Consider the following 144,179-nt stretch of genomic DNA (forward strand, 5'->3'; position numbering starts at 1 on the left):
TGGTACTGTTTGATATGTTAGCGCCGTGTACGTGAGGTGACGAGTACGTACACGAGCTATTTGTTGTAAAACTCCATTTTTCACTAAGTCATAACTTGTTTTCTCCTTATTTGAAACACACTAGCATATGTAACTATCCTGTTTAGACTAGAATAGCATGCCTACTTGTTTAACTGCCTATTTGAACTCTGTGCAGCATGTTTAGTGAAATTACTTGCTTTCCTTGACTTGAACTTAGTCTAAACTTTAGGATTTCTTGTTGTAATTGTTATTTCTGTTGGTTGCGCTGCATATTTACTTTGGGACTACGGAACGGTATTTCGGGAGATCCCCATGTACTGCATATTTACTTTGGGACTACGGAACGGTATTCCGGGAGATCCCCCTATTTTGCATATTTATTTTGGGACTACAGAGCGGTATTCCGGGAGATCCCCCTGCACATTTACGTTTGGGACTACGAGACGGTATCTCGGGAGATCCCTTATTGTTATCACTGTGTTCTGAGTTGTTGTCTTTCATCGATTCTATTACTGTTAGATTTCCATTTTTATTTTACTGCGATTTCATTCTGTCTTATTTCATTATATTTATACATGTAGGGCCCTGACCTGATCTCGTCACTACTCGACCGAGGTTAGGCTTAGCACTTACTAGATACCGTTGTGGTGTACTCACGTCCTTTCCTGCACATGTTTTTCGTTTGCAGATCCAGGTTTATCTTACCAGTCTCATCACTAGTTGCAGTCGTTGCTGCTTATTGGAGACTTCAAGGTACATCTTCTCGCGCCCGCAGATCCTCGGAGTCCCCCTCTATCCCCCTATGTTCATTTTTCCTGCTTTCTGTAGAAATGATGTATAGAACGGTTAAGACTTCTTAGTAGCCTATGACTTACGGTATTCCAGGTTTTAGGAAATTATTTTGTACATTTTCAGAGGTGATAATTGTATATGCCTAGTGGCATTCAATTGCTTATTAGATATTTGTTACTGTTAGTAGTTAATGTTCATGCTTTAGTTTCACTTCCGCAAAAGTGTTAGGCTTACCTAGTCGTAAAGACTAGGTGCCGTCACGACGGTTCACGGAGGGAGAAATTGGGTCGTGAAAAGTTGGTATCAGAGCTCTAGGTTCATAGGAGCCGTGAGTCATAAGCCGATTTATTAGAGTCTCGCGGATCGGTACGGAGACGTCTATACTTATCTTCGGAAGGCTATGTAACTGTTAGGAACACACATACTTCTTTGATTTCCTTGTCGTGCGAGTTATTGGTATCAAATTCTAAAAATTCTCTATTCTATTCTTTCTCTCAAATGGTGAGGACCCGTATCGGAGGATCTGACAACCAGGCACCCACGCCCCTGCTAGAGCTGCCAGAGGCCGGGGCCGGGGCCGAGGTAGAGTACGGCCACGCGGTGCAGCCAGAGCACTCGCGCGAGCTGCGACAGAGGAGCCCCCAGCAGTTCCAGCTGGAGGGCAAGTACCAAAGGTTCCTATTTATGCACCAGCCCTCCAGGAGACTCTAGCCCAGTTCATGAGCATGTTCAGCACCTTAACTCAGGCTGGATTGATTCCGTTAGCTCCCGTCACATCTCAGGCAGGGAGAGGGGCACAGACTCCCATAGCCCATACTCCTGAGTAGAGGGTCCAGGTTGATCAGGCCCCAGAGTTCCTTCTTATGCCGCCGATAGCCCCGGTTCAGCATGAGACTAGGACAACCGCTTCTGAGGCGGAGCAACTCAAACTTGAGAGGTACCAGAAGTACCACCCATCTACCTTCAGCAGATTGGCTACGGATGATGCTCAGGGTTTGCTGGAGGAGTGTCATCGTATTCTCCGTACTATGGGCATAGCGGAGACGAGTGTGGTTTCTTTTACCACTTTCCAGCTTAGAGGAACAGCCTATCAGTGGTGGCATACTTATGAGTTGAGTAGTCCGGATGAGGAAGCTTTACTTACATAGACTCAGTTCTCAAACATGTTTTTGAGAGAGTATGTCCCTCAAAGCCTCAGGGACTCATGGCGCGCGGAGTTTGAGCAGTTGCGCTAGGGTGCTATGACTGTGTTAGAGTATGCAGTTCGCTTCAGTGATTTGGCCCGACATGCACCGGCCTTGGTTGCCACAGTTCGAGAGAGGGTTAGACGATTTATTGAGGGACTCCACCCCAGTATCAGGATTAGTATGGTCAGGGAGCTGGAGATAGATATTCCTTACCAGTAGGTTGTGAGTATATCTAGGAGATTGGAGGGCATGCTTGCCCGGGACCGAGAGGAGAGAGAGGCCAAGAGGTCTCGAGAGACTGGTTCTTGTTCTGGAGCTCATGCCCTAGTAGCCCGCCATGGTAAGGGTTATGTGGGTCGCCCCATTCATTCAGCTCTTCCAGTTGCCAGTGGTATTCCAGCCCCTTCTAGGCCCCGGGAGCCTTATTATGCACCGCCAGTATCTAGTGTACCTCCTGCTCGGGGTACTTTTAGCGGCCAGTCCAGCAGACCTAGCCCGAGTCAGTCACAGCAGCCACACCCTTCGAGGGGTTGTTTTGAGTGTGGAGACACCCGCCATATGGTGAGGGATTGCCCCAAACTTAGGAGGGTTGCACCTCTATAGACTTCTCAGCCACCACATGCTCCACCGGGTGCTCAGGCCATGATTCTAGCACCAGCTACCGCCCCATCTGCTCAGCCAGCTCGAGGTGGAGGTCGGGGAGGTCGAGGTCTCTCTAGAGGGAGAGGCCAAGCCAGGTATTATGCTCTTCCAGCTCATACAGAGGCAGTTGCTTCCGACTCTGTCATTACAGGTATTGTTCCATTCTGTCATAGAGATGCGTCGGTATTATTTGACCCAGGATCTACGTATTCATATGTGTCCTCTTATTTTACCCCATATTTGGGCATATCTCGGGATTCTTTGAGTTTCCCTATTTATGTGTCTACTCATGTGGGAGATTCTCTTGTTGTGGACCGCGTGTATTGGTCGTGTTTGACCGCTCTTAGTAGTTTTGAGACCAGAGCCGACTTATTATTACTCAGCATGGTAGATTTTGATGTTATCTTGGGCATGGACTGGTTGTCGCCCCATTATGCTATTCTTGATTGTCACGCTAAGGCCGTGATGCTGGCTATGCTAGGCTTACCGCGATTAAAGTGGAGAGGTACCTTAGAGTATTCTCCCAGCCGAGTTATTTCATTTCTTAAAGCTCAATGAATGGTTGAGAAGGGGTGTGACGCGTATCTAGCTTATGTGAGAGATGTCAGTATTGATACCCCTACAGTTGAGTCAGTTCCAGTAGTGAGAGACTATCTAGATATGTTTCCAGCTGATCTTCCGGGCATGCCGCCCGACAGAGATATTGATTTCGATATAGATTTGTTGTCGGGCACTCAGCCCATCTCTATTCCTCTATACTGTATGGATCCTCCTGAGTTGAAGGAGTTGAGGCGCAGTTGTAGGAATTGCTTGATAAGGGCTTTATTCGGCCCAGTGTGTCACCTTGGGGTGCTCCTGTCTTGTTTGTGAAGAAAAAGGATGATTCTATGCGTATGTGTATTGATTATCGCCAGTTGAATAAAGTCACAGTGAAGAACAGGTATACTTTGCCTCATATTGATGACCTATTTGATCAGCTACAGGGTGCCAAAGTATTTTCCAAGTTTGACTTGCGTTCAGGTTATCATCAGTTGAAGATTTGGGAGCCAGATATCCTGATGACTGCTTTCAGGACTCGGTATGGCCATTACGAGTTCCTTGTGATGTCCTTTGGGCTGACCAATACCCCATCAGCCTTTATGCACTTGATGCACAGTGTGTTCCTGCCCTATATTGATTCTTTCATCATCGTATTCATCGATGATATTCTAGTGTATTCCCGGACTCGGGAGGATCATGAGCAGCACCCGAGGACAGTGCTTCAGACTTTGAGAGAAAAAAAGTTGTATGCAAAGTTCTCAAAATGTAAGTTCTGGTTAGATTCTGTGGCATTCTTGGGTCATATTATGTCGAGTGAGGGGATCTAGGTGGATCCGAACAAGGTGGAAGCAGTGTAGAGTTGGCCCAGACTGTCCTCAGATATAGAGATTCGGAGTTTTCTTGGGTTGGCAGGGCATTACCGTCGGTTTATTGAGGGATTTTCTTCTATTGCAGCACTTATGACCAGGCTGACCCAGAAGGGTGCTCCGTTCAGGTGGACAGAGGAGTGTTAGGAGAGCTTTCAGAAGCTCAAGACAACTTTGACTACAACCCCAATATTGGTATTGCCTTCAGGTTCGGGGTCTTATACAGTTTATTGTGATGCGTCGCGAGTTGGCCTCGGCGCGATGTTGATGCAGGACCGTAGGGTGATTGCCTACGCGTCCAGACAGCTGAAGGTGCATGAAAAGAACTATCCTGTCTACGACCTTGAGCTAGCAGCTATTGTTCATGCCTTGAAGATTTGGAGGCATTATTTGTACGGTGTTCCTTGTGAGATTTACACCGATCATCGGAGTCTGCAACATCTATTCAAGCAGAAGGATCTTAATTTGCGTCAGAGGAGGTGGTTAGAGCTGCTTAAGGATTATGACATTGCCATTTTGTACCATCCCGGGAAGGCCAATGTGGTGGCTGATGCTTTGAGTCGTCGGGCAGAGAGTTTGGGGAGTTTAGCATATCTACCAGCAGCAGAGAGGCCTATGGCATTGGATGTTCAGGCCTTAGCCAGCCAGTTTGTGAGATTGGATATTTCTGAGCCGAGTCGAGTATTGGCTTGTATGGTCTCTCGGTCTTCTCTTTATGATTGTATCAGGGAGCGTCAGTATGATGACCCCCATCTGCTTGTCCTTAAGGACACGGTCCAGCACGGTGATGCTAAGGAGGTCACTATTGGGGAGGATGGTGCATTGAGGATGCAAGACAGGTTATGTGTGCCCAATGTGGACGGGTTGCATGAGTTGATTCTCCAGGAGGCTCACAGCTCGCGGTACTCCATTCATCCGGGTGCCGCAAAGATGTATCAGGACCTGAGGCAGCATTATTGGTGGAGAAGGATAAAAAAGGACATAGTAGAGTATATGTCTAGATGTCTAAATTGCCAGCAGGTGAAGTATGAGCATCAGCGACCTGGTGGGTTGCTTCAGAAGATAGAGATTCCGGAGTGGAAATGGGAGCAGATCACTCCCATAGACTCAGCAAAAGTTTGATGCAGTTTGGGTGATTGTGGACAGGCTGCCAAGTCAGCTCATTTCGTTCCTGTGATGACTACCTATTCTTCCGAGCAGCTGGCTCGAATTTACATTCGTGAGATTGTCATACTTCATGGCGTACCGGTATCTATCATCTCTAACCGGGGCACACATTTTACATCGTGGTTCTGGAGAGCCGTACAGCAGGAGTTGGATACTCGGGTGGAGTTGAGCACATCTTTTCACCCTCAGACAGACGGGCAGTCCATGCATACTATTCAGATTCTTGAGGATATGCTCCGTGCGTGTGTGATGGAGTTTGGAGGTTCTTGGGATCAGTTCTTGCCACTTGCGGAGTTTGCCTACAATAACAATTATCAGTCGCTATTCAGATGGCACCGTATGAGGCTCTGTATGGTAGGCGGTGTCGGTTCCTAATGGGTTGGTTCGAGCCGGGCGAGGCCAGATTATTGGGTACGGACTTGGTTCAGGATGCCTTGGAGAAGGTGAAGGTGATTCAGGACAGACTTCACACAACCTAGTCCACACAGAAGTGCTATGCGGACCGGAGGGTTCGCGATGTTGCATTCATGGTTGGAGAGCGGGTCCTACTTCGAGTTTCACTATGAAGGGCGTTATGAGGTTCGGAAAGAGGGGCAAGCTGAGCCCAAGGTTTATTGGCCCATTTGAGGTGTTGCGGCGAGTTGGAGGGGGGTTGCTTATGAGCTTGCCTTACCTCCCAGCCTAGCAGGAGTTATTCTTGTTGTAATTGTTATTTCTGTTGGTTGCGCTGCATATTTACTTTGGGACTACGGAACGGTATTTCGGGAGATCCCCCTGTACTGCATATTTACTTTAGGACTATGGAACGGTATTCCGGGAGATCCCCCTATTTTGCATATTTATTTTGGGACTACAGAATGGTATTCCGGGAGATCCCCCTGCACATTTACTTTTGGGACTACGAGAAGGTATCTCGGGAGATCCCCTATTGTTATCACCGTGTTCTGAGCTGTTGTCTTTCATTGATTCTATTCCTGTTAGATTTTCGTATTTATTTTACTGTGATATTTCATTCTGTCTTATTTCATTATATTTATACATGTAGGGCCCTGACATGATCTCGTCACTACTCGACCAAGGTTAGGCTTGGCACTTACTGGGTACCGTTGTGGAGTACTCACGCTCTTTCCTGCACATGTTTTTCGTGTGCATCATCTTACCAGCCTCATCACTAGTTGCAGTTGCTGCTACTTATTGGAGACTTCAAGGTACATCTGCTCGCGCCCGCAGATCCTCGAAGTCCCTCTCTATCCCCCTATGTTCATTTTGCCTTCTTTCTGTAGAAATGATAGATAGAACAGTTAAGACTTCTTAGTAGCTTGTGATTTACGATATTCCGGATTTTGAGAAATTGTTTTGTACATTTTCAGAGGTGATAATTGTATATGTCGAGTGGCATTTAGTTGCTTATTATATATTTGTTACTGTTAGTAGTTAATATTCATGCTTTAGTTTCACTTCCGCAAAAGTATTAGGCTTACTTAGTCGTAGAGACTAGGTGCCACCCGACGGTTCACGGAGGGAGAAATTGGGTCGTGACAATACATTTAAGCCCTTCTTCATTAAGCACATCAACATACAAATATTTACTAAACCAGACAAAGATATGAGAGGTGTTATTCATATTTTTTCAGTTATTCATTTTTTTCATACTCTCCTTAATTTGGTATTTCTGGCTAGTACTTTTTTTTACACAAGTGCACCTTGTCGACCTTTCTATGGTTCCACTAAAAAGCTACCCAATCTTTTTCTTTACTCTTCTAGTTACTTAAGTGATTTCAGAGGTAAAGGTTCAACTAGATTTGATTAAGAACAAAGATGATTCGGCTTGTAATATGGTCGCTAAAGGAAAGGGCTATAGGCTCAAAAGGGTTGACTACGGATAATATTAGTACTGGTAGGCAAATAGGCTAAATGGTCAATCAAAGAAAGCCTATATCACTTCCCAAACTTGCAAGACTTAATCATTTCGCTTTGACTCACATACGGGGTAAGTTTTGGACTGGCAAGGATGGTCGAGAGTACACTAAAATCTCACCTTTCACAATGCACATGACTCACTTAGGACGGTTCGGACCCGACTCTCAAGTTAAAGCAACTAGCGCAGTCATCATAAAATTGAAGCACACAGGAATTAATCACAAGAGTCGAAAGATGAGCCTCGGTGTCAAAATAAAGTCACATATGTTTTCAAGGCATATAATTACAAAGATCATAAAGGAAGTACTTAGTGCAAATGCTCCACCTCTAAGCCCCGATATAAAACATGTCAAAATACATAGATATTCAAGTTCTCCCCACTCCATTATCAGTTCAAAAGAAAAAAAGATTTTTTTTTTGTATTTTTCTTTGAACTTTAAACCGTCAAAAAACTGTCTAGGAAGTCCATTGTCGGGAAAAGTCCAAACTTTTTAAAAATTCTCTCTACAAGAAAAACATTACTACCCGGTTCAAAGAGTCATCCCTTGGAAAAGAACCGTGGCCATAAGAAAAATCAAGAGGGATTATTTCTACCTAATTATTTTTTTTATTTTTTTTATTATTTTCAACACACATAAAATAACACAACTAAAATAGCATAAAAAATCATCCAAACAGTATCTTCACTAAATATAAGAGGGTAAAAGAATCTCCCTGGTAGGCCAAAGCCCGAAATATTAGCAGCTCATAGGATACTCAGACTTCTTTGAGACTTGATTCTTTGTGTGGGCACGCCACACTTAGTTCTAATCGTCTCACTTATTTTTTCTTTCTTCCAATAGCCTTTCTTTCCATGCTCCTAGAGAAATAAAAAATAACACTACAAATTAATACAATAAAAAAAAATCAGTAAAGCTGGGTTGCCTCCCAACAAGTGCTTGATTTAACGCCGCGGCACGACGCGAATCACTTTTGGCCTCCACCTCAAGCTTATGAATTGAACCCCAACTTTTGCTTCAAGTTTATGATTATGCTCCTGGGGTGGTGGAACGAATCTAACTAGCCCAAGGAAACAATATAGTATTCTGCACTTCTTGGCCTTTAGTTGAGGTGTGTAATCCTGACTTTCTGGCAAGAAGAATTCTAGAATGTAGGCACATTGTTCCTCATTCCTTGACTCCTCAATTGGCTCGGATGACTCTATTTTCATATCACCATCCAAACACAATGTGGAAAAATATTTGGAGTGTGGACCAATGCGCTCAACTACATGAAAATTGGAATTGTCAAGATCCTCAACACCAATGACACTAGAGTCAACTAAATATGTATCCTCAATGTCCTTCGCGGACTCTAGTACCACTTCTACAACATCGGCATCCTCAAATTCTAGTTGGATAGATTGTTGGTGTTCTACTCTAACCTCCTCCATTTGCACCTCAATTTCAACATCTAATTCACGCTCTTTTTGGCCACTATCCATAATATTAGCTTGTTGAGCATTAAATGCTTCAACTAGTTGACTCACTTGAGCCTCCAAGTTGTGAATAATAGCCTCTTGACTTTGTATGTGCTGTTGTTTCACATTATTTTGTTCCACAAGGCACCTTAGCATATCCTTGATCTCTTTCAGGTCATCATCCCTGGGTTCTTTATTTCTATTAACTTCACAAGAAAAAGTAGAACCGTCATAGTAAGGGGTTGGGGGAGGATAAGAAATATAAGCACAACCATGAAAGTGACCATCTTGACCACTACACACATTACACAGATTCCACAAATAAGATTGAGTTGGTGTACATAACTCGCTCTCGAAAATATTTTGATAATTTTGCCATGGGTGGTTTCCTCTACAATATGCATAAGGAGGATCAAAAATAGAATTACCAAAATCAAAACTCTCATAATTCCAAGATGCCATGTCTCACAAATTAAAAATAAAAACAAAAAACAAAATAAAAATAAAACAAAATAAAAGTTCAAACTTGACACCAAGCAATATGTACAGCTACAACTGCACCGCTAGTTCCCCGGCAACGTCGCCAAAATTTGAGTACGCCCAACTATGCCTTATAAAAAGGACTAAGCGGTCGCTGCAAATATAATCCGGTCTAAGATTCCGGAGTCGAATCCCACAGAGAACTAAGGTTTAGCTACAACTATTTACTATCACCAAGAATACATGCTAGAATAATTCCTAAGTTATAAATATAAAGATTCTTATATCTAATTAACTAACAAATTAAAGTAATAGATAAACAACTAAAGAAATTAAGGGTTGGAGACAAGATTAAGGAGGTATATAGTTATGATTTTCCCAATTGTCGGAATTCTTCCCGTCACGTCTCCTATAAATTCACCTAAGTATTCTCTACCGATCGCGAGTACTTTGGGTATCGTAATTCTCTCTCGAGCAACTACCACAATTTACTAGATGTATTCTCTTGAACTACACTAGCTGGCACTAATTCACTGCTCACTACGATCACACCAAGGTTTTTTTATCTCTAATCTTGCTTTTAAACCCTCCGTATTGATCTCTCACATACGTTAGGAGTGATGTTATTCAACAACTACCTAAATGCGTACCCTCTCTCAAGCAATACACACTAAATAGGCATAGTCAATTAATGGCCATTCAATCAACAACAATAAGCACATAGTTGAACAAGTAGAGAAATTCAACGGCTCAATTATATAAAAACATAACAAGAAGTTATCCTACAAAAGGTTCCATCAAAACCCTAGATAAAAAATTAGCTATTCATAATAGTATGCAAAACTATACTACTAGAATTCATAACCAATAATGGAAATAGAGGAAGAAAGAGGGAAAAACGACAAGTTGAGTCCTTCTTCTTCTTGGTCCTAGCGTGTTCTTGACTTCCCAAAGTCTTCTCTGCTTCCAAAGTAGTGTCTCTCTCCTAAAAGCACATTTTAGGATGTATTTATAGTGACTATATTTTAAATGGGGCGAATTTTCCTTCTTCTATTTCGGATTGGAGAAGCTGGTTTCTTCTGCTCTGGTCCCGGTCTGGCGAAGTGAACCTCTTCGCTGTCCGGGACTTTTCTCTTCAGCTCTTTTTTTACCAATTTTTCTCCTATTTGATCCTTTTTCGCTTAAGTTTGTTCCTACACATAAGAAACATGTAATGAGCATATTTTCACTTCAAAAGCGGTGTGAACTCCTGCAACTCACATAAGAAATAACACACAAACACACTCAAAACATGCACTTTTCATCCTTTATCATTGAGCCTCATATATCTGCAATTTTTGAGCTAGTTCCATTAGCCAAGCTTAGCTCAAAATCTCCTCTTATTCAAAATTTTGCTCTTGCTGGAACTCGCTCTCTTCAGCAAATTCTGCCTGATTGGCCTTCATTATCGTGATTGTTGCACTTCTTTTCATAGCTTCTTTGAGTTCGTCATGTTTCTCTGCTAATTGCTTCAATATGTCTCTAATATATGCATCACGTTCCATATCTTGCACTTCATTACTCCTATCAAATTCACAAACACTGTTAGAAAGATCATAATAAGGGCTCAGAGAAGGATAAAAAGAATTAGGAAAACCACCCCAATAGCCATCTTGACCACCACACATATTATAAATATTCCACTTAAAGGATTGAAATTATGCGCACAACTCGCTCCCGGGAATATTCTGATAATTTTTCCACCAGTGGGGTCCTCCACAATATGGACAAGGATCATCAAAATAAGAATAGCCGTCATTCGACCAGTTTTCATTCCAACATGTCGTGTTAATATAAGTAACAAAATACTACAATAAACAAAAAATAAAAATAAATAACTTGAATAGATAAAAAGTAAAAATCTAATCTAGAAAAATAGCTAATTCTAAGTCCCCGGCAACGGCGCCAAAACCTTGTTGCGGCCAAATGCACACGCAAGTATACGCGATCGTCAAGTAATAAAGTGATAAGATAGAGTGTCGAACCCATGAGGACTTGCTATCAACTATTAACTAGATCAGACTATCCTAATTATTTGAATAAATATTAAATCCAAAAGTAGTGATGCTAAAATAATTAAATTAAAAAGAAAATAAATAATGAACTCTCAACAAAGAAGCAACAGATTTTTATGTTATCAATGTAATGAAAACGATCTAGGGTTATGGGTTATCTAACATTCCTATTGTATTCTTCAATTGAATTAACTAACTAATTTTTCTAGTTTATTGGTTGACAAGATTAATATTGCTCATAGGAATCTGTCGAGTTCTTAATCGCCTATTCAAGCTAATCTAATGCCTATATGTCTATAAAATTCGAACTAACAAGAACATATTTATAATTCCTGTACATCAACCAAGAAAGGCAATTAGGTATATGTCTATCCTAACCGTGAATCCGTTCCTCGATACCCAGGTTCAAGAACTTGCTCTACTTAACCCTATGTGCGATAAAGAATTCCCACTTTCGAGTTCAATTCTAGATTCGTAGATAGTATTCAATTGGTGATCACACAATCAAATAATTAAACGCATAATTGAGTAAATAAACCAATACAATAAAACAACAAATCAAAATCAATATCCGAATAGCAATAGTCATGAAAGAATCACAACCCTATGACGTGAAGTTTAGCTCCACATAGACCTGGTAGCCAAACAACAAATCACATAAATTGCTAATGTCACGACCTAATTTTCCCTCCGTTAGGTATCATGATGGCACCTAGTCTTAGGGACTAGGTAAGCCTAACATTTATTAAATAACAACAATAATTAAATAACATCTAACAATCTTTGAAATGGAAACCTCCAAAATAAAATTACAATTCCCCAAAACCGGAAGTACAAGTCATAAGCTCTACAGAGTGTTTGCTAAAAAACTTCTAAATACAATTGTCCAGAAATAAGAATAAACAGTGCAAAATAAAAACTTGAAGGTGACTCCGAAACCTGCGAACGCAGCAGCAGGTTTACCTTGAGTCTCCACAGTAACGACCCGCACAACTACTATCGAACAAATACCTGGATCTGCACAAAAATGTGCAGAAGTGTAGAATGAGCACACCACAGCGGTGCCCAGTAAGTATCAAGACTAACCTCGGTGGAGTAGTGACGAGGAACAGTCAAGACACCCACTGGTCTAATAAACTGAACAAGTATAAGTATATGAACATCAGAAATATGATATCTACATAAAGATTATGTAATATGGCTCACAATACAGTAATGACAATAAAAAAGTAAAAAGCAGGTATCAACGGAATGCCATAAAAATGACACAAAAAAGTGAATCGAACACAACCTAAATCCGGAATCACAAATACAGCAAGGACAAGTAATAACTCAGCAACTATAACCACTTTTACATCAGGTTTTAGTCATCAAGCTCCACGAGGTACCTAACCTCGGACAAATCACAACTCACGGGTCTTAATTCCTGAACCATAACACTTGGCATCATGTGCCCTCATTACATTTCATAACCGCACTGACAACTCACATGACAATAGAGCCATTCACACATAGAAGGCAAGTAAACAAGGGTGAACATCTATGCTCAACAATATCAAGAACCCCTCTTATCCGATAAGAGTGCTTAATTACGTGTATGCTTGTGCAAGTGTACTACCATAGTCCATATCAGCAAATAAGCATACGGAAAAAGAATGGACAGTACGTATGATATTTTCTCACAGCTTTCACATGATAAAGCTCACACATGTACGTATACCACTTCATAAATATAAACAACAAGAATGCCCCCAGGCCACAAATCATCACAAATCAATCCCTGACACGGCCCACCTTGTCTCGCCACATGTGCAGTAATAAAGTAAGTACCTGCCTTGCCTCGCCACACGTGCATAATAATATTCCCACCTTGTCTCGCCACATGCGCAACCCACACACACACATATATATATCTCGCTTTATCATGCCGCATGTGCAAATATCAATTGTAATAATAGCATGGCAGAAATCTCGTGCAACCCCATAATAACAACCGCACGGTAGAAACCTCGTGCATCACAATAATAACAACCGCACGGCAGAAATCTCGTGCATCACTACAACAAGTACAACAATAACAATGGTATAATACAAAGTACGACAAGTAAATCAACTTAAGAACTTTTAAATCACAAGAAATTGTAGAACCAATTCACAAGGAATAACCACAGTAAAGAATGCTAGGCGTAAAGAGAACAACTCAACAAGGGAAAACTAATGTGTAGCAACGATCCCATAATATACACTTCAACAACAGGGAAGCTAACACAAGTCAAATAATTCCAAATAAAACAAGTCGGCTAAGATATAGGATATCTAAACTTCCTTTAAGGTTAAGGAAATTACGAAGGATATTCAACAATTCAATTAAGGATAAGCCGCAAAAAAATAATCATAACCTCAATTAAGACTGAACAATTATAGGATAAAATAATAATAATTCCAAATAAAGATAAGCAGTTATGAAAAGATAGCATGGCAATAGAGGAGGTAAAATCTTCAGTTAAGTCAAATAAGAGTCAAATAGGCAATAAGAGTGAATCCTGAAGCAATTAATTCGAATTAAAGCATGTAGAGGTGAAACTAGTAAATAGGAACTTAATTATATAAAGAACAACTTCATACTCAGTAAATATAAGGACCTAAGAATCTTTAAAAGGCCAACTTTTCACAAATAAGTCCGAGCACGCACTCGTCACCTCGCGTACATGGACTACAATCAACATAGAAGACTCAAATCCTAAGGGGAAAATCCCCCACACAAGGTTAGGCAAGATACTTACCTCAAAGTAGACAGACCGATACTCAAAAATGAACTTCTCGGGCGAAATGACCTCCGGACGGCTCAAATCTAACCAAAATAACTTCAAAACACAAATAAAACTCATAAGGAAATATTGCGGACCATAAAGCCTCAATCTTTATCAAAATCTAAAAATCGGCCCAAAAGTCGACCCCCGGGCCCGCACCTCGGAACCCGAAATTTTTTGCAAAACCCGAACACTCATTCCGATACGAGTTCAACCATACAGAAACTATCAAATTCCGATACCAATTCATCCCTCAAAACATGATTTTTCATTTTGGAATTTTTCTTCAAAAAACCTCCATTTTTCTCAACTCAAAACACAAATTAAATGATAAAAATAAAGATAAAATAATGGAATATATTAAATTCTAGGTGAAGAACACTTACCCAATCGATTTGCTTGAAAAATTCACAAAGAATCACTCAAAACCGAGCTCTAGAACTCCAAAAATGGTGAAAATGGCAAACCCTCGGAATAGAGGAGTTTATATTCTGCCCAGGTGTTTGTGCTTCGTGAACGTGTGAAGTAGTACGCGAACGCAAAGAAGAAAAATGGAAGCTGTCCAGTTGTACTTCGCAAACGCGACAACACATTCGCGAACGCGGAGAGGAAAAATCTGATGGCCCAAAGACTGCTCTTCACGAACGCGTGAAGTAGTACGCGAACGCGAACGCGAACGCGAACGCGAACGCGAAGAGTGAAATGGCATAGCTACACGAACACGTAAGAGACACGCGAAAGCGAAGAGGAAAATGATCACAAGCTCCCAGCTCCTAGTTTCTACTACGCGAATGCGAAAATGGAGCTGCGAATGCGAAGAAGAGAAGGGTAGACTTACGCAATCGCAGATAGAAGCTCGCGAACACAAAGAAGAAATATTCCCTCCTCATAAATTACTCTACGCGAACACGAATGAAGGGACGCGAACGCGATTAAAGAAACCAGAGGACAGAAAACAGTAGTTCAAAAATAGAAGAAAATGGACCGCAGCCCATCTGAAACACACCCGAGGCCCTCGGGACCCCGTCCAAATATACTAACAAGTTCCTTAACCTAATACGGACTCGCTCGAGGTCTCAAATCACATCAAACAATGCCGAAAATAAAAATCACATCACGAATCAAACTTATGAACTTCCAAAACTTCCAACTTCTCAAACTTGTGCCGAAACCTATCAAACCAACCAGGAATGACGTCAAATTTTGCAGACAAGTCCCAAATAACATAACGGAACTATTCCAACTCTCGGAATCACATTCCGACCCCGATATCAAAAAGTCAACTTCTGGTCAAAATCTCTAAAAATTTTACTTTCGCCATTTCAAGCCTAAATTGGCTACAGACCTCAGATTCGCAGTTTGGACATGCTCCTAAGCCCAAAATCACCCAACGGAGCTAACGGAACCAACATAACTCCATTCCGAAGTCATCTTCACACAGTTCCGACTACGGTCAAAATCCTAAGACTTAAGCTTCTGTTTTAGGGACTAAGTGTCCCAAATCACTCTGAATCCTCCGGTAACTGAAATTCAACCGCGCACGCAAGTCAATACATATAATATGAAACTGCTCAGGGCCTTATACCGCCGAACGGGACTTAAATTCTCAAAATGACCGACCGAGTCGTTACATCCTTCCCCTCTTAAACAAACGTTCGTCCTCGAACGTGCTAAGAATCGCCTCGAAGTACTCAAATCACTAGAAGCACATATCCAACATACACCCGCGGGTGACCCCACGTCACCCCAATCCACATAAGCCTGACGTCACCATCCCAACTGTAATTTATCCTTCCTATCCACACCGATAAGCCTTAGAGTCAAAATTCTCACCTTCTATTTATTTGAAAAGAGCCGATTCTACATCCATAACCGGTATCAGTCTTAGCCAGTTGTAACAACTCATGCCTACACCCACAAGGTACGACCACACAATTTGACACACCACACATAGGCCTATAATAACAATTCTGATCATAATAGCTGCCCGAAATCAAAACCAACGCCAACAATTAGCCTCATATCGATTAAAACCCTGTTCAAACCTCCACAACACTGACAACGATGCAAGAAACATGAAGACCTCTTAACTATACACCCGAATCAACAAGTCATAACTAACACCACCGGGCACACACCCCGTAAGCTAAAACTCGAGAAGCACATAATGAAAATGACTGATTATGTAAAGAGAAACATATAAGGGAAATATCAAAAAAGCCCGACAGGTACAACTCTCTAACAGTATCATACTACGAATCAATTTAAAAAGGAAAAATCAAAGTACATGAACAAATCATAAGGATCTCATCCTAGTATAACCTTCCACCGCGGCACGCAGCCCGGCGCAAATATATCAAATCACATGGAATCGCGAGGGTCTCACTCTCAACTCTGAATCACAAGCCGAATACACATCATACCAATTGAAATCTTCCACTAACTCAGTTCTGCCAATAAAATCATAACACTTACTGAACTCTCACCCTGGTAGAGTATCAAATCACAAATCTTAACCAATTACTCAGGAATCACATCAAATCTACAATAATGGACAACATGAATTCACTTCTAGTCTCGTAACTTTCAAAAATGAATTTAAAATAACAATAGACACGACTATCAATCATAGAATCTCCCAACAGGGGCAAACACATATATAGAATACTAAGTCATGAACTCACCCATAAGTGGAGCAACAAATAGGGGACTCAACCCGATAAGCAGAACTGAAACAAAATACGAATGGTTCCCTTCTGTAACAAATCATCTGGAGCAGTGGCCTCAAGCCTGCTATATGAAACACATCAACGGGCCCGGGTCTTCCCCTCTTGGGCGCCCTCTACTCGCCCGAATACTCTGTTGTGACACACCTGTCCAGAGTCTAGGACAATCTCTCACCCTGTGGCTGGTATCTCCACACTCGAAGCAACCTCTCTGCCGACGTGGCTGTGGGAACTGTGCGATACGGGTACTCTATTACCCATGAGCACCTGAAATACTGTGCGAAGCCTGAAGTGCAAACTGAACTGGCTGACCCACAAAACCTCTACCATGTTGTACCCTGCCTCCAAAATAAGAACCAGTAGATCTCTCCGGTCTATGAGGCCTCCTCACCTCCCTGTCCTCTCTATCCTGATCTCGCATGTCATTACACCCTATATTTTCGTACGTGAAAGTACGCCATAAATAAATTGATGAAATGTCGGAAATGAGATGTTACATCCCGCATTTTTGTACGTTAAAGTTTCGTCGTAAGTTAATCGACGTAAGCTCGGGAATGAGATTATTTTGGAATTATAAGTATTATGCTATTTCAACCAAGTGATAAGTAAATTCGTGAAGGTGAGAGGGTAAGTAAATCGAAGAAAATGAGTCTTCGTCGAAGTTTGTCATTTTGAGAAAAAAAATACGGTCCGGGCTATAATACCCGGTATTTATGGACTAGTACCATACAAGGTACCACATGGCCATAATAGTAAGGTGTACAAAGTGTGTTAAAAGTGAGTAGTATTTTAAGTAATTTGAGATACTTTCTAATTATGTGGATAATCGGGTAATTAATAAATTTTAGTGGGAGATTAATTAAAAATTTATGGATAAAAAAATTAAGTGTGAATTTTGGATAATTACTAAGGGACAAACATCCACGTGTGAGTGTGGAAATTTGGCAGCAAATTTCCATCTCTTCATGACCTTAAGAAGGTGGTGGCATCATTTAAAGAGATGTGTAACTTTATCTCATTTTGGTGGAAAGATGCTATTAAGCCTTATGGCTACAAAATGAAAAGGGCTTCAGCAAATTGAATTGCTCTCTAAATTCACAAAATGAAATTGAGTCTTATGACTACATGTTACTACGGATGGAATTCAAGACTTCATAATGAATCATTTACAAAGGCTCATGGCAATGCAATTCACTTCAAGAAAAGTCGTGAAAGATTTTGATCAAATTCATTTAAGAAAAATGTCATACGGATTTGCTTTGGCAAAGTGAATTGCTTCAACAAAATTCAGGCAAAGATTTCTCAGCATCTTAGCAATGTGGGATTTTGTAATTTTAAGGAAGTACGGTGTAATCTTTCTCAAAAATATCAAACGGATTTTTTTCTACTTCGATCCGCCGTTACGTGTTGTTGCAATTGATATATGTTAGAAGGATTGTTAAGAAAATCGGCTCAGATATGTTAAGGCTATCCCTTCTTTCCTTTTGGCATGATCCATACGACATAAAAGAAACGAGCAAATGCACAACTCTCATAAATAACTCTATTCATAGAAATACTAGAGATGTCTATATTCTTGATTCCCCATGTGAATTATTATTATATCTTCTGTTCATGGGTCTCAGAAAAATACGTATTTGATAAAGTTTACCCAAAAGGCATATTGATTTTATGACATTCCGAGAAATCTTATTAACGTATTTCTTATGCATTTCATGCATTTATACATGTACATTGACCAATGACTAGATGGCATTATATACGCGTATATTATATGTATATATGGGATATGGAAAAAGGTTACGGCGTTATATACGCACCACCACCTGATCAGCTGGTATACGTTGATGATTTGCCCACAGTGGCCGAGATGATATGATGGGATGCCCTCAGAGGCTTGATGATGTTATGAATGCATATACCTAAGCATGGTATGACATTATACGCCTATTCATGACATTGTAAATATTAATATTTCACCAAGCTATTCAGACTTACATGTCGAGTCTTTTACTCTATGTTTCTCTCATGTCTATTATTTACTAATTTTTATTCCTTACATACTCGGTACATTATTTGTACTGACGTCCCTTTTGCCTGGGGACGCTATGTTTCATACCCGCAGGTCCTGATAGACAGGTTGAGAGTCCTCCAAGTAGGCTATCAGCTCCGCAAAAGGTGTTGGTGTGCTCCATTTGCTCTGGAGTTTCTTATGTGGTCAGTATGATTAGGACATGTACTGATTAGTATGAAGGGGCTCTATCCCGACCTTTATGACAATTATGTACTCTTAGAGGCTTATGGTCATATGTCGTGTACGTAAAAGATTGTACGGCCTATGTTTTGAGTTTATATATGATCATGTTGGCCTATTAGGCCCGTATGTCACGTGTATATGATGATATAATAAGAAAGATACGTTACGTTGGTACTCGATTGAGTAAGGTACCGGGTGACCGTCGCGGCCCATCGGTTTGGGTCGTGACACATGTACTCTCTCTCATGGCCTCGCCTGTCTTCTCTCTTCTGGTCCCACATGCCCTCTACTCAGTGAGCGATCCCTACCACCTGCTGAAACGAAACATCTGACTCTAACTCCCGAGCCATGCTGAACCGAATATCATGCCTGAGTCCTTCAATGAATCTACGGACACATTTTCTAACTGTGGCGACCAAAGTAGGTGCATGCCTGGCCAAATCACTGAATCTCATGGCATACTCTGACACTGAGGCAGTACCCTGGCGCAGCTGCTCAAGCTCTGCGCGCCATGCATCTCGAAGTGACTGAGGTACAAACTCTCTCAGGAACATATCTAAAAACTGAACCCATGTAAGTAAAGCTAACTCGGTTGGGCTGCCCAACTCATATGCCCGCCACCACTGATAAGCCGCTCCCCTGAGCTGGAATGTAGTAAAAGCAACCCCGCTCGTCTCCACAATACCTATAGTACAGAGAATGCAGTGATACTCCTCCAGAAAACATTGTGCACTCTCTGAAGCCAAACTATTGAATGTAGGAGGGTCATATTTCTTGAACCTTGCAAGTCTAAGCTGCTCTTCTTCAGATGCTACTGCCCTGACCACGGGCTGAACTAAAACCACATGCTGTGTCGCCATGACACCTAGAACCTGACCAACATGAACTCGCTGCTCTGGGGTGTGGGTGACGGGAGTCTGAGTTCCTCCCCCGGTCTGTGAAATAGCTGGTGCAACCGGAATCAACCCCGCCTGAGCCAATGTACCAAACATGCTCAGGAACTGTGCTAAGGTCTCCTGAAGTCCGAGGGTAATAGCAGGCGCCTCCGGTATCTGCTCCCAAACTAGAACTACTGGCGGCTCCTCAACTATTGCTCTGGTAGGTGCTTTGGCTGCGGCACTTACTCGTCGTCGGCCTCTGCCTCTGCCTCTAGCGATACTTGCTCCGGGAGCAGCATCCCCGATAACTGCAGCTCGTGTCCTCACCAACTATGAGAGAATAGAATGATAAAAGTTCAAACTTTGAGATCAATAAGCTCGCACGATAGGAATGAAAGAAGTGAGATTGTCCTAATAGTTCTGTAGCCTCTCGAAGATAAGTACAGACGTCTCCGTACCGATCCGCAAGACTCTACTAAACTCGTTTATGACTCATAGCACCTATGAATCTAGAGCTCTGATACCAACTTGTCACGACCCAATTTTCCCTCCGTTGGGTATCGTGATGGCACCCAGTCTTAGGGACTAGGTAAGCCTAACATTTATTAAATAACAACAACAATTAAATAACCTGTAACAATCTTTGAAATGGAAAACTCCAAAATAAAATTACAATTCCCCAAAACCGGTAGTACAAGTCATAAGCTCTACAGAGTGTTTGTTAGAAAACTTCTAAATACAGTTGTCCAGAAATAAGAATAAACAGTGCAAAATGAAAACTTGAAGGTGACTCCGAAGCCTGCGAACGCAGCAGCAGGTTTACCTTGACTCTCCACAGCAACGACCCGCACAGCTACTATCGAACAAATACATGGATCTGCACAAAAATATGCAGAAGTGTAGAATGAGCACACCACAGCGGTGCCCAGTAAGTATCAAGACTAACCTCGGTGGAGTAGTGACGAGGAACAGTCAAGACACTCACTGGTCTAATAAACCGAACAAGTATAAGTATATGAACAGCAGAAATATAATATCTACATAAAGACTATGTAATATGGCTCACAATACAGTAATGGCAATAAGAAAGGAAACAGCAAGTGTCAGCGGAATACCATAAAAATGACACAGAAAAATGAATGGAACACAACCGAAATCCGGAATCACAAATACAGCAAGGACAAGTAATAACTCAGCAACTACAACCGCTTTTACATCAGGTTTTAGTCATCAAACTCCACGAGGTACCGAACCTCGGACAAATCACAACTCACGGGTCTCAATACCTGAACCCTAACACTTGGCATCCTGTGCCCTCATTACATTTCATAACTGCACTGACGACTCACGTGCCAATAGAGCCATTCACACATAGAAGGCAAGTAAACAAGGGTGAACATCTATGCTCAACAATATCAAGAACACCTCTTATCTGATAAGAGTGCTTAACTACATGTATGCTTGTGCAAGTGTACTACCATAGTCCATATCAGCAAATAAACATAAGGAAAAAGAACGGACAACACGTAGGATATTTTCTCATAGCTTTCATAAGATAAAGCTCACACAGGTACGTATACCACTTCACAAATATCAACAACAAGAATGCCCCCAGGCCACAAATCATCACAAATCAATCCCTGACACGGCCCACCTTGTCTCACCACGTGTGCAGTAATAAAGTAAGTGCCCGCCTTGTCTCGCCACATGCGCAACCCACACACATACACATATATATATAGCTCGCTTTATCATGCCGCATGTGCAAATATCAATTGTAATAATAGCATGGCAAAAATCTCGTGCAACCCCATAACAACAACCGCACGGTAGAAACCTCGTGCATCACAATAATAACAACCGCACGGTAGAAATCTCGTGCATCACCACAACAAGTACACCAACAACAATGGTATTAATACAAAGTACGACAAGTAAATCAACTTAAGAACTTTTAAATCACAAGAAATTATAGAACCAATTCACAAGGAATAACCACAGTAAAGAATGCTAGGCGTAAAGAGAACAACTCAACAAGGGAAAACTAATGTGTAGCAACGATCCCATAATATACACTTCAACAACAGGGAAGCTAACACAAGTCAAATAATTCCAAATAAAACAAGTCGACTAAGATATAGGATATCTAAACTTCCTTTAAGGTTAAGGAAATTACGAAGGATATTCAACAATTCAATTAAGGATAAGCCGCGAAAAAATAATCATAACCTCAATTAAGACTGAACAATTATAGGATAAAATAATAATAATTCCAAATAAAGATAAGCAGTTATGAAAAGATAGCATGGCAATAGAGGAGGTAAAATCTTCAGTTAAGTCAAATAAGAGTCAAATAGGCAATAAGAGTGAATCCTAAAGCAATTAATTCGAATTAAAGCATGTAGAGGTGAAACTAGTAAATAGGAACTTAATCATATAAAGAACAACTTCATACTCAGTGAATATAAGGACCTAAGAATCCTTAAAAGGCCAACTTTTCACAAATAAGTCCGAGCATGCACTCGTCATCTCGCGTACATGGACTACAATCAACATAGAAGACTCAAATCCTAAGGGAAAAATCTCCCACACAAGGTTAGGCAAGATACTTACCTCAAAGTAGACAGACCGATACTCAAAAATGAACTTCTCGAGCGAAATGACCTCCGGACGGCTCAAATCTAACCAAAATAACTTCAAAACACAAATAAAACTCATAAGGAAATATTGCGGACCATAAAGCCTCAATCTTTATCAAAATCTAAAAATCGGCCCAAAAGTCGGCCCTAGGGCCCGCACCTCGGAACCCGAAACTTTTTACAAAACCCGAACACCCATTCCGATACGAGTTCAATCATACTGAAATTATCAAATTCCGATACCAATTCGTCCCTCAAAACATGATTTTTCATTTTGAAATTTTTCTTCAAAAACCTCCATTTTCCTCAACTCAAAACACAAATTAAATGATAAAAATAAAGATAAAATAATGGAATATATTAAATTCTAGGTGCAGAACACTTACCCAATTGATTTGCTTGAAAACCCCACAAAGAATCGCTCAAAATTGAGCTTTAGAACTTCAAAATAGTGAAAATGGCAAACCCTTGAATAGTAGACTATATATTCTGCCTAGGTATTTGTGCATCGCGAACGCAGAGAAAGGAACGCGTTCGCGAAGAAGAAAAATGGAAGCTGTCCAGTTGTACTTCGCGAATGCGACAACACGTTCGTGAACACGGAGAGGAAAAATCTGATGGCCCAATGACTGCTCTTCACGAATTCGTGAAGTAGTACGCGAACGCGAAGAGTGAAATGGCACAGCTACACGAACGCATAAGAGACACACGAAAGCGAAGAGGAAAATGATCACCAACTCCCAGCTCCTAGTTTCTATTACGCGAACGCGAAGAACAGAAGGGCAGACTTACGTGATCACGGATAGAAGCTCGCAAACGCGAAGAAGAAATATTCCCTCCTCCAAAATTACTCTACACAAACGCGAAGGAAGGGACGCGAACGCGATTAAGGAAACCAGATCACAGAAAACAGCAGTTCAAAAATAGAAGGATGTGGCCCATAGCCCATCCGAAACACACCCGAGGCCCTCGGGACCCCTTCCAATCATACTAACAAGTTCCATAACCTAACACGGACTCGCTCGAGATCTCAAATCACATCAAACAATGCCGAAAATACAAATCACACCACGAATCAAACTTATAAACTTCCAAAACTTCCAACTTCTAAAACTCATGCCGAAACCTATCAAACCAACCCTGAATGACGTCAAATTTTGCAGGCAAGTCCCAAATAACATAACAAAACTGTTCCAACTCTGGGAATTGCATTCCGACACAGATACCAAAATGTCCACTTTCGGTCAAAATCTCCAAAAATTTGACTTTCGCCATTTCAAGCCTAAATCGGCTACAGACCTCAAATTCGCAGTCCGGACATGCTCCTAAGCCCAAAATCACCCAACGGAGCTAACAGAACCGAGGAACTTCATTCCAGAGTCGTCTTCACACAGTTTCGACTACGGTCAAAATCCTAAGAATTAAGCTTCTGTTTTAGGGACTAAGTATCCCAAATCACTCTGAATCCTCCGGTAACTAAAATTCAACCACGCATGCAAGTCAATACACATAATACGAAGCTTCTCAGGACCTTATGCCACCGAATGGGACTTAAATTCTCAAACGACCGGCCGGGTCGTTATAGCTAAGTTTGGTGGAAGAAAAGAAGAAACCCGGCCTCCACGATGGCTCTGTGCTCTTCCTTGGTCAAAAGTTCCTCTCAAAAACATCCAACCCCCTTCTTATACATATTTAGGGAGTTTTTATAGGCTAGGGTCGAAATCTGCAAGTCCAAAACTGATTAGAAAATAATTTATTTGCGGACCAGGCCTTAAGCTAGGCGAGGCCTGGTCTGTAGCCAGGTGGACCAGACTTTAGACCAAGCGAGACCTGGTCTGGGGCGAGGTACCCTTGCGTTGCTCCAATTTTCTCCTTTTCGTGCTCTTTTCTTGTGTCTTCAACATCTTTGTGCAACTTTGAATCCTTTCTGTATTCCAATTATCCTATACATAAAAATAACTCAATTAAGCTCAAGCATCGCATAATTAATCATTAAAACACACAAATGTAAGTTAAGCAATACACTAAAAATATACATTTATAGCCAAACATAAAAAATAATCAAATTCGATTCAAGAACACTTACCCCAATCCAAGTGGTGAAAATCGCCTAAAATATTACCCCAATCCGAGCTCCTAATCTCAAAATTTGGTAAAATGAGTTCCAAGTCCGAAAATAGAAATTTATACCACTTCTCCAGGTAAACCCTTCACGATCGGGGGACCTGCTTCGCGATCACGAAGCTCTAAATGAAAACTGCCAGAAAATACACTATGCGTTCGCGTCACTAGCCTCGCGAACGTGGTGAACACAAATACCAAACCATCGCGAATGCATCCAGCACCATACGAACACGAAGACAAACCACCAGCTCCTACTCTAAGCAGCGATCGTGACCACCCTCTGCAAACGCGATGGGTCAGGCCACTCAACCTCCACGAACGTGACCCTCCAGCCGCCAAATGCAAAGAGGAAAAACCACTTAGCTCCAACATACACATCGCGATCTCTGCTATACTTTCACGATAACGAAGAACACCTGAGACATTAGAAACCAGCAACTCCAAACATCACAAAAATGGTTTGGAACCACCCCGAACCACACTGAGGCCTCCGTGACCCCTCCGAACATACCAACAAGTCCTAAAACATAACATGAACCTACTCGAGACCTCAAATCTCACAAAATAACATCAAAACCACGAATTACACCTCAATACAAACTTAATGAACTATTTCAAAATTTTAAATTCCAAACTTACGTCAAACCCGTCTAAACAACTCAGAATGACCCCAAATTTTGCACAAGTCATAAATTACCATACGAACCTATTCCAAGGCTCGACATCCCAAACGAATATCAATAACCACAAATTCAACTATGGGTCAAACCTATCAACTCTCCAACCTTCTAACTTCTAACTTTCGATAATTAGTCTCAAAATTATCTTAGAACACCGAAACTCAAATCGGGCATACGCCTAAGTCCAAAATCACCATCTGGAACTAAAGGAACCATCAAAACTCTGATACGAGGTCAAATACATAAAATTCAAACTTGGTTAACTCTTCCAACTTAAAGCTTCTAAATTGAGAATCATTCTTCCAAATCAATCGCGAACTACTCGAAAATCAAAATCGATCATACACACAAGTCATAATACATCATAAGAAGCTACTCAAGACCTCAAACCACCGAACGGAATGCAAATGCTCAAAATGACCTGTCGGGTCGTTACACACATAGGGCCGGTGACGTGGTAGATCTCAATGATCAGGATTTGATTTTTTTTTCCATTTTTAGGGTTTCCTCTATTTTTCTATTTATCTGCTATTTTAAAAGATTCAACAGTTACTTCTTTAGAAATCAAAAGTCACGTCCTTTCCTTTTCTTTCTCATTAAGAAAATAGTAATAGTATCACTTGAATTCCATCTTTATTATCTAACTTATATCTTATGTTCTTGAATTCACTATCTTTAATATATATCCTTTGTTAACCAAAAACCAAAAACCTATGAGGTTATGAAATATGACAGTAATTTGCATAAGGTTTCTTTCGATATAGCAAACAAGACTTGGGTTATGGGCGGAGTAAAGGATCCAGTATCAAGACGTCGAAACTAGGAGAAAGATAACATAATGATCTAATTCGATGTCTTTCCTCTTTTTTATTCTTTTGCCATTTTTTTGTTTACCCGAAAAATAAATAGAGTTGAATTTATACGTAGTTCTACGGGTATGTGGTATAACTTGACACAAATCGCAAGAGTAAATAGAAATATCAAGTGTTCACTGTAGAGAATGAAAGATAAGAAAAGTTGAAAAGAGGATGATTTATGGATTAAGCAAGATAAATCAATCTATGAAGTTAAAAAAGGATAACTCTTCAATATAGGTGTGTATGATATCTCAGTTACAATGTATCCCCAAAAAACTTCCTCTTTTACAGAAATATAGCCATCCCTTTTATAGTGGGGGGATCCTACTTTGGATATAATTAAAAATACATAGTGGGGAACCCATGATAAATCAACTTTTCCCTAATTCCTGCCGATATTCTCTCCCTTAGTGCGGTTGCAACGACTCTTGTCTATTAGCTCGATCTTGATCGGACTCAGTATTGGTCGGTTTCCAATTTTAGAGCTCGATGCGGGTTTGAGCTTGATGCCGTCTCGAGGTTCGGTAATGACTTGGGCTCGGTATTGGTTGGCCTCTGGCCCTTAAGCTTGATTCCATCATATCTCATTATAGTTCGATTCGGACCCGAGCTCGATAATGACTTCGAGCACGGTATTTGACCTGCCCCTGAAACTTGAAGCTCGTTTGTGCCTTCTTTGGATCCCATCTCGATATCATGAAGACTTTCTTCGGTCTATTATGTTCCCATCTCGATCAGACGTACGAAGGTCAAAATCAGTATCGACCGTATACAGATAGTCCCCTCGTTTCTCGGAAAGGATGTGGCAAGAAATGATATGATTTCCCAACGGCTCAATCATATATAAGCTGACGTTTACATCGGGCTCGATCATGACGCATGTGGTAGCTGTCCCATCGGTTTAGTTTTCCAAGGCATTTAATGCGTGTCAGACGATGGTCGGCCACTGTTGATACTGAACCGACGTTGCTTAATCTATAAATAGCCCCTTTCTTTACCATTTACCACTTTTGCATCTCCAATCTTCAAATTTTATAAAGTTTTTTCTTGCATCTTCTGAGTTTATCTGTAAATCTGTGTTTTTTCACTGCAAAATCTCTCTTCAAAAACACCAAATCTTTGTTACCTCCTTCTATTTTCGATCTTTAAATCCAAAAATGGCAAAACATCAAAAACCATTCCTTAGAAAGAAAAAGCTTCTTCTTCACAACCTGCCGCCGATAAAACACCGATGGAGCCACGGCCTGAGGAGTGCGTTCCTGGGGCGTGTGTTCTTACCTCTGATTTTAAGGTCGATAAAGGCTCATCAATTCCCGGCTGATGTGAGCCAGTATCGAGGTATATGTGTTCGATAATCGAGGGGCACCTCGAACAAGTAAAGAAAGATTGCAATTGGGAGAATAAAGAAATAGTAATCCCGTCTTCTGAAGAAGATATCACCACTTACGTGAAAGGGTTTTTAAGTGTGTATACTTACCCTTTCACGTTAGGTCCCCTCGACCCTGTTATTATTGATTTCTGTCGTCAATATCAAATAACCCTAGGCCAGATCCATTCTTCTTCTTAGCGGATCATTATTTTGATCCGTTACTTCGTGAACAAAATCAAGGGGATGCCTTTCACCCACGACCATCTCATTCGATTGTACTGCCCTCGCCTCTTTTGAGGCGGGTTAATAAAACTTCAGCACCGGGCTACCAAGGTTCTGTTCTCGAGCATAGACGAGGACATGGATCGAGGCTGGATGGGCAGGTTCGTTCGAGTGAAGACTTTGGACCTGATTCCGACTGAAAAAATGCCATTTCCCGAGGAGTGGAACATTAAGCGTAAGTGTAATTCTATTGTTATCTCCTACTATTTTTCCCCTTCATTTAGTTTCTCACCGATATCCCCTTTTTTGTGATGCAGTGGTTCCTTGGATGCCCGGTGCAGTTCTCGACCTCAAGAACTGGGTACGGGATCTAGCTTCGACCTCCACATATGCCGAGTGCTCATGGCGTGATTTGTCAAAGGGCCGATGGGAGGCCAAAAATCATGGTAAGACTCTCTCTCGTATCTTTGGTAATTCGAACGAAATGCTCTCCATATACTTAAATCAATTTTCTTGTATGTAGTCCTGGGCAAAGATACGGTTTTGAGGCCCCCGTCCTTCGAGGAAGAGGCTTCGACCTCTGTTCCAAAACCGGTGACGGATAATAAGAGAAAAAGGGCCTCCGCTTTTGAAGATCCAAAATCGAAGACAAGGATGGCTCATAAGACGAGGAAGAATACCATCACTTTGACCATGGAATCAGTTCTGCTTCTAAGAGATGAAGACGAAGAAGAAGAAGAAAACGACGGGTCCGTGTTAGTGGCCGGAGTGAAGAAAACCATCGGTGCCCCAAAGGCAACTGAATCGATGGTGATTTATAAAGCTTCGCCTCAGACTGAGGAGATATCGGAGGAAGGTTCGGGTAGAGTCCCCGAATCTTTAGAGATCGAGGATGCTTCCCACCGAAGTCAACAAACGGTGGGTATATTAGAAGGGGCCGATCCTGAAACTCTCCGAACTGAGGAGAACGCCCCAAGTGAGTCGCTTGGGGCAATAGTAATCGGAGACTCGCCCACACTCCCTGACTTTTTCGAAGGGGCGATTTGGGAAGCCCAAGCTTTGGGGGCCCTCAAGGTAAACCAGTCTCATGAAGGGGAGGACCCCTTCTGTGATTTGTTTACTGGAGTCGAGGATGTTTCTGGCCCTAATGATGTGTCGGGCCTTTTCTGTGAAGTGCAGCAAGCTCTGAATTGGGTAAGTTTTAACTCCCTTCGTTGATATTACTTTTATGTTTCCTATTCTTCTCTAACTTTTTTTCTTCTTCCTTATGTAGGCTGCAGCGGTTCATCGAGAAACATGTTCTCGGTCTCGAGCTGAGCTCCGTCGGTACGAGGCCGACCTCCGACGGGTCACGGAAGAGAGAAACTCCCTTAGGCTCCTCTTTGGGAAAAGGGAAGAAGAAATCAAAGACCTCCGAGCTGAGTTGGCCAAGGCTCATCAAGACCAGACCGACCTAACCGAGCAGGTAATAATAATCTTAAAAACCCACGGGCTCGATCCTGGAACGGTGGCTAATATTTTGATCTCACAGCTGCAGTAGAAGCTTGAGGTGATTGGGAAGCTTCGTGAGGAGGTCGATATGATAAGGGCGGAGACCATGGAATGGAAAGATGGCATGGACCGTCTTGCCGTAGAAAAAGAAACTGCTCGAGCCCTATTATCATCTGCCGAAAACCAACTTCAAAGCATGAAGGAGAAGAGCTCGATTCAAGCAAGTAAAATAGAGGATCTCGAGGCTCGGTTGGCCTCCAAACTTGCCAATGCCAAATCTGACGCCTAAAAAGCAAAGGCCAATGCGGATGCATTAGTGCCCGTCTATCGGGCGTATGCTGAAGCTGCTCAGGTACAAGCAAGAAAGGTGGCTGAGACCGCTACGAGTCGAGCACATTGGGTTGCAAAACTTGCTAAATGCCGATCTCGGAGGGAGACCATCGAGGAGATCCATGCCCGAGGTTTCGATTTCGCTGAAGAAATAAAAAGGGCTAAAGAGCTCGAAGCCAATGCTGAAGCCTTGGCTTCTAATGATGATGATGGGATTAAGAGTGGGTCCGAGAGGGGGGAGGAGCCTGATGGAGAAGAGACCGCCCCCAGAGATAACCAAGAAACTTAGCCCTTAGTTTCCATTTTGGTTTTTTATGTAGAGTCCTATTCGGACATTGTAAACATTCTTGTATATACATAAAGATCTTTTCTTTTCCCGACTTGCCTCTGTTTTATTCTCTTCCTTGTGAAGATTTTGTTTCATTCATGCCTTATGAAGGTTTTCATAAGGCTTTAGGCAATTTGATCAAATTTGGACCTTGTAGCCTTTATAACCGAGTGAGTGCTTGCTCAAACTCGAAATAAGGTAGCCCATAGGCTTAATAGTCGAGTGAGTAATGATTGCTTGAACTTGATGTAATATAGCCAGTGGGCTTAGAGGTCGAGTGAGTGATTTGAACTTGAAGTAACGTAGCTCGTTGACTTAATGGTCGAGTGAGTGATTGCTCAAATTCGAAATAAGGTAGCCCGTAGGCTTAATAGTTGAATGAGTAATTCGAACTCGATGTAAGGTAACCCGTAGGCTTAATGGTCGATGAGTGTTTGCTCGAACTCAAAATAAGAGTAGCCCGTAGGCTTAGTAGTTGAGTGAGTCCTTGCTCGAACTCGAAGTGATGTAGCCCATATGCTTATTAGTCGAGTGAGTGATTTGAACTCGAGGTAATGTAGCCCGTAAGCTTAATGGTCGAGTGAGTGTTTGCTCGAACTCGAAATAAGAGTAGCCCGTAGGCTTAGTAGTTGAGTGAGTGATTCAAACTCGAAGTAATGTAGCATGTAGGCTTAATGGTCGAGTGAGTGTTTGCTCGAACTCGAAATAAGAGTAGCCCGTAGGCTTAGTAGTCGAGTGAGTGCTTGCTCAAACTCGAAGTGATGTAGCCCGTAGGCTTATTAGTCGAGTGAGTGATTCAAACTCGAAGTAATGTAGCCCATAGGCTTAATGGTCGAGTGAGTGTTTGATCAAACTCAAAATAAGAGTAGCCCATAGGCTTAGTGGTCGAGTGAGTGTTTGCTCAACTTTTAATAAGAGTAGCCCATAGGCTTAGAAGTCAAGTGAGTTCTTGCTCGAACTCGAAGTGATGTAGCCCGTAGGCTTATTAGTCGAGTGAGTGATTCGAACTCAAAGTAATGTAGCCCGTAGGCTTAATGGTTGAGTGAGTGATTGCTCGAACTCAAAATAAGAGTAGCCCGTAGGCTTAGTAGTCGAGTGAGTGTTTGCTCGAACTCGAAGTGATGTAGCTCGTAGGCTTATTAGTCGAGTGATTTCTCGAACTCGAAATAAGAGTAGCCCATAGGCTTAGTAGTCGAGTGAGTGTTTGCTCGAACTCGAAGTGATGTAGCTCGTAGGCTTATTAGTCGAGTGAGTGATTCGAACTCGAAGTAATGTAACCCGTAGGCATAATGATCGAGTGAGTGCTTGCTCGAACTCGAAATAATAGTAGCCCGTAGGCTTAGTAGTCGAGTGAGTGATTTGAACTCGAAGTAAGGTAGCCCGTAGGCTTAATGGTCGAGTGAGTGATTGCTTGAACTCGAAATAAGAGTAGCCCGTAGGCTTAGTAGTCGAGTGAGTGATTCGAACTCGAAGTAATGTAGCCCATAGGCTTAATGGTCGAGTGAGTGTTTGCTCGAACTCGAAATAAGAGTAGCCCGTAGGCTTAGTAGTCGAGTGAGTGATTCGAACTCGAAGTAATGTAGCCCATAGGCTTAATAGTCGAGTGAGTATTTGCTCGAACTCAAAGTGACGTAGCCCGTAGGCTTTTTAGTCGAGTGAGTGATTCGAACTCGAAGTAATGTAGCATGTAGGCTTAATGGTCGAGTGAGTACTTGCTCGAACTCGAAATAGGGTAGCCCTTGGGCTTCGTAGATAGTCCCCGAGTGAGAATGGTTGCTTGAACATAAGTCGGTGTAGCCCTTGGGTTTTATAGTTGAGTGAGTGTTGCTCGAACTCGTTGATTTTTCGGTTGGCAGTCCCTGATTTATGGGGTAATGGTTGGCCCTTAAGCTTGTTTGCATAATAGATCTCGAAATAGAGGAATTTTTCTTGGATATAAGATATCAGTAAAGAAGAAATATTTCTTTGTAAGTCATTATACATGTGTTCATGTTTTGTGTCATGGCTCGGGCCAACTACATAGGTATGGCTCGTTTGACCATTTGGCCCTTACAATTTTTTCTGTCGAGGCCCTGTTGCCATGAATTAACGAAGTAACTTCCTTTGCAATCATCGTTGATATGTTCAATGACAATGGTATGCCCCCAATTATTCGAGGTTGATTGTAAGGAGGCCTCGGATACTGTTGAATTGTTTCAAGTTAGCACGATCAATGGTTGCCTCATTAAAAAACCTTGCCGAAAAACCTATTTGGGACAAAACCGGTCTAAGGGAAAAAGAGTGCAATGCGTACTTTCAGACCTAAGGCTTCGTGTTGAATAATCCATCTTTGTTCCTGATCGAATTCATTAATCCTCGTCTTTGGTCGAACACCTGCAAGGGTTAGTTTCGAAATATAATTGACCGGGGGGGGGGGGGGGGGGGGGTCGTACCTTAGCAGTAGTATCGTTTTAGCCGTTTATCACACCGAGCTTGTAGGATTTCCATTATACGGCCGGTATCGGTCTTTGATTGACCTCTGTTCTCAGTTGGCAGCCCTTTTAATAACGGACCTAGAACCCAACTGGTCGTCTTCGACTCTTATTTTGGATTAATATCGATTATGCACATCAGCCCAAGTAATAGCTGGGTACTCGATCAGGTTATGCTTCAGCCACCGTGAAGCCATCGAGCTTTGTTTGTTTAGACCTTGAGTGAAAGCTTGAACAACCCAATCATCTGTGACTGGTGGTAGATCCATTTGTTCTATTTGGAAACGAGATACGACTTCCTGGTTTCGACCTTTATGGCCCCAGTATGTGCTTTTACGAAAGAATCTGCAAGCAAAGCAAAAGAATCGATAGAGTTAGACGGTAAATTATGATACCATATCATTGCTCCCTTTGTCAGGGTTTCACCGAATTTTTTCAATAATACAGATTCGATCTCATCGTCCTCTAGATCGATCCCTTTGATGGCACATGTGTAAGAGGTGATATGCTCGTTGGGATCGGTCGTTCCATTATATTTAGGAATTTCGGACATGCGAAACTTCTTTGGGATCGGTTTAGGAGCCGCGCTTGGGGGGAAAGGCTTTTGTGTAAATTTTTTGGAATCTAAGCCCTTCAATATCGGTGGTGCCCCCGGGATCTGATCAACCCTGGAGTTATATGTTTCCATATTTTTGTCGTTTGCCTCGATCCTCCTTTCTCTTGATTCTATTCGTTTGGTCAGTTCTTCGAACATCTTAGCAATTTCGAGATTACTCCCCGACTCTTGCTCATTTGACCTTACTATAGCTGGTTCCGTTTTGTGGGTAACTTTTCGGGGTGGACTGGGCTCCGGCCTGCTCGGTACTTGGATTTGACTCTGCAACTGAGCTATCACTACCTGTTGAGCTTGCAACATTTCGAAAATCATACGCAAGCTGATTCCGTTTGACTCAACATTATGGGTTTCTCGAGCTGCAGATCGAGTAATACCATGAAAGCTATTTTCAGGTTCAGAATGCTAGTTTGTCTCAATGGCCATATGCAAATTAACGTCTAATGGTACTTCGACTCGAGCTCCAACGGCATCGATAAGTGGCCCTTCGGCCCTGGGTGTCAAGTTGTTGTTCTCACCTTGAAGGCCAACTTCGTTGTCGATAGGTAAGGCCATTTAATTGAGAACTCGTCGTTGCTAATCCGAAATTAAAGATATTTCCGAAAATGAGCATAAAATGGCGTGTTTTTGCAGATTAGTATCAAATAACCACTATTATCCTTAGCCCCACGGTGGGTGCCAAACTGTTTACCCGAAAAACGGATAGAGTTGAATTTATACGTAATTCTAAGGGTATGTGGTATAACTTGACACAAATCGTAAGAGTAAATAGAAATATCGAGTGTTGACTGTAGAGAATGAAAGATAAGCAAAGTTGAAAAGAGGATAATTTATGGATTAAGCAAGATGAATAGCTAAAAAGGGATAACTCTTCAATATAGGAGTGTATGATATCTTAGTTACAATGTATCCCCCCAAAACTTCCTCTTTTACAGAAATATAGCCATCCCTTTTATAGTGAGAGAATCCTACTTTAGATATAATTAAAAATACATAGTGGAGAACCCATGATAAATCAGTTTTTTCCTAATTTCTGTCGAGATTCTTTCCCTTAGTGCGGCTGCAACGGCTCATATCTATGAACTCGATTTTGATCGGACTCAGTATTGGTCGGTTTTCAGTTTTAGAGCTCGATCCGGGTTTGAGCTTGATGCCGACTCGGAGTTCGGTAATGACTTGGGCTCGGTATTGGTTGGCCTCTGGGCCTTAAGCTCGATTCCATCATATCTCATCATAGTTCGATTCGAACTCGAGCTCGATAATAACTTCGAGCTCGGTATTTGACCTGTCCCTGAAACTTGAAGCTAGTTTATACCTTCTTCGGATCCCATTTCGATATCATGAAGACTTTCTTCGGTCCATTATATTCTCATCTCGATCAGACGTACAAGGGCCGAAATCAGTTTCGACCGTATACGTTTTTCTTTTGTGATCTTTTCACTATATTAAATTCCTTTTATGCAGTATTTCAGTTCCAAGTCTCAATTTTTTAGATCCATGTCAACGCTCTGATGTTTTGTCTTTTCGTATGTTAACTCTATAGTTGACAATGCGCTATGTTTATAGTAATTATGTTATTCCTAATTTGGTTGTTCAGGTATTGCTTTGTTATTCCTAATTTGGTTGTTCAGGTAGCGATCCTTAATAAATTATTGTGCTAATCCAACAGAATGTGTTATATTGGTATCTCTGTTTGGTTCATTTGAGCATATGTCTATAACTAATTAGTTTCACGTGACAGATCATCCAACACAATTTGATATCATATAATGATTTTCGTATAGTTTCTTAACTGTTTGTAATTAGCAACATTTGTTGTGTCCACGGTTTGTCATGACTCCGTGTATAGAGTTTTTTCTTCCATTGATTCATTGTTCCACATTTCTTAATATCATTGCCATTCTCTGTTGGGTAGATACTTACCCGGGTGTTTACACTTACTAATTAAGTAACCTTAAGAATCAACATATTCAAGTAAAAATACATATCACTTAACTATTGTTAATTGTTAAAAAATATATATGCAAGATATATGTCTGACATTCATTGGCTTGGTATGAATACTCGGTACAGATAAGTTTTTAGTTTTACAAATATTATGCTTTTGCTGATCTTTGTTTTTAATTCAGGGAGAAAGGGAGCAATTCTTTAGTGAGGATTTTATATAAAAAAATGAGAATTTGTAATTGATATGGATATTAAATTTTATGAGTATGATGCCATGATGGGGGTAATTTTAGGATGTTTAGAGTGATTTTTGGACTAAAATAAATTTTGACTGGAGTGATTTTGGATTTTGTTGGAGAAGTGGCATGTAAGGAGGAAAAAGCAAAAAAGGGATAAAGAAAAAATGGTTGGAAGAAAAAGGAAAGAAAAAAAAGAGCAAAACATGAAAGAAATAAAAAAATTGAAGAACCGAAGATAATAGAGGGCCTCCCTCATGCTGATGTATGTTAATTAGCATTTATCTTCTTGAGAGTTTTGCCGGCTAAGGGGTCTCACTAAGTGGTGATTCAGCAAAGTCTTAGAATTGACTATGTTTTACTACATGCCGGATATTATTTTAGCCTTTGTATCAATATTTCGTTGTGGATAATGTAATCCAACTTGTATACGGTCAAAGTCGGACTCGCTTCTTGCGTGACTGATCGGGACTGAAATGTAGTAGATTAAGGTTCGACCTTGAATCATATCGAACCAAGGTGCGAGGTTATATCATCAAAGCTCGAAATCCCGGGACCGAATAAAATCGAGATCAGGCGAGATCAAGGGAAATTTGCTAAGCCGAATAACAGAAGAACGAAATATCCGCGATCGGGCGTAGGTCACTGCGAAAATCTCGGCACGCATCAAGGATAGGCCGATTAATTAGCCAATCATGAGATTTCTTACTTCATTTAGAACTATATCAAGAGTAGAATTTTCCTACTATATAAAGGGAGTCTGATCATTTATAAAACACATCATATTTACGTGACATAAAGCAATATACTATTATTTCTAGCTTTCATTACCTTGTTACTCTGTTCATATATCAGCTTAAACATGTCTTGGTCCAAGGGCGATCGAACTCGAGGGCCAAGACTATTTAATTCGTGTGGTTTGTATTTATTTCTTTTATCGTCAATTTCAATATTAATATATTCTCTAAATTTGTGCCAACTTATATCACGTATCTTTAAAACCGCGTATAAATTCAATTGTTATCCGTTTTTAGGGTAAACATAACTATTTATAGTTGTTTTGCTTGAATGAAGGATTTTTCATCAAACAAGTATATTTTAATTTCACTTTGGAGAAGTCGCATTCGTGGAGAGGGAGAATCTGAGACATCGTGTTCGCGTGAGAGTGACCTGTTCGCATTGGTGTAGCGTCTGGCAGTGGTATTGCCTTCGCGTTTGGGAAGCGCGGTTCGCGTTCGTGGTTGGGGTCCCGCGAGCGCAAAGGATGGCAGCAGCTGGGGAAGAATTTGGCCTTTGTGATCACAAAGTGAGTCCTGCGATCGCAAAGTGTATAACTGGGCAATGCACTTAAAGATATAATTTCAGGATTTTGCCCGTTCACTCAAATTTTGAACTCTGGACTTCGAGAAGTGGTGATTTTGGAGAGCAAGTTCACTACTATGTTGGAGGTAAGCATTTTCACTTGAATTTGACTTTGTATTATGATTTCTCGTGGATTTCTACAACCAAAATCTTGGATATTAAAGTGAAATTTGGGGACTTTTGGAAAGAGAATAATTGAGTTTGAACCCCGATTTGGATTCGGTTTTTGATAAAACTTGTATATTTGGACTCGTATTGGAATATGTGTTCGGGATTTATGAGTTTTGCCGGGTTCTAGGGTGCGACCTGGGTTTTATTTTTTGGTTTACTTTGTTTATTTTTATAAAGAGCGAAACTTTATTGTTTGAAGTTGTTTCCTATGGCTTTATTTAATATTGTTGAGTGGTTTTTGACTAGATTTGAGTCATTTGGAGTTGAATTTGGACAATTAGGCAATTTTTGCTTGATTTGAGGTTGTTAAGTGGAGGTAAGCCTCTTGTCTATCCTTGTAAGAGGGAATTTTCTCCATAGGTGACTTGATTTCTATTTGATTTATAATTTAGGAGCCGCGTATATGCGAGGTGACAGACGTATATGCATAGCTAGGTTTTTGGACCATATCCGGTATTTGTTGACTTGAATTATGCTTTATTTAAATATGTAAAGTTGCTACCCATGTTCAAATTTATTCTATAACTACGTGATAATATTTATTCATGAATTAGGAGCATGCCTAGGGTTATGACTTGTCAAAATGACATGAGAGTTATATTGCCATGTCGGACTTTATTGCAATTTTACAGTCATGTACTTGCTTTATTTGCTCCATAATTTTTATGATTTTTATGGCCTAATTAACTCATCATAATAATATGATTAAGATAGAAACATGCTAAATAACTTATTGAGCCACTGTGATAAAATGAGTTATATGATTTTCTATAGCTATCACTTAGCCATTTGAGCTTTTTATCCATATATTTATTATTATCATGTCTTGTGCCCCTTTATTATATCGCTTCTTACACATGCATAAGTGAAAAGTGGTTATTGAGAAAAGCCGAGGATTTTGGTACTACGGGCACTTGACCGAATATTGATACTGACTATTGGATCGATGATTTATGATTTGGATTGGGTTGCGCGCCGCAATAATTAGTTAATGATCATTTTTTATAAAATGATCGACGGTTGGATTATTGATATGTCCCTCCGGAGTCAGGGGATTACCCATATTACCTTAGGCCCTGTGAGCGTAGGCACCCGTGATTCTTTTGGTGCTTGTTGACATGTGGCCTGTGTCAAGCACATGGATTGTGTTGTGAGTTGTTGAGAAAAGGATTACGAGCATGTGTATTTATATTTGTTTAGACTCATACTATGAATTGAAGTAAGTATTGTTGATTGGTATTAGTTTTACTCGAGATTTGAGATAACTGTTATTTTATTTAATTCCGATTATTTGAAAAGCATGCCTAAGTTCCATATGAGTTGTATTTTGTGCTTTTATACTTGTTGGGGATATCACATCTAGCTTTCTATTGGATTATTTTTCTCACCTACTTATTTGACTGCTAGTGAGTGTCAGAGTTTACCCATTGCTACTATTTCTTCGAGTCTAGACTTGATACTTATTGGTTACCGTTGTTTGTACTCATACTACGCTTCTGTATATTTTGCAGGTTCTGAGGCTGGTATGAGTGATATTAATTCGGGATAGTAGGTGGATCCGTGGAGACTTCGTGGTGAATATGTATATTTGGTCGATTCGCAGTACCTAGAGTCCCCCTCCTTACTTCTCTCTTATGTCTATCTACTTTATTCAGACAGACAATGTGTTCAGATGTTTCTTATACTCTCATTAGATGCTTGTGATAATTGTGACATCCGATTTTGGGAGATTGTAACGACCCGACCGGTCATTTTGAGAATTAAAGCTTCGTGCGACGGCATAAGGTCTTGAACAGCTTTATATTATGTGTATTGACTTGCGTACGTGGTTAAATTCAGTTATCGGATGATCCGGAGTGATTTGGGATACTTAGTCCCTAAAACGGAAGTTTAAGTCTTAGGATTTTGACCGTAGTCGAAACTGTGTGAAGACGACTCCGGAATAGAGTTCCGTCGATTCCGTTAGCTCCGTTGGGTGATTTTGGACTTAGGAGCATGTCCGGACCGTGAATTTGAGGTTTGTAGCTGATTTAGGCTTGAAATGGCAAAAGTTAAATTTTTGAAGATTTTGACCGGAAGTGGTCTTTTTGATATCGGGGTCGGAATGTGATTCCGAGAATTGAAACAGCTCCGTTATGTTATTTGGGACTTGCCTGCAAAATTTGACGTCATTCTGGGTTAGTTAGATTGGTTTCGACACGAGTTTTCAAAGTTAAAAGTTTTGGAAGTTCATAAGTTCGATTTGTGGTGCGATTTGTATTTTTGGCATTGTCTGATGTGATTTAAGACCTTGAGCGAGTCCGTGTTAGGTTATGGGACTTGTTGGTATATTTAGACGGGGTCCCGGGGGCCTCGGATGAGTTTCGGATGGGCTACGGGTCATTTCCCCCTATTTTGAACTGCTGTTATCTGTCATCTGGTTTCCTTCATCGCGTTCGTGTCCTTGCCTTCGCGTTCGCGTAGTGTTATTTTGGAGGGTGAAATATTTCTTCTTCGCGTTCTCAGTCACCCTCTCGCGTTCGCGAAGTTCTGCCACCCCCTTCTTCGCATTCGCATTCCCTATCTCGCGTTCGCGAAGTGCAAAACAAGCCCTAGGCACTGGTGATCATTTTCCTCTTCGCGTTCGCGTGTCGCTTAGGCGTTCGGGTAGCTATTCCATTACACTATCCGCGTTCGCGTACTACTTTACGCGTTCGCGAAGAGCAGTCGTTGGGCCATTATATTTTTCCTCTCCGTGTTCGCGAACGTGTTGTCGCGTTCGTGAAGAACAACTGGGCAGCTTTTATTTTTCTTCTTCGCGAATGTGTCCCTTTCTCTGCGTTCGCGCTGCACAAAACACCTGGGAAGAATATAAAGTCCTCTATTCCGAGGGTTTGCCATTTTCACCATTTTTGGAGTTCTAGAGCTCGGTTTTGAGCGATTCTTTGTAGGTTTTTCAAGCAAATCGATTGGGTAAGTATTCTTCACCTAGAATTTATTATATTCCGTGATTTTATCTTTGTTTTTATCATTTAATTTGTGTTTTGAGTTGAGAAAAATGCTGGTTTTTGAAGAAAATTTCCAAAATGAAAAATCATGATTTGAGGGACGAAATGGTATCGGAATTTGATAATTTTTGTATGATTGGACTCATATCGGAATGAGTGTTCGGGTTTTGTAAAATTTGTCCAGTTCCGAGGTGCGGGCCTGGGGGTCAACTTTTGGACCGATTTTTAGATTTTGATAAAGATTGAGACTTTATAATCCGGAATAGTCTCTTATGAGTTTTATTTGTGCTTTGAAATTATTTTGATTAGATTTGAGCCGCCCAAAGGTCATTTCACCCGAGAAGTTCATTTTTGAGTATCGGTCTGTCTTATTTCAGGTAAGTATCTTGCCTAACCTTGTGTGGGGGATTTTTCCTTAAGATTTGAGTCTTCTATGTTGATTGTAGTCCATGTACGTGAGGTGACGAGTACGTGCTCAGACTTATTTGTGGAAAGTTGGCCTTTTAGGATTCTTAGGTCCTTACATTCACCGAGTATGAAGTTGTTCTTGATGCGATTAAGTCCCTATTTACTAGTTTCACCTCTACATGCTTTAATTAGAATTAATTGCTTCAGGATACACTCTTATGGCCTATTTGACTCTTATTTGACTTCACTGAAGATTTTACCTCCTCTGTTGTCATGCTATCTTTTCATAACTGCTTATCTTTATTTAGAATTAATATTATTTCATCCTATAATTGTTCAGTCTTAATTGAGGTTATAATTATTTTTCCTCTGTTTATCCTTAATTGAATTGTTGAATATCCTTCGTAATTTCCTCAACCTTAAAAGAAGTTTAGATATCCTATATCTCAGTCGACTTATTTTATTTGGAATTATTTGACTCGTGTTAGCTTCCCTGTTATTGAGGTGTATATTGTGTGATCGTTGCTACACATTAGTTTTCCCTTGTTGATTTGTTCTCTTTACACCTAGCATTTCAGACTTTGGTTATTCCTTGTGAATTGGTTCCACATTTTCTTGTGATTTAAAAGTTCTTGAGTTGATTGACTTGTCGTACTTTGTATTATTGCCATTGTTGTTGTTGTATTTGTTGTGGTGTTGCATGAGGTTTCTGCCGTGCGGTTGTTATTATTGTGATGCACGAGGTTTTTGCCGTGCGGTTGTTGTTATGGGGTGGCACGAGGTTTCTGTCGTGCTATTATTACTATTGATATTTGCACATGTGGCGTGACAAGGTGGGATATATATATGTGTGGGTATATATATATATATGTATATATATTTATGGGTTGCGCATGTGGCGAGACAAGGTGGGAACATTATTATGCACGTGTGGAGAGACAAGGCGGGCATTTATGTTACTATTGCACATGTGGCGAGACAAGGTGGGTTGTGTCAGGGATTGATTTGTGATGATTTGTGGCCTGGGGGCATTCTTGTTGTTCATATTTGTGAAGTGGTATATATACCTGTGTGAGCTTTATCTTGTGAAAGTTGTGAGAAAATATTCTACGTGTTGTCCGTTCTTTTTCCTTATGCTTATTTGCTGATATGGACTATGGTAGGACACTTGCACAAGCATACACGTAGTTAAGCACTCTTATAGGATAAGAGGTGTTCTTGATATTGTTGAGCATAAATGCTCACCCTTGTTTACTTGCCTTCTATGTGAGAATGGCTCTATTGGCACGTGAGTCGTCAGTGCAGTTATGAGGTGTTATGAGGGCACAAGATGCCAAATGTTAGGGTATAGGTATTGAGACCCGTGAGTTGTGAATTGTCCAAGGTTCGGTACCTCATGACGTTGTTGGCTAAAACCTGATGTAAAAGCAGTTGTTGTTGCTGCGTTATTACTTGTCCTTGATGTATTTTTGATTCCAGATTTAGGTTGGGTTCTATTCATTTTTCTATGTCATTTTCATGATATTTCGCTGACACTGGTTGTTTCCTTCCTTATTGCCATTACTGTACTGTGAGCCATATTGCATAGTCTTTATGTAGACATCATACTTCTGCTTCTCATATACTTGTACCTGTGTAGTTTATTAGACCAGTGAGTGTCTTGACTGTTCGTCGTCACTACCCCACCGAGGTTAGTCTTGATACTTACTGGGCACCGCTGTGGTGTGCTCATGCTACTCTTCTGCACAATTTTTTTGTGCGAATCCAGTTAATTGTGCGTAGATGCGGAGACTTAAGGTAAACCTGCCGCTGCGTTCGCAGGCTTCGGAGTCACCTTCAACTTTTCATTTTGCACTGTTTATTCTTATTTCTGGATAGTTGTATTTAGAAGTTTTCTAGCTAACACTCTATAGAGCTTATGACTTGTACTACTACTTTTGGGAATTGTAAGAGATTCTATTTAAATAATGTTGTTGTTTTAAATTATTATTAGGCTTACCTAGTCCTTAAGACTAGGTGCCATCACGATACCCAAACGGAGGGGAAATTGGGTCGTGACAAGTTGGTATCAGAGCGCTAGGTTCATAGGTGCTACGAATCATAAGCAAGTTTAGTAGAGTCTTGCGGATCGGTACGGAGATGTCTGTACTTATCTTCGAGAGGCTACAGAACTATTAGGACAATCTTACTTCTTTCATTCATATCGTGCGAGCTTATTGATCTCGGAGTTTGAACTTTTATCATTCCATTCTCTCACAGATGGTGAGGACACTAGCTACAGTTATAGACGACGCTGCTCCTGGTGCAAGTATCGCTAGAGGCAGAGGCAGAGGCTGACGAGGAGTAAGTGTCGTAGCCAGAGCACCTACCAAAGCATCAGTTGAGGAGCCGCCAGTAGTTCCAGTTAGGGAGCAGGTACCGGAGGCGCCTGTTATTACCCTCGGACTTCAGGAGACCTTAGCACAGTTCTTGAGCATTTTTGGTACATTAGCTCAGGCGGGGTTGATTCCGGTTGCACCAGTTACTTCACAGACCAGGGTAGGAACCCAGACTCCCGCCGCCCACACCCCAGAGCAGCGAGTTCATGTTGGTCAGGTTCCAGGTGTCATGGCGACACAGCCTGTGGTTCCAGTTCAGCTCGTGGTCATGGCAGCAGCATCTGAGGAAGAGCAGCTTAGACTTGCAAGGTTCAAGTGGTTTGGCTTCAGAGAGTGCACAGGGTTTTCTGGAAGAGTGTCACCGCATTCTCCGTACTATGGGTATTGTGGAGATGAGCGGGGTTGCTTTTACTATGTTCCAGCTCAGGGGAGCGGCTTACCAGTGGTGGCGGGCATATGAGTTGGGTAGCCCAGCCGAGTTAGCTTCACTTACATGGGTTCAGTTTTCAGAGATGTTCCTAAGAGAGTTTGTACCTAGTCCCTTCGAGATGCATGGTGCGCGGAGTTTGAGCAGCTGCGCCAGGGCACTATGTCAGTGTCAGAGTATGCCGTGAGATTCAGTGATTTGGCCAGGCATGCACCTGCTTTGGTCGCCACAGTTAGAGAGTGTGTCCATAGATTCATTGAGGGACTCAGGCATGATATTCGGTTCAGCATGGCTCGGGAGTTAGAGTCAGATATTTTGTTTCAACAGGTGGTAGGGATCGTTCGCCGTGTAGAGGGCATATGGGATCAGGAGAGAGAAGACAGGCGAGGCCATAAGAGAGAGTACAAGCGAGATCAAGAGAGAGAGGACAGGGAGGTGAGGAGGCCTCATAGACCGGAGAGATCTACTGGTCCTTATTTTGGAGGCAGGGTACGACATGGTAGAGGTTTTGTGGGTCAGCCAGTTCAGTTTACACTTCAGGCTTTGCATAGTTTTTCAGGTGCTCATGGGTCTCAGAGTACCCGTACCGCATAGTTCTCCCAACCACGTCAGCAGAGAAGTTGCTTCGAGTGTGGAGATACCAGCCACAGGGTGAGAGATTATCCTAGACTCCGGGCAGGTGTATCACAGCGGAGCATGCAGGCGAGTAGAGGGCGCCCAAGAGGGGAAGGACCGACCCGTTGATGTGTTTCATATAGTAGGCTTGTGGCCACTGCAGCAGATGATGTCATGCAGGTATGCTTTTGATTTGTTACAGAGGGGCACCATTCGTATTTTGATTCGGTTCTGCTTATCGGGGCGGGTTCCCCTATTTGTTGTCCCACCTATGGGTGAGTTTATGACTTAGTATTATGTTTAGGTGTTTACCCCTGTTGGGAGACTCTATGAGTGGTAGCCCGTGTCTATCTTTTGTTTCTATTCATTTTTGAAAGTTACGAGACTAGAAGTGAATTCATGTTGTCCATTATGGCAGGTTTGATGTGATTCATGAGTAAATTGGTTACGATTTGTAATTTGATACTCTACCGGGGGGTGAGGGTTTAGTAAGTGTTGTGATTTTATTGGCAGAATTGAATTAGTGGAAGATTTCAATTGGTATGATGTGTATTCGACTTGTGATTCAGAGTTGAGGGTGAGACCCTCGCGATTCCATGTAATTTGATATGTTTGAGCCGGGCTGCGTGCCGCGGTGGAAGGTTATATCAGGATGAGATCCTTATGATTTGTTCATGTACTTTGATTTTTCCTTTTGAATTGATTCGTAGTATGATACTGTTAGAGAGTTGTGTCTATCGGGCTTGTTTGATATTTCCCTTATGTGTTTCTCTTTACATATTCAGTCATTTTCATTCTGTGGTTCTCAAGTTTTAGCTTGCGGGCTGTGTGCCCGGTGGTGTTAGTTGTGACTTGTTGATTCGGGTGTATAATTAAGAGGTCTTCGTGTTTCTTGAATCATTGTCAGTGTTGTGGAGGTTTGAACAGGGTTCTAACGGATATGAGGCTAATTGCCGGTGATGGTTTTGATTACGGGCAACTATTATGATCAGAAATGTTATTATGGGCCTATGTGTGGTGTGACTTGTTGTGTGGTCATACCTTGTGGGTATAGGCATGAGTTGTTATAGCTGGTTGAGACTGATACCAGTTATGGATTTAGAATCGGGTCTTTTGAAGATAAATGAAAGGTGAGAATTTTGACTCTAAGGCTTATCGGTGTTGGCAGAAAGGATGAATTACAGTTGGGATGGTGTCGTCAAGCTTATGTGGATTGGGGTGACGTGGAGTCGCCCGCGGGTGTGTGTGGATATGTACTTTCAGTGATTTGAAGACTTTGAGGCGATTCTTAGCACGTTCGAGGACGAACACTTGTTTAAGAGGGGAAGGATGTAACGACCCGGCCGGTCATTTTGAGATTTTAAGCTCCGTTCGGCGGCATAAGGTCTTGAACAGCTTTATATTATGTGTATTGACTTGCGTACGTGGTTGAATTAAGTTATTGGATGATCCGGAGTGATTTGGGATACTTAGTCCCTAAAACGAAAGTTTAAGTCTTAGGATTTTGACCGTAGTCAGAATTGTGTGAAGATGACTCCGGAATGGAGTTCCGTCGGTTCTGTTACCTCTGTTGGGTGATTTTGGACTTAGGAGCGTGTCCGGACCGTGAATTTGAGGTCTGTAGCTGATTTAGGCTCTAAATGGCAAAAGTTAAATTTTTGGAGATTTTGACCGGAAGTGGACTTTTTGATATCGGGGTCGGAATGCGATTCCAAGAGTTGGAACAGCCCTGTTATGTTATTTGGGACTTGCCTGCAAAATTTGACGTCATTCCGGGTTGGTTAGATTGGTTTCGGCACGAGTTTTCAAAGTTTGAAGTTTTGGAAGTTCATAAGTTTGATTCGTGGTGCGATTTGTATTTTCGGCGTTGTCTGATGTGATTTGAGACCTCGAGCGAGTCCGTGTTAGGTTATGGGACTTGTTGGTATGTTTAGACGGGGTCCCGGGGGCCTCGGGTGAGTTTCGGATGGGCTACGGGTCATTTCCCCCTATTTTGAACTGCTGTTATCTATCATCTAGTTTCCTTCATCGCATTCGCATCCTTGCCTTCGCATGCGCATAGTGTTATTTTGGAGGCTGAAATATTTCCTCTTCGTGTTCGCAGTCACCCTCTCGCGTTCGCGAAGTTCTACCACCCCCTTCTTCGCGTTCGCATTCCCTATCTCGGTTTCGCGAAGTGCAAACCAGGCCCTGGGCACTGGTGATTATTTTACTCTTCGCGTTCGCGTGTCGCTTACGTGTTCGCGTAGCTATTCCATTACAATATCCGCGTTCGCGTACTACTTCATGCATTCGCGAAGAGCAGACGTTCGGTCATCATATGTTTCCTCTCCGCATTCGCGAACGTGTTGTCGCATTCGCGAAGAACAACTGGGCAGCTTTTGTTTTTCTTCTTCGCGAACGCGTCCCTTTCTCCTCGTTCGCAATGCACAAAACACTTGGGCAGAATATAAAGTCCTCTATTCCGAGGGTTTGCCATTTTCACCATTTTTGGAGTTCTAGAGCTCGGTTTTGAGCGATTCTTTGTGGGTTTTTCAAGCAAATCGATTGGGTAAGTGTTCTTCACCTAGAATTTATTATATTCCGTGATTTTATCTTTGTTTTTATCATTTAATTTGTGTTTTGAGTTGAGGAAAATGTTGGTTTATGAAGAAAATTTCCAAAATGAAAAATCATGATTTGAGGGACGAAATGGTATCGGAATTTGATAATTTTTGTATGATTGAACTCATATCGGAATGAGTGTTCGGGTTTTATAAAATTTGTTGGATTCCGAGGTGCGGGCCTGGGGGTTGACTTTTGGACCGATTTTTAGATTTTGATAAAGATTGAGACTTTATAATCCGGAATAGTCTCTTATGAGTTTTATTTGTGCTTTGAAGTTATTTTGATTAGATTTGAGCCGCCCGGAGGTCATTTCACCCGAGAAGTTCATTTTTGAGTATCGGTCTGTCTTCTTTGAGGTAAGTATCTTGCCTAACCTTGTGTGGGGGATTTCCCCTTAGGATTTGAGTCTTCTATGTTGATTGAAGTCCATGTACGCGAGGTGACGAGTACGTGCTCGGACTTATTCGTAGAAAGTTGGCCTTTTAGGATTCTTAGGTCCTTACATTCACCGAGTATGAAGTTGTTCTTGATGTGATTAAGTCCCTATTTACTAGTTTCAGCTCTACATGCTTTAATTAGAATTAATTGTTTCAAGATTCACTCTTATTGCATATTTGACTCTTTTTTGACTTAACTGAAGATTTTACCTCCTTTGTTGTCATGCTATCTTTTCATAACTGCTTATCTTTATTTGGAATTAATATTATTTCATCCTATAATTTTTCAGTCTTAATTGAGGTTATGATTATTTTTCCGCTGCTTATCCTTAATTGAATTGTTGAATATCCTTCATAATTTCCTCAACCTTAAAAGAAGTTTAGATATCCTATATCTCAGTTGACTTATTTTATTTGGAATTATTTGACTCGTGTTAGCTTCCCTGTTGTTGAGGTGTATATTGTGGGATCGTTGCTACACATTAGTTTTCCCTTGTTGAGCTGTTTTCTTTACGCCTAGAATTTCATACTGTGGTTATTCCTTGTGAATTGGTTCCATATTTTCTTGTGATTTAAAAGTTCTTGAGTTGATTTACTTGTCGTACTTTGTATTATTGCCATTGTTGTTGTTGTATTTGTTGTGGTAATGCACGAGGTTTCTGCCGTGCGGTTGTTATTCTTGTGATGCACGAGGTTTCTGCCGTGCGATTGTTGTTATGGGGTTGCACGAAGTTTCTGCCATGCTATTGTTACTATTGATATTTGCACATGCGGCGTGACAAGGTGGGATATATATATGTGTGTTGCGCATGTGGCGAGACAAGGCGGGAACATTATTATGCACGTGTGGCGAGACAAGGCGGGCGTTTATGTTACTATTGCACACGTGGCGAGACAAGGTGGGCTGTGTCAGAGATTGATTTGTGGCCTGGGGGAATTCTTGTTGTTGATATTTGTGAAGTGATATACATACCTGTGTGAGCTTTATCTTGTGAAAGCTGTGAAAAAATATTCTACGTGCTGTCCATTCTTTTTCCTTATGCTTATTTGCTGATATGGACTATGGTAGGACACTTGCACAAGCATACACGTAGTTAAGCACTCTTATCGGATAAGAGGTGTTATTGATATTGTTGAGCATAGATGCTCACCCTTGTTTACTTGCCTTCAATGTCAGAATGGCTCTATTGGCACGTGAGTCGTTAGTGCGATTATGAGGTATTATGAGGGCACAGGATGCCAAGTGTTAGGGTTCAGGTATTGAGACTCGTGAGTTATGAATTGTCCGAGATTCGGTACCTCGTGAAGTTGTTGGCTAAAACATAATGTAAAGCGGTTGTAGTTGCTGCGTTATTACTTATCCTTGCTGTATTTGTGATTCCGGATTTAGGTTGGGTTCCATTCATTTTTCTGTGTCATTGTCATGATATTTCGCTGACACTGGTTGTTTCCTTCCTTATTGCCATTACTGTACTGTGAGCCATATTGCATAGTCTTTATGTAGATATCATACTTCTGTTGCTCATATACTTGTATCTGTTTAGTTTATTAGACCAGTGAGTGTCTTGACTGTTCCTCGTCACTACCCCACTGAGGTTAGTCTTGATACTTACTGGGCACCACTGTGGTGTGCTCATGCTACAATTCTGCACATTTTTTTGTGCAGATCCAGGTAATTGTTCGTTAGCTAGCTGTGTGGACTGTTGCTGCGGACACTGAAGGTAAACCTGCCGCTGCGTTCGCAGGCTTCGGAGTCACCTTCAACTTTTCATTTTGCATTGTTTATTCTTATTTTTGGACAATTATATTTAGAAGTTTTCTAGCAAACACTCTGTAGAGATTATGACTTGTACTACCGATTTTGGGAATTGTAAGAGATTCTATTTAAATAATGTTGTTTTTTAAAATTATTATTAGGCTTACCTAGTCCTTAAGACTAGGTGCCATCACGATACCCAAACGGAGGGGAAATTGGGTTGTGACAGAGATGTTGGTGGTTGTGGACGTGTTTAGACCCTGCCTTGGATATTCTACGTATGATAAATAGACTTGAGATTATTTTGTTTCTTACCTTATTGAGCATTTTGTTAAAAGTTGATTAAGCTGCTTTAGATTTATGATTGTTATTATGTTGGCTTGCCTAGCGAGCGAGTTAGGCGCCATCTTAACCTTTGGTGTAATTTCGAGCCGTGACAAGTTTGTATTAAAGCACTTGGTTCTAGGTGTCTTACAGAATCACAAGCAGGTCTAGTAGAGTCTTGCGGATCGATATAGAGATGTCTGTACTTATCCGTGAGGCTATAAGGCTTTAGGAAACTTCCTTTTCTTGATTCCTTATCGCGCTTTGATTATTGACTAGAATCTAAATCATTCTATTCTTATCTCTCACAGATGGTGAGGACTCGCATGTCTGGAGCAGTAGAGGATGCAGGAGCAGTACCACCGGTTGTGACCAGGAGAGGCACGTGCTGGGGTAGGGCCAAGACCCATGCTAGAGGCCGTACTACTACAACTAGGAATGGGGTATCCATCGGGGCCCGTGGCCAGGCCAGTGCAGTTGTAGCAGACCCACCTGTGGAACAGGTGGAGGAGCAGATCATAGACGAGCATATTGAGGCTCCAGTGCACCCTTATTAGCCTGAAGGTTTCATTGTTGTACCCGTGTTTTAGGAGGCTATGTCCAAGATGGTTAGTTTTATAGATGCTTTGACCCAGGCTAGAGTGGTTCCAGTGGCTCTAGCCATATCTCAGGTAGGAGAGGAGCTTAGACCCCTGTGGCTCGTACTCCAGAGCAGCTTATTGTAGCAGCTAGATCTGAGACCGTACCTGTCATGTCTGTTGATGAGTAAAAGAGGTTAGATATGTTCCAAAGATTGTTTCCTCCACACTTTGAGGGTAGTTCTTCAGAGGATGACCAGGACTTTCTAGACACGTGCCATCAAATGTTACGCAATTTAGGCTTGGTAGATTCCAACGAAGTGGACTTCACTACTTTCTAACTTAGGGGAGTGGCTATGAGATGGTGGCAGACATATGAGCTGGGTAGGTCAGGTGGTTCATCTTCTCTTACATGGGCTCAGTTTACATATCTATTCTTTGAGAGGTATAGTCCACTCACTATGAGGGGTACCTTCAGTAGGGTCGTATGTCAGTGACCGAGTATGAGGCGAGATTCACTGAGTTGTCTCATCATGTAACTTTCCTAATCCCCACCGAGGCAGAGAAGGTAAGGAGGTTTATGGAGGGTCTGAATTATGGCATCAGGGTTACTATGGCTTGCGAATCAGAGATGGGACTGCTTTCAGTAGGAAGTAGAGATAGCTCGGAGGATCGAGTGTGTTTGCAACTAGGGTAGAGAGGTCATGATGAGGGACAAGAGGCCTCGTTGTTCTGGTAGTTTTAGTGGTACCTCATCTGGGGGGTAGAGGGTAGATCAATATGGGTCCTCCTAATAGGTCTGTTCAGTATGTTCAGCACGGGGCTCGCAGTGCGGTGTCTCAATCATCTTTTAGTTCTCCAGTTCCGTCATCCTTCAGTGCTCATACTGTGCTCCATAGATACATGGTTCCTCTAGTGGGTATTCAGGTCCTCAGGGGTAGTATCAGTCTCAGCAGCCTTATTCATCTTAAGGTTTCTATAAGTGTAGAGAGCTTGGGCATGTGAGGAAGTATTGCCCAGACTTATCAAAGGCGCGGCTAATTAGGGTTCTCAATCCGTAGTTCTGGTGCCAATTACATCACCCCTTTCTCAGACAGTTAGAGGGGGAGGTCACGTAGTGAGAGGATGCCCTAGAGGGGGAGTTCAGGTTGGTGCTAGTCAGGCCAGTGGTGGTTAGCCCCGTTGCTATGCTTTTCCAGGGAGACCCGAGGTGATGGCCTCCGATGTTGTGATCGCAGGTATGGTTTCGGTCTGTCATAGAGATGCTTCTGTGTTGTTTGATGCAGGATCTACTTATTCTTATCTGCCATCATACTTTGCTCCTTATTTGTGTCATGCCCCGACATCGAGGAGCGCGACCGGCGCTCAGCCGGTATAACTCGACCAAGCAAGCCTGTACAATGCCTTCTACCCAAGCTCACCCATGAATAAAGAGAAGATACATTTCATTAGTTACATCATTTTTAAGTCTCAAAATACAAACACTTTCATGGTTTGAAGTGGAACATGTGGTACAAATACAATATTACTAGTTTGACCTTCCTATCACCAACATACTACCCAAACCATGTCTACGAAGCCTCTAATATATACAAAGGAGTACAATGATAGTTCCGGCAATAAGGCCCCGGCTATACCTCAAAACTAAATGCATAAGGAGCAAAATATATACGACCCGGAAATGAAGTGGGGCTCACCAAGTCAGCTGGGAAGAGGATGCACCGCTATCACTGATCAAAGCCGCCTGCTGTGGAACCACCTGCATCCATTAAAGATGCAACGCCCCTGGCAAAAAGGGGCGTTAGTACATGTCGAATAGTACTAGTATGAATACCAAAGACCCCCTTCAAGGATTAGAAGTGCAACATGAATGTGGCGAATCATGGAAGCAATAAAAAAGCTTAAATAGCCATTAAAAACCATAGCAAATTAATCTAAAGCTTTCAATAACATTTATAAATTTCATGTTGGGAATCCTCTATATGACCTCTGTCACGCCCCAAAACCGAGGAGCACAACCGGCGCTCAACCGAGTGAACCCGACCAAGCAAGCCTGTTAGATTTTATTCTACCCAAACTCATCCATGAATAGAGAAAATACATATTATCGTTAATTAGACGAAAATGTGTTCATGTCTACAATACCAATTCATTTCCAATAGTTTCATTATTTTTAAGGTCTCAAATGGACAAGTAATACATCCACAACATAACATAGTTTGTCTTTCCCCAGCACCAATACATAACCCACACTATGTCTACGGAGCCTCTATAGATAAAGAAGAGTGCAATGATAATGACAGTAACAAGGCCCCAGCTATACCTCAAACAGAATACACAAAGTACAAAAGATTTATGACCCCGGAATGAAGTGGGGCTCACCAAGTCAGTTGGGAAGAAGGTGCACTGCTATCAATGATCAATATCTCCTGCTGTGGAACCACCTGCATCCATTGAAAGATGCAACGCCCCCGGCAAAAGGGACGTTAGTACCGTTGAATAGCACTAGTATGTATAATTAAACACCCTCTCAATAGAATAACAAATAATACAAATAATATTATCATAATATCAATGAAAGACTTAATCAATATCAAACCTCAATTTAGGATCGAAACAATGTTCAAATAAATTTCCACATCTCACACTGGGAGATATTTATTATCGATATACCATTGTCCACAATACCATTATTCACAATACCATTATTCACAAAACCAGTACCACCGTACTCTCAGCACGGGGTCCGATCACGACCCGATCGGCTAGGCCATCTCAATAGAGGCATCAATCACAATTTTTCTTAATATCAATACCACCGGCTTTAACACGGAGTCCGATCAAGACCCGATCGGCTAAGCTATCCATTAGGGTCATCAACCACAATTACCATTTCAATTACAATGTTCAGCACAATCACCACCATGTGTGCGACATGGTGTCCGATCATGACCCGATCGGCTAGGCTGTCTTATTTTTGACATCAATCTTTTTATATCAATCATCGCATTTCATAATACTTTCACATCTTTTCATTTCATTGGCACTAGTGGCCATAATTATAAGATCATTCTTGGTACATTGGCCATATTCAGTATTTCATGCTCACATTATCAATTTCAAATATCATCCTCATCATCAACAACAAACACAATTCAAATCAAAGTGTGTAGTACACATGTGAGCAATTTAGAGTCTAATGCACATAGAGATATTTCATAAATTTTGGCATAATAGCCTTCATTTGAACTTGACTTAAGGTCGAAACATTATTAATGCACAGCTCATATTTTAACACATCCTCAGTTGGTAGCATAACATGAATAGAGCATTTTGTAATGCTTGTTGAACATATATCGTTCAACCCAATCTTACTCGGAATAGCCAAAGAAGAGTTTAGCCAACATACCTCACTTGAGCTTCCTTACACTCTAAAACGTTCCGAAATTCTTAGCAACTTCAATGTATTTTAGAAATATAAAAAAATTGAATCAAAATTAGGAAGATGATCATGGTTCTAGCTCACTTGAGAATTTTATCAAACACTAGGTGTGCATAAGGTTTCAATGTCCTTTTTATGAAGGACTTCATCATCCCACAACCCAATCTTTATCATTTTTAGCTCAACAATCTTCCTACACCCTTTGATAACACATGCATGTAAAATAAACAACTCTCATGCCCAGAAATTTATCTTGCTAGTTACCAATTTTCAGAAAATTTCGAAATTAGGGTTTAGGGTGTAGAATTTTACCTCTAGGATGAAGGCCTAGTAAGCTTCCCTTCTTAATCTTCCAAAACTTGAGCAAGAATTGAAGAAAAATTATGGAAGAACACTTTCTCACTCTAGGGCACTCTCTCTCACTCTAAAATATCAGATTATGACTAAAAATGGCCCAAAGAGTGTATTTAATGAAATAGGGTTGGGTTTTAAAAACCCAAAAAATGGAGCTCTGGAACAAGATATGCGATCACATAACCGATATGGGGACCGCATATCGGTTGCATATTTGGTTATAAAATAGCCAAAAGAACTGCCTATGTATGCGGTCACTATGCGGTCCGCATAATTGTTATGCAGTCGCATAATGCACCGCATAACAGTTGTGCGGTCGCATAGTCGATCGCATAGTTGCTTCCAACTGACCCAATCAACTGCCTCACTCTGCGGCCATTATGCGGTCCGCAGAGTTGTTCTGCGGTCGCATAATGGACCGCAGAAATGCACTTTTCCGCAAACATTTTTCTTTACTTTCCGGTGCATTGTTCAACCCAAAAAGTTCGAGCCGCGACGAGCTTGCGAGCTTATTTCCTTTGCAAACTTTACCGGGCTTTACACTTAAGTACTTCAAAATTTTTCGGGGTGTTACAACCTCAATCACAATACCACAATCTCTACACAAAGTGGCCTTGCCGCCTCACCCTAATGTGTGCGGGTGGAGGTGTATTCGCAATCACAATCTCTACACAAAGCGGCCCCGCCGCCTCACCCCAATTGATAGCATCCTAGGAAGTTCAACTCTATTCAAGGACAAGGATGAAGCTTTGGAATCTCAAAGATGGCTTTTAACAATATGTCAAGCTAAAGAGTTGCAAAATTAGGCCATTAGACTGTCTTATCTTTGAAATCTGGGATCCCCTCTTCTCGTTTCCTTTGATAGTTTTTGGAAACAAATTAGATACAAAAGAAAGTTCCTGGAGAGCAAGCAATTCTTTTTTAAAAAAAATTGATTTTTTTTTTTAACTTGTTTTTTTTTTGCTCTTAGTATTCAAGAAATCCCCAGAATTATCAAGAACGAAACCTTGATAGAACCATTCTGATACCACTTGATAACGACAAGGTCGGGAATCCAAACTAGAGTAAGAATTTGAAAAGTAAATGCGGAAGCAATAACAATAAGGAATTGAACAACTAGCACTTAAGGGCAGAAAATAAAGGATATGGGAAAATTCAAGGAAAGAATTCCAAGAACTTCCAAGAACGCAAGTTCTATAGCCTTGACAAGATCAAAGCAACAACGTCTTGATTTATTGAAGAAATCAAACGCCTTTACTTAAACGCAAATCAAAATAATAGATTCGGATCTTGACCGCTTTACGAGTAACTTGAGACAACAATTAATAACTAGTATTAATCGCCTTCTAAGAATACCACAAAGAAATCAAAGATATCACAATAGAGAAGTAATCTTTACCTTGAACTATGAACTAGTAAAGGTTGAAAGATAAATCTCAAAGCACAAGTAACAAAGGTTCAAAAGAACTCTCAAAGTATGATATACTTAATCAATAATGAAGTGTCTCAATGAATGAGAAGAACTCCTTATTTATAGGAGTACTAAGGCATAAAAAGTCATTACAATTAGGTAGGGGGCTGCTAAGGGGTAACAAAGTCATCAAAATTAGGTAGGGTGGTTGCTAAGAAATAAGAAAAGTCACAAAATTAGGTAGGGGGCGGCCAAATCCCTTTGGGGCAGATTTGGGCCTTAAAACTACTAGTTTGGATCATTGGTTTGGACTCCCCATATCCTTTAGTTTCTTCCCTTTAGTTCTAGTTGTTCAATTCCTTATTGTTATTGCTTCCGCATTTACTTTTCAAATTCTTACTCTAGTTTGGATTCCCAACCTAGTCGTTATCAAGTGGTATCAGAGCGGTTCTATCAAGATTTCATTCTTGATAATTCTTGGGATTTCTTGAATACTAAGAGAGTGGGTGGAGGTGTATTCACAATCACAATCTTTACTTTCCGGTAAAAAGTCCGGGTCGCGGCGAGCTTGCGAGCTTATTTCCTTTGCCAACTTTACCGGACTTTACCCTTAAGTACTTCGAAATTTTCCGGGGTGTTACATTCTCCCCTTCTTAGGATCATTCGCCCTCGAATGAGGGTAAAAATCCGTCATTAGCATCTTATGCAACTCAGTTTGTTTCATACCACATTCGAGCAGCCCCAAATTTGACTAACTCCCAAAATCTCCAAAATTTTCGCCAGAGTTTCCCTTGTAACTAGGCCTATCCACCTGTCAGAGAGCCCCAGAAACATATCCTAACAACATATACATAATCCAACAACGTAACATAATGCAAACAACACCAACTGTGGCCTCACAAGCAATTATATTACTAGAACGGAACACCCTTAACACCAAATGTACAAGTCATACATATTTCATAGGAATATCACTTAACATTTTCATAAGGCACAACTCATAATTACATGGTTATTCAAATAAATAAGGATACTTTTTCTTCATTTCTTCTTCGGCCTCCCAAGTAGCCTCTTCAATCTGTTGGTTTCGCCATAGCACTTTCACGGATGCAATTTCTTTGTTTCTCAACTTTCGGACTTGCCGATCAATAATAGAAACTGGAATCTCTTCATAAGTCAATTCTTCATTTACCTCAATAGACTCAACCAGAACAATGAGTGTCGGATCTCTAACTACTTTCTTCAACATAGACACATGAAACACCGGGTGTACTAATGACATCTCAGGTGGTAGCTCAACCTTGTACGCCACCTCACCGATCCTCTGAATGATTTTGTACTGTCCGACATACCTCGGACTCAATTTCCCTTTCTTACCAAATCGCATTACCCCTTTCATGGGGGAAACTTTCAAGATTACCCAATCGTCTTCTTTGAACTCCAAATCCCTACGACGAACATCCGAATAGGATTTCTGATGACTCTGAGCAATCTTCAACCGCTCCTTAATGATTTTAACTTTTTCCATGGCCTGATGCACGAGGTCCAGCCCTATCAACTCTGCTTCCCCAATTTCGAACCACCCAATGGGAGATCTACATCTTCTACCATATAAAGCCTCGAACGGTGCCATTTGAATGCTAGCATGATAGCTATTGTTGTAGGCAAATTCTATGAGTGGTAAATGATCATCCCAACTACCTTTGAAGTTTAGAACGCAAGCACGCAATATATCCTCAAGCGTCTGAATAGTCCGCTCTGCCTGCCCGTCAGTCTGCGGGTGAAAGGCTATACTAAGATTCACTTGAGTACCCAAACCTTGCTGAAATTTCTTCCAAAAATTAGCAGTGAATTGTGCCCCCCGATCAGAAATGATGGAAACTGGGGTGCCATGCAACCTGACTATTTCTTTGATATACAGCTGAGCATACTGCTTCGCTGTGTCGGTAGACTTAACCGGCAAAAAGTGTGATGACTTCGTGAGCCGATCCACAATTACCCAAATTGAGTCAAACTTGTGCGAAGTGCGCGGTAATCCTACCACAAAGTCCATATTAATCATTTCCCATTTCCACATTGGAATTTCTATGTTTTGTGCCAACCCACCAGGCCTTTGGTGTTTGGCCTTCACTTGCTGACAATTCGGACATCTTGCCATAAAATCCGCCACATTCCTCTTTATATCATTCCATCAATAGACTTCCTTAAGATCATGATACATTTTCGTAGAACCTGGGTGCACGGAATACCTAGAAGTGTGAGCTTCAGTCATAATTCTTTCCCGGAGACCATCCACATTTGGAACACAGAGTCGCCCTTGGTACCTTAGTGTACCATCATCCATGCCAAGAGAAAAGGCCATGGTCTTATGTTTATGAATCCCCTCTTTCAACTGCACCAACAATGGATCATTGTATTGCTTCTCTTTGACTTCCACTACAAGCGATGATTCAGCCCTATTTTGTATAATTACCCCTCCTTCACTAGAGTCCGCAAGACGAACTCCCAAACTAGCCAATCAGTGAACTTCCTTGGCTAATGGCCTCTGATACGCCTCCAAGTGAGCCAAACTACCCATAGATTTCCGGCTAAGAGCATCCGCCACAACATTAGCCTTCCCCGGATGGTATAAAATATCAATGTCATAATCCTTGAGTAATTCAAGCCATCTTCTCTGCCTCAGATTCAATTCCTTCTGCTTGAAAATATATTGAAGGCTCTTATGGTCCGTGAATATATCCACATGTGTTGGACAGTTCTTTTCATGATTCTTTAGTTGCCTAGAAGCATAAGCTATCACCTTCCCATGTTGCATTAATACACATCCAAGCCCGATTCTTGAAGCATCACAATATACCACAAATCCATGTATACCCTCTGGAAGAGTCAACGCTGGTGCCGTAGTCAATCTTGCTTTCAATTCCTGGAAACTCTTTTTACAAGCATTTGTCCATTGAAACTTAATTGCTTTCTGCGTGAATTTAGTCAATGGAGAGGCAAGAGTAGAAAACCCCTCCACAAACTTTCTGTAATATCCAGCTAAGCCAAAGAAACTGCGAATCTCTGTTGGAGTTATAGGCCTCGGCCAATTCTTCACAGCTGAAATTTTCTGAGGATCAACCTTAATTCCCTCACTAGAAACTACGTGACCCAAGAATATGATTGATTTAAGCCAACATTCACACTTTGAAAACTTTGCACATAACCGGTGCTGATGTAGAGTTTGCAGAACTAACCTGAGATGGTTAGCATGGTCCTCCTGACTTCGTGAATATACAAGAATATCATCAACGAACACTATCACAAAGGAGTCGAGGAATGGCTTAAAAACTCAATACATAAGATCCATGAAGGCTGTTGGGGCATTTGTTAGCACAAACGACATCACCAGAAATTCAAAATGCCCATCCTGGGTCCTAAAAGCTATTTTCGGAATATCCCGCTCCCTGATCTTCAATTGGTGATATCCGGATCGTAAATCAATTTTGGAGAAGTACCTAGCACCTTGCAATTGGTCAAACAAGTCATCTATCCTTGGCAGTGGGTACTTATTTTTGATTGTTACCTTATTAAGATGCCGATAGTCAATACACATACGTAGTGACCCATCTTTCTTTCTTACAAAGAGAATAGGTGCACCCCAAGGCGACACACTAGGTCGAATGAAACCCTTTTCTAACAAATCTTTCAATTGTTCCTTTAGCTCCTTCAATTCTGCCGGTGCCATTATGTAGGGTGGAATAGATATAAGATGTGTGTCTGGCATTACATCAATTCCAAAATCAATCTCCCTGTCTAGTGGGATCCCAGGGAGTTCATCCGGAAAGACTCCTGAAAATTCATTCACAACAGGCACAGACTCAAGTGTAGGTGCCTCAGCATCGGTGTTCGTAACTCGGACCAAATGGTAAATACATCCCTTGTTGATCATCTTTGTGGCCTTAAGGTAAGAAATAAACCTACCCTTCAGCACTACATCATCACCCTTCCACTCAATAACTGGCTCATTTGGAAATTCGAACCTAACAGTTCTGGTTCGGCAATCAAGCTTGGCAAAACAAGAATAAAGCCAATCCATCCCCATTATCACATCAAAATCGACCATTCTCAATTCAATAAGATCGGAAATGGTGTCTCGACCATGCAATGTGACAACACAATCCCTATAAACCCGCACGACCAAAATAGACTCACCAACCGGAGTAGATATAGAGAACGGCTCATAAAGCTGTTCTGGTTCTATCCCAAATTCCATAGCAACATAAGGTGTGACATATGACAAAGTGGAACCGGGATCAATAAGAGCATATACATCATGAGATTGGACGGTTAATATACCTGTGACAACATCTGGAGAAGCCTCTGAATTCTGGCGACCCTAATAGCATAGAAACGGCCAGATCCTCCCGAACTCTGTGCTCCACCCTTAGCTACACCACGCCCTGCGGGTGTTGGAGTGCTTCGAGCTGGAGGAGGTGCTGCGGATGTAGTAGCTGCAAAATTGGCTGGCTGTGCCATGCCCCTGCCCGTACCTTGGTGGGAGAACGACAATCCCTCTGAATGTGACCCCTCAATCCGCATCCGTAGCATATGGTTAAGTCCATTTAGCATATTCCTAAGTGCATCTTTCCACACCTAGGGCTTGGGGCTTCCTCTGCTGCTGGAATCTACCACCATGATGACCCTGCTGATTGGATCCCCTGTTGCCCTGACTGGGCCTGAAACGGCTCCACTGCTGCTGCTGACTAGGCCCTGATGGCAGTGCACTAGCCGAAGACTGAGCAAAGGACTGTGATGGCCCTGACGACCCTCCTCTAAATGTTGACTTGCCACCACTTGAAGAACCACCAAAGTTGCCCGTAGACCGGGACTTATTACCCTCTCGCTCCATTCTGTTCCTTAATTTGCGAGTCTCCATGGCTTGAGTGAATGCCACCAACTTTCCATAGTTCATATCAGAATTCAAGGCAGTTGTAGCAGCCTCATTAATTACCAATGGACTAAGGCCCTGCACAAAGCGGCGAAATCTAGCCTCCATAGTGGGCAGCATTTAAATAGCATATTTAGACAGGTACGCGAATCTCATATGGTAATCCCACACACTCAGGCTACCTTGCCTCAGGTTCTCAAACTCAGCAGCACGGGCTGCCTTAGTCTCGGCAGGCAAGAAATGATCAATAAATGCATTGGCAAACTCACTCCACCTCGCCGGAGAGCTCCCTTCTTCACGGGAATCCTCCCATAGTTCAAACTAAGAATATGCCACCTCTTTCAGGCAGTAGGAGGCCAATTCCACTGCCTCTGTTTCAGTATCACGCATAACTCTAAGAGTCTTGTGCATCTCATCAATGAAATCCTGGGGATCTTCCTCTGGGTTAGTACCCGTGAACACTGGAGGATCCAACTGGAGAAACTTGTGCACCCTGGAACCAGTAGAATCCCCTGGCTGACTGGAAGAAGTGGGTGCACCATTTGACCTCTGGGTCTGGGAAGCCACTATTTGAGCCAACATCTGTATGGCTCCCCTAAGATCAATATCAAAAACACCAGAATCGGAAGCTGGAACTGGAGATGGAACTGGTATATCAGTTGGAGTGACTGTTGCACCTTCAGTAGGTGTAGGGACATGTGCGGTCTGATCAGTTGTAGTAGAGTCAGGCAGTGTAGTAACTGGAGGAATATTCTCACTCCTCGGGTTCTCACCCGCATCATCAATTATATGATAAATTGTCACTCCTGGGGTGACATTGGCTCTTTGGCCAGTTCTTGCCTTCTTCTTAGGTGTCATGTACTTAAAATTAGAGCAACTCAGGAGTTAAAGGAGGAACAATCTTACAACAAGCTTTATCGCACGATCAAGAACATGAAAGAAGGGTATTATTCCTAAATTCCCATGTAGCATCCTAATTATAGATGTGGTCGACAACACACCGATAATAAGGACTCTACTAGACACGACTCCGAGACATCCTAGGACACTTTAAAACCTTAGGCTCTGATACCAAGTTTGTCATGCCCCAAAATCGAGGAGCGCGACCGGCGCTCAACCGAGTGAACCTGACCGAGCAAGCCTGTTAGATTTCATTCTACCCAAACTCATCCATGAATAGAGAAAATACATATTATCATTAATTAGACGAAAATGTGTTCATGTCTACAATACCAATTCATTTCCAATAGTTTCATCATTTTTAAAGTCTCAAATGGACAAGTAATACATCCACAACATAACATAGTTTGTCTTTCCCCAGCACCAATACATAACCCACACTATGTCTACGGAGCCTCTATAGATAAAGAAGAGTGCAATGATAATGCCGGCAACAAGGCCCCGGCTATACCTCAAACAGAACACACAAAGTACAAAAGATTTATGACCCCAGAATGAAGTGGGTCTCACGAAGTTAGCTGGGAAGAAGGTGCAAATCAATGATCAATATCTCCTACTGTGGAACCACCTGCATCCATTTAAAGATGCAGCGCCCCCGGCAAAATGTACATTAGTACCGTCGAATAGCACTAGTATGTATAATTAAACACCCTCTCCATAGAATGACAAATAATACAAATAACATTATCATAATATCAATGAAAGACTTAATCAACATCAAACCTCAATTTAGGATTGAAACAATGTTCAAATAAATTTCCACATCTCACATTGGCAGATTTTTAGTATCGATATACCATTGTCCACAATACAATTATTCACAATACCATTATTCACAAAACCAATACCATACTCTCAGCACGGAGTCCAATCATGACCCGATCGGCTAGGCCATCTCATTAGAGGCATCAACCATAATTTTTCTCAATATCAAAACCACCGTCTTTAACACGGAGTCCGATCACGACCCGATCGGCTAGGCTATCCATTAGGGACATCAACCACAATTACCATTTCAATTACAATTTTCAGCACAATTACCACCATGTATGCGGTATGGTTTCCGATCACGACCCGATCGGCTAGGCCGTCTTATTTGTGACATCAACCTTTTTATATCAATCATCGCATTTCATAATACTTTCACATCTTTTCATTTCATTGGCACTAGTGGCCATAATTATAAGATCATTCTTGGCACGTTGGCCATATTCAGTATTTCATGCTCACATTATCAATTTCAAATATCATCCTCATCATCAACAACAAACACAATTCAAATCAAAGTGTGTAGTACACATGTGAGCAATTTAGAGTCTAATGCACATAGAGATATTTCACAAATTTTGGCATAATAGCCTTCATTGGAACTTGACTTAAGGTCGAAACATTATTAATGCACAGCCCATATTTTAACACATCCTCAATTGTTAGCATAACATGAATAGAGCATTTGTAATGCTTGTTGAACATATATTGTTCAACCCAATCTTACTCGGAATAGCCAATTTCATAATGAATCACTCGGGACTTACATAATTTATATGAATATCGTGGGATTCAATTCTAAGAGAAGAGTTTAGCCAACATACCTCACTTGAGCTTTCTTATACTCTAAAATGTTCCGGAATTCTTAGCAACTTCAATCTATTTTAGAAATATAAAAAAATTGAATCAAAATTAGGAAGATGATCATGGTTCTAGCTCACTTGAGCATTTTATCAAACACTAGGTGTGCATAAGGTTTAAATGTCCCTTTTATGAAGGACTTCAGCATCCCACAACCCAATATTTAACATTTTTAGCTCAACAATCTTCCTACACCCTTTGATAACATAAAATAAACAACTCTCATGCCTAGAAATTCATCTTGCTAGTTACCAATTTTCAGAAAATTTCGAAATTAGGATTTAGGGTGTAGAATCTTACCTCTAGGATGAAGACCTAGTAAGCTTCCCTTCTTAATCTTCCAAAACTTGAGCAAGAATTGAAGAAAATTATGGAAGAACACTTTCTCACTCTAGGGCACTCTCTCTCTCTCACTCTAATATATCAGATTATGACTCAAAAATGGCCCAAAGAGTGTATTTAACGAAATAGGGTCGGGTTTTAAAAATCCAAAAATGGAGCTCCGGAACAAGGTATGCGATCGCATAACCGATATGGGGACCGCATATCGGTCGCATATTTAGTTACAAAATAGCCAAAAGAACTGCATGTGTATGCGGTCACTATGCGGTCGCATAGTCGACTGCATAGTTGCTTCCGACTGACCCAATCAACTGCCTCACTCTGCGGCCATTATGCGGTCCGCAGAGTAGTTCTGCGATCGCATAATAGACCGCAGAAATGTACTTTTCCACCAAATATTTTTCTTTACTTTCCGGTGCATTGTTTAACCTAAAAAGTCCGAGCCGCGGCGAGCTTGCGAGCTTATTTCCTTTGAAAACTTTACCGGGCTTTATACTTAAGTACTTTGAAATTTTCCGGGGTGTTACAATCTCAATCACAATACCACAATCTTTACACAAAGCAGCCCTGCCACCTCACCCTAATGTGTGTGGGTGGAGGTGTATTCGCAATCACAATCTCTACACAAAGCGGCCCCGTCGCCTCACCCCAATGTGTGCGGTTGGAGGTGTATTCACAATCACAATCTCTACATAAAGCGGCCCTGCTGCCTCACCCCAATGTGTGTGGGTGGAGGTGTATTCACAATCACAATCTCTACACAAAGCGGCCCTGCCGCCTCACCCCAATTTGTGTGGGTGGAGGTGTATTCACAATTAAATCTCTACACAAAGCGGCCCTGCCGCCTCACCTCAATGTGTGCGGGTGGAGGTGTATTCACAAGTATAAGTTCATAAGATTTCATCATATGAGAAATAAGAATTTGATTACATTGATTTCGTACAAAATTTTCTTCCCATAAGGGGTATGACATAATTAAGTCAAAATAGAAAATCATTAACACATGAGGGTTTGGACATATTATGCAATTTGAGAATCAATTTACTAGCTTGAATATCCCACCTCAATAGTGTTTCAAGTTCGAACTACACACGATGGAGTCTTGTAAGAATACGGGAATTCCGATACTAGAAGAAGAGTTTAGCCTTCATACCTCGAAGGAGCCTTCCGTGGTGTAACAACAACGTCCCGACACTCCTAACGATGCCAATCTATAGAAGAGGAGAGAATTACAAGCACGATTAGAGGAATTCGTATGGCAAGAGCTGCTACAATGACAACCCAACCTTTCCTCAACCAATTCAATAACAAAAACACCCAAGGTTGTCCAACAACTTCCCCACAATCCCTATTAGCTCATGCATGTGATATGTCTACTCTCATTACCCATAATCAACCTAGAATTCGAAATTGGAGAATTGGGTGTAGAAATTCTTACCTTTTAGAAACCCCAGCAAGTTCCTTTTGATGCAATTCCAAGGTTTTATCCAATTTGAGTAGTGAAATACTTGAATCCTCCCCTTTCTCTCTCTAAAATAGCTCTCTCTCCTTTCTCTTAAATACCAGATAACCCCTAAAAGATGACCCCTATGGCTAAATAAAATGAAATAGGGCCGGGTTATAAAATTAGAAAAATGAAGCCCCAGTGCAGATCTGCGGTGCATATGCGACCGTATAACACTTCTGCGGTCCGCAAAATGGACCGCACAATGGTCATCTGGGACTAGGAACTTCTGTGCAGGTATGCAACAGGTATGCGGTCCGCAGACCAATTCTACGATCGCATAAAAGACCGCAGAACCTCCTTTCGAAATTCCTCCCGCTGGTTTTGCGACGGATGTGCAGCCCACGAAATGATTATGCGATCGCATAATTGACCGCAAAATAACTTACAAAATTTGCCCATTTCTCTGCTTCACTCTACGGCAAATCTGCAGATCAGTTCTGCGGTCGCATAATGGACCGCAAAAATACCCTGTTCTTCAATATTTTTTCTTTAACTCCCCAACGCACTTTTTAACCCAGAAAGTCCGTACCGCGATGAGCAAGCTCGCCCCAAATAATTTCTATAACCCTCAAATACATTAGCCTACCTCAACACTACGAAATCTCGAGTTTTAGGTGAAATGCTTATGGGGCCTTATAATTTGGATATGCCTCATGGTTCTCTCAATACTCATGTGCGTGTGTCAACACTTGTTGATGATTCTATTATGGTGGATCGTGTGTATCGATCTTGTGTGGTCACTATTGGTGGGTATGTGACTAGTGGTGATCTCCTTTTACTTAGTATGGTGGACTCTGATATGATTTCGGGTATGGATTGATTATCTCCGTACCATGCAATCCTTGATTGTCATGCTAAGACCCTGACGTTGGCTATGCCGGGGTTGCAGAGGTAGTAGAGTGGTTCTCTTGATCACAATCCTAGTAGGGTAATTTCATTTTTGAAGGCTCAACGAATGATTGAGAAAGGATGTTTGTCATATTTGTCTTTTGTTCGAGATGATAGTGTTGATATTCCTATTATTGATTCTGTTTCGTTAGTGAGGGAGTTTCCTGATGTATTTACTGTAGACTTACCGGGAATGTCACCCGATAGGTATATTGATTTTGGTATTGATTTGGCCCTGGGCACGTAGCCTATCTTTATTACCCCGTATCGTATAGCTCCAGCGGAGTTGAAGGAATTGAAGGAAAAATTGCAAGATTTGTTGGACAAGGGGTTCATCAGGCCTAGTATTTCAACTTGGGGTGCACCAATGTTGTTTGTTAAGAAGAAGGATGGGTCTATGAGAATCTATATTGACTATCGTCAGTTGAACAAGGTGACCATCAAAAAGAAGTATCCATTATCACATATTGATGACTTATTTGATTAGATTTAAGGTGCCAGGGTGTTCTCGAAGATTGACTTGAGATTGGGGTATCACCAGTTGAGGATTAGGGCTTCAGACATCCCTAAGACCGCTTTCCGGACTCGTTATGGGCACTATGAGTTCTTGCTGATGTCGTTTCAGTTGACTAATGCCGCATCAGCTTCATGCACTAGATGAACAGTGTGTTCCAGCCTTACTTAGATTCATTTACCCTTGTATTTATTGATGATATATTTGTGTATTCCTGTAGTATGAAGGAGAATGAGCTGCATTTGAGGATTGTGCTTAAGATTTTGAGTGAAAAGAAGCTGTACGTTAAGTTCTCCAAGTGCGAGTTTTGGTTTGACTCGGTGGCATTCTTGGGTCATGTGGTATCTAGTGATGGGATCAGTACTCAAACTGCCTCCTCAACTCCTCTCTCCTAGTGCACGGCATGAACTGCTCCAAAAAGACCCTGGAGAATTGAGCCTATGTAAGGAGAGGTTATACTGATGATAGACCCATCTCATAAACTTGCCACCACCTCTTGGCTGGACCCTATATCTGAAAGACGGTGAAGTCAACTCCATTGGACTCAACTAGTCCCAAGTTGCGCAGAATCTCATGACAATGATCAAGGAATCCCTAAGTATCCTCTGAAGGCATACAACTGAAGTGAAGATGAGGCAATTTGGTGAAGTTATCTAACCTCTTCAGCTCATCAACTGACATCACGGGCCTATCCTCAGGTTGCGCGACAATAATAGGCTGAGCTATAACATTGTAGGAGTCTGATACCATGGGCCACCTGCTCTGGGTACAGATAGCAGGAGTCTGCACTCCGCCCCCTGCCTGGGAAGTAGCTGGTACAGTAGGAATGCCCCGGACTGAGCCAAACTCTCAAAAGACCAACCATGCAAAGCAAAGCATTTTGAACAGCTGGCGAGACAAATAAACCATGGGGAACCTGAGTTGGTAACTTCGACTCCACATAATCATGCACATGATACTGTACAAGAGCTACTGGTGGCTCAACAGTAGCTGCACAAGCAGGGGCTCTAGCTACGACACGTACTCCGCTCCTACGTCGTCCTCAACCCCAACCTCTCATGGCCCTAGCCAGGGGTACGAGCGCCTGCTCAGCTGCACCCGATGATCGAGTCCTCACGATTTGTGAGAGAATAGATAATAAAATATTAACACTAGGAATTATCAGATCCGCATGATAGGGAATGAAAGAAAGTAAAGTTTCCTAATAGCCTCGTAGCCTCTCGAAGATAAGTACAGATATCTTCGTACTGATCTGCAACACTCTACTAGACTTGCTCATGACTCGTGAGAGAAAAGAACCTAATGCTCTGATACTAACTTGTCACGACCCCAAATCCCACCAAAATCATGACGACGCCTATACTTGCTAGACAAGTAAAAATTTAAATTAATAGATATAAACTCAAATAATAGAATTAAACACTCTCAACAGCTGGATAATCATATATAACAGAAGCCAATAACACTAATACAACTAAAACAATCCCATGATCTGGTGTCACTGAGTACGTGAGCGCTACAGAATTTTTAAATACATAGTCTGATCAGAAATACATAACTGTCTGAAAGATAGAACAGTAATAGCATAAACAAAAAGAAGGGACTTCAAGGCATGCGAACAAAATCAACAGCTACCTCAAAATCTCCAAGAAACTGGTACTGGTGCAACTCACTAGAGATCACCTCGCTCGGCATAACCTGGATGTGTACTTGAAGTGCAGAGTGTAGTATGAGTACAACCAATCCAATGTTCTCAATAAGTAATATTACTAACCTCGGGCTGAAATAGTGACGAGCTTGGCAAGGTCCAATACTCATTTCTAATAATCAATTACAACAATTATGGAATAATAACTGTAAAGATAAGTAGCTCAAGCAATATTAAATTCAACCTTTTCATAAATAGAAGGAATATAGACATGCTTTTCGAGAATAGCCATTAAGGCATAAATTCTTTTACATAAGTCATCTAAACATGGTTTTATCAACTTGACAGTGACTTCAAGTCCAACACATTAAATAAGGACATCAAGTACTAGTAGGCATGAGGGAAGGAATACATCTTGGTACCTGCATGACAAGCATGCATGCTAGAATCGACAATATCACGGTTAAATGATCAAGTATGTCATATCTCAGCACATGTGTAGTACCTGGCTGAATTTCCTTTTGACCCTCACACTCAGCAACAACAACACCCAGCACTGTATGACTGCCTAACACAAGTCCCTCATCCAAGCATATATATGACCCTGTGCCTATGCCCACGGTTAATACCTAACTCCGGAGGGGCGGGTCATATCCCAAGTATTGATCAGATCTAAGTCAACGATCAATATCACTTAGCCCAACATGGGGCATAGTGCATGCGTCACCTCATAATCAATACCAAATCGGCTCTATGGCCCAAGCTCAGTCATCACCTACTCATGTCTCAAATATTAACATCTCACAGTACTCAGCTCAAACCATATCACACATATAAGGGCATCAACAGCATGTGAGATAATATATAAAGAATGCATAGAGGTAGGGACATAATACGCGGATGTAATGTCATGACTGAGGGTATGACTACAATTAAGGTAAACATCTCAATATAGAAAGAATAGTCCTATCATGTCTCAAACAAATAAGCACAAAGCCAAGACTAGATTTCTAGCATGAATAATAGCTCAAGTAGTCATGCAAGTAGAGAAAATAGGGAAATAACAGGGCATGATAGCCAAACAAGGCACATATTAGCCTAAGGTCTACCTAGATCATGAATAACCCTAGTGTACGCACATACGCCCATCACCTAGTATGTGCGTCACTCCTAATATATCTCAAATATCATAGCCAATGGAGAAATTACCCTCAAGATAAGTTTAAAAAAGTTACTTACCTCAAAGCGCGTGAATCAATACTCCAAAAATCCCTTCCTATGCGAATCGACCTCCAAACGGCTCGAATATAGTAAAAAAATAACTCAACAATATCAAACACGACTATAGAATCCGATTCCAAGTAATAAAACTCCAATCTTTATCAATCAAAATCAACCAAAATGTCAACCCGAGCCCAGTTCCCATAACCCAATCAAAGCCATAAATCCCGACTACCCATTCAAATACGAGTCTAAATAACAAGTTTCATCCAAATCTAACTTCGAATCGGGGTTCAAATCTCCATTTTTTCTCTTCAAAACCATAGTCAAAATTCCCAAATTTCTCCTTCAAATCCCATAACCTATATGTAATAATCCATGGAAAAACAAGATATAATATTAAAATCAAGTAGAGAAATCACTTACCTGACACCTTGTGTGAAAATCCCCTTCAAAAATCCCTATCTCCATGTCTAGGGCTCATAATATGATAAAATGGGTCTAAGTGCTGAAATGCTCGTAGCTAATAACCAGTTGCAAATGTCGCATTTGTGACATGAGGCTCGCAATTGCGACCTCCACAAATGCGACCCTGGGCACGCAAATGCGAACACAATCTGCCCTAGTAGATGTCGCAAATGCGACCCCCACTTCGCAATTGTACAGTTCTTGCTTGATAATCAATATCGCAAATGCGACCATATTCCTCACAAATGTGAGGTCCTCCCTAGGCATCCAATTATCGCAAATGCGATAAGGTGTCCGCAACTCGCAAATTCAAGGTCTGCAGCACCAGCAAATTGAAGTCTCGTAAAAAATGCTCCAAAATCAATCCGAAACTTCCTTGAGCCCCTCGGGCTCCACACCAAACATCCATACAAGTACATAAATATCATATAAACTCGCTCGCAATCTCAAAACATCAATTAATATCCAAAACCATGAATCGAATACCAAAATGTAGCATGCAAGCCTTAAAACTCAAGAACTTCAATATTCACAACCAAGTGTTTGTTCCCTACCAAACCAACACGAAATGAGCCCAAATTTTGTACACAAGTTCTAAATAACAAAACAGACCTATTCTAAGTCCCAAAATAACAATCCGACCCTAATAGCCTCAACATCAACTCCTGGTCAAACCTATGAACCTTCCAAACCTTCAAATTTCTAACTTTCGACAATTAGAGTCAAACTAACCTAGGAACCTCCAAATCCGGGCATACGCCTAATTCCAAAATCACCATACTAACCTATTAGAACTATCAAATCACCAATCAGAAGTCATTTACACAAAAGTCAAACCTTAGTAAACTCTTATAATTTAAGCTTTCAACCATGGAACTAAGTGTTACAATTCACTCCAAAACATTCCCGAAATACATATGGGAAGAATCAAGTAAGAGACCGGGGATCAAATACATAAAATGACCGGTCGAGTCATTACATAACCTTGCTAACAAGTTCGAGTGACTTTGTAGTTTATTGTGATATTCTAGAGTGGGTCTGGATTATATCTTAATGCAGAAGGGTAAAATTATAGCTTATGCTTCTATGTAGTTGAAGATCCATGAAAAGAATTATTTGACTCGTGATCGGAACTTGTTGTGGTCGTGTTTTTTTTTAAGATTTGGTGGCACTATTTGTATGGCGAGCATTGTGAAGTGTACACCTATGATAAAATCTTGCAATATGTTTCCAAACAAAGGAAATTAAAGTTGAGGCGAAGAAAATGGTTAGAATTGTTGAAAGACTATGACTTGAGCATTTTTCACCATCCGAGAAAGGCAAGGATGGTAGCTGGCACACTAAGCTGAAAGTCGGGAGATACTTTGGCACACATGCCAATAGCCAAAGATATTGTTGTCTGTGCTATAGCACGTTCCTCTCTTATTGAGAATTGTAAGGCTAAGCAATTTGAAGATCCGAACTTAGTAACTATTTAGAATGGTATGCAATCCAAAGATATTCTTTTTTTTTACTCTTGACGGGGATATGATATTGAAAATGAATGGTTGCTTTTACTTACCAGATGTTGATAGGCTTTGTGATGAGATTATGGCCGAGACACGCTTCGAGTTATTTTGTACATTCGGGTTTCATAAAAATGTACAAGGACTTGCGAGAAATTTATTGATGGAACATGACAAAGGAAAGTGCCTTTATCTTTGTGGATAAATGCTTAAATTGTCATTGGGTGAAAGCCAAGCACCAGAGGCCTGGTGGATTGTCTCATTGTCACGACCTTAATTTCACACTTTAGGATGTCGTGATGGCACCTAGTCTTTAAGACTAGGTAAGCCTAACACATGCTGGTTTAATAACAAATTGAACTATTTAATCATTTATCATAAACCATTGAATGACATATGTAGCCGCAAGCGGCCAATAGTTATACATTTCCCAAAACCGGTAGTACGGAGTCATAAGCACTACTAAAACACACTAGAATTTCTAACCACAATACTATTTTGAATTACAATTTAATAGTAGCGTAATGAAGTAAGATGGTGACTCCGAGGCCTGCGACGTCAAGCAAGTATACCTTGAAGTCTCCTGCCGCGCAGACACAACTCTCAAAAACACAATTAGAATACATGGATCTGCACAAAAATATGCAGAAGCGTAGCATGAGTACACCACAACGGTACCCAATAAGTATCAAGCCTAACCTCGATAGAGTAGTACGAGGCCAGGTCAAGACACCTACTAAACATAGAAACCTCTTCAAGATATACATAAGCTAACAATGGAAAGAACATCAATGTAAGACCAACAAGAGAAAAATTATTGATTTACAACCAACAATGAAGTAATAGAAACATAAATGGTAGCAAGTAGTAAACGAGTAATAAAGAAACAACATAACTAGAATACCAATGAGATATAAATGAACTCCAATAAGGAAAAAAAATGTATGACAACTCAAATAATCAAACCGCTCCTAATGCATGGACTTACAACAAGAATTACCCCGAGGCACCTCACCTCATAAACCACAAGTCATGAACCACAATTTTCAAATCTACACATATGGCACCTCATGCCCACAATAACAGTCACCTTCGCACTGCAAAGCCCACGTGCTACCATGTACTTTTCAACCGTGATAAATATTAATTTAGATGAACGAAAGATATATTTAGACATCATAAAATATAATAATAATTTTGAATAAGGTAAGGTGTCAAATGAAATAATGAGTTTATTTTAAAAATCAAGTAAAGTAAAATAGTATATAATTTGTACGAAACAGAGTATAAGATGGGTTTAGTTTAGAAATCAATAAAATTGAGTAAAAGTATCATTTTTAAACAAAGCAAAACATAAGTTGAATTAACAAATTAAATATAGAATTTGTTAAAGAAAAACATGATAATAATTTTAAGTAAGGTAAACATCAAACAGGGCGATGAGTATAATTTGAGAATCCGATTATAGTGAAAGTACAATAACCACTTAGAATAATAAGGCACCGAGTGAGATAACGAGTTCTATCTTAAGAGGCACATAGAATAAAATATGTTAATAATTTTTTTATTTAAACCATTATGTTACCAACAACTCAACAAAATATGATATAGTGACTCCATGCAATTAAATTCACATTGACAATCAGTTCACCAAGTTATAACGTAGGCACAGATTGGCATGTTAAAGTAACACAACAAATCACGTAGACTGCATAACTCACAAAAGAAACCACAATCGTTCCAACACCAAGATAACAACGAATAACTAAACACAATTAAAATGTGAATGAATGATTGAAGGAAGAATAACGACCGTTCAATAAAACAAGTTGTCCCAACATGGAATGTACAATGAAAATCACAACCAAGGTACCGCCTCGTATTCACATTTCATAATTTCAATCACAATCTTTCCTTATACCGCCGCGTGAGCCTTACATTTGAAATAGGTTTTGAAAACAGTTTTTCCGAAATAGCTACATGAACTTTAACCCACCTTATGACGCCGCATGGCTTCATGTAGTTCCCCTACAAGAAACACGCATATAAGTCCCACCTTATACCACCGCATGCACATTAACCCCAAGCCTTATACCGCCGCATGCGCGTCAATATCACATCACAATAACAACTCGCACCACAAGTGCCCATATATCATAATTTGCTAACAATAAAAAATATCAATGTTTTTACAACAATAGCCCATGGCTCCACCACAACGGGTACAAGAATATCAACAACAACAATGAATGTAAAACGCCCAATAAGGAAGATGTTTCAATAATAACAATTTCGCCTCAACATGATAACGGCCTTCACAACCTCAACACGAACAACTCAATAATGAGATAATGTATAATCACGATATTAAATAAGAATGACTCACAATAGAAGAGATAACATATAACAATGTCTTCAAATAGTGAAAATCAATAAGGAAAGAGATAACATGAACAATAACTTGAAGTAATGATAATCAAGAATGAAGGGGATAACACGAACAATAACTTCAAATAATGATAATTAATAATGAAGAGATAGCATGTAACAATAAAAGAGGCATCAAATTCAACTAAGGCATGAGAGCAATTTATCAAGTAGGATGTAGAACAAGTTTTAAACAAGTCAATTAAGGCATGTACTGATAGATTAACACAAAAAAGAATAGATTAACTAAGAGAATTTAGAACATTATATAGCATTTCAACTAAAGCATAGAAAATAGTCTAAGTAGCCTAAACCAGCCAAATACCACGTACAACTCGTGTACCCACTCGTCACCTTGCGTACACGACTTTCATATAGCACAAATGAATCAATCAATACCAATCACAAGGGGTAGTTCCCCCACACAAAGTTTAGCAAGACACTTACCTCAATTAGGCTAACTCATCCTTCCGAAATAGCTTTTCCCCTAAAATTTGCCTCCACACGGCTCAAATCTAACCTAAAATGACTTAATAACATCAAACAATGCAAGAGAAACCAATTACAACAAATAAAGCTATGATCTTTATATTTTTCCCAAAAAGTCAACAAAAGTTCAACAAAAGTCAACACTGGGTGCACCTTGGATTCCAAATCCAAGCTTACCCGAGCGAAGCCCGAACCAATACAAGATCTCACGAATGAAAACTGACTCAATCGGAGTCCGATAGCTCAACTAATTCGCCAAATCATCGCTCTTATGTGTTCATAACCCAAGAGTCCAACCCACACTAGTTGGGTCCCATATCTCCCGAAATACTCCTCAAAAACTCGCCAAATTCGAGTATGTTGTTCTCCTAATATAGAAGAACAAAACCCCAAAACGAATCGGGAAATAAACGCCTCTAATTTATTTTCAATTTTTAAAATTTAGGACATAACCCTAGGTCTTGATTTAAAGAATTAAATGAGTTTTTTAATTAAAATCATGGATTAAAGCTTAAACCAAGGGAATAAATTAAAGGGAAATACTTAGGTTATGCTTTATACCTTACCCCATGGAAGAAACTTGAAGAACATCCTTGAATTCTGCCAATCCCAAACTTTCAAGTTGAGAAAAACTCCAACATTAATAGCCAAAAATGTCCAGCTATTCTACCTCGTTTCTTGTGCCAATTGATCCCGAAACTCATTTTTGATGCTTTCAATGGATTCCTCGTAAAATTCCAGCCAAGTTAGTCTTTTGAATCACTCTATTTAACCTTATAATGAAGAAGATATATTGGTTTCAAATTTCAATATTTAGAAATAGTGCAGATTTTTAAATACAAATTTAGTGACAATTTCACAATTAATCTGAAACATTTGGCAACCCAATTCTTAGTAAAATGACCATAAATTCCTCCTACGATGTCCAAACTTGATGATTTCAGTGGCTATGGTTCCACAATTACGAAACGGATATAATGGTTTAGTCAAAACACGAATCAAAGGCCGTTTGCTCGATATGGTAACCTTTATACTCAAAGCTATGTCGAAATCGAAAATAATCACCATACAACCCAAACTTATCGGAATTTAACCAAATTTTGTGAACATGTCCAAATCATCATACAAACATATTAGAATAATTAAAATCCGATTCCGAATCTGTTTATCCAAAAGTCAAACTTTGATAAACTTTTCCAACTTAAAGCTTCTAAAACGACAATCATTCTTCCAAATCAATCTTGAACCGCTCGAAAACTGAAACCAACCATACACGCAAGTCATAATACATAATATGAAGTTACTCAGAGTCTCAAACTACCTAATGGATCGCTAAAGCTCAAAACGACTAGTCGTGTCATTACACTCATAATATTGAGATTTCACTTTGGAAGTGGGAGACAATTAATATGAAATTTGTGGTTGGTTTACATCGCACCCGTTTGAAGCATAACTCTATTTGGGTGATTATAGATCGAATACAAAGTTGACACATTTCTTGCCGGCGAAGACGACTGACATAGCATCACAGTATGCCAGTTGTACTTGAAGGAAATTGTCACACTTCACGAAATTTTAGTTTCTATCATATCTGAAAGAGGTGCACAGTTTACTGTTCATTTTTCACAATCCTTTCAAGAGGGTTTGGGTATAAGTGTCAATTTGAGTATCTCTTTTCAGTTTGAAACTAAAGGACATGCTGAGAGAGCTATTCTGACAATCGAGGATATGTTGCGAGCATGCGCCATAGACTTTGGTGGGAATTGGAATAATCACTTGCCTCTTATTGAGTTTTCCTACAATAATAATTATCAGGCAAGTATCCAAATGGATCCCTATGAAGCATCATACAGACGATATTATAGATCATCCATTAGGTGGTTTGAACCAGCAGAGGTAGGACTAATTCATCGCGATCTTATGCATGATGCCTTAGAGAAGGTGGTTTTGGTTCAATAATGACTTAAGACTGCTCAGAGCATCAAATATGTTACACTCATGTACATCGACATACGTTGGAGTTTAAAGAGAGTGATCAAGTATTCTTGAAGGTGTTGCCAATGAAAGGTTTTATGAGATTTTGGGAAGAAGGGTAAGCTTTGTCCTAGATTTATTGGCATGTATTGAATCTTGAAGAATATTGGTAAGATAGCCTATAGGCTAGAGTTACCTGCATTGATGGCTTCTGTTCATCCTATTTTTCATTTATCAATGTTATGGGGATACAAGCTTGATCCATCTCACATCTTCTCACCGGAGGTAGTAAAAATAAGTGAAGGTTTAACTTATGAGAAAGAACCAGGTAAAATTCTTGATAGGAAAGTCCGTAGGTTGAGGACTAAAGAGATAGCTTCAGTTAAAGTATTATAGTGTAATCATGAAATCGAGAAGGCTACTTGGAAGGCCGAGGAAAACATGAAAACCCGATACCATACTTATTCATGACTACATATATGACTAGTTCTACGAAATTTTAAGTGTGGAGTTTATCATCTTTTACTTCAATAGAGCGAGTAGGAATTTCTTTATCTTGCTTATGAGTTGAGACTCGGTACATTTATGTGGTGTAGTTGATCCATTTATTACCTATGGTGGCTATATTTGTGCCATTCTATTGGACTTTCTTATTGTGATGCCGAGAGTGGCTATATAGTGGTGTTTTGGTGTATACGAGGCCGTTGAGGCATTTATTGATGTAATTATAATGAGTAGAGTCGTGTGGGGCATATATTGTATTGTTGTGGCTTGCTGACAAGTTAAAAATTTCGATAGGCCTAGAAACAAAGGAAACTATACCGAAAGTTTTGGAAATTTGAAGATTTAGTTAAATTATAAGGCCTTAATGACTTGAAAGTAAAGAGAGGTCTGGATATTAAACTTTCGAACCGTAATAGGACCAAGGATTTACATTCCAGAATGAATGTTTCTAAGCAGAGGAGAATGTTCAGTCCCGTGAATTCAAACGTCATATTCGGGTCAAGTTAACCTTAATAAACATTTAAAGTTAATCTTGAAGTGTACCTGAACTCACACGACGTTAACAGTGTCATCAAAGCATAAACCTTGGTGATGTTATTAAGAGTAAACAAAGTGTATACGAGTTTATAGAACTTAAAATGATCAAGATAGATCAAGAAAATGAAAACCTGCACAAGCAACAAGAGCTGGCACATAGCGCCTGAAGAAGAAAGAAAAAATTGAAATGAAACCAATAAACTTACCCTCCACAGCATAGCTATTGCATAAGAAACAATCCTTCACTTTGGGCAAGAATATATGTGTCGCACAACAGAAGCACAGGAGGAGGTTGGAAACTTGCATAAGACAGTGAACTTAGCTTCCAACGCACAATTATAACGCAACAAAAGAACTGGGAAGGAAGGGAGAAACTTACGCGTCGCACAACGATCACATATGAAGAAGAACTGAAGATGCAGCATGTCGTGCGACGCATCAGGATCACACAAGGGATTGGGAAGAATACTGAAAAATCTGTGCATTACTTGTGCGACACACAAGAAAGAAAATCTGCACCTGGGTCTATAAATAGCAAGTTAGGGAGAGAGAAACTTGGACAAGAAAATTCAATTGGTCTTGAGAGCATTTAAGGGAGGCTGAACTAGTGTTTTAAATACTCATTCAAGGTGAGTTCTCTTGGGTATTTATGAGGTGATTTTCGGTTTTAAACATCCTCTTTAACACCATATCATCATTGGAATTTAGATTGAACAAAAAATTCTATAAGAACATTGTTTACCCTAAAAGCCGGGTAACAATTGAATTTATATGTGGTTTTAAGGATATGTGGATTAATTCAATTCGAGTGATTAATGAAGTTAGATTAAGAAAATGAAGGACGTAATAAATGGCCAAACCAATGATAAGGATGATTCCGAGCTCGGTTGATGACTCGATGAGGAACCTGCCCTCGATTCCAAGCTTGTACTTATGAAGAACTTAAGAACAAAAATAAGAACTTTAAACAACAAAGAGAATTGAAATAAATTTCCTTGATATGCGTGTTACAATGTGTCCCATGAGTAATAAGCTTCCCCCTTTATATAATAGGAGAGTTTTACCCTAAGTACAATTCTAAGAAAAGTAAAAATCTTCTGTTTCGCTAATCACTAATTTTCTGCCGATACTGGCCGAGATTCACGCCATGATATCCGGTTGGGCAAGGATATCACAGCCTTTTATTAGTCGTGTATAGCTGTTGGTAATGCTCTCCGAAGTCTTGATCCTCGAACCAGACCCAGAGGACATGGCCCCGATACCCCCAAGGGTAGGTGTTTTGCCCGAGCCCCAATACGAGGGGATCCTTGCTTTGACTCTGATTCATTACGGTCACATTCCTACTCCGTTTGACTTACCGAGAAATCAAGGTGTTCAGTGGGCCCAGTTTTACCCGTATACAGATAGTCCCCTCATTTCTTGGAGAGTAGGCTTGCCGAAACGATGGGATACGATAGATGACTCTGGTTCCTTCCTTCGTACATTAATATGAGGGAGCCGAAACATCCCATCAATCACGTCGTTCTGACTTCAGACACGTGTTGCTCACTGGCAGGTCGCCTCTGAATGCGAAGCGTCAGCTGTTTCCCTATAAAAGCTTCCTCCTTTTGTTCTTTTTCTACTTTTCGACAAAATCACTACTTTCGAGCTTTCCAACCATCATCAAACCTTCTTCAAACCTTCATATCTTCCTCCTTGTTCTTTAATTTCCATAGCAATCTCCAGATTTCTATCAAGATTTTCTTCAAATCTTCATACTCTATTCTTCATCTTCAAAACCTGCTTTTCCAAAACTTTGAGTTCTTTTCTCAATTTTTCAAACACTCCCTCAGATGACAATGGCCAAAACATCGAAAACCGTTCCTCAACAAGTTGCCTCTTCATCTTCTCAATCGGCCGCTGGTACTGAAGCAGTTGCCCCTAAGGTGGTTGCCCTCGAAACGGCTTCCCCCGTTGTGGCTGCTAATGAACCGGCCGCCGAGCCTCCTTTGTTGGCGTTCATTCCCGGGGGCTGCTCAATTGCAGATGACTTTAAAGTCGAGAAGCCCTCGCGCAAACAAGACCAGGGTGAAGGAATCTCGAGGTACATATGTTCTGTGACTGAAGATGTTCTTCCCATAGTTCATAAGGACTGCAATTGGGAAGGTAAGAACGTAGTATTCCCCAGGCCCGAGGACGCCGTCACTACACACGTGGAGGGGTACTTAAGCGTTTATACTTATCCCTTCACACTGGGCTCGATAGTGTTACATTTCGCGTTTTCGTACGTTAAAGTTTTATCGTAAGTTAATCGACGTAGACTCGAGAATGAGATTATTTTTGAGGTTATAAGCATTTATGCTATTTATAACAGGCGATAAGTAAGTGTCGTGAAAGTTAAGAGGTAAACGAATCAAAGAAAATGAGTTTCGTTAAAGGTTGTCAATTTGGGATAAAATACAGTCCGAGCTATAATACCCGGTATTTATGGATTAGTGCCATACAAGGTATCAAATGATCATGATAGTAATGTGTATAAGGTATGTTAAAAGTGAGTAGTATTTTAAGTAATTTGGGATAATTCTTAATTATGTGGATAATCGGATAATTATTAATTTTTAGTGGGGGATTAACTAATTAATTAGCATCTTTGGATAAGCCTAATGAAACTCAATGTGGCAGCAAAGGCCTTAGGCAAATATGACTCTTAAGTTCATATAATAAGGTGGCACATTTAGAGGGTTATGTGGCTAAGTCACCACATGAGTGGGGCCCACACTCACTAAGGTATAAGACCTTTCTAATTCACAAAGAGAGGTGCTTATATCTAATCTACAAGTAACGGATCTTCAGAAAAAATTCATAAGAAGTTATACTGCGTAATAGCAACGGGATTTGTAATTCTATGGGAGCCCGGTATAATCTTTCTCAAGAACATCATACGAATTTTTCCCTACTCCGATCCGCCGTTACGTATTTTGTCGCGATTGGCGTGTGTTAGAGGGATTGTCAAGAGAATCGGTTCAGGTATGTTAAGGTTATCCCTTCTTTATTTTTGGCATGATTCATACGATATAAACGAAACGAGCTAACACACAACTTTCATAAATTCCTCTATTCATAGAAGCACTAGTGGAGGGGTACCTATGTTCTTGATTTCCCATGTGTCTTATTATATCTTTTGTTCATGGGTCTCAGAAAAATACGTAGTTGATAAAGTTTATCCGAAAGGCATATTAATCTTATGACATTTCGAAAAATCTTATTAACGTACTTCTTATGCATTTCATTCATTTACACATGTACATTGACCCATGAGCAGATGGCATTATATACGCATATATTATATGTATATGGGATATGGGAAAAGGTTACGGCGTGATGATTTCAGGATGGGATATATGCGCACCACCACCCGATCAGCTAGTATACGTGATGATTTCGCCCACAGAGGCCGAGATGATATGACGTGATGCCCTTAGAGGCTGGATGATGTTATGAATAGATATACCTATGCATGATACGACATTTATATGCACATGCGTGACTTTATAAATAATTAAGGATTCACAAAGTTATTTAGACTTATAGGTGGATTCCTTTACTCCATATTTCATTTATGTCTTTTATGGACTGATTTTCATGCCTTACATACTCGGTACATTATTCGTACTAACGTCTCTTTTGCCTGGGGACATTACGTTTCATGCCTGCAGGTGCAGGTAGACAAGTTGACGGTCCCCTTTTTTAGGATTCTTGATCAGCGAGAGTTGGTGTGCTCCACTTAATCCGGAGCTGTTATTAGTTTTGGTACGCTACTTTTGTATGTAGACATGGGTACGACGGGACCCAGTCCCGTCCTTTATACGATTGTACACTCTATTAGAGGTCTATAGACAGTCATGTATAGTTGGATAGTATGTGGCCTTGTCGGCTTCTAGTTTTTGATATATAGTTGTCTATCGCAGCCTTGTCGGCTCGCCCTACCGTATTCCGCATTTGTATATATGTCTTTTGGACATGTTTTCCTCACTTATGTTATTCACGTGCTTTAGCAGTTTAATGGCAGATGTTATTCATGACCTACCCTTAATTCATGTTTATATCTTAGACGTATGCTTAGGGGTGTTCGACAGGTAGGACTCGGGCACTCATCATGGCCCATCGGTTTGGGTCGTGACAAAAGTGGTATCAGAGCAGTCCTGTCCTAGGGTTGTCTACAGACCGTGTCTAGTAGAGTCTTATTTATGGGTGTGTTGTGCACCACACTTATAAACATGAGGCTACAGGACATATAGGATGTTATCCTCCTTTCTTATCTTAGATCGTGCGATATAAGATTCATTTCCCTAACGATATATTATGTTTTTAGCAATGTCTAAGAAGGCTACAGCCGCCCAGAAGGGCAAGTCCGTCGCTGATGAGACTACTAGTCGAGCGCCACGAGTTACCAAGGCTTGGGTAGAGTCTCATAGTGAGATTCCATCTCAGACTTCACATACCCCAACCTCTCTAGAGGAGCTCCGAGGGGCACCAGCTCCAGCGCCTGCCCCTGTACATCTAGCTCCTTAGCCAGGTGCACCGGTCAGGAGATGAGAGATGTTATTCAGCTATTGACTCGATTAGTAGCCGCATAATCTCGGTGTCATGAAGTAGGTATTGGTCATGTAGATAGGGACATCAGTGTGAGGGTTTGTGATTTCATTAATTTGGACCCTCCGGTATTCACTGGAGCAGATCCAAATAAGGACCCTCAAGTATTTATCGATAGGATGCAGAGGACTTTGAGGGTAATGAAGGCCACTACGACTGAGTCAGTTGAGCTAGCTTCCTATAGTCTTCAGGATGTTGCAGTTAATTGGTACGAGTCTTGGGAGTTGTCCAGAGATGAGGATGCCCCTCTAGGGGTATGGCATGAGTTTACAATGGCTTTTCTTCGTCATTATCTGCCACCAGAGCTTAGACAGGCCAGAGTTGATAGGTTCTTGACCCTTAGGCAGGGTAATATGAGTGTTCGGGAGTACAACCTTCAGTTTGATTATTTGACTGGCTATGCTCCCACTATTATAGATAAGATGGAGGATCGGGTTCACAGGTTCATGATGGGGTTAGAGCCGCACCTGCCTAACGACTGTATGTCGGTCTCACTTCAGCCAGGCATGGATATTTCTCGTATTCAGGTATACGCTCAGGGTATGGAGGAGTGTAAGCAAAAGCATAGGGCTGATCTTGAGCATGATAGGGGCCAGAGTAAGAGAGCTAGATCTTCGGGTCCTTCTGGTGAGTTTTGAGGTGGTCAGAGACAACAATACCCGAGGTATCCAGCCCAGCCATCAGCTAGCGCACCCCCTCAGTTTGCCGATAGGAGATTTGATCGTTCCACATATTCAGGGCCTAGTTAGAAATTCAGGGCCTCAAGTTCTCAGTATAGGGGTGAGTCAAGTCAGATGAGGCCGCCCTTGCCACGATGTGCTCAGTGTGGTAAGCAGCATGTCGGGCAGTGCCGTATGGGGTTGGGTGTTTGTTATACTTGTGGTTATCCAGGCCACATTATGAGAGATTGTCCGACGAGAGGTGGTATAAGCATAGTTCAGCCAGCGGGATCTGTAGTTGGTTCGTCATCATCAGTACGCCCCCTATGCAAGGTTCAGAAGCACCAACCGATCGTGGTAGAGGCAGAGGTGGAGCATCTAGCTCGAGCGGTCCTTAGAACCGCATTTATACATTAACAGGTCGACAGAATCAGGAGTCGTCACCTGATGTTGTTACAGGTATATTATTAGTCTCCTCATATAATGTATATGCATTAATTGACCCCGGTTCCACCTTATCATATATTACTCCGTTGGTTGCTAGTAAGTTTGGAATAAAACCTGAGTTGGTTAAACCTTTTGAAGTGTCCACACTTGTTGGGGATCTAGTGATAGCTAGGCAGGTATATACAGAGTGTATAGTAGTAGTTCATAGTCGATCTATAGTAACATACCTAATTGAGTTAGATATGGTAGAATTTGATGTTATACTGGGTATGGATTGGTTAGCTTCTTGTTATGCCAACGTTGATTATAGATCAAAGATGGTTCGATTCCAGTTTCCAGGGGTGCCTGTATTGGAGTGGAAAGGTAATACGACATCGCCGAGAGGTAGGTTTATTTCCTATCTCAAGGCAGGGAAGATGATTAGAAAGGGCTATATTTATCACTTAGTTTTGGTTTATGATGTGAAAGTAGAGTTACCAATCATTCAATCTATCCCTGTGGTTAATGAGTTTCCCGATGTTTTCCCCGATAAGCTTTCGGGTCTTCTGCCAGAGCGAGAAATTGAGTTTGCTATTGACCTATTACCAGATACTCAACCAATATCTATTCCTCCCTATATAATGACACCCGTAGAACTGAGAGAGTTGAAAGAACAACTAAGGGACTTGCTTTAAAAAGGCTTTATCAGACCTAGTACATCACCGTGGGAAGCACCTGTGTTATTTATGAGGAAGAAAGATGGTTCCTTGCGGATGTGTATTGATTATAAACAGTTGAATAAGGTGACAAGCAAGAATAAGTACCCACTCCCGAGGATTGATGATTTATTCGATCAGTTGCAAGGTGCCAAGTGTTTCTCAAAGATATACTTGAGGTCCGGGTACCATCTGGTAAGAGTTAAGGAGAAAGATATTCGGAAGACAGCATTTAGGACCAAATATGGGCATTTCGAGTTTCGTGTTATGTCATTCGGTTTGACTAATTCCCCAACAGTATTCATGGACTTGATGAACCGAGTGTTCAGACCCTTTCTAGATATATTCGTGATTTTATTTATTGATGATATATTGGTGTATTCTCGTTCAGAAACTGAGCATGCAGATCATTTGCGTACTATGCTCAAAGTTCTACAAAAAGCGAAGTTGTATGCAAAATTCTCTAAATGTGAATTCTGTAGCTTTCCTTGGGCATATTATTTCAGGTGAAGTTATCCGGGTTGATACACAAAAGATTGAGGCAATAAATACTTGTCCTAGACCTACAACACTGATGGAGGTTCGTAGCTTTCTCGGTTTGGCAGGTTATTATAGAAGATTCGTAGAGGGATTTTCTTCCCTTTCAGCACCATTGTCAAAGTTGACTCTAAGGGAGCTAAGTTTCAATGAACTGATGCTTGCGAACGAAGTTTCCAGGCATTGAAGGGCATATTGACTTCAGCACCGGTTTTAACACTCCCAGAGAGAACCGATGGTTATATTATCTATTGTGACGCTTCTGGCATTGGATTGGGTTGTGTACTGATGCAGCATGGTAAGGTTGTAACTTATGCTTCTAGACAACTAAGAAATCACGAGAAGAATTAACCGACCCACGATTTGGAGTTAGCCACAGTGATTCATGCACTAAAGATGTGGAGGCACTACTTGTATGGCGTTCATTTTGATATCTATACAGATCATAAGAGCCCTCAGTATATATTCAAGCAAAAAGAATTGAATTTACGCCAAAGGAGATGGTTAGAGCTACTGAAAGACTATGACGTTAATATTTTATACCATCCAGGAAAGGCGAATGTAGTAGCCGATGCCCTCAGCCGTAGATCTATGGGTAGCATACCATATTTACAACCAGAGAAGAGTGGGATAGCCCATGACATTCATCAATTAGCTAGTCTTGGAGTTCGATTATTGGATTCAGATGATACTAGAATTACTATTCAGGACACGGCAACATCTTCTTTAGTAGCTGAAGTGAAGGAACGCCAGTACGAGGATCCCTTGTTAGCTCGTTAGGGATACAACCCCTCAAAAGGAGAAGACACCATTTGAGATTACGGGAGATAGGGTCCTCAGATAGCGAGGACGATTATGTGTCCCTAATGATGCAGGGCTGCGTCGGCAGGTTATGGGAGAAACTCACTATTCTCGTTATTGAGCAACAAAAATGTATCATGATATCAGGAAATATATTGGTGGGACGGAATGAAAAAAGATATAGCGGAGTTTGTTGCTCGGTGCCCTAACTGTCAGCAGGTTAAGATTGAGCATCAAAAACCCAGTGGATTATTGCAGGCTATAGAGATTCTGACTTGGAAGTGGGAAGTAATCAATATGGATTTCATCGTAGGCTTACCTCATACCCAGCGTAAGTTCGATTCTATATGGATGATTGTTGATAAAATCAGCCCATTTTTTGTCCGTTAGGACTACATATTCCGTAGAGGATTATGCAAGGCTTTACATTAAGGAGATAGTACGACTTCATGGTGTCCCTATATCTATTATCTCGGATAGAGGTGCTCAGTTTACAGCTAATTTCTAGAGGTCCTTCCAAAAAGGATTGGAGACTCAGGTAAGTCTTAGTACGACATTTCATCCCCAGACAGACGGACAGGTACGACATTTCATCCCCAGATAGACAGACAGGCTGAGCGTACTATTCAGACACTTGAGGATATGTTACGGGCTTGTGTGATAGACTTCAAGGGTAGTTGGGATGATCATTTGCCGCTTATTGAGTTCGCGTATAATAATAGCTATCATACCAGTATTCAAATGGCTCCATAAGAATCTCTTTACGGACGAAAGTGTAGGTCGCCTATAGGATGGTTCGATGTTAGGGAAACTAAGTTAGTAGGACCAGAGTTGGTACAACAGGAAATCGAGAAGATTAAGCTTATACAGAAAAGGCTGTTAGCAGCTCAAAGCCGTCAGAAGTCTTATGCGGATAATCGACGACGAGACTTGGAGTTTCAGGTTGACGATTAGGTATTCCTAAAGGTATCACCGATGAAAGGCATTATGAGGTTCAGTAAGAAAGGAAAACTTAGCCCTCGGTACATTGGACCATATAAGATCATACGCAAAGTAGGGCAGGTAGCATATGAGTTAGAATTGCCTTCTGACTTGGAGTCTGTACATCTAGTCTTTCATTTGTCTATGCTTCGTAAATGTATCAGAGATCCTTCCAGAATCATGTCAGTTGACTGTAACACCCCGAAAAATTTCAAGTACTTAGGTGGTAAGTCCGGTAAATTTTGCAAAGAAAATAATGTTTCATGGTGTCAACTAGGCTTACGTGTTTGAGGATTGTAGAAATTCTTCGCGGCTCGGACTTTTTGGGTTGAACAATGCACCGGAAAGTAAAGAAAATTTTTTGGCGGAAAAGTGCATTTCTACGGTCCATTATGCGACCGCAGAATCACTCTATGGACCGTATAATGGCCGCAGAGTGAGGCAGTTAATTGGGCCAATTGGAAGCAATTATGCGGTCGACTATGCGACCGCATAACTATTATGCGGTGCATTATGCGACTGCATAACGGTTATGTGGACCGCATACACAGACAGTTCTTTTGGCTATTTTGTAACCAACTATGCGACCGATATGGGGTCCGCATATCGGTTATGTGATCGCATACCTTGTTCCGGAGCTCCATTTTTGGGTTTTTAAGACCTGACCCTATTTCGTTAAATATACTCTTTGGGTCATTTTTGAGCTATTATTTGACATTTTAGAGTGAGAGAAGGTGCCCTAGAGTGAGAAAGTGTTCTCCAATATTTGTCCTTCAATTCTTGCCCATGTTTTGGAAGATTAAGAAGGGAAAACTCACTAGGTCTTCATCCTAGAGGTAAGATTCTACACCCTAACCCTCACTTTTGAATTTTGTGTAGAATTTGATAATTAGCAAGATAATTTCTGGGCAGTTGGGTTGTTTATTTACATGCACTGTGATATCAAGGGGTGTAGGAAGATTGTTGAACTAGGAATGGTAAATATTGGGTCGTGGGATGATAGAATTCTCCATAAAAAGGGCCTTGAAACCTTAATGCACACCTAGTATTTTATAAAATGCTCAAATAAGCTAAAACCATAATCATCTTCCTAATTATGGTTCAATTTGTTATATTTCTAAAATAGATTGAAGTTGCTAAGAATTCCGAAAAGTTTAGAGTGTAAGGAAGCTCAAGTGAGGTATGTTGGCTAAATTCTTCTTTAAGAATTGGAATTGCCAATATCCTTGTAAGTTCCGAGAAGTTGATTATAAATGGAGTATTCTGATAAGTTTTGTGGTGAAGATATATGTTCAATTTGTGTTTCAAATGCTCTTATAATATTGCATTATAAATTGAGGATGTGTCCCAAACTATGGATTATGTATCCACATGTTATAATCTCTAGTCGAGATTTATGTGAAAGTTATTATACCAAGTTGTGTAGAGATTGTGATTGTGATACACCTCCACCTGCATACATAGGGGTGAGGCGGCATGACCGCTTTGTATGGGGATTATCGTATAGAGATTGTGATTGTAATACACCTCCACCCGCATATATATATTGGGGTGAGGCGGCATGACCGCTTTGTGTAGGGATTATGATATTGTGGGACTGCACCTCCAACCCCTTACATTGGGGTGAGGCGGTACGACCGCTTTGTGTATGGTTTTGGTATTGTTGTGGCACCACCACCCGCATACATTGGGGTGAGGCGGCATAGCCGCTTTGTGTTGGTATTAGTATCGTTGATGCATTTCCACCCGCATGCATTGGGGTGAGGCGGCATAGCCGCTTTATGTAGGTTCTTGGTACTGTGGTTATGCATCCACCCGCATACATTGAGGTGAGGCGGCAAGGCCGCTTGATTTGAGTTGTGGTATTATACGTCCACCTCCACCTGCCTATATCGGGTGAGGCGGCGGGGCCGCTTTGTGTGAAGATGGTTATAGAGGATCTTATCTTAAATCCTATAAATGTTGTTGATAGCTTTTAATAAGCTTGCTATGGTTGAGACGGTTATCTACATTATTCTATTGCCGCACTGGTTCATCATAATTATCTTGTATTTCTAAATTCTTAAATTGGTATTTAGTTTTCATACTAGTACTATTTGACGGTACTAATATCCCTTTTGCCGGGGGCGTTGCATCTTTAAATGGATGCAGGTGGTTCCCCAACAGGAGACATTGATCAGTGATAGCAGTACACCTTCTTCCCAGCTGACTTGGTGAGCCCCACTTCATCCCGGGGTCATGTATCTTTTGTTCTTTATGTATTATGGTTGAGGTATAGCCGGGGCCTTGTTGCCGGCATTATCATTGTACTCTTCTTTATCTATAGAGACTCCATAGACATAGTGTGGGTTGTATATTGGTGCTGGGAAAGACAAACTATGCTATGTTGTGGTTGTATTACTTGTCTATTTGAGACTTTAAAAATGGTGAAACTTATGGTAAGAAATTGGTAATTGCAGACATGACCACTTTATTGTTCAATTAAGGAAAACATATATTCTCTTTATTCATGAATGAGTTTGGGTAGAAGAAATCTAACAGGCTTGCTCGGTCGGGTTCACTCGGTTGAGGTCACATATGTTCAGGTCACAGAGCAGCTATCATATGAGGAAACTCCCATTGCTATAATAGATAGACAGATTCTGAGCTAAAGACATAGCTTCGGTGAAAGTACTTTGGAGAAACAATAATGTGGAAGAAATGACTTGGGAAGCCGAAGAAGACATGAAGTCTAGGTATCCTCACTTGTTTCCTCTTCTAGAGAAGGATCTGATTGAGACATCACAACCTTAAGGTACGAGTATGGATTCTTGTGTTAGTTATTATCATTGGTCGTGTAAGGCCATTACCCATGAAGGGTAAGATGAGGTTCGGGAATAAGGGAAAGTTGAGCCCTCGATATATTTGTTACATTTTGCGTTTTTGTACGTTAAAGTTTCGTCGTAAGTTAATCGACATAGACTCGGGAATGAGATTATTTTTGAGGTTATAAGCATTTATGCTATTTATAACAGGCGATAAGTAAGTGCCGTGAAAGTTAAGGGTTAAACAAATCAAAGAAAATGAGTTTCATTGAAGGTTGTCAATTTGGGATAAAATACAGTCCGAGCTATAATACCCAGTATTTATGGACTAGTGCCATACAAGGTACCACATGATCATGATAGTAAGGTATATAAGGTATGTTAAAAGTGAGTAGTATTTTAAGTAATTTGGGATAATTCTTAATTATGTGAATAATTGGGTAATTATTGATTTTTAGTGGGGGATTAACTGATTAATTAGAATCTTTGGATAAGCCTAATGGAACTCAACGTGGCAGCAAAGGCCTTAGTAAAATGTGACTCTTAAATTCATATAATAAGGTGGCACATTTAGAGGGTTATGTGCCTAAGTCACCACATGAGTGGGCCCCACACACACTAAGGTATAAGACCTCTCTAATTCACAAAGAGAAGTGCTTATATCTAATCTATAAGTAACGGATCTTCAGCAAAATTCATATGAAGTTATACTGCATAATAGCAACGGGATTTGCAATTCTAAGGGATCCCGATATAATCTTTCTCAAAAACATCATACGGATTTTTCCTACTCCGATCTACCGTTACGTGTTTCGTCGCGATTGGCGTGTGTTAGAGGGATTGTCAAAAGAATCGGTTCAGGTATGTTAAGGCTATCCCTTCTTTTTTTTTGGGCATGATTCATACGATACAAACGAAACGAGCAAACACACAACTTTCATAAATGTCTCTATTCATAAAAGGACTAGGGGTGCCTATGTTCTTGATTTCCCATGTGTCTTATTATATCTTTTGTTCATGGGTCTGAGAAAAATACGTAGTTGATAAAGTTTATCCGAAAGGCATATTGATCTTATGACATTCTGAGAAATCTTATTAACGTACTTCTTATGCATTTCATTCATTTACACATGTACATTGAACCATGACCAGATGGCGTTATATACGTGTATATTATATGTATATGGGATATGGGAAAAGGTTACAGCGTTATATACGCACCACCACCTGATCAGTTGGTATACGTGATGATTTCTCCCACAGAGGCCGATATGATATGGTTGGATGATGTTATGTATACCTATGCATGATACTACATTTATACGCACATGCATGACTTTATAAATATTTCAAGATTCACAAAGTTATTTAGACTTACAGGTGGATTCGTTTACTCCATGTTTCATTTATGTCTTTTATGGACTGATTTTCATGCCTTACATACTCGGTACATTATTCGTACTGACGTCTCTTTTGCCTGGGGATGTTGCGTTTCGTACCCGCAGGTGTAGGTAGACAAGTTGACGGTCCCCTTTTTTATGTTCCTTGATCAGCGAGAGTTGGTGTGCTCCACTTGATCCGGAGCTATTATTAGTTTTGGTACGCTACTTTTGTATGTAGACATGGGTACGGCGGGGGCCAGTCCTGTCCTTTATACAGTTGTACACTCTATTAGAGGTCTGTAGACAGTCATGTATAGTTGGATAGTATGTGGCCTTGTCAGCTTCCAGTTTTGGATATATAGTTATGTATCGCAGCCTTGTCGGCTCGCCCTACGGTATTCCACATGTGTATATATGTCTTTTGGACATATTTTCCTCACGTATGTTATTCACGTGCTTCTGCAGTTTAATGGAAGATGTTATTCATGACCTTCCCTTAATTGATATTTATATCTTAGACGTATTCTTAGGGGTGTTCGACAGATAGGACTCGTGCACTCGTCATGGCTCATCGGTTTGGGTCGTGACCGATAGACCCGATCGTTCTAGACTTTTGCAAGAGGTACGAGGTGTGCCTTGGGCAAATCCACCTATCGTTATGGAGGATCGTGACCCTCCTCCGCTACTTCGTGAACAAGACCGAATCTCGTCGGTTCACGATCGACCACCTGCTTCGATTATACGATCCCGGGATGTACTGAGAGGGACTGATCAAGCTTACTCGCCGGGCCAGCAAGACCCCCTTTTCGAGTATTGACAAAGGCCGAGACTGGGATGGCAGGGACGCTTTATCCGAGTGAAGAATGAGGATTTGATCCCCCCCGGAACACATGCCATTCCCTGAGAATTGGAACGCGTCTCGTAAGTGCAACTCCTCCTCTCAAAATCAAAAATTCTTCTTCTTCCATTTCTATCTTCTCATTCATGCTTGTGGCTGTGCTGCTGTCATCGGGGTTTCAAATGCGGTCCCCCGGTTAAAGGAGTGGATCAAGGGCATACCCAAATGTCGTATTTCGAGCGCACATGGCGCGGACCTCTTTCCGAGTAGCCAACACTATGTCTTCACCTTTTATTATACTAACTACTCTTCCCTCTTTGTTATCAAAAGTTTGCCTAAGACCACCAAACTTAGGCCTTCGGAAAGGGATGAAGATGTGACCCCGTCCGTTGATTCCTCCGTTGCTGCCACAGAGGGAAAAAAGTAAAGGAAGAGAAAACACTTGGGCTCCTCAAACTCCGAGGTGAAGAAGCCAAAGAAGTGGGTGCTCTGCAAGCCCAACAGGGGCACCAGTTCCCGAGTGCCAGACTCTGACTCCCTCATCCATCTTAGGGACGAGCCTGAGGATGAATCTATTTTTGTAACCCACGGAACGACCTATCCCGGGTATTGGGATGCATCCAAAGGGGAGACTCGTGAGATCGACCCCCCTCAAACTTAAAATACCGACGTGGATACCTGAGGTGAAACTTCCCAGGATGCCGGTTCTGCTCCAAAGGAAGCACCTGGCGTAATTGAGATCTCGGATATGCCCTTTTATACTGAGTCTATGGTCGAGGAGGCCCAAGCGAGAAAGGAGAAATCCAACGAGAGGGGCCAGGGTGCAGAAGATACCCTTCACTCCTTTTTCGACGGAGTGAACTCGTCCGCTTTGGAAGACTTCTCCGGTCTGGGTGTCATGGAAGTTCCAAAGAAAGATGCTTCCTCAGAAGTCGGCGGGCCGAGCTCGAGCCCGAAATTGGTCAATCAGTTCCCCACTCTAAGCGTGGACCCTGGTCACAAGAGGTCGATTATACTGACCGTCCCGGAGGATGCACGGGTTTTGTCCGCTCCTGTGGGGATAGCTAGCTACCTCTGTTGCCTGGTGACCGAGGAGGACTAGGCAAAAAAGAATGTGGTGAACGTGCCATGCCTTTTCAATGAGGCGCAGTAGATGATGAACTGGGTAAAGTGTAAGGCCCCGTAAATATTTCACCTAAAATATGGGGTTTTGTGGTACCGAGGTAGGCTAATATATTTGAGGGTATGGACTTTTTGGGTTGAACAGAGCGTGGGGGAGTTGAAGAAAAATTAGTGCAGAACAGGGCATTTCTGCGATCCATTATGCCACCGCAGATCCACCACAGAGTGAAGCAGAGAATAAGATTTTAGGTGAATTTTGGAGGTTGTTTTGCAGTCAACTATGCGACCGCATAATTGTTTTGCAGGTCGCACATCCATCGCAGAACCAGCATGAAGATTTCTAGAAGGAGATTCTGCGGCAGCATAATTGATATGCGGGCCGTAGACCTGGCCACAAACTGGTCCAGACCAGCCCTGTTTTTAGGACCATTTCTGCAGTACATTTTGTGGGCTGCAGACTTGATCTGCGGTCCACTCTGCGACCGCAGACCTATGTTCGGAGGGTTCAGTTTCTGGTTTTTATTACCCGACCTAATTCGATATATAGACGTTAAGGACCATTTGTAAGGTAAAAATATGATATTTTAGAGTGAGGAAATACTCTAGAGTGAGAGGGGAGTTCCTAAGCTAATTGCTCATCAATCCTTGCTCAAAAGTTGGAGAATCCACAAGGAAAACTCACAAGTTCTTCATCCAAGAGGTAAGGTTCCATATCCTAGTTTCAATTTCGAAATTTGGGGTAGAAGATGGTTAATGGGGAGTGTGTTTCTAGGGTGTGAGAGTGTTATTTATGCATGCATGTACTATCAAGGTTTGTGGGAAGGTTGTTGAGCTCAAATCTACACTTTGGGTTGTGGGATGAAGGAATCCACCATAGATGGGCCTTGAAATCATAATGCCCATCTAGTGTTTGATAAAATGCTCAAATGAGATGAAACCACAAATACCCTCCTAATTCGTGTTCAATTTTTTTATGTTTCTAAATAGATCGAAGTTGCTATGATTTTCGGAACATTGTAGTAATTTAAGGAAGCTCAAAGCGAGGTATGTTGGCTAAACTCCTCTTGTAGAATCGACTTTCATGATGTCCTAGTAAGTTGCGATCATGATTGACTCAATTTCTTATGTCTCGTGTTCCAAGCCCTTCCTAATAGATTTGATTATTTTAAAATGAGTGTTGTGTTGAAAGATGTATGTACCCGAAATGTGCTCCAAATGTTCCTATCATATCATGATTCCCTCCGAGAATGTAATCTAGTAAGTTCAATGTATCAAAGGTGTTGTGATTTAAAAACCATTTTTCAATTGCAAGCTAGCATGCCTAATCGTGGTAGAGAAACTCAATGTGCTTAAGACTCTTGTTTGCCCATATGTGTACTTAAAGTCTTGATTTAAAAATTCTCTTATTGATGATAATCCATGGTAACGTTTGAGAGTTATAGGGGTTAGTATGAAATATGAAATACGACTGACGTGCCAAGAATGATATTACAATTGTGGCCATTAGTGCCAATGAAATGGAAAGACGTGTGAAATATTATGAAATGAAGTAAATTCTTTAAATAATAAATGCTTTGGGAGTATCATTTAGTCACAGAGGAAGGGTAGGTCGAATAACCTAACCCCGAAACTACACGTGTCGGTGTAAGAGTGATTGAGGGGTAAATCCTCATGTTGATGTGATGAGATTGTTTCCCCTTATATGGGATAAGATTGATGTGTTAAGATATTTCCCCTCAAATGGGATGAGATTACTGCTAGCAAGATATGATGTGATGTCGACCCACATAGCATTATGGTGAGATGGCTTAGTCGATCGGGCCGAGATCAGACGCTATGCCACGCACATGGTGGTGTTGTGAGTGGATGTCTCGGGGTGAGATTGCTTAGCCGATCGGATTGAGATCGGACTTCGTGCTAAAAGCACGGTAGTATATCGGTACTAAATATCTCCCAACTTAAAAATATTAAAATTTACTTTTCTCCTAACTTGACCCCTTGGTACTATTTGAGGTTCTTATTGATTTCATGTTTCCTTCTCCCTTTACTGTTACTTGTTCTATTGAGAGGGTGTTTAGTTTATCATACTAGTACTATTCCATATGTATTAACGTCCCCTTTGCCGAGGGCGCTGCATCTTTAATGATGCAGGTGGTTCCATAGTAGGTGGTATTGATCTATGATAGCAACACAGCCTCCCCTCAGCTGACTTGGTGAGCCCCTTTTCATTCTGAGGTCTTGTATCTCTTGTCCTTTGTGTATATTCTTTTGAGGTATACTCTATAGACATAGTGTGGGTGGTACCTTTATTTTGGGAAGTCAAATTGGAAATATTGTATTTGTATCATATGTTTCCACATTTAAACTATGAACGTGTAATGTAATATTTTGGGGAAATCTTGAATGAAGTTCTAACGGTAATGAAATTTTGATTGTTCATGTAACCTTCTCATTGTCTAATTAATGAAATATACCTTCTCTTTATTCATGAGCGAGTCTGGGTAGAAGACATTGTACAGGCTTGCTTGGCCGGGTTATCTCGGTTGAGCTCAGGTCGCGTTCCCTGAGGTAGGAGCGTGACATAAGGCATCGTTCTCTTCCATCTATCTATAGTTATCTGTGTTTGAAGTTTCTCACATTTTCTTTGCCTTTTTGCAGGACTCGGTACTTCATCACGAGAGCTTCCTTCGGTACCGGGTTGAGGTCAATCAACTCGAGCTCGAGATCAAGGAGCTTGCCCAAAAAAGAAATATGTACAAGATTCTTAGCGAGCAGCAAGAGGGGGTCGCCAAGAACCTCCAGGCTGAGCTGGATGCAGCTCAAAAAGAGGCATCAACCTTAAGGTAGGAGCACGCCTACTTGGTGGAAAAGGTAAAGGTTTTCAAAGTTAGAAACGAAGGTCCGGTCGCAGAGGCTAACAACAATACTTCGCAGGTCAAGCAGAAGATCGACTAGATCGACCAACTCCGCAATGAGATGGATGAGATCCAAGTGATGGCCGACGGGTGGAAAAACAAGATCGACCTGCTGGCCTCAGAGAAGGAGACCTCCTAGGCCAAGCTGTCTTCGGTGGAAGTTCATCTTCGGGAGGCGAAAGAGAAGGCCGATACACAAGCTTAGCAAAATGAGGACCTCCAGGCACGACTGGGCTCGGCCATCACTGAACGAGATGCCCTTGGAAAGGAGCTCGAAACAATGAGATCCAAGTTGGAAGCAACCTCAGTTGATGTTGACGAGATGGTGGCCCAATATAAGGCCGATATTGAAGCATCCAAGGCCCGCCGGAAGACTACTGTTGAGTATGTGAGGCGGCTTTCCTGAAGGGAGACCCTCAAAGAAATACATGCCAGAGGCTTCGACCTATCAGCCGAGATTGAAGAGGCTAAAAGACTCGAGGTCAAGGCCAAGAGGCTAGCTGAACCTCGAGGTGAGGAGGGCTCCGAGGGCTCTGAAGAATCTGAAGGCCCCGACGGTTCTGGTAACGAGTCCGGTTCCGGTGAAGACCAGGCAGAGATGCCTTAGGATTTTTTTTGTATCTTGTACATATATTTTGTTGAGGCCATTTTTATTGGCCTTTGTAAAGATATTCTGGAATATATAAAGTTTTTCCCTTTTGGCATTTTTCAAGTCTATTATCTTCAGCATCTTTTTACAATTGCAAACATTTCTATTACCTTAGCACATAATCAAACGTAGTAATAAGTCATTTTTCGGAGGTCTGAACAAGACCTGCCCTCAATGCAATTTTTGCTCGAACTTATGGAAGCTCGGAGTGACCGAAAATTTCCCCAAGATGCTTCTTTAAATGTTTTTAGACTCTATCTTTGCCGAGCGTAACCTTTGAAAAGGTTTAGAATTTTATTGAAGGCCTTATGTTTTGATTACGGGCTGCGGACGTCTCTGAATAGTTTTTAGGGTGGTTGTAGCCTTTTAGGTTCAGGTACTGCCTAATAGGTTTTGTTCCTCCGGGTTCTGATAACCCGAGCCGCCCGAACTTGTCTCGGACGGTAGTCCCTGAGTGGGGGTAGCCCTTTGGGCTCGGATAAGGGTGGACCTTGGGCTCGATATTTCCCATGTAGGAATAGCCCTTAGGCTCGATACTTTTAAGAAGCAAAAAATGTTTGTTAGCAAGGTAGAAACTTTCTTTCATTTCGGTGCGTAGCGTACAAGATTGTAAGCATGTAAAAGCTCGTATTATGGCTGAGGTGGCCTACGTGGGCACGGTTCAATTGACCATTTGGCCTTACAATAAATCCTAACCACCGAGCCTAGACAGTTCAAGCACAAAATTTTCTTCCTTGCTAAAATTCTTGACCCGAGGGTGATGGCCCCCAGTATTCGAGGTCGATCTTCGAGAGGGCTCGGATACTGTTGATGTGACCATTGAATCTGATTTAAAACCGATCTTCGACTCTGAGTTAGCACGATTTACTATTGCCTCATTAAAAACCTTTCTAGAAAATCCATTTGGGACAAAACCGGTTCAAGGGAAAAAGAGTGCAACGCATGCTTTCAGACCTAACAACTACATTCTCCTTTGGTTGTTGCCTGCAAGTGTTAGACCATTCGTAATATTAAAAAATATGAATGAGGTCTTACCTTAGCAGTAGTACCATTTTAAGTGGGTCACGTTCCAGTTGTTTGGTAGTTGTGCACGATTTCCTGCTTCGAGTTTATATGAACCCTTACCGGTAATACCGATGACTCGATGATAACGACAAGGTCGGGAATCCAAACTAGAGTAAGAATTTGAAAATTAAATGCGGAAGCAATAACAATAAGGAATTGAACAACTAGAACTAAAGGGCAGAAAATAAAGGATATGGAAAAATTCAAGGAAAGAATTCCAAGAAGTTCCAAGAACGCAAGTTCTATAGCCTTGACAAGATCAAAGCAACAACGTCTTGATTTATTGAAGAAATCAAACGCCTTTACTTAAAAGCAAATCAAAATAATAGATTTGGATCTTGACCGCTTTACGAGTAACTTGAGATAACAATTAATAACTAGTATTAATCGCCTTCTAAGAATACCACAAAGAAATCAAAGATATCATAATAGAGAAGTAATCTTACTACCTTGAACTATGAACTAGTAAAGGTTGAAAGATAAATCTTAAAGCACAAGTAACAAAGGTTCAAAAGAACTCTCAAAGTATGATATACTTAATCAATAATGAAGTGTCTCAATGAATGAGAAGAACTCCTTATTTATAGGGGTACTAAGGCACAAAAAGTCCTTAAAATTAGGTAGGGTGGTTGCTAAGGCATAAAAAGTCATTACAATTAGGTAGGGTGATTGCTAAGGAGTAAGAAAAGTCATTACAATTAGGTGGGGGGGCGGCCAAATCCCTTTGGGGCAGATTTGGACCTTAAAACTACTAGTTTGGGCCATTGATTTGGACTCCAATTGGGCTCCCTTTGAAACACCCCCTTTTGGACCTCTTTTAAGCTCATTTTGAGCCCCTTTGGTGGACTTCAAGGGCTGATTTGGTGGCCCAATCTTCCTCCTCTTGGACTTCAATTTGGATCACCAAATAATTATAAAACTTGGATAATTCATCTACTTTGGGCTTGAGCTCTTCCTCTACAATTAAAAGCTTCTTTATTTGCCATTGAAGTCCAGCAACCTTAGAGTGCAACTCTTTAGTTTGAGATCTTGTAAATGGCCTTGGAGCTTCCAAAACTCTATCCTTGTCCTTGATGCTATCATTCCCCTCTTCTTGAAAAGAATTCGTCCCCGAATTCGATCCTACATCAAACAAAGACAAGTCAGCAACATTGAATGTAGCACTTACTTGGAACACCAGGTAGGTCCAGCTTGTAAGCATTGTCTCCAATCCTTTCAAGGACTTGAAATGGGCCATCTCCTCTAGGGTGCAACTTTGAATTCCTTTTGGAGGGAAATCTCTCCTTTCTAAAGTGAACCCAAACTAAATCTCCAGATTTAAAAATTACTTGTTTTCGACCCTTATTCTTTCTCAAGGCAGTTTGCTCATTTTTCTTCTCAATTGCAAGCCTTGTTTGTTCATGAATTTTTTTCATCATCTCAGCCTTTGTCCTACCATAAAGATTAACAATATCATTAGTAGGTAATGGTAATAAATCAAGGGGAGTGAAGGGATTAAAACCATAAACAACCTCAAAAGGAGACATACCTGTAGAAGAATGGATTGTTCTATTGTAAGCAAATTCAATCATAGGTAAGTGAGCCTCCCAAGAAGTTAATTTACCTTTCAAAACAGCCCTCAACATGTTTCCTAAGGTTCTATTAACTACTTCAGTTTGTCCGTCAGTTTGTGGGTGACAAGAAGTAGAAAACAACAATTTAGTGCCTAACTTCCCCCAAAATACACGCCAAAAGTGGCTCAAAAACTTAGCATCCCTATCACTAACAATAGTTCTAGGTATACCATGCAATTTGACAACTTCTTTTACAAAAAGATCAGCAACATGTGAAGCATCATTAGTCTTTAAACAAGGAATAAAACAAGCCATTTTGGAGAACCTATCTACCACAACATATATACTATCCTTACCATACCTTGTTCTAGGCAAACCTAACACAAAATCCATAGAAATATCAATCCAAGGTGAAGTAGGAACAGGTAGTGGCGTGTAAAGACCATGTGGTAACACTTTAGATTTAGCTTGTTTACATTCCAAACACTGTGAACACATTCTTTCAACATCTTTTCTCATTCCAGGCCAAAAGAAATTTTCAGCAAGTATGTATAGCGTCTTTGGGACTCCAAAGTGACCCATAAGCCCTCCACAATGTGCTTCCCTTACAAATACTTCACGTAAAGAGCAATTAGGGATACACAACTTATTTTCCTTAAAGAGAAACCCATCTTGGAGGTTAAACCTCTCAAAAGGATCCAACTTACAATCTGCAAAAATCTTGCCAAAATCAACATCATTAGCATAAAGTCTCTTGATTTGATCAAAACCCATCAATTTAGAAGTCAGGGTAGAAACTAAGACATACCTTCTTGAAAGTGCATCCGCAACAACATTCTCTTTCCCTTGTTTGTAAGAAATTACATAAGAAAAAGTTTCAATGAATTCAACCCACTTAGCATGCCTTCTACTAAGCTTACCTTGACTCTTCAAGTATTTCAAGGATTCATGGTCAGTTTTAATGACAAACTCTCTTGGCCACAAGTAATGTTGCCATGTGGCTGAAGCCCTTACCAAAGCATATAGCTCTTTGTCATAAGTGAAATAGTTCAATGTGGCTCCACTCAACTTCTCACTAAAGTAGGCAATAGGTTTAGAATCTTGCATCAAAACAGCACCTATTCCTTTGCCAGAAGCATCACATTCAATTTCAAAAGATTTAGAAAAATCAGGCAATTGTAATAATGGAGCAGAACATAACTTTTCTTTCAACAAGTTAAAAGCATCATCTTGTTCTTTTCCCCATGTAAAAATCTCATCCTTTTTAATAACTTCAGTTAAAGGAGAAGCAATGGTGCTAAAGTCTCTCACAAACCTCCTATAAAAACTAGCAAGTCCATGAAAACTCCTAACTTCAGTTACACTCTTAGGTTTTGGCCATTCTTTTATTGCTTTAATTTTCTCTTCATCAACCTCAACTCCTTTAGAACTAACCACAAAACCCAAGAAAATCACACGATCCACACAAAAAGTACACTTTTTAAGATTAGCAAATAAGAGTTGCTTTCTAAGAACTTCAAAAACTTGTTTTAGGTGTTCTACATGCTCTTCTAAAGTGTTAGAAAAGATCAAGATATCATCAAAGTACACCACAACAAATTTTCTATGAAAATTCTTAAAGATATGATTCATTAATCTCATGAAAGTGCTAGGTGCATTAGTCAAGCCAAAAGGCATAACTAACCACTCATAAAGCCCATATTTGGTCTTAAAAGCAGTTTTCCATTCATCTCCAGAATTCATTCGAATCTGATGGTAACCACTTTTTAGATTAATTTTAGAAAAGATTTTGGATCCATATAATTGATCCAACATGTCATCAAGACGAGGAATAGGATGGCGATACTTTACCGTTATCTTGTTGATTGCTCTACAATCCACGCACATCCTCCAAGTTCCATCCTTTTTGGGTACCAATAGGACAGGAACAGAGCAAGGGCTCATGCTCTCTCTCACAAAGCCTTTCTCAAGCAGCTCCTCAACTTGCCTTTGAAGCTCTTTTGTCTCTTCTGGATTACTCCTATAAGCAGGCCTATTTGGGATTTGTGATCTAGGCACGAAATCAATTTGATGCTCAATGCCACATAAAGGTGGCAATCCATTAGGAATATCTTCAGGAAAGACATCTTCAAAATCCTGCAAAAGAAAAGAAATACTACTTGGCAAAGAAGAAGTTAGTAACTCAGAATTAATCAAAACTTCTTTGTAAGTAAGTAGTATTATGGGCAACCCCTCTTTTCTTGCATTATACACTCTTTGGCTTTTATATAAAAACTCTCTTTTTTTTTATTTCCTTAGCCTCTTTCCTCTCACCAAGACTTTCTATTTTCTCATTCAAGCCCATTTTTATCTCTTCTCTCAAATTGTTGCCCTCTCTCTCTTTCTCTCGGCCATCTCTCTTTTTTTCAAACTCTTGGCCTCCTTTCTTTTCTTTTTCCTCAAGCTCACTTTTTATCCCTCCCCTTGGTTTTCCCATTGTTTCCCTTAATCTCTTTTGATCTTCAAACACTTGAGAAGGAGATAAAGGTGCAAGAGTAAATTTCCTGCCATTTAGCTTAAGAGAATATCTATTCTTCCTTCCATCATGAAAAACATTCCTATCATACTGCCAAGGACGACCCAGTAAGATATGACAAGCTTGCATAGGGACTATGTCACAAAGAATATCATCCTCATATCTTCCAACATTGAATGAAATCATGCATTGTTTGTTTACCTTTAGTTCACCACTATCATTTAACCATTGGAGTCTATAGGGAGTAGGGTGTTTCATGCATGCAAGTCCCAATTTTTCCACAAAGTATGAACTCACCACATTAGCACAACTACCACTATCAATGATCATAGAACAAGTTTTCCCCTTTATCCCACACCTAGTATGGAATATATTCTCCCTTTGTTCTTCACTATTGCTTCCCAAATTGATAGCCATAATCCTCCTAACTACCCCAATCATGCCATCATTAGGTAGTTCTATATCATCATCATTACTCACATCTCCCTCTTCTTCTCCCTCACTTTTTTCACTCTCATATCCTCCATCTTCTCTAAGAATGATGTTTCTTCTACTTGGACATTCATGCATCATATGTCCCCTTCCTTTACATTTATGACACTGAATAGAACTAGAAGGTGTAAAAGGTTTAGGGTTAAAGGTTTTACCTCCCTCTTTGTTCTCAAATTTACCTTTATCCCTGTCTTCTTGAGATCTAGAAGAACTCTTCATCTCTTGATTCGACCATGGCTTCTTGGAGATGGTGTTTGACCGACCTTTCCATGAGCTAGCTTGTTTTCTTTTATTTTGATTTTCTACCTTTACAGACAAATCAACTAACTCATCTATTGTTACATATTGTTGTAATTCTACTACATCAGCTATTTCCTTATTTAAACCATTTAAAAACCTAGCCATTGTAGCCTCTTCTTCCTCCATACAATTAGCTTGGATCATAGACATATCCATAGCCTTAAAGTACTCATCCACAGACATGGACCCTTGCTTCAATGTTTGAAGGCGTTGTTGTAGCTCTCTTTGAAAGTGTGATGGTATGAATCTCTTTCTCATCGCCCTCTTCATCTCAGCCCAAGTAGCAATTGGTGCTTGTCCTTCTTGCAACCTGTCCCTAGTAAACTTTTTCCACCAAATAGCAGCATAGTCAGAAAACTCAACAATAGCAAGTTTAACCTTCTTACCCTCGGAGTAGTTGTGACAGTCAAATATGGCTTCAACCTTTCTCTCCCAATCAAGGTACAAGTCTGGATCCCTTGTTCCCTTGAAAGATGGCATCTTCATCTTTATACTGCTTATATTATCATCTTCTACTCTACCTCTTTGTCCCCTCCTATCTCTTCCCATCCTATCAAAATCGATATCATTAAAATCATCTATTGGGTTTTCTTGATTTACAATGGGAGCAAGGGGTACATTTCTCCTAGCTTGGGGCCTAACATTATTTTCCCTTCTAAGTTCAGCTATTGTATCATTTTGCTCAGCAATGGTGTCCCTCATCTCTTGGAGTTGCAAATTCCACCTTTCGAATTGTTGATGCATAGCTTGCAAGGTAAAATCATTTCTTGCTTTGATTTCGGCTTCTTGAAGAACCCTTCGTTCATCATCACTACCTGTATGTGACATCTTAAATAATTAAACTGTATCAGAAAATTGAATTTTTCCTCAATTGTTCTCATACACACTTTGCCTTTTTTTTCTCTCGAAATAACCTTTGAACGAAATACTTTGTAGATTTATAGTTAAACCCAACTCGTTTAAAGTTCTTGGTAGTAAAATATAGATTTTTGGGGAACAAATGAAAGAAGAAGCAAATCCTAGAACTATTAGACTCGGTTGAAACAAGACACGAACAAAAAGGAAATGATTATATATTTAGATTAGAAAGAGTAAGAAGAATTGAATTTTTATCTTATCTTTGAAATCTGGGATCCCCTCTTCTTGTTTCCTTTGATAGTTTTTGGAAACAAATTAGATACAAAAGAAAGTTCCTAGAGAGCAAGCAATTTTTTTTAAAAAAAATTGATTTTCGTTTTTTTGTTTTTCTTTTTAACTTATTTTTTTTTTGCTCTTAGTATTCAAGAAATCCCCAAAATTATCAAGAACGAAACCTTGATAGAACCGCTCTGATACCACTTGATAACGACAAGGTCGGGAATCCAAACTAGAGTAAGAATTTGAAAAGTAAATGCGGAAACAATAACAATAAGGAATTGAGCAACTAGAACTAAATGACAGAAAATAAAGGATATGGGAAAATTCAAGGAAAGAATTCCAAGAACTTCCAAGAACGTAAGTTCTATAGCCTTGACAAGATCAAAGCAACAACGTCTTGATTTATTGAAGAAATCAAACACCTTTACTTAAAAGCAAATCAAAATAATAGATTCGGATCTTGACCGCTTTACGAGTAACTTGAGACAACAATTAATAACTAGTATTAATCGCCTTCTAAGAATACCACAAAGAAATCAAAGATATCATAATAGAGAAGTAATCTTACTACCTTGAACTATGAACTAGTAAAGGTTGAAAGATAAATCTCAAAGCACAAGTAACAAAGGTTCAAAAGAACTCTCAAAGTATGATATACTTAATCAATAATGAAGTGTCTCAATGAATGAGAAGAACTCCTTATTTATAGGGGTACTAAGGCACAAAAAGTCCTTAAAATTAGGTAGGGTGGTTGCTAAGGCATAAAAAGTCATTACAATTAGGTAGGGTGATTGCTAAGGAGTAAGAAAAGTCATTACAATTAGGTGGCGGGGCGGCCAAATCCCTTTGGGGCAGATTTGGACCTTAAAACTACTAGTTTGGGCCATTGATTTGGACTCCAATTGGGCTCCCTTTGAAACACCCCCTTTTGGACCTCTTTTAAGCTCATTTTGAGCCCCTTTGGTGGACTTCAAGGGCTGATTTGGTGGCCCAATCTTCCTCCTCTTGGACTTCAATTTGGATCACCAAATAATTATAAAACTTGGATAATTCATCTACTTTGGGCTTGAGCTCTTCCTCTACAATTAAAAGCTTCTTTATTTGCCATAGAAGTCCAGCAACCTTAGAGTGCAACTCTTTAGTTTGAGATCTTGTAAATGGCCTTGGAGCTTCCAAAACTCTATCCTTGTCCTTGATGCTATCACTCGATATGGTCCTTCCCAATTCATTCCCAGCTTCCCTTTGTTCGGGTTTCGGGTGTTCAGTGTTCCGGGTTTTCAGGGTCACGTTGTCTATTTGGTTGTAATATCTTTCTATCCGCTGTTTCTGGGCAGCAAACCAGACTAGGGCAGCCTCGCGCCTCTCATCCAATAGTTCCAGGCTCGTGCTCATGACTTTACCATTTGATTCTTTGGTTGCATATCGAAACCTGAGGCTCAGTTCTCCCGCCACAATCGGTATTAGTGCTTCGGCACAGTAGACCAACAAAAATGGAGTGGCCCCGGTACTAGATTTTGAGGTCGTACGGTATACCCACAAAACCGGTAAACCTTTTCTTAAGGTTTTGAAGTATAGTCTTGTTTGTAAATTCTACCTGTCCATTCCCACTTGGGTGATAGGGTGTTGACAAGATACTTTTGATCTTATGGTCCTCGAAAAAATTGCTTACCTTGCTGCCGATGAACTGCTTCCCGTTATCACACACTATCTCGCCCGGTATACCGAACCAGCATATTATGTGGTCCCAAATGAAGTCGATGACTTCTTTTTCCCGGACCTTCTCGAATGCTTAATCTTTGACCCACTTAGAGAAATAGTCAGTCATAAATAGTATTATCTGAGCCTTACCAGGTGTCCATGGCAAGGGACCGACAATGTCCATTCCCCATTTCATGAACGGCCAAAGTGAAAGGACCGAATATAGTAACTCCCCGGGTTGATAGATCATTGTTGCATGCCTCTGACAGACGTCGCATCTCCGTATAAAGTCCTCCGCATCTTTCTCCATGTCAATCCAGTAATAGCCGGCTCTAATTATCCTACAAACTAAAGATTTTGCTCCCGAATGGTTTCCACAGATACCTTCGTGAACTTCCCTCAAAACATATTCAGTGTCTCCCGGACCCAAGCATATGGCGAGTGGGCCATTGAACGTTCTTCTGAACAGGGTACCTTCGGATAGGCTAAACCTGGCCGCCTACGTGTGCAGAGCTCTCAATTCTTTAGGATCTAAGGGAAACTTCCTGGTGTTTAGGTAATCTACATACTTGTTTCTTCAGTCTCAAGTTAAGCTTATTGAGTTTATTTCGGCATGGCCTTCCTCCACTACCAATTTCATGAGTTGTATGATTGTTCCTGAGCCGAATTCATCATCATCGACCGATGACCCCAAGTTGCTAGAGCATCGGCTTCGCCATTTTGTTCCTTGGTCACGTGTTGTAGGGTCCATTCCTTGAATCGATGCAGCGTTGCCTATAATTTATCCAAGTATCTTCGCATTCGTTCCTCTTTCACTTCGAATATCTCATTGACTTGATTTACCACAAGGAGGGAATCACACTTAGCTTTAACCAATTCGGCCCCCAGGCTTTTAGCCAATTCGAGACCTGCAATCATGGCCTCATACTCGGCCTCATTGTAATCAATTTCACAGTTCAAATAGATTGCCTGATTACGTTACCCCTAGGTGGCTTCAATACGACGTTGAGTCCGGACCCCTTTGCATTCGAGGCACCGTACGTAAAGAGGGTCCAGATTCTCGAGGAAGTCCCCGAGGTTAACAAGGCTGGCGTAAAGGCACCGTACGTAAAGGCTGGCATGAAGTCGGCCACGAAGTCTTCTAAAATTTGAGATTTGATGGCGGTTCGAGGTCGATATTCGATATCGTACCCGCTAATTTCTATAGCGTATTTGGCCAGTCATCCCGAGAGCTAGGGTTTGTGCATTATGTTCTTCAGTGGGTAAGAAGTTACGACACATACGGTATGGCATTGAAAATATGGCTTTAACTTTCTGGAGGCGCTTAGCCAAGTGAGCGCGAACTTCTCTAGGTGATGGTACCTTGTTTCGGCCTCGCCTAGAGTCCTGCTAACATAATAGATAGGAAATTGCGTACCTTCTTCCTCCCGGACTAAGACTCCACTTACCTCTATCTCAGATACTGCTAAGTACAGGTACAACTACTCGTTTTCCTTCGGAGTATAAAGCAAGGGTGGACTCAAAAGGTACCATTTGAGTTCTTCCAAAGCTTGCTGGCGAGGGGTCCATGAAAAGTTATTATTCTTCTTCAATAATGAGAAGAACCGATGGCTCTTATCGAAGGACCTTGATATGAACCAACCCAGGGCGACTATGCGCCCGGTTAGCCTCTGAATGACCTTCACATTGTCCTCCACGGTGATGTCTTATATATCTTTGATTTTGTCGGGATTGATCTCGATTCCCCAGTTAGACACCATGAATCTAAGGAACTTCCCGGACCCGACCCCGAATGCGAATTTCCCCAGATTCAGCTTCATATTGTATTTCTTCAGTATGTTGAAAGTTTCCTGCATATGTTCCAAATGGTCCTCTACTCGCAGGGACTTAACTAGCATATCGTCAATGTAAACCTCCATTGATTTTCCTATTTGTTCTTCGAACATTCGATTTACTAGGCGTTGATAAGTGGCACCAACATTTTTTAGTCTGAACGACATTACGTTATAACAAGTGGTCCTCTACTCACAGGGACTTAACTAACATGTCGTCAATGTAAACCTCCATTGTTTTTCCTATTTGTTCTTCGAATATCCGGTTTACTAGGCGTTGATAAGTGGCACAGGCATGTTTTGTTCTGAACGACATTACGTTATAAAAATAGGTATCGAATTTAGTGATGAATGAAGTTTTTTTATCGATCGCCCGGGTCCATCCAGATTTGGTTGTACCCGGAATATTCGTCGAGAAATCTGAGTATCTCATGCCCGGCCATTTCGTTGATCATGCAATCGATATTAGCCAAAGGAAAAATGTCCTTGGGGCACGCCTTGTTCAAGTCTTTGTAATCTATGCACATTCTTTATTTATTTTCCTTTTTAGGCACTACTACTACGTTAGCCAACCAATCCAGGTACTTAAATTCTCGAATGGAACCTATTTTAAGGAGTTTGGATACCTCGTCTTTGATGAACGCATGCTTGATTTCGGACTGAGGCCTCCTTTTCTGTTTAACCGGGTGGAACTTCGAGTCCAGGCTTAGCTTATGAGTGGTCAATTCTGGTAGGATCCCTGTCATATCTAGATAGGACCAAGAAAAATATTCCATGCTACCTATAAGTAATTTAATGAGTTTTTTCTTGAGCTCGAGAGTCAACCCCGTGCCCAGGTATACCTTCCGATCAGGCAAATGTTCGATCAATATGACTTGCTCCAGCTCCTCGACTATTGATTTTGTGGCATCGGAATCGTCAGGGGCGATGAATGACCTAGGAACCCCGTAATCATCATCCTCGCCAGCCTTATGCTTCTCCGGTTCGATCAGGGCCGGTGTCGGTGATTGCTATTTAGTTTCTTCCTTCCTAACCAACCCCGGGCTCATTAATGTCGAGAGTGCAGACATCATGATCACCTCATCAACTGCGAGCATTTCTTTTGCGGCCAGCTGTTCTCTGTAAACTGTCTTGTTTCCTCCCGGTGTTAGGAACTTCAACGCCTGGTGTAGTGTCGAGGGTATTGCCCTCATGTTGTGAATCCACGACCTTTCGAATAGAGTGTTATACCTCATATCCCCTTCGCTGACGTAGAACTTTTTTTCCTGAATGATTACGGCGGTGTTTACTGGCAGGGGTATCTCCCCTTTAGTAATTTCACATGCCATGTTGAATCCGTTTAAGACCCGGACTGCAGGCACTATTTGGTCTTGTAGACCCAGCTGCTCTACGACCCTCGATCTGATGATATTGGCCGAGCTACCTGGATCAATAAACACACGCTTAACTCAAGATTTATTTATGAGTACAGAAATTACCAGGGCATCGTTATGCGGTTGCACGATGCCTTTAGCGTCTTTATCGTTGAAAGAGATGGTCCCCTCCGGCATGTAATTTTGGGTTCATTTTTCCCTTGTGATGGACACCTTAGAACGCTTCAGCATTGGCCCTTGTGGGGATGACGACTCCACCGATGATCACGTTGATGACATGCTGAGGTTCCTCTTGCTCGGTCTGCTTGTTGGAGTCCCTATTCCTACAGTGGTTTTTGGCTCGATTACTCACAAATTCCCGGAGGTGTCCGTTATTGAATAACCGGACCACTTCTTCTCTTAGCTGTCGGCAGTCTTCGGTCCTGTGGCCATGAGTGCCATGATACTTACACATCAGGTTGGGTTCTCTTTGAGCAGGATCAGACTGCAATGGCCAGGCCACTTTGATGCGTCCGATGGCTGACATGATACCGGCAGCATTGACGCTGAAGTTGTATTCCTAAAACCTCGGTGCCTCCTGGCCCCGATTGGCCTGTCGAAACTGTTTTTGCTCATGAGTCCCCGGCTATTATGACTTCGATCACTTCTTTTTTCATTCCTCGCAGGGTTATGTCCGGATCCGCTGCCCCTTCGATCTCCGCTATATGGTTGATACCGATCTCTGCTTGGTCTTGGCTCATGATCGACGACTCTTTTAGACATGTCATTAGTTTTGATGGGATACACGGACCCAGAGGGGGCCCCGAGCTGATTATCCTCGACTTTGATTTTGTTTGGTACCTGTTATGGACGTCAGCCCAAGTTACCGCCGGGTACTATATCAAATTCTATTTCAACTACTGTGAAGCCAAGATGCTTTGGGGGTTGCGTCCTTGAGTGAATTCTTGAACAGTCCAATAATCTGCAACCAAGGGCAAGTCCATCCTTTCCATTTGAATCCTCGATACAAATTCCCTAAGCATTTCGTTATCTCTTTGTTTTACTTTAAAGAGGTCCGATTTTCTGGTCTCGACTTTGATGGCCCTGGCATGAGCTTTTACAAAGGCATCTGCGAGCATATCAAATGAATCAATAGAATTAGGGAGAAGGTTGTGATACCATATCATTTCTCCTTTAGACAGGGTTTCTCTGAACTTTTTCAGTAGAGTCGACTCGATTTCGTCATCTTCTAAGTCATTCCCCTTGATGGCACACGTGTAGGAGGTAACATGTTCATTTGTATCCTAAGTCCCATTATACTTTGGAATTTCGGGCATACGGAACTTCTTTGGGATCGGTTTCGGAGCTGCACTCAGAGGGAAAGGTTTTTGAACAAATTTCTTAGAATCCAGGCCTTTCAATATCGGGGGCGCTTCTGGGATTTGATTAACCATGGATCTATAGGTCTCCACTTTTTTGCCGTTGGCTTCGATTTTCTTTTCTCCTGATTCCACTCGCTTTGTCAGTTCCTCAAGCATCCTTATTATCTCGGGGTTGGTCTCGGGTTCAACTTCACCTGGTTTTTTTTGTGGCTGGTTCCTTTATGTGGGTGTTTTCTCGGGATAGTTCGGGCTCAACTCTGCTGGGGGCGCGACTTTGGTTCTGCAACTGGGCTATTGCTGACTGTTAAGCCTGTAATATTTCAAAGATCATCGGTAAATTGATCCTATCACCTTCGCCATCGTGTGTACTCCAGGCTATCGATCGGGCTCCACCGCGAATGCTATTTTCGGGTTCGGTAGACAAGTTTGCGTCGATAGCCACAAGTGAGTTAGCATCGATCGGGTCCGCGATTGGAACTCTGTTGGGGTCAACAGGAGACACCTCGTTGTTGGGCACTACATTGTTGTTCTCGCCATGGTGGCCAGACTCAGCATCAACGTTCAGATGAGCAGATTGAGAGTTCGACATTTTTAATTGGACCTAAAATTAAAATCTCAAAGAACAAGTGTAAAACAGAGTGCATTATGGAAATTTGTATCAAATTACCACTATTATCCCTAGCCCCACAGTGGGCGCCACACCGTTTACCCTAAAAAATGGGTAACAATGGAATTTATATGTGATTTTAAGGATATGCAGATTAATTCAATACGAGTGATTAACGACGTTAGATTAAGCAAATGAAAGACGTAATAAATGGCCAAACTAATGATAAGTATGATTCCGAGCTCGGTTGATAGCTCGATGAGGAACCTGCCCTCGATTCCAAGCTTGTACTTATGAAGAACTTAAGAATAAAAATAAGAACTTTGAACAACAAAGAGAATTGAAATAAATTACCTTGATATGTGTGTTACAATGTGTCCCATGAATAATAAGCTTTACCCTTTATATAGTAGGGGAGTTTTACTCAAAGTACAATTCTAAGAAAGGTAAAAATCTTGTGTTTCGCTAATCACTGATTTTCTGCCAATACGGGCCGAGATTCACGCCATGATATCCAGTTGGGCGCGGATATGACGGCCATTTGTTAGTCGTGTGAAGCTGTTTGGTAATACTCTCCGAAGTCTTGATCCTCGAACCGGACCCAAAGGACATGGCCTCGATACCCCCAAGGGCAGGTATTTTACCCGAGCCCCGATACGAGGGGCTCCTCGCTTTGACTCTGATTCATTACGGTCACGTTCCTGCTCCGTTTGACTTACCGGCAAATCGAGGTGTTCAGTGAGCCTGGTTTTACCCGTATACAAACACAAAGAGGAGGAAAGAGCTAAAGTTTCTCTACAAAGGTAATCCTACTATCCTAAACTTAATATTAGAGAATAAATACATTTGAGGATGACGATATTGAGCTGGAATTACGGTTTTTATACGTTATTGAGTAAACCCTAACAGCTAGTGTTCTTGAACTTAAAGGATAGTTGGGGAAGACTATGAATAGTATCGACTTGATGAGATATGAGCTAAATGCTATTCTTTACAGTCTAGATAGTATTTTAACTATTGAATATTATATGGTTGCATACGAAATACTAGACTTAGAGTTAAAAACTGAAGAATCGCTTTCTTTGGTGAGAATATGGATATTTACTAAACTTGTGAAGCCAGACCTGTGTTGGATACGTAATTGACGCATCCCACCCTATTGTCGGGATGCGTCATTAATACCTCATATCTGTAAATCGTGAATCATTAGTGAAATTAGAACCTTGGGGATACGATTTGGAAAGCAATCTCAGGTACACTGAAACTTTTTATCCTCGGAGTGTTTCTGCAAACTCATATCGAAAATTGCGTAGAAATAAATTTTAAATGTGATTCCTAGCTTGTGGGAATGAGAGGGTTGGAATTGCACCATTTCTTGCATAGTAAAATATTCAACAACAACAACAACAATAATCCAGTAAAATTACACTAATGGGGTTTAGAGAGGATAGTGTGTACGCAGACCTTACCCTTACCCCGAAGGAGTAAAGAGGCTGTTTCCGAAAGACCCTTGGCTTAAAAAACAAAAAGACAAAAGGACAAAAAGGAGACAATATTAGTATCACAACAGCAATCATAGGAAAAATAGGAACACCATGAAATCCAGAAGAAAGATGCAAAGCAAAGGGAGACAATATTAGTATCGCCACAACAATCATAAGAAAAATAGGAACATCATGAAATCTAGAAGAAAGATGCAAAGCAAAAGCGATAACTAGTAAATAGGACCTGCACTGAAAAGCGAAATAGTAAGACACAATATTGCCACTAACTATCTTAGACAAACCCAGTAAAATATTCAAGTGCTATAAAAATTATTTTCTTAAGATGTAACTTCGTTTTATTTTCAAAGAAAAAAACGCTACACTTGTAGTATTTTGTGAAATAAAAATACATGATTACAGAAACGTTTTACACTTAACTATTCATAAATGATTAGATTGGCTATAAATGTTATACGTGATTAAAGTAAATATTTTGGGAGTTACTTGAGTTCACCGAGATTAGGCTTAGATATTTTTCCATAATAGATTATGAAACTACATATGACGGAGTAGGCATGGAACCTACATTATAGTATGGAACTACGAAAGAGTGTCCCACGAGAGGGTATATTTGTGCTACTTTATTAGCATGGCTGAATCGATTCGTGTGGCACAACAGTAAGACGATCTAAGCAAGTACGGTATATGATACCTATCGCCAGTACATAACTTAGTTGACTTTTTTGTGTCGGTGATGGAATAATGCTCCCGATAAAGATAAGATTTTTACTTGATTTTGTTAAAACTTAATGCTAAAAGGAGACTCTGAAATATATTTTATATTACCGCTTTATTTCATTGTATAGATTGTTAATTGATATAAATATTTTTTTTCTTATAGTAATTGTTTATGCATGTCTCATGTTTTCTTAAATCTTGTCTAACTTATTTATTAGGGAAAGAGGTTCATGATTCATACTAGGCATGTGAAACTTAGGCCCGTTACTAAATTTTTATTTATGTTTTTAGGAGGGCCGGACCTGAGCAGCTTGAGCTTTGTGGATAGGACAACTCCATATATTCATATGTGACTTTTGGCGAGGCTTCACATTTGTACCAATGGAGTAGTTATTATTGTTGTTGTCATTATTATTATTATTATTATTATTATTATTATTATTCTTTTGAGTCATTGGGTTATACATTGGTTAGCTATTTCATTCTGTGTCATAGAGATTCCACAGACAATAGTAGTATTCATTTTGGGTTGTAATCCTATGGTTACTAATATGACATGCATGAATGAAATTCTTAACCTTTATATTTTTTTAATGAAAAATAAAAAGATTGATTAAAGATTGTATTATTGCTTTGTTTTATTGATTAAAATAATTATAGTTTAAAAGGTTTCTGCATCCATCTATTAGGCATATAGATGGGTAATATTGTATAAGTTAGTTCACTCGGGTAGGATAGGATGTCGAATGCCAGTCAAGTGATTTTGGGGCGTGACATTCAAGAAGTATTAATTTTTGTATAAAATTCACCAACAATATATATCATGTTTGGTTAGTTTTTTCCAACTATTCCACTTTGGGTGCCGTATCTCTCTCTCTCTCTCTCTCTCTCTATATATATGTCAGCTGAAAAGTAGTAAATGTAACCCCATTGGTATCCAAAATACTCATTGTGCGAAGAATCCGCTTGTCACTCCCCAAAACCAAGAAGCGCAACCGACGCTCAACCGAGTGAACCCGACCGAGTAAGCCTGTTAGATTTCATTCTACCCAAACTCATCCATGAATAGAGAAAATACATATTATCATTAATTAGACGAAAATATGTTCATGTCTACAATACCAATTCATTTCCAATAGTTTCATCATTTTTAAAGTCTCAAATGGACAAGTAATACATCCACAACATAATATAGTTTGTCTTTCCCCAGCACCAATATATAACCCACACTATGTCTACGGAGCCTCTATAGATAAAGAAGAGTGCAATGATAATACCGAAAATAAGGCCCCGGCTATACCTCAAACAGAATACACAAAGTATAAAAGATTTATGACCCCGGAATAAAGTGGGGCTCACCAAGTCAGCTGGGAAGAAGGTGCACTGCTATCAATGATCAATATCTCCTGCTGTGGAACCACCTGCATACATTTAAAGATGCAGCGCCCCCCGCAAAAGGGACGTTAGTACCGTCGAATAGCACTAGTATGTATAATTAAACACTCTCTCAATAGAATGACAAATAATATAAATAAGATTATCATAATATCAATGAAAGACTTAATCAACATCAAACCTCAACTTAGGATCGAAACAATGTTCAAATAAATTTTTACATCTCACATTGGGAGATTTTTGGTATCGATATACCATTGTCCACAATACCATTATTCACAATACCATTATTCACAAAACCAGTACGATCGTACTATCATCACGGAGTCCAATCATGACCCGATCGGCTAGGCCATTTCATTAGAGGCATCAACCACAATTTTTCTCAATATCAATACCACTGTCTTTAATACGGAGTCCGATCACGACCCGATCGGCTAGGCTATCCATTAGGGACATCAACCACAATTACCATTTCAATTATAATTTTCAGTACAATCACCACCATGTGTGCGGCATGGTGTCCGATCACGACCCGATCGGCTAGGACGTCTTATTTGTGACATCAACCTTTTTATATCAATCATCGCATTTCATAATACTTTCACATCTTTTCATTTTATTGGCACTAGTGGCTATAATTATAAGATCATTCTTGGCACGTTGGCCATATTTAGTATTTCATGCTCACATTATCAATTTCAAATATCATCCTCATCATCAACAACAAACACAATTTAAATCAAAGTGTGTAGTACATATGTGAGCAATTTAGAGTCTAATGCACATAGAGATATTTCATAAATTTTGGCATAATAGCCTTTATTTAAACTTGACTTAAGGTCGAAATATTATTAATGCACAATCCATATTTTAACACATCCTCAATTGGTAGCATAACATGAATAGAGCATTTGTAATGCTTGTTGAACATATATCGTTCAACCTAATTTTACTCGGAATAGCCAATTTCATAATGAATCATTCGGGACTTACATAATTTATATGAATATCGTGAGATTCAATTCTAAGAGAAGAGTTTAGCCAACATACCTCACTTGAGCTTCCTTACACTCTAAAACATTCCGGAATTCTTAGCAACTTCAATCTATTTTAGAAATATAAAAAAATTGAATCAAAATTAGGAAGATGATTATGGTTCTAGCTCACTTGAGTATTTTATCAAACACTAGGTGTGCATAAGGTTTCAATGTCTTTTTTATGAAGGACTTCAACATCCCACAACCCAATCTTTGTCATTTTTAGCTCAACAATCTTCCTACACCCTTTGATAATACATGCATGTAAAATAAACAACTCTCATGCCCAGAAATTTATCTTGCTAGTTACCAATTTTCAGAAAATTGAAATTAGGGTTTAGGGTGTAGAATCTTACCTCTAGGATGAAGACCTAGTAAGCTTCCCTTCTTAATCTTCCAAAATTTGAGCAAGAATTGAAGAAAAATTATGGAAGAACACTTTTTCACTCTAGGGCACTCTCTCTTACTCTAAAATATCAGATTATGACTCAAAAATGGCCCAAAGAGTGTATTTAACGAAATAGGGTCGGGTTTTAAAAACTCAAAAATGGAGCTCCGAAACAAGGTATGCGATCACATAACCGATATTCGGACCACATATCGGTCGCATATTTGATTACAAAATAGCCAAAAGAACTGCCTGTGTATGCGGTCACTATACGGTCGCATAGTCGACCGCATAGTTGCTTCCAACTGACCCAATCAACTTCCTCACTCTGCGGCCATTATGCGGTCCGCAAAGTGGTTTTGCGGTCGCATAATGGACCGCAGAAATGTACTTTTCTACCAAATATTTTTCTTTACTTTTCGGTGCATTGTTCAACCCAATAAAATATTATTTCCTTTGTAAATTTTACCGGGCTTTACACATAAGTACTTCAAAATTTTTTGGGGTGTTACATTAAGCCAAGTGGAAAATAATTAAAAAATCACTTGGCATTCTTAAAGTGAGTTTAGGAGGAGATTTTCAGACATGAAAATAGAACTTATATGGGATCCTATTTAATGGAAATCATAACTTTTTTTTTAAAATTTAGTTTTGACTCTTATATGGCAATCTTCAATTCAATTTTGTTATGGATCTTTCTTGTTTCATCTCTATAATGACTCGGCCGGTCGTTTTGAGTATTTTAGCCCCTATCTCCTAATTTATGCTCCCTCTATGTTATATTATGGTTACGTGACTTGTCGGGGTGGTTGGTTTTGGTTTCGGGTGAGTTTCGGATTGTAATGGGACATATAGTCCCTAAGTTGGAGGTTTAAGTTGTTAGAGTTGACTGTAGTTTGATTTGTGTGAAGATGACTTCGGAATGGAGTTTTGATGGTTCTGAATAGCTCCGTATGGTAATTTTTGTCTTAGGAGCGTGTCCGAATGTTGATTTGGAGGTCCGTAGCTCGTTTCGGCGTAGTTTGGCGAAAATTGAAAAGTTGGAAGATTTTTGGAAAGTTTGGCAGGGAGTGGACTTTTTGAAATTGGGGTCGGATCTCGATTTTGGGAGTCGGAATAGGTCTGTAATGCCAATTATGACTTGTGTGAAACAATTTGGTGTCAATCAGAGTTGTTTTGGTATGAATCGGCGTTGGTTTCGGAATTTGAAAGTTCATAGTTCATAGGCTTGAATTTAGGTTGCGATCCGTAGAATTCATGTTGTTTGATGTGGTTTTTGGCTTCTAGTAGGCCTGTTACGTGTTTTGGAACTTGTTGGTATATTCGGACGGGGTCCCAGGGGCAACGGGTGTGAATCGGATGGAAATCGGATCAATTTGGACTTAGTGATTTGCTGAAGTGCTGGGCTAGTTCTGGTGTCTTCGCACCTATGGAGGGATTGGCTGCAGGTGCGGGCTCGCCAATACGAGCCAATGGTCACAGAAGCGGATTTTGTTTAGCCCAGTTGGGATCGCAGGTGTGATCACTTGTCTGCAGATGCGGAGGCCAATGGTCACAGAAGCGGAACTTGGGAAAACAGCCTAAGGCTTGACCGCAGATGCAGTCGTTTCTCCGTAGAATTAGCTCACTGATGTGAGCTCTTATCCCCAGAAGCGGAACCCCTAGACATAAGCTTGGACCACAGCTGCGATGGTTTTTCCGCAGGTGCGGCATCGCAGAAGCAACCCAAAGGCCACATAAGCGAAGGTCGCTAGGCAGAAAAGGGGATTTTTGAGGGTTTGATTTCATAATTCATTTTGGGACTTTGAGAGCTCCGTTTGAGGTGTAGTTTCGAGGGATTTTTAGAGAGGACTTTGGGGTAAGGAATTCTAACTCATTTTTGATTAATTCCCACGAATCTAGTTATAATTTCTTCATTTAATTAGTGTTTGGAGTTTGAAATTTGGGGAAAATGGTAGAAACTTCTTAGACTAAGTTTTTGGGTTTGGAAAGGAAAAATGATGTCGTATTTGGATAATTCTTGTATGGTTGGACTCGATATCGAATGGGTTTTCGGATTTTATAATTTTGGTCAGGTTCCGAGACGCGATCCCGGGTCGACTTTTGGGACGATTTTTCAATTCTTTTCTAAGATCATAATTTCATTATATAAATTAGTTTCCTATAGTTATATTTATAGTATGAAATTGTTTTGTCTAGATTTGAGCCGCTCGGAGTCGGAAAATCAAGGGAAAGGCCTTCTAGTTGATTGATTTAGCGTGGTTTGAGGTAAGTGACTTATCTAACCTTGTGTGGGAAAAATTCCCCTTATGATTTGGTATTGTTGTGATAATTGTGATAAGTGAAGGTCGTGTATGTAAGGTGACGAGTGCGTACACAGGCTAAATGTTGAAATTCTAGTTTTAGCTACGTTGTTTCCTTTTCATGCCTTATTTGAGTTACTTTAGCAGGTTATATTCATCATGTTTAGCCTAACTTCACATGTCTACTTGTCTTATCTCTTATTTGCTATTTGTACTACATGTTTAGTTGAATTACTTGCTTTCTTAATTCCGTACTCACTATTTAACTGTGGAATTCTCTACTTAAATTGCTATACTTGAAATATCTTGCTGTTGAGTTTGGTGTTGAGTTGCAAAGGCCGTGGTTTCTACTGAGGCAAGGTATAAGTTTTGAAATGTCATTTTACTTAGCTGTTATGTTTGGCATTCGTGTTATTGTTGAGGTAATTATTTGGTTGTTTGCATGAGGTTTCTGCCGTGATGCTGTTATTATTTGCATGAGGTTTCTACTGTGTTGTTGTTGCTATTTGCTTGAGGTTTTTGCCGTGCCGTTGTTATTATTGATATGCATGTGGTGGTGTAAGGTCTGGGTGTTGAAACGCATGCGGTGAGATAAAGTGGGCTTGATACGCGTGGCTAGTAGGGAAACTACTAGAAGGCATGCGGTGTGATAAGGTGGGATAAAATGCGGGGTGCTATTTTGGGAAAAATAATTTTTAAAAGTAAATGTAAAGGCCCCCGCGGTGATATAAAGAAAGATTGTGAGTTATTTATTTTTATGATTTGGGACTACGAGGCGATACCTCGGGAGTGCCCCTATTGATCTTTTCTCTATTTGATGTATTTGTTTGGTTGTTGTTTCCTTAACATGTAAACTCCTTGTCTTCCTTTCGTGTTGTATTGATTACCTTGATTCCATGTTGTCAACTTTCCGTAAATTCTTTATTGTTTCACTTCCTTTTCCATTATCATTATATCATTATGTCTTCTGTCTTATTTCTTATTATCTCCGGTAGGGCCTTGAACTGACCTGACCTCGTCACTACTCTACCGAGGTTAGGCTTGGCACTTACTAGGTACCGTTGTGGTATACTCATACTACGCTTCTACATATGTTTTTGCGCAGATCCACGTACATCCTATCAGCCCCGGTATTAGCTCGCTGAGTTGCTTGTTTTTGGAGACTTCAAGGTACACATGTCCGCGTCCGCAAGCCTCGGAGTCCTCTTCTACCCTGTCCTTCCTTATTTCTTTACATTTTATAGACAGTGATGTATAGGATTGTTCGGTGCTGTATCTAGAGCTTGTGACTTATATCGCACCAGGTTTTGGGATTGTACGTATTGAGTTTTAGTAGATTCTATTTATGAAATTGTTTGGATGTTCAAGTTTTAATCTCTTACTTAATGTTTTCACATATTGTTAGGCTTACCTAGTCTTAGACACTAGGTGCCGTCACGATATCCCACAGAGGGAATTTGGGGTCGTGACAAGTTAGTATCAGAGCTCTAGGTTCATAGGTGTTAAGAGTCACAAGTAGGTTTAGTAGAGTCTCGTGAATCGGTACAGAGACGTCTGTACTTATCTTCGGGGGGCTATGGAATTGTTAGGAAAATCTTCACTTCTTTGATTCCTTATCGTGAAAAATTGTTGACCTCGGAATTCTAAGTTTCTATCTTTCTATTCTTTCATAGATGGTGAGGACACGTACAGTTGAATCAGATGACCAGACACCCGCGCCTCCTACTAGAGCCGTGAGAGGCCGGGGCTGGGGTAGAGGTCGAGGGCGTCCACGCGGTGCAGCCAGAGCACCTACACGAGCTGCTGTAGAGGAGCCACCAGTAGCTCCAGTTGGAGAGCAGGCACCTGAGACGCCTGTTACTGCACCAGCACTCCAGGAGACTCTCGCCTAATTTCTGAGCATGTTCGTCACTTTAGCTCAGGCAGGGTTGTTCCCACTTGCTCCTGCCACATCTCAGGCCGGGGGAGGAGCACAAAATCCCGCTGCCCATACCCCCAGAGTAGCGGGTCCTGGTTGACCAGATCCCAGAGGTCATTCCAGTGCAGCCGGTCACCCCAGTTCAGCCCGAGGTTAGGGCAGCAGTTTCTGATGGAGAGCAGCTCAGGCTCGAGAGGTACAAGAAGTACCACCCCTACTTTTAGCGGGTTGGCGTCAGAGGATGCCCAGAGTTTTTTTGAGGAGTGCCACCGTATCCTCCGTACTATGGGTATTGTGGAGTCTAGTGCGGTTGCTTTCACTACGTTCCAGCTTAAGGGAGCGACTTATCAGTGGTGGCGAGCTTATGAGTTGGGTAGTCCGGCCGAGGCAGCTTCGCTCACTTGAACTTTGTTCTCGGATACATTCTTGAGGGAGTTTGTTCCCTAGAGTCTCAGAGATGCATGGCACACGGAGTTTGAGCAGTTGCGCCAGGGTTCCATGACCGTGTCGGAGTATGCAGTCTGGCTTAATTATTTGGCTAGGCATGCACCAACCTTAGCTGCTACTGTTAGAGAGCGAGCCCATCGATATATCGAGGGGCTCAACCCCAGTATCAAATTTGGCATGGCTCGAGAGTTGGAGATGGACATCGCATACTAGTAGGTAGTGGGGATCGCTAGGAGATTGGAGGGTATGTTGACTCGGGAGAGAGAGGAGAGGGAGGCCAAGAGGCCTCAAGATTCTGGCACATATACTGGTACTCGTGCCCCAGTTGCAGCTCGTCATGGTAGGGGCTATGTGATTCGCCCTGTTCATTCAGCACTTCCAACCTCCAGCGGTATTCCAACCACTCATAGGCCTTAGGCTCCCTATTATGCACCACTATTGTCTAGTGCACCTCCTGCATGAGGTGCCTTCAGCAGTCCGTCCAGCCGATTAGGCCCGAGCTAGCCACATCAGCCACGTCCTCCGAGATCTTGTTTTGAGTGTGGTGACACTCGTCATATGGTGAGGGATTGCCCCAAACTCATGAGGGGTGCACCTCCACAGACTACTCAGACTCTGCGTGCTCCATCAGGTGCTCAGGCCATGGCTATCGTACCAATTGCCACTCCACTACAGGGCCAGCTAGAGGTGGAGGTTGAGAAGGTAGAGGTCACCCTAGAGGGGGAGGCCAGGCTAGATATGATGCTCTTCCTACTAGGACGGAGGCAGTTGCATCCGACTCAGTCATCACAGGTATTGTTCCGGTCTGTCATAGAGATGCATCAGTCTTATTTGGTCCAGGCTCCACTTATTCCTATGTGTCATCTTATTTTGCTCGGTATTTGGGTGTATCCCATGATTCTTTGAGTTCTCTTGTCTATGTGTCCACACCTGTGGGAGATTCTATTGTTGTTGACCATGTGTATCGGTCGTGTTTAGTTATTCTTGGTGTTTTTGAGACCAGCGCCGATCTATTATTGCTCAGTATGGTAGATTTTGATATTATTTTGGGCATGGACTGGTTGTTGCCCTATCATGCTATTCTCGATTATCACGCCAAGACCGTGATGCTGGCTATGCTAGGATTACCATGGATTGAGTGTAAAGGTGCTTTAGATTACGTTCCTAGCAGGGTTATCTCATTTCTAAAGGCTCAGCGTATGGTAGAGAAGGGGTGTAATGCTTATCTAGCTTTCGTGAGGGATGTCAGTGTTGATACTCCTGCCGTGGAGTCACTTCCGGTAGTGAGGGATTTTCAAGATGTATTTTTGGCGGATCTTCCGAGCATGCCTTCGCTCAACAGAGTTACCTCGGTTGAGCAAACCTGCACAGTGTCGTCTACCCAACTCACCCACAAATAAAGAGAAGAATACATTTCATTAATAAGTCAATAAGAAGTCATGTGAACAACACCGGTTCATTCCCATTAGTTACATCATTAACATATCTTCAAAATAGTACGTTGTACAATCATAGTTAAAGTGGAACAGATGATACCATTACAACATTTTTAGTTAACTTTCCCAAAAATAGATACAATCCACACTATGTCTACGGAGACTCTAACAGGAACAGAAGAGTGCTATGATAGTGACGACAAAAAGGCCCCGGCTATACCTCAAAATTCTATGTACTAAGGATAAAAGATACAGCACCCCGAAATGAAGTGGGGCTCACCAAATCACATGAGGAGAGGGTGTGCTACTATCACTGATCAATACCACATTTATGGAACCACCTGCATCTATTAAAGATGCAGCGCCCGCGGCAAAAAGGACGTTAGTACATATGGAATAGTACTAGTATGTAAAACTAAACACCCTCTCAATAGAATGAGCAACAGTAAATGGAGAATAAAACATGATATGAATAAGAGACTCAAACGGTATCAAAGTACCACATTAGGGGAAACATAAATTTCAAGTAGGTATCGGCAATTTAAATTGGGAGATCTTTATCACCGATATACCACCGTATTTTAGCACGGAGTCCGATCTCAGCCCGACTATCTAAGCCGTCTCATCCCGATACATACACTCACAATACCACCATGTGCACGGCATGGCATCCGATCTCAGCCCGATCGGCTAAGTCGTCTCACCACAATGTAGTGTGGTTCGACATTACATCACATCTAGCTAGCAATAATCTCATCCCATTTAAGGGGAAAACATCTCAACACATCGATCTCATCCCATATAAGGGGAAACAGTCTCGTCACATTAACACGGGGATTTACCCCTCAATCCCTCCTACACCGGCACGTGTAGTTTCGGGGTTAGGTTGTTCCGACCTACCCTTCCTCTATGGCTAATCGATACTACCAAAGCATTTGTTATTAAAAGTATTTACCTCTCAATTCATATTCCTTTACATATCATTCATTTTATTGACATCATTGGCCATAACGCAATATCATTCTTGGCACATTGGCCATTCTTCATAATTCAGCTCACTATTCTATTTTCAATCATTATCATGAATAATTAACAACAAGGCCTTTCAAATTAAGACTTAAATCACATACTTGAGCAAATTAGGGTCTTAGGGACATATGACTTCTTACACAATTGACATGGTAGCTTTCATAAGAATTCACGCTTTCAAATCATAACATAGTAACACACACAACCCATACTTAAACCACATCCTCAAACATTAACTTAACATAGCAAGAATCTTTGGAATGCATTTTGAACACATAATTATTTCGACACAAGGCTTATTTGAAAACAATTCAATTTATATAGGGCATCATGAGACTTACAAGGACGTTGCAGGGTTCAATTCTAAGAGAAGAGTTTAGCCAACATACCTTGCCTCGAGCCCTTTTAATTTACTAACATATTCCGGAGATCCTAGCCACTTCTATCTATTTAGAGATATTGAAAAATTGAACACAAATTAGGAGAGAGTTTATGGTTCCAGCTCATTTGAGCATTTTATCAAACACTAGGTGGGTATTATGATTTCAAGGTCCTCCCATGGTGGATTCTTTCACCCCACTAGCCAAAGTCTACCCAATTTAACTCAACATTCTTCCCCCAACCCTTGATAGTACATGCATGTAAAAATAAATAACTTCCATGCCCAAGAATTGCCTTACTAATTACCTATTATCAATTAGAATCACAGAATTGAGGGCTATGGAGTAGAAACTTACCTCTAGGATGAAGACCTAGTTATTTCTTCTAACAATTTCTTCAGCTTTGAGCAAGAATTGATGGATGATGGGCTTAGGAACTCCCCCTCACTCCTTGGTACTCCCTCTCTCTAGAATGTATGTTTTTGCTTCAGAAGTGGTCCATTACTCTAATATATCGAAATAGGATCAGTAAAGAAATTAGAAAAAAGGAGCCCCATCACAGATCTGATGCTTCTGCCGTCCACGAAATAACCCCCAGAACTGGGGACTCCTGCCCCACTCTGCGACCATTATGCGGTCCGAAGACCTGTTATGCGGTAGCATAATGTGCCGCAGAACCTCCCTCCGGAAAAATCTTCATGCTGGTTCCGTGGTCAATATACAGCCCGCGAAATGAATTTGCGATCGCATAATTGACCGCACAATGCCATCCAATCTTGCCCAGTTTCCTGCTTCACTCGATGAATCACTCTGCGGCCCGCATAGTGATTCTGCGGACGCATAGTGGGCCGCAGAAATGTCTTCTTCTGCAAAAAGAATTTCTTTACTCCCCAGTACATTGTTCAACCCAAAAAGTCTGTACCGCGACTTGCTTCTACATTCGTCAACACAAAAGCCTACTTTGGCACCACGAAACCCTGGGTTTTTAGGCAAAATTTATGGGGCCTTACATCCTCCCCCACTTAGGATCATTCGTCCTCGAATAAGGGTCAAAATTCACTATTAGCGCACAATGTGACTCAGTTGCTACAACACACACCATCAGTTCTAATTTTTGACTAACTCCCTAAATTTCCAAAATTTTCGCTAGAGTCTCCCCTGTAATTGGGCCTATGTACCTGCCAGAGAATCCCAAAACAATGCCAACCGTGGCCTCACGAGCAGTATACCACCAAAAAGGAACACTTTTAACATCAACGGTACAAATGATACATAATTCGTAGAAGGTAACTCTTAGCATTTTCATAGAACACAATTTTATAAATACATGGCTATCCAAACAAATAAGGATACTTCTTCTTTTTTTCCTCGGCCTCCCAGGTGGCCTCTTCAACCTGCTGGTTTCGCCATAACACTTTCACGGAGGTAATCTCTTTATTCCTCAATTTTCGGACTTGCCCATCAAGGATGGCAACTGGAATTTCTTCATAAGTCAATTCTTCACTAACCTCAATGGTCTCTACTGGCACAATAACCGACGGATCTCCAACTACCTTCTTCAACATAGACTAATGGAATACCGGGTGCACTAATGACATCTCAGGTGGTAGCTCAAGCTTGTAAGCCACCTGACCAATCCTCTGAACGATTCTGTACAGCCCAACATACCTCAGACTCAATTTCCCTTTCTTACCAAATCGCATTATACACTTCATGGGGGAAACCTTCAAGAAAACCCAATAATCTTCTTTGAACCGACGCACATCCAAATAGGACTTTTGACGACTCTGATCCATTTTCAATCGCTCCTTAATGATCTTAACTTTTTCCATAGCCTGATGCACGATGTCTGGCCCTATCAACTCCGCTTCCTAACCACCCAATAAGAGATCTATATCTCCTACCATATAGAGCCTCGAACGGTGCCATCTGAATGCTAGCATGATAACTATTGTTATAGGCAAATTCTATGAGTGACAAATGATCATGCCAGCTAACTTTGAAGTTAAGAACACAAGCACGCAACATATCCTCAAGAGTCTGAATAGTCCGCTCTCCCTACACGTCAGTCTTTGAATGGAAGGCTGTACTAAGATTCACCTAACTACCTAAACCTTGCTGAAATTTCATCCAAAAATTAGTCATGAATTGTGCCCCTCGATCTGAGATAATAGAAACTGGGGTGCCATGCAACCTGACTATTTCCTGGATGTAAAACTGAGCATACTATTTTGCTATGTAGGTAGTCTTAACAGGTAAGAAGTGTGCTGATTTGGTGAGTCGAACCACAATCACCCAAATCGAGTAAAATTTACGAGGAGTGCAAGGTAGCCCTACCACAAGGTCCATGTTAGTCATTTCCCACTTTCACATTGGAATTTCTATGTTCTGTGCCAACCCACCGGGCCTTTGGTATTCGACCTTCACTTGCTGACAATTTGGACATCTTGCCTCAAAGTCCGCTACGTTCCTCTTCATATCGTTCCACAAATAGACTTCCCTAAGATCATGATATATATTTGTAGAGCCGGGGTGCACGGAATACCTAGAAGTGTGAGCCTTGATCATGATTCTTTCTCGGAGATCATCCACATTTGGAACACATAGTCGCCCTTGGTACCTTAGTGTACCATCATCCACGCCAAGAGTAAAGGCCATGGTATTATGTTTTTGAATCCCCTCCTTCAATTGTACCAACAATGAATTGTTGAATTGCTTCTCCTTGACTTCCACCACAAGCGACGATTCAGCCCTATTTTGCACAATCACCCCTCCTTCACTAGAGACCGCAAGACGAACTCCCAAACTAGCCAACCGATGAATCTCCTTGGCTAACGGCCTTTGATATGCCTCCAAGTGAGCCAAACTATCCATAGATTTTTGGCTAAGAGCATCCGCTACAACGTTAGCCTTCCCCGAATGATACAGGATGTCGATGTCATAATCCTTGAGTAACTCAAGCCATTTTCTCTGCTTCAAATTCAATTCCTTCTGTTTGAAAATATATTGAAGGCTTTTATGGTCCATGAATACATCCACATGGACCCCATACAAATAATGATGCCAAATCTTCAACGCAAGGACCACCGCTGCAAGCTCTAAGTCATGTGTTGGATAGTTCTTTTCATGATTCTTGAGTTGCCTAAAAGCATACGCTATCACCTTTCCACGTTACATTAATACACACCCAAGTCCGATCCTTGAAGCATCTCAATATACGACAAATCCATCTGTACCCTCTGGTAGAGTCAACACCGGTGCCGTAGTTAATCTTGATTTCAACTCTTGGAAGCTCATTTCACAAGCATCTGACCATTGGAATTTAACCGCCTTCTATGTCAATTTAGTAAACGGAGAGGCAAGAGTAGAGAACAAATTTCTGTAATATCCAGCTAAGCCCAAGAAACTGCGAATCTCTGTTGGAGTAGTAGGTCTAGGCCAATTCTTCACGGCTGAAATTTTCATAGGGTTCAACCTCAATTCCTTCTCTAGAGACAACATGACCCAAGAACGTAATAGATTCAAGCCTAAATTCATATTTTGAAAACTTTGCATATAACTGGTGCTGATACAGGACCTGCAAAACTGCCTTGAGATGATCGGCATGGACCTCCTTACTCCGCGAATAAACAAGAATACCGTCAATGAACACTATCACGAAGGAGTCAAGGAAAGGTTTGAAGACCTGATTCATAAGATCCATGAAAGTTGTGGGGGTATTTGTTAGCCCGAAAGACATTACCAAAAATTCAAAAGTGCCCATACCGGGTCCTGAAAGCTATTTTCGGTATATCCTGCTCCTTGATCTTCAATTGGTTCATCCCGGACCTTAAATCGATCTTGGAGAAGTAATTAGCACCCTGCAATTGATCAAGCAAGTCATCTATCCTTGGTAGTGGGTACTTATTTTTGATTGTAACTTTGTTAAGCTGCCGATAGTCAATACACATTCTTAGCGACCTATCCTTATTTCTTACAAATAGAGCTGGTGCACCCCAAGGTGACTCACTCGGCCGGATGAAACCCTTCTCTAACAAATCATTCAATTGTTCCTTTAGCTCATTCAATTCTGCTGGTGCCATTCTATAGGGCGGAATAGATATAGGCTGCGTGCATGGCATCACATCAATCCCAAATTCAATCTCCCTTTCTGGCGGGATCCCAGGGAGCTCATCCGGAAAGACCTCCAAAAATTCATTCATAACATGCATGGACTCAAGTGTAGGTGCCTCAGCATCAGTGTCCGTAATATGGACCAAATGGTAGATACACCCTTTGTTAATCATCTTTGTGGCCTTAATGTGAGAAATAAACCTACCATTCGGCACCACATTATCCCCCTTCCATTCAATCACTGACTCAGTTGGAAATTCAAACCTAACCGTTCTGGTTCGATAGTCAAACTTAGCGAAACATGAGTAAAGCCAATCTATCCCCGTTATTACATCAAAGTCGACCATCCCTAATTCAATGAGATCGTCCATGGTGTCTCGACCACGTACCGTGACAGCACAATCCCTATAAACCCGCGCGGCCTCAATAGACTCACTAACTGGAGTAGATACAGAGAACGGCTCATGGAGTTGTTCCGGTTCTATAACAAATTCTATAGCAACATAGGGAGTAACATAAGACAAAGTGGAACCGGGATCAATAAAAGCAAAGTCGAGAACACAAGCATGCAACATGTCCTCAAGCGTCTAAATAGTCCGCTCTGCTTGCCCGTCGGTCTGTGGATGGAAGGTTGTACTAAGATTCACCTGAGTACCCAAACATTGCTGAAATTTCTTCCACAAATTGGTTGTGAACTGAGCCCCTAGATCAAAAATGATAGAAACTGGAGTGCCATGCAGCATGACTATTTCCTTGATATACAACTAAGAATATTGTTTCGCTGTGTCGATAGATTTAACTGGCAAGAAATGTGCTGATTTTGTGAGTCGATCCACAATCACCAAAATTGAGTCAAACTTACACGGAGTGCGTGGTAATCCTACCACAAAATCTATATTAATCATTTACCACTTCCATATTGGAATTTCTATGCTTTGTGCCAACCCACCAGGCCGTTGGTATTCGGCCTTTACTTGCTAACAATTCGGACACCTTGCCAAAAAATCCGCCACATTCCTTTTCATGTCATTCCATCAATAGACTTCCTTGAGATCATGATACATCTTCGTATAATCTGGGTGCACGGAATACCTAGAAGTGTGAGCCTCGGTCATGATTCTTTCCCGGAGACCATCTACATTTGGAACACATAGCCGCCCTTGGTACCTTAGTGTACCATCATCCATGCCAAGAGTAAAAGCCATAGTTTTATGTTTATGAATCCCCTCCTTTAGTTGTACCAACAATGGATATTCGTATTGCTTCTTTTTGACTTCCACGACAAGCAACGATTCAGCCCTATTTTGCACAATTACCCCTCCTTCAATGGAGTCCGCAAGGCAAACTCCCAAACTAGATAACTGGTGAACCTCCCTGGCCAATGTCCTTCAACATGCCTCCATGTGAGCCAAACTACCCATAGATTTCCGGCTAAGAGCATCCGCCACAACATTGGCTTTCCCCGGGTGATATAGAATATCGATGTCGTAATTCTTAAGTAACTCAAGCCATCTTTCTCTACCTCAGATTCAGCTTCTTTTGTTTGAAAATATATTCAAGACTCTTATGGTCCGTGAGTAGATCCACATGGACCCCATATAAATAATGACACCAAATCTTTAATGCAAAAACCACCGCCGCAAGTTCTAAGTAATGTGTTGGGTAGTTCTTTTCATGATTCTTGAGTTACCTAGAAGCACAAGCTATAACCTTGCCGTGTTGCATTAACACACACCCAAGCACGATCCTTGAAGCATCGCAATACACTACAAACCCATCTGTACCCTCTGGCAGGGTCAACACCGGCGCCGTAGTCAATCTTGATTTCAACTCTAGGAAGCTCCGTTCACAAACATCAAACCATTGGAGCTTAACCGCTTTCTGAATCAATTTAGTCAACGGAGAGGTAAGAGTAGAGAACCCCTTCACAAACTTCCTGTAATACCCTGCTAAGCCCAAGAAACTGGGAATCTTGGTTGGCGTTGTAGGTCTAGGCCAATTCCTCACCGCTACAATCTTTTGAGGATCAACCTTAATTCCTTCTCTGGAGACAACATGACCCAAGAATGTGACATACTCGAGCCAAAACTCACATTTTGAAAATTTCTCGTACAATTGGTGCTGATGAAGAGTCTGCAAAACTACCCTGAGATGATCGGCATGGTCCTCTCGACCTTGTGAATACACAAGAATATCGTCAATGAACACTATCACAAAGGAATCGAGAAAAGGCTTGAAAACCCGATTCATAAGATCCATAAAAATAGTCGGGGCATTTGTTAGCCCAAAAGACATTATCAGAAATTCAAAGTGCCCAAACCGGGTCCTGAAATCTATTTTTGGAATATCCTGCTATCTGATCATCAATTGGTGGTACCCGGACCGTAAATTAATTTTAGAGAAGTACCTAGCACCTTGTAACTGATCAAACAAATCATCTATTCTTGTTAATGGGTATTTGTATTTGATTGTGCTTTGTTGACCTGCCGATAGTCAATACACATCCTCAATGATCCATCTTTCTTCCTCACAAAGAGAACCGGTGCGCCCCATGGTGACACACTCGGTTGGATGAAAACCTTCTTTAACAAATCCTTCAATTGTTCCTTTAGCTCATTCAATTCTGTTGGTGCCATCCTGTAGGGCAAAATAGATATAGGCTGCGTGCTTGGCATCACATCAACCCCAAAATCAATCTCCATGTCTGGCGAAATCTCAGGGAGCTCATTAGGAAAGACCTCTAGAAATTCATTTACAACTGGCACAGACTCGAGTGTAGGTGCCTCAGCAGCGGTGTCTGTAACCCGGACCAAATGATAGAGACACCCCTTATTAATCATCTTCATGGCCTTAAGGTAAGAAATAAACCTACCTTTTGGCATAACATTATCCCCCTTCCACTCAACAACTGGCTCATTTAGAAATACAAACCTCACAGTCCTAGTTCGGCAATCGAGCTTGGAAAAACATGAATAAAGCCAATCCATTCCCATAATTACATCAAAATCGACCATCCCTAATTCAATGATATCGGCCACGGTGTCGCGACCACACACCATGATAACACAACCCTTATAAACCCGTACGACAACAATAGACTCGTCAATCGGAGTAGATACAAAGAATGGCTCAGGAAGCTGTTTCGGTTCTATCCCAAATTCCATAGCAACATAAGGGGTAACATAGGACAAGGAGGAATCGGGATCAATAAGAGCATATACATCATGAGATTGGACAGTCAATATACCTGTGACAATATCTGGAGAAGCCTCTGCACTCTGGCGACCACTCATAGCATAGAAATGGATGGGTCCTCCTGAACTCTACGCACCACCCCTAGCTGCACCATGCTATGCTGGTGCTGGAGTGCCTCGAGCTAGAGGGGGTACTTAAGATGTAGCAGTTGCAGAACTGGATGGCTATGTTGTGCCTCTACCCGCACCCTAGCGTGATGAACGACACTCCCTCTGAATATGACCCCTCAATCCGCACCCATAACATATAGGTAAGTCCATGTAATAGATCCCCAAGTGCATCTTCCCACACCTGGGGCATGTGGGCCTCAACTGTTGCTGGAACCTCCCTCCTGATCAGCCTTGATGGTGGATCCCTTGCTGCCCTGATTGGGCCTGAAACGACTCCCCTACTGCTGACTGGGCCCTGCTGGCGGTGCACTAGCTGAAGATTGAGCAAAAGACTGGGATGGTCGTGATGACCCTCCCCTAAAAGCTGATCTTCCCCCACCAAATGACTCCCCAAAGTTGCCTGCGGACCGGGCCTTGCTGGTACCCTCTCGCTCCATTCTGCTCTTCAACTTACGATTCTCTGTAGCTTGAGAAAACGCTACCATCTTCCCATTGTTCATATCAGAATTCAAGGCAGCTGTAGCGGCCTCATTGATAACCAAGGGGCTAAGGCCCTGCACAAACTAGCGCACTCTAGCCTCCATAGTAGGCAACATGAGAATGACATATTTAGACAGACGCGCGAACTCCATGTGATACTCCCACACACTCTTACTTCCTTGCTTAAGGTTCTCAAACTCTGCGGCACGAGCTGCCCTAGTCTCGGCCGGCAAGAAATGGTCCATGAAAGAGTCAACAAATTCACTCCACCTCGGTGGAGGGCTCCCCTCCTCCCGAGAGTCCTCCCACAGCTCAAACCAAGAATAGGCCACCCCTTTCAGGCGGTAGGCGGCCAACTCCACTCCCTCCGTCTCAGTAGCGCGCATAACTCAGAGAGTCTTATGCATATCATCAATGAAGTCCTATGGGTCCTCCTCGGGATTAGCACCTGTGAACACCGGAGGATCCAACTGAAGAAACCTGTTCACTCTGGAACCACTAGAATCCCCTTGTTGGCTAGAAGAAGTGGGTGCAATATTTGATATCTGGGCTTGAGAAGCCACTATCCGTGTCAGCATCTGGATAGCTCCCCTAAGATACCCATCAGAAATACCAGAACAGAAAGCAGGGGCTAGAGGTGGAATTGGAATATCAATTGGAGGAACCACTGCACCCTCAGTAGGTGCAGGAACTGGTGTGGCCTGGTCAGGTGTAGTGATATCAAACAATGTAGCAGTCGGGGGATTATCCTCACCCTTCGGGTATTCACCCTCATCACCAAATAAAGGGTCAACTGCCACTTCTGAGGCGGCATTGGCTCTTTGGCCAGTTCTTGCTCTCTTCTTAGGTGCCATGTACTGAAAGTTAAAGGAATGCACGAGTTAAAGGAGGAACAGTTTCATAATCAGTTTCGTCGCACGATCCAGAATATCAAAGAAAGGTATTATTCCTAAATGTCCAAGTAGCCTCCAACTTATAGATGTGGCCGGCAACACATCGATAAGAAGGACTCTACTAGACACGACTCCGAGACATCCTAGGACACATTAAAACCTTAGGCTCTGATACCAAGTTTGTCACGCTCCAACCTCGGGAAGCGCGACCGGTGCTCAACCGAGTGAACCCGGTCGAGCAAGCCTGTTAGATACTTTCTACCTAACTCACCCATAATCAAGAGAAGACATGATTTCATTAATTAGACAGTAGGAAGATCATATGTGCAATACTAAATCGTCTCATTGGTTACATCATTTTTAAGTTTCAAGATACACACATTCTTATGATTCGAGTGGAACAAGAGATCAAAACATAACATAATCTGTTTGACTTTTCTAGCACCCATGTACAACCCACTGTGTTTACGGAGCCTCTAATAGATACAAAAGAGTGTTATGATAGTGCCGGCAACAACGCCCCGGTTATACCTCAAAATGTGATAATAATATGAATAATAGATACAATACATGACCCCGGGATGAAGTGGGGTTCACCAAGTCTGTTGGGAAGAGGATGTACCACTATCTCTGATCTACACTACCTGCTATGGAACCAACCACTTGCATCTATTTAAAGATGTAGCGCCCCCGGCAAAAGGGACGTTAGTACTGTCGAATAGTACTAGTATGTAAAACTAAACACCATCTCAATAGAATGAATTATAATACGAGGGGAAACAGTCATGAGTTCAATAAGAGCTTCAAACAATACTAAAATATCAAGTAAGGATCATATAAGTTCTCAAGTCGATTTCCATGTTATTAGGTTGGGTGATCTTTACAGCCGATATACAATAATTCACTATACCACCGTATTCTTACACGGAGTCCGATCACGACCCGATCGTCTTGGTCATCTCATTTGAGATATCAACCATAACCACAATTTCAATTATCATTTCCAGCACAATCACCCCCATGTGTGCGGTATGGCGTCCGATCACGACCCGATCGGCTAGGCCGTCTCACCCAAGACATTACCTTTTTCAGTCAATCATCTCACATCATACATACTTCTTTCATATCCTTTCGATTCATTGGCACTAGTGGCCACAATTATAAAGTCATTCTTGGTACTTGGCCGTATTTCATAATATCAATATCCCTTTCCACATTCAAGCACCATTATCATTGTCAAAAACAATACGACTTCCCATTCAAGACATTAAATTCACATATGAGGAATTTGGGAATCTAACTTTCTTAATAGCGCTTAAGTACTTCAAAATTTTTCGGGGTGTTACAAGGACCCCCAGGATTTTATTGATGAGATGCACAAGACCCTCCGAGTTATGCGTGCTACTGAAACGGAGGGAGCACAATTGGCCTCTTACCACCTAAAAGGGGTGGCCTATTCTTGGTTTGAGATGTGGGAGGACTCCCATGAGGAGGGGAGCCCTCCGGCGAGGTGGAGTGAATATGCCGATGCTTTCATTGATCATTTCTTGCTTGCCGAGACTAAGGCATCCCATGCCGCCGAGTTTGAGAACCTGAAATAGGGGAGCATGAGTGTGTGGGAGTATCATAAGAGATTCGCGCGCCTGTCCAAATATGTCATCTATATGTCACCTACTATGGAGTCTAGAGTGTGTCGGTTTGTGCAGGGCCTTAGCCCCTTGGTTATTAATGAGGCCACTATAGCTTCCTTGAACTCTGATATGAACTATGGGAAGATGGTGGAATTCGCTCAAGCCACACAGACCCGCAAACCGAAAAATGGAATGGAGCGAGAGAGTAGCAACAGGGCCCGGTCAGCGGGCAACTTCAGTGGTACTTCTGGTGGTGGTGGTGGTAGGACAACTTTCATGGGAGGATCATGAGGGCCGTCCCATTGTGTAAGGCCCCGTGAAATGTTTCCTAAAAATCGGGGTTCCGTGATGCCGGGGTAGGCGTAGAGGTTAATAATAGTAGAAATTCTTCGCAACGAGCTTGCGAGCCGGGGTTCAGACTTTTTGGATTAAACAGTGCACTAGGGAGTTGAAGGAAAATATTTGGTAGAAATAGGAACTGGGAAGCTCAATTGAGGTATGTTGGCTAAACCCCATTCTTCTTTAATCGAATCCCACAGTGTTCATGTAATTGCTGTAAGTCCTAAATTGATCATTATAGAATTGGCTATTCCTAATGTGTTTGTGTTGAAGGATGTATGTTCAATATTTATTCTAAATGCTTCATCATGCCATCTTGCCATTTGAGGATGTGCATTAATAATGGTTTATGGTCTAAGAAGAGCCCCAAGTCTAAGTCAAGTTGAAAGGTTTATGATGGGATAAAGTTTCAAGTTAGTTCGCACAAGATCTTACATCAACTGTATGCTGCTACCAAACTATAACTACTTAGGAGATAAGATTATGCGACCAATTCTGCAATCGCAAAATTAAAGTGAGTCTATCTAGTTTCCAACGCTTCAAACCGTTCATCATTTGGACGCTCCTACAAAATGTTATGACCAAATTATCAAAGGCTGGAAAAATGAGATTATGCGACCAATTCTGCGATCGCAAAATTAAAGTGCTTCTGCGAACGCAAACTGGTCGCAGAATAGACCAGTATAGCCCAATTTTTAGCACTGATTTTGCGGTGTATTTTGCGACCTGCATAGCCATTCTGCGGTCCATTATGCGACCGTAGACCTGCTTTCGGAGGGTTAATTTTTTTATTTTCATAACCCAACCCCATTTTGATAAATAGGCTTTAGGGTTTATTTGGGGGCAATTATCTGAGGTATTTTAGAGAGAAGTGAGAGTGTTCTAGAGAGAGGAAGTAGATGAAGGGTTTTGTTCATCGAGATCTTGTCCAAGCTTTGAAATCCAACAAGGAAATCTCGCAAGTTCTTCATCTAAGAGGTAAGGTTCCATACCCTAGTTTTCAATTTCGGATTTGGGTAGAAGATGGTTGATTAGGAGTATGATTCTTGGGTATGAGAGTATTATTTATACATGTATGTACCAATAAGGCTTGTGGGAAGATTGTTGATCTCAAATAAGTAAAGATTGGGTTATAGAATGAAGGATATCTTGTAGAAGAACCTTGTAGCCAAATTTGCACACCTAGTGTTTGATAAAATGCTCAAATAGGCTGAAACCATGATTACCTTCCTAATTTGTGTTCAATTTTGTTATGTCTCAAAATAGATTGGAATTGCTAGAATTTTCGGAACGTTGTAGTAATTTAAGGAAAGCTCAAAGCAAGGTATGTTGGCTAAATATTCTCTCTTAGAATAGGCTGATCGGGTGGTGGTGCATATATAACGTCGTAACCTTTTTTCATATCCCATATACATATAATATACGCGTATATAATGTCATCTGGACATGGGTCAATGTACATGTATAAATGCATAAAATGCATAAGAAATACGATAATAATATTTCTCAGAATGTCATAAAATCAATATGCCTTTCGGATAAATATTATCAAATATGTATTTTTCTGAGACCCATGAACAGAAGATATAATAATAATTCACATGGGGAATCAAGAATATAGACACCCCTATTACTTCTATGAATAAAGTTATTTATGAAAATTGTGCGTTTACTCATTTCGTTTGTATCGTATGGATCATGCCTAAAAGAAAGAAGGGATAGCCTTAACATACCTGAACCGATTATCTTGACAATCCCTTTAACACCCGTTGATTGCGACAACATGTAACGGAGGATCGAAGTAGGGGAAAATCCATATAATATTCTTGAGAAAGATTGCACCGTACTCCCTTAGAATCGCAAAATTCCGTTGCTATTACCTTATGAAATCTCGTATGAATTTGTTGTAGCTTCATCCATAACTTAGCAAATATAAGCATTCCTATTTAAATCTTATGAATAATATTATTAAGTAGGAATGGAATGTTTGCTTACAACAAGCAAAGAAATGATTATGGCCGTAACATTTTTGGCTTTCTTGATAACATTTTTTTAACCAAATGAGATAAAATGATTATCTCTTTAAAGGTTGCCATCTTGCAAATTTATTTAAGAGTCAACTAATGGCTCTTACATGGCTTCCACGCTGGGGGAAATTTCCTACTCAACAATTACCCACTTAATTCCTTAATTAATTTATTAATCCCCCATTAACCAATAATTACCCTATTATTAACATAATCAAGAAATATCTCAAATTACTTAAAATACTACTCACTTTAAACGTATCTTATATACCTTACTATCATGGTCATGTAGTACCTTGTATGGCACTAATCCATAAATACGGGGTATTGTAGCTTGGACCGTATTTTATCTCAAAATGTCAAACTTCGATGAAATTCATTTTCTTCGATTTGCTTACCCTCTCACCTTCACGTATTTACTCGGAACTTGTTTGAAATAGCATAATGCTTAAAATCTCAAAATAATCTCATTCCCGAACTTATGTCGATTAACTTACGACAAAACTTTAATGTACGAAAATACGGGATGTAACGTCTCATTTCTGTGCTTTTATCAATTTACTTATGGTGTACTTTCACGTACGTGAACATGGGGTGTAACATCATTCCCCCCTTTGGAACATTCATCCTCGAATGTTGACTGGTGCACTACTGAGAGCTCTTACGAATGGTTTTAATACTATCCTTGCCATCTAGGCAATTGTTCTGTGAATAAATCCAAAGGACAAGGCGACCCTTTAGGTCTCTTTCTCACACCATGACTTGTGGTCGGAATCCTTTCAATCTCGTAACTGTTGCTACCTTCGGTCATGCAGCTTGTATGACTTTTTCCTTGTATGTGCGTCTATGCGACTCTTCCCTTCAGCTTTTAGCCAATCTCTAGGCCTCATTTTGGGAACATATACAGAGCTTAATAAGATGTCCCTCTGGGCATCTATAGGTATACTGAAGTTCTTCGCTCGGTACTTTGTCGAACTTACGAATATTGTTATATCTTATTTCATAGACCTGGTTATTCATCCGTATGACTTTACTGCATCTAGGTAGGTCATACTATACCATAACTCTTACCTTGGTTTTATTATTATCGAGGTCTGCTACCCAATTCCAGGTTACTCTCTCGCTTCTTATCATAGATGTATAAATCTAAGTCCTTTAATGCTTCCTCGTTACTGTTTATCTTAAGAATGATAGCCTACCCTCGTCTCATACTTTGTAAGTCTTGTCCATCCATTATTGATTCACCTCAATATTGATCTATAATCTACCATTGATAACTTGACCTTTTATGTAACACTGCTGCTAGGGCTTACGTCTCATCGGGGAACATCTGAAATGATTTGATTGATCCACCTAGGGGCGATACTATACTTCCATAACCATATTTTATAGCATCCCAATGTGAATCACCTTACACGGGTATTTTAATCCCGTACAATTCATGAAATCCTCTTCAATTCATTACTCAATTGAAGGCCCAAACGTCATCCTTTATCTGTCACAATTACGCCCTCATTCTATTACCAGGGCAACATTCCATCTCTTCTAATTGCTACTAGTCTTAGACTCTTTTGAGTTCATTCTGGCCACACTGAGCTTCTTGTAACTTAGAGAAACCATCAGCTCTCTTGTTTTAGTGGGCTTAATCTCGAGGACTTATCCATTCTCGTCACCTGCTCACCTGCCCTTTCGTATCCTTACTCATGTCTTCCTATAACCTTGTCGCTCTACCATACTTTAGCTTGCGATTTACATATATCCATTTATACTACTCACAACCTTCCTTCAACTTGCTTGCACCATAGATTTCCTTATGTTATTCTGGAACATCAAGCGAGACATTACATCGTCTCTAACTCTTATTTACTCTCTTAACTCGACTTCTCGGTACCTAGAAACCATAAGTTGGAGGATATGCTACTGACGATGCCTCTATCATTCCTGGATACTTAATCTTAGCGCTTCTGGTCTTCTATCCAAAGTATGGACTATTTACAACCTTCTACATTTGAGTATCTCGTACATTGTCCACCTTTACCTTACTTACCTTAAAGTCCCGCACCCCATCTTCTACCTCTTTCATGACCTTGCTTTCATACAGGTATAATTCACATCCACTACTTGAAGCTCTATTATAACACTTGCACCTCTGGTGCATACACAATCCGCTGGGAGCTTCATACTGACTTCTTATGAGGCTGGTATTCTTCTAACTGGCTTTATCGTAGAGCCGTTATAGAATATGGCTACTATATTGTCTCTCTTTTACCTCTGATATTAAGAGTGATTCCGCTATGTTCTCAATCATGGTTTCTATAATTTTCTGGGTCCAATAATCAAACTCTTGATTTACTTAGTTGATGTAACTCTTTTAGTTCCTCTTTCTTCTGATCGGCTTTTATGTAGGCTTAAGCTATCTTCTGATCTGTGGCTCATGGTATTAGTTATTACCTTAGCCTTTCATGGGCGCTATGAAATATCCATGATACAATATTATAACAATTCAATCATTTGTCTATGTCCTCGGCTCAATGTTTTCTTTTAACTTATACCAGAGTCTTCTTCCTTATTTCCTCGGCTAGTCTTTCATTGCAGTACTTAGGGAGGACCCTCTGACTCTTGTAAGGCTGCGAGCTTATTACGTCGTATACCCGATAGAATTTTTGATGTTCTTCCTCGCCTATAATTATCCATAGTTACTTACCTCCACGCCCTTGCGCTTGTAGGGTTGCTTGTAAACTGATATTTTGACTGTCTTCCCAGTGGCATTCTCTTTTATTTCCGTAACACTCATACAGTACCTTTAACTTCTCCAACTCCTATCTTGCACGATCTGCTGATTCGTCTGTAACCTCCTGGCTAGCCATAACTAGGCTCTTCCTGAATCAAGTACCAACTACTCGTTGGCCCATTCTCATATCAATATTCTGCGTAATCTTTCTTGGGTCATTTCATTTGTCTTAACTTAAGTCTTGCACTGGCTCCTTATCTATCAATAACATCTTAGGAAGGAACCCTTACTTCCTCTCCTTGACGTCGTGTTTGCATAATGTTCTGGAATCGTAGCATATCTGTAGGATTTGAATAAGTGCAATCTCGTCCCTTTCTCATTTTATTATCGCATTCTTCCTTTACTATTCGATAATTACTAGAACCACTTAATTCTGACTTAATGCCACATCACTCCATATTCCCCCCTTTAGAGGAGTACTAAGATTTAGTGCTATGACGATCTACCTATAGATGTTTTACCTCTTCATCTTTGGCGTCTTTTCACATCATCGATGATCCTTACTCGCCTTGCAGTAATCCATATGTACCAAGGATAATAAAATTCCTTACTCACGAGGGCGACACTTAGTATAACTGGCATATACAGTCCCTTAAACTTAACCTTACTCACATTGCTTACTTTAGGGAAGCGTCTTCCTGAATGACCATTTTCTGAATTTCTCATGATGTCGATTCTATTATCGCCGGAACAAAGTCTGAAATTCTCATGATGTCGACCATTATCAAATCACTCAGTCCCCAATTCATGTTTAGTTTATCTTGTTCACCAATCCATATTGATTTCTATTACTCTAGGGTCTAACATTTCCTTCCCGTAATCGCGTTAGAGTCACGAAATTATTTCACAAAATGAGGATATGACTTTATGGCCTATACTCTTTTGTTGTATCAAGGCCTGTCACCTCTCGTCTTTTCCTTCACTTGCCTATAGACTCTGTAATACTATCATCTTTTTGAACTACCATTGTCATCCATGTATCACATCTTACTCATAATGCTTTATTATCTCTTTCTTATTTCCCTGCTAATATTTATGTCTATCACTTTATTCTGAAAACTTCAACAAGACATTCTTTTGCTTTTAGCTCCCCTTGCTCCATCTACTGGCTCTTCGGGTTGCCTAACATTCTCTCTCTACTAGGGACGGGAGCTACACTAAGATAATATTTATCCCTTCAAGGCTTCTAGTGCCTGTCTTTGTAGTATTCATATCTAGCTTGTACTATTTTAGAGTGCACCATCTGGGCGTCAAAAAAAAATAGAAATGTCAGCTAACACTAACAATCCATCCACCATTGTGGGTTACCTTAACCCCAGCTAGCTCCTGATATCCTGCCTTCTCTTATACTACTTTTGTTAGCCCCCATAGGGCATAAATGAGATGGGTGTGGCCAATTGTACATACCTTTGTTATTGTTGAAGGTAACTCAAAAGGCTTATATTTCTCTGCTTGAATTGTAAATACTGATAATCTTCATTAACTGGGTACCTCGTACCCTTTTTCATCTTGCTTCTTTTACTTGTTCAAACTTGTATCTATCTTCTAAATCTCTCATTGCCTTTCACCATAGGGGTGGATAGATATTCTTTGCCTTAAGGCTCCTTATCAAGAGGCTTACACGTCTTAGTACACACATGATCTACTGAAGACCTTACATTTACTCATCATAAGCATCATGCAAAATCGAGTTCCTCTTACTCAACTCTTTCACAGCCATATGCAATCTCTTACCATCAGTCTTTCTAGATGTAGGCATCATCGTATTATGAACAAGATAGAGTTTAGGAAATTAAGTTCTTACAACAGAGCTCTATCACACGATCTAGAGTAAGAAGAAAGAGTGGCAGTGCCCTATAGCCTCCTGCTTATAAGTGTGGTGTACAACACACCCATAAACAAGACTTTACTAGACATGGCTTGTAGACTCCCTAGGACAGAACTGCTCTGATACCACTTTTGTCACGACCCAAATCGATAGGCTGCGACGGGCACCCGGTACCTTACTCAACCGAGTACCAACATAACGTAACTTTTCGTATCATACTATCATAGATAACTGAGCTGGAGAGGCTGCCGTGATATAAGTAGAATACAACATGTAATACCAACTTATACATAAGACATACGGGCCTATAAGACCAAAATAACCGCTCGTACACTGAACATAGGCCGATAAGGCCATACAATATTTTACGTACATGATATCTGTCTACAAGCCTCTAAGAATACATAATTGTCATAAAGGTCAAGACAGAGCCCCGCCATACCAAACAATACACGTCTAAATCATACTGACCAAACAAGCAACTCTGGAGCAAATGGAGTGCACCAACATCTTCCGCTGAGCTGATAGCCTACTTGGAGGACTCTCGGCCTGTCTATCGGGTCCTGCAGGCATGAAACGCAACGTTCCCAGGCAAAAGGGATGTCGGTACAAATAATGTACCGAGTATGTAAGGAATGAAAATCAGTAAATAATAGTCACGAGAGAAACATGGAGTAAGAGACTCAACATATAAGTCAGAACAACTCTGTGAATCATTAATATTTACAATGTCATGCATATGCATATTAATGTCATACCATACTTAGGTATATGTCATAATATCATCAAGCCTCTGAGGGCATCGAATCATATCATCTCTGCCACTGTGGGCAAATCATTAACGTATACTGGCTGATCTGGTGGTGGTGCGTATATAACGCCGTAACCTTTTTCCATATCCCATATACATATAATATACGCGTATATAACGCTATCTGGTCATGGGTCAATGTACATATTTAAATGTATGAAATGCATAAGAAATACGTTAATAAGATTTCCCGGAATATCATAAAATCAATATGCCTTTCGGATAAACTTTATCAAATACGTATTTTTCTGAGACCCATGAACAGAAGATATAATAATAATTCACGTGGGGAATCAAGAATATAGACACCCCTATTACTTCTATGAATAGAGTCATTTTTTAAAATTGTGCGTTTACTCGTTTCGTTTGTATCGTATGGATCATGCCAAAAATACAAAAGGATAGCCTTAACATACTTGAACCGATTATCTTGACAATCCCTTTAACACCCGTTGATTGCGACAACATGTAACGGCGGATCGAAGTAGGAGAAAATTCATATGATATTCTTGAGAAAGATTGCACCGTACTCCCTTAGAATCGCAAAATCCCGTTGCTATTACCTTATGAAATCTCGTATGAATTTGTTGTAGCTTCATCCATAACATAGCAAATATAAGCATTCCTCTTTAAAGCTTATGAATAATATTATTCAGTAGGAATGGAATGTTTGCTTACAACAAGCAAGGAAATGATTATGGCCGTAACATTTTTGGCTTTCTTGATAACATTTTTTTAACCAAATGAGATAAAGTGCTTATCTCTTTAAAGGTTGCCATCTTGCAAATTTATTTAAGAGTCACCTAATGGCTCTTACATGGCTTCCACGTTGGGGGAAATTTCCAACTCAACAATTATCCACTTAATTCCTTAATTAATTTGTTAATCCCCCATTAACCAATAGTTATCCGATTATCTATATAATTAAGAATTATCTCAACTTACGTAAAATACTACTCACTTTTAATATACCTTATACACCTTACTATCATGGTCATGTAATACCTTGTATGACACTAATCCATAAATACGAGGTATTGTAGCTTGGACCGTATTTTATCACAAAATGTCAAACTTCAACGAAATTCATTTTCTTTGATTTGCTTACGATCTCACCTTCACGTAATTACTCGTCACTTGTTTGAAATAGCATAATGCTTAAGATCACAAAATAATCTCATTCCCTAACTTATGTCGATTAACTTACGACGAAACTTTAACATACGAATATACGAGATGGAACGTCTCATTTCTGAGCTTTTATCAATTTACTTATGGCGTACTTTCACATACGTGAACATGGGGTGTAACACTTTTCAACTGATTTTGGTGAGCCCCACTTCATTTCGCGGTCATGTATCTTTTGTTTCTCATGTACTGTGTTTTGAGGTATAGCCGGGGCCTTGTTACAACCATTTCTATATTACTCTTCTATTGTACTTAGAGGCTCCATAGATAGGTTGTGGGTTGGGGTTGATGTTGGGAATTGAACTAGAAATGTTGGTATTTGGAAGTCATGTTTTTCATTAATTCTATAAACTCGTAATATTTTAGAAATTATGATTGAAGTTGCTAATGGAAATGAAAAGGAAGTTGTTAATAACAACTTTTCAATGTTTGATTAATGGAGTACATCTCCTCTTTATTCATGGATGAGTTTGGGTAGAAGGAAATCTAATAGGCTTGCTCGGTAGGGTTCTCTCGTTTGAGCGCCGGTCGCGCTCCCCGAGTTTGGGGCATGACAAACTTGGTATCAGAGCCTAAAGTTTTAAAGTGTCCTAGGATATCTCGGAACCCTGTCTAGTAGAGTCCTTCTTATCGGTGTGTTGTTGACCACATCTATAATGAGGAGGCTACTTGGACATTTAGGAATTTCACACTTCTTTAATACTCCAGATCGTGCGACAGAGCTCAAGATAGGAAACTAATTTCCTCGTCATGTCTCATTTTCCATATGAGTAACCCGCAAGTTTGAGGCAGCGAGGAGTGAATGAAAGAACCAGTTGCTAGGGAAAGTGTCCCAATTTTTATTAATGTTACCCCTCCGCCAGTTTATGTGGTGAGAGCCACTTGGGTTTAGCCACTCAGTTTATGTTGGATGATTCTTGAAATCTGTAATGGTTGTGGAAAGAGAGGTCACAAGAAGAATAAATGTCCTTAGGTTAGATACACCTATTCTGGTCTGCCCGATATGCGGGCGAAACTAATTTGCATCATGTTGTGATTATGCTCAGAAGTATGTTAGGGGTGGTAGATTTGGGCAATTCCAAAAGTCCATACAACGAGTTGTTGCAGAGATTGTTACTCCTGCCATGAAGGCTTAGAGGAAGACTAAGGGGAATGCTTATGATGTATGCAAAAAGGAAAAATATCGGGTAAGTGGGACGAATCAGTTTAGCGGACCCCATCCTCATTGTGTGAAGTGTATGAGATGTCATTCGGGGGTATGTTACTATGGTACTAATGTATGTTTTGGATGTGGAGTAGAGGGGCATCAATTAAGGTACTGCCCTGTCAATCTAAAGTCATCAAGTAAGTCACTCCTTAGTACATCATTATGAACACCGCATTATTTTCCTTGTTGTATATGTACATCCATATTGAAGAGGCCTACATAAATATGGTCTTAACCAAAACGTTGAATCACAAAACATTGCATACTTTCTGAACGAGACACATTATCCGTGAATCCACTCTATCACAAATTCTCTTATTTACATCCTCTTGTTGAATTGAGCTCTATAATTATGTCATTGAATTGTGTTACAACTCTAGGATTAATACTTCCCACTTACTTTCCTAAATTCTCAACAAGGGACTATACCTGATGAATTTCATACAGAACCTTTTGATTCAAATGGATAACATCTGGTCATTTGTTCATATGCACACGCCACCATAATATTTACCTATGTGGTATCAAATCTAATGTAAAGCAGCCTAGTGTTGAGGTCCTTCTTGAGCCACTATTTTTCTCTCCGGTTTATATGACTCCTGTGATTGGAACAAGCACTTTACTCCTTTATGAATAGTATCATGAATCCTTTTCACTGTCTAGTAACATGAGAGCATATCTTAGCACCTATCATATGTGTACCTGCCAATTGAAAGGGGTCATTTATCTATATAAAGTTTCTCGGGAATTTGAGGTTTTCGTGAATTTGTCGCAAGATATTTTTGTTCGCCCATCTCAGTATGACTTTCATGTCCACCTAGGTCATGCCTCAGTGAGTAACTCACATTGTTACTAGTATTGTAGTTGCCTATGAAGTTGCCTAGTATTGCAGCTTGAGAGTTGTTATGGCAAAAACATGTCTAGCTCACAGCAAAGTATTCATTCTCTCTAACCAATACATGATTTCATCCCAACATTAAGATGTCCTAGCTACATGATTTCACTTGTGTGTGGTTGAAAGTTAAACAACTTATGATGAGCATATTGATTTGAAAGACCAGTTTTTCGTATCTCTAGTCCTCTCATGTAGGATCAACTATTAGGAAAGGTTAAGCTGTGAGAATGACAATAACCTCACAAGTGTTCAACTTATTTTTCAACCTCATGGGTTTGTGGCATAGATTTCTTGTGTCAAATACTGTTAAGAGCGTAATACAACTTTATTTATCTTGAAAACCATATCATATTCAGAGTGTTAGAATATTTTCATTTCGAGTTAAACTGATTTTTCCTACATTCCAAGAGGCGATTAGTGTCACATACTTGGCTATCTCTCTTTGAGGCCTACTATTGCCGAACAAGGAACATATGAAATGAAACAATTGTTGTTGCCCTTTTCATGACTCATTTCTTTTAAATCTCAGAATCAAGAACATGGGTCCGTACATTATCAATGCCTACTAGGCAACTATATGCCTTATTTGTCGAATCAATGATGTCATCACAATAATTATCCATGCTAACGCTATTGGTAGTAACCCTCATGTCTCTTAGAATATAACTTTCGAAAATACCCTTCTCGGCACGTGATGGATTCTTGAGTAATTCCAGCCCAATATCGAACCTCGTTGTTCCTATTTATAGTAAACCTATGGGGGGTTAAAGGTTCAAACATGCCAAAGAAGAAACATCATCCCGTGATCAAACATATTAGATAGGAAGTTTTATGGTCATATTCAAGCTAGAACACCTTAGAGTAATTGTTGGAGGTCGCAAAAGGTTTAGTTGGGGTGTTCGGTGTAGGGATCTAGAGTTGAAGAAAGTGAACAGGTTATTCTGAAGATTTTCTCTATGATTTTATTGGGTGAATTGTTAAGGAAGCTAAAGTATGTGTAGTCACAATAGGCCTTATGAAATCTTGAAGGAAATAGGCTAAACTATGAGTATGATGTTTCTTTATTATTGTTCTCCGTCTACCCGGTGTTTCATGTGTCTATGTCTAAGAAGGTGAAGTTAATGGATAATTGGATTATGAGGAGCAACTATTTGCTATCCTTTTTAGATAAGTCTGGAAGTTAAGATTGCCTCTGTCAAGTGCTATGGCTAAGTCTGTGAGTCGAGGACATCACCTCATAGGCCGAAAGTGTTGGGGAAAGGAAATATTCTCACTTGTTTGTAGAGCCAAATAGTTGTGGTTCAAAAACGTACCTTCTATGCATTATGGTTTATATGTGTACATTTCATGTCAAGATACCACTTTTGTTAATGTAATGCCCTAATATTGATATCGGTGTTGTTGATATATACTGTGATGCGTCGTTTATTAATGGATATATTGTTAGGATTAATTTCTGAGATTCTTTGACAGGTGGATAGGACCAGTTAAAGAGGAAACTCTATCGAAATTTTTAAGAATTTGTAAAGATAGCCAAATCTTAAGGTCCATAAATAAGTTAAAATTTTGGAAAGGATGTATAAGACCGATGTAGTCATAAGTGCCTATGTATAATTGTTGGAGGTAAAATGATGGTAACTCTATTCTTAGAAGGGACTTGTAAAACATTCGAGGACGAATGTTAATAAGTGGGGGAGAATGTAATACCCCAGAAAATTTCGAAGTACTTAAGCGCTATTAAGAAAGTTGATG

The sequence above is a fragment of the Nicotiana tabacum genome, chromosome 12, assembly GCF_000715075.1.
Source record: "Nicotiana tabacum cultivar K326 chromosome 12, ASM71507v2, whole genome shotgun sequence".
NCBI lineage: Eukaryota > Viridiplantae > Streptophyta > Magnoliopsida > Solanales > Solanaceae > Nicotiana > Nicotiana tabacum.